Consider the following 144179-nt stretch of genomic DNA (forward strand, 5'->3'; position numbering starts at 1 on the left):
AAATGTGTAAAAACGTCATATAACCTCAAAAAATGTAGGAAAACGTTATTATCGTGTTAAATTGTGGTAAAACAATAAAAATGGTCTAAAACATCGTAAATCGTCGAAAAACACTGAAAAATATTGAAAAACCATGTAAAATGTGTAAAAACGTCATAAATCCTCAAAAATTGTAGGAAAAAGTTATTTTTGTGTTAAATTGTTGTGAAATAAAAAAAAATGGTTTAAAACATCGTAAATGGTCGAAAAACACTGAAAAATATTGAAAAACCATGCGAAATTTGTGAGAACGTCATAAAACCTTAAAAATTGTAGAAAATCGTTATTTTTGTGTAAAATTGTGTTTAAACATGAAAAATGTAGAAAAACCTAATTTTTGTGTAAAATTGAGGTAAAACCAAAAAAATGGTCTAAAACATCGTCAATCGTCGAAAAACACTGAAAAATATTAAAAAATCATGAAAATGTGTAAAAACGTCATTAAACCTCAAAAATTGTAGGAAAACGTAATTTTCGTGTTAAATTGTGGTAAAACAAGAAAAATGGTTTAAAACATCGTAAATCGTCGAAAAACACTGAAAATTTTTGAAAAACCATGCAAAATGTGTAAAAACGTGAAAAAACCTCAAAAATTGTAGGAAAACGTTATTTTTGTGTTAAATTGTAGTTAATCCAGAAAATTTGCTGAAAAACGTTTGTTTTGTGTAAAATTGTAGTAAAACCAGAAAAATTTCAGAAAAACCATATTTTTGTGTAAAAATATGGTAGAACAAGAAAAATGGTCTAAAAAATCGTTTATCGTCGATAAACAGTAGATTGAATGCTGTTGAAATGAGATCCCTGAGGCGTATGTGTGGTAAAACCATGTATGATCGTGTGAGGAATGTGGATATCCGCAAAGAGTGCAAGGCTGATGTAAGCGTAATGAGTAAGATCAAGAAAGGGACGCTTAGATGGTTTGGGCATGTAGAGCGAATGAGCGAAGAAAGGAGTGTAAGGAGAATATACGATGCAAATGTGAATGGTAGCAGAAGTCGGGGACGCCCGAGGAAGACATGGCACGACCAAGTGAATCAGATACTTGAGTCGGGCCATGTCAAGAGTCAGAACAATAGAAGAGTATGTATGAGACGATGTATGAATGTGAATGAGGCAAGGAGTGTGTGCCAAGACCGAGTTGTTTGGCGGTCCGTCCTCTCTGCCTACCCCTGCGGGGAAACGGCGTGATGGTTAGTTAGTTAGTTAGTTAACACTGAAAAATATTGAAATACTATGCAAAATGTGTAAAAACGTCATAAAACCGCAAAAATTTTAGAAAAACATTATTTTTGTGTAAAATTGTGCTAAAACATGAAAAAATGTAGAAAAACCTTATTTTTGTGTAAAATTGAGGTAAAACAAAAAAATGGTCTAAAACATCGTAAATCGTCGAAAAACACTGAAAAATATTGAAAAAACCATGCAAAATGTGTAAAAACGTCATATAACCTAAAAAAACTTAGGAAAACGTTATTTTCGTGTTAAATTGTGGTAAAATAAGAAAAATGGTCTAAAACATCGTAAATCGTCGAAAAACATTGAAAAATATTGAAAAACCCTGCAAAATGTGTAAAAACGTCATCAGACCTCAAAACTTGTAGGAAAAAAGTTACTATGTTTTCAATTGTGGTCAAAGAAGAAAAATGGTTTAAAACATCGTTAATCGTCGAAAAACACTGAAAAATATTAAATACCATGCAAAATGTGTAAAAACGTCATAAAACCTCAAAAATTGTAGAAAAACGTTTGTTTTGTGAAAAATTGTGGAAAAACCAGAAAAATTGCAGAAAAACCTAACTTTTGTGCAAAATTATGGGAGAACAATAAAAATGGTCTAAAACATCGTAAATCGTCGAAAAACACTGAAAAATATTGAAAAACCATGTTAAATGTGTAAAAACGTCATAAATCCTCAAAAATTGTAGGAAAAAGTTATTTTTGTGTTAAATTGTTGTGAAATAAAAAAAAAATGGTTTAAAACATCGTAAATGGTCGAAAAACACTGAAAAATATTGAAAAACCATGCGAAATTTGTGAAAACGTCATAAAACCTTAAAAATTGTAGAAAATCGTTATTTTTGTGTAAAATTGTGCTTAAACATGAAAAATGTAGAAAAACCTAATTTTTGTGTAAAATTGAGGTAAAACCAAAAAAATGGTCTAAAACATCGTCAATCGTCGAAAAACACTGAAAAATATTAAAAAATCATGAAAATGTGTAAAAACGTCATAAAACCTCAAAAATTGTAGGAAAACGTTATTTTCGTGTTAAATTGTGGTAAAACAAGAAAAATGGTTTAAAACATCGTAAATCGTCGAAAAACACTGAAAAATATTGAAAAACCATGCAAAATGTGTAAAAACGTGAAAAAACCTCAAAAATTGTAGGAAAACGTTATTTTTGTGTTAAATTGTGGTAAAACAAGAAAAATGGTTTAAAACATCGTAAATCGTCGAAAAACACTGAAAAATATTGAAAAACCATGCAAAATGTGTAAAAACGTGAAAAAACCTCAAAAATTGTAGGAAAACGTTATTTTTGTGTTAAATTGTGGTAAAACAATAAAAATGGTTTAAAACATCGTAAATCGTCGAAAAACACTGAAAAATATTGAAAACCCATGCAAAATGTGTAAAAACGTGATAAATCATCAAAAATTGTAGGAAAACGTGATTTTCGTGTTAAATTGTGGTAGATCCAAAAAAATTGCAGAAAAACGTTTGTTTTGTGTAAAATTGTAGTAAAACCAGAAAAATTGCAGAAAAACCTTATTTTTGTGTAAAATTATGGTAGAACAAGAAAAATGGTCTAAAACATCGTTTATCGTCGAAAAACACTGAAAAATATTGAAATACCATGCAAAATGTGTAAAAACGTCATAAAACCGCAAAAATTTTAGAAAAACATTATTTTCGTGTAAAAGTGTGCTAAAACATGAAAAAATGTAGAAAAACCTTATTTTGTGTAAAATTGAGGTAAAACAAAAAAATGGTCTAAAACATCGTAAATCGTCGAAAAACACTGAAAAATATTGAAAAACCATGCAAAATGTGTAAAAATGTCATAAAACCTCAAAAATTGTAGAAAAACGTTTGTTTTGTGAAAAATTGTGGAAAAACCAGAAAAATTGCAGAAAAACCTAAATTTGGTGCAAAATTATAGGAGAACAAGAAAAATGGTCTAAAACATCGTAAATCGTCGAAAAACACTGAAAAATATTGAAAAACCATGCAAAATTTGTGAAAACGTCATAAAACCTCAAAAATTGTAGAAAAACGTTATTTTTGTGTAAAATTGTGCTAAAACATGAAAAAATGTAGAAAAACCTTATTTTGTGTGAAATTGAGGTAAAACAAAAAAATGGTCTAAAACATCGTAAATCGTCGAAAAACACTGAAAAATATTGAAAAACCATGCAAAATGTGTAAAAATGTCATGAAACCTCAAAAATTGTAGAAAAACGTTTGTTTTGTGAAAAATTGTGGAAAAACCAGAAAAATTGCAGAAAAACCTAAATTTGGTGCTTATAGGAGAACAAGATAAATGGTCTAAAACATCGTAAATCGTCGAAAAACACTGAAAAAAATTGAAAAACCATGCAAAATGTGTAAAAACGTCATAAAACCTGAAAAATTGTAGAAAAACCTTATTTTTGTGTAAAATTTCGGTGAAACAAGAAAAATGGTCTAAAACATCGTAAATCTTCGAAAAACATTGAAAAATATTGAAAAACCCTGCAAAATGTGTAAAAACGTCATAAGACCTCAAAAATTGTAGGAAAAAGCAATTTTTGTGTTAAATTGTGGTCAAACAGGAAAAAAAGGTTTAAAACATCGTAAATCATCGCAAAACGCTGAAAAATATTAAAAAACCATGATAAATGTGTAAAAACCTCATAGAACCTCAAAAATTGTAGAAAAACGTAATTTTTGTGTAAATTTATGCTAAAACATGAAAAAATGTAGAAAAACCTTATTTTTGTGTAAAATTGAGGTAAAACCAAAAAAATGGTCTAAAACATCGTAAATCATCGAAAAACACTGAACAATATTAAAAAATCATGAAAATGTGTAAAAACGTCATAAAACCTCAAAAAATGTAGGAAAACGTTATTTTCGTGTTAAATTATGGTAGAACATGAAAAATTGTCTAGAACATCGTTATTCGTCGAAAAACACTGAAAAATATTGAAAAACCATGCAAAATGTGTAAAAACGTCATATAACCTCAAAAAATGTAGGAAAACGTTATTATCGTGTTAAATTGTGGTAAAACAAGAAAAATGGTCTAAAACGTCGTAAATCTTCGAAAAACATTGAAAAATATTGAAAAACCCTGCAAAATGTGTAAAAACGTCATAAGACCTCAAAAATTGTAGGAAAAAGCAATTTTTGTGTTAAATTGTAGTCAAACAGGAAAAATGGTTTAAAACATCGTAAATCATCGCAAAACGCTGAAAAATATTAAAAAACCATGATAAATGTGTAAAAACCTCATAGAACCTCAAAAATTGTAGAAAAACGTAATTTTTGTGTAAATTTATGCTAAAACATGAAAAAATGTAGAAAAACCTTATTTTTGTGTAAAATTGAGGTAAAACCAAAAAAATGGTCTAAAACATCGTAAATCATCGAAAAACACTGAACAATATTAAAAAATCATGAAAATGTGTAAAAACGTCATAAAACCTCAAAAAATGTAGGAAAACGTTATTTTCGTGTTAAATTATGGTAGAACATGAAAAATTGTCTAGAACATCGTTATTCGTCGAAAAACACTGAAAAATATTGAAAAACCATGCAAAATGTGTAAAAACGTCATATAACCTCAAAAAATGTAGGAAAACGTTATTATCGTGTTAAATTGTGGTAAAACAAGAAAAATGGTCTAAAACGTCGTAAATCTTCGAAAAACATTGAAAAATATTGAAAAACCCTGCAAAATGTGTAAAAACGTCATAAGACCTCAAAAATTGTAGGAAAAAGCAATTTTTGTGTTAAATTGTAGTCAAACAGGAAAAATGGTTTAAAACATCGTAAATCATCGCAAAACGCTGAAAAATATTAAAAAACCATGATAAATGTGTAAAAACCTCATAGAACCTCAAAAATTGTAGAAAAACGTAATTTTTGTGTAAATTTATGCTAAAACATGAAAAAATGTAGAAAAACCTTATTTTTGTGTAAAATTGAGGTAAAACCAAAAAAATGGTCTAAAACATCGTAAATCATCGAAAAACACTGAACAATATTAAAAAATCATGAAAATGTGTAAAAACGTCATAAAACCTCAAAAAATGTAGGAAAACGTTATTTTCGTGTTAAATTATGGTAGAACATGAAAAATTGTCTAGAACATCGTTATTCGTCGAAAAACACTGAAAAATATTGAAAAACCATGCAAAATGTGTAAAAACGTCATATAACCTCAAAAAATGTAGGAAAACGTTATTATCGTGTTAAATTGTGGTAAAACAAGAAAAATGGTCTAAAACGTCGTAAATCTTCGAAAAACATTGAAAAATATTGAAAAACCCTGCAAAATGTGTAAAAACGTCATAAGACCTCAAAAATTGTAGGAAAAAGCAATTTTTGTGTTAAATTGTAGTCAAACAGGAAAAATGGTTTAAAACATCGTAAATCATCGCAAAACGCTGAAAAATATTAAAAAACCATGATAAATGTGTAAAAACCTCATAGAACCTCAAAAATTGTAGAAAAACGTAATTTTTGTGTAAATTTATGCTAAAACATGAAAAAATGTAGAAAAACCTTATTTTTGTGTAAAATTGAGGTAAAACCAAAAAAATGGTCTAAAACATCGTAAATCATCGAAAAACACTGAACAATATTAAAAAATCATGAAAATGTGTAAAAACGTCATAAAACCTCAAAAAATGTAGGAAAACGTTATTTTCGTGTTAAATTATGGTAGAACATGAAAAATTGTCTAGAACATCGTTATTCGTCGAAAAACACTGAAAAATATTGAAAAACCATGCAAAATGTGTAAAAACGTCATATAACCTCAAAAAATGTAGGAAAACGTTATTATCGTGTTAAATTGTGGTAAAACAAGAAAAATGGTCTAAAACGTCGTAAATCTTCGAAAAACATTGAAAAATATTGAAAAACCCTGCAAAATGTGTAAAAACGTCATAAGACCTCAAAAATTGTAGGAAAAAGCAATTTTTGTGTTAAATTGTAGTCAAACAGGAAAAATGGTTTAAAACATCGTAAATCATCGCAAAACGCTGAAAAATATTAAAAAACCATGATAAATGTGTAAAAACCTCATAGAACCTCAAAAATTGTAGAAAAACGTAATTTTTGTGTAAATTTATGCTAAAACATGAAAAAATGTAGAAAAACCTTATTTTTGTGTAAAATTGAGGTAAAACCAAAAAAATGGTCTAAAACATCGTAAATCATCGAAAAACACTGAACAATATTAAAAAATCATGAAAATGTGTAAAAACGTCATAAAACCTCAAAAAATGTAGGAAAACGTTATTTTCGTGTTAAATTATGGTAGAACATGAAAAATTGTCTAGAACATCGTTATTCGTCGAAAAACACTGAAAAATATTGAAAAACCATGCAAAATGTGTAAAAACGTCATATAACCTCAAAAAATGTAGGAAAACGTTATTATCGTGTTAAATTGTGGTAAAACAAGAAAAATGGTCTAAAACGTCGTAAATCTTCGAAAAACATTGAAAAATATTGAAAAACCCTGCAAAATGTGTAAAAACGTCATAAGACCTCAAAAATTGTAGGAAAAAGCAATTTTTGTGTTAAATTGTAGTCAAACAGGAAAAATGGTTTAAAACATCGTAAATCATCGCAAAACGCTGAAAAATATTAAAAAACCATGATAAATGTGTAAAAACCTCATAGAACCTCAAAAATTGTAGAAAAACGTAATTTTTGTGTAAATTTATGCTAAAACATGAAAAAATGTAGAAAAACCTTATTTTTGTGTAAAATTGAGGTAAAACCAAAAAAATGGTCTAAAACATCGTAAATCATCGAAAAACACTGAACAATATTAAAAAATCATGAAAATGTGTAAAAACGTCATAAAACCTCAAAAAATGTAGGAAAACGTTATTTTCGTGTTAAATTATGGTAGAACATGAAAAATTGTCTAGAACATCGTTATTCGTCGAAAAACACTGAAAAATATTGAAAAACCATGCAAAATGTGTAAAAACGTCATATAACCTCAAAAAATGTAGGAAAACGTTATTATCGTGTTAAATTGTGGTAAAACAAGAAAAATGGTCTAAAACGTCGTAAATCTTCGAAAAACATTGAAAAATATTGAAAAACCCTGCAAAATGTGTAAAAACGTCATAAGACCTCAAAAATTGTAGGAAAAAGCAATTTTTGTGTTAAATTGTAGTCAAACAGGAAAAATGGTTTAAAACATCGTAAATCATCGCAAAACGCTGAAAAATATTAAAAAACCATGATAAATGTGTAAAAACCTCATAGAACCTCAAAAATTGTAGAAAAACGTTATTTTTGTGTAAATTTATGCTAAAACATGAAAAAATGTAGAAAAACCTTATTTTTGGGTAAAATTGAGGTAAAACCAAAAAAATGGTCTAAAACATCGTAAATCATCGAAAAACACTGAAAAATATTAAAAAATCATGAAAATGTGTAAAAACGTCATAAAACCTCAAAAAATGTAGGAAAACGTTATTATCGTGTTAAATTGTGGTAAAACAAGAAAAATGGTCTAAAACGTCGTAAATCTTCGAAAAACATTGAAAAATATTGAAAAACCCTGCAAAATGTGTAAAAACGTCATAAGACCTCAAAAATTGTAGGAAAAAGCAATTTTTGTGTTAAATTGTAGTCAAACAGGAAAAATGGTTTAAAACATCGTAAATCATCGCAAAACGCTGAAAAATATTAAAAAACCATGATAAATGTGTAAAAACCTCATAGAACCTCAAAAATTGTAGAAAAACGTAATTTTTGTGTAAATTTATGCTAAAACATGAAAAAATGTAGAAAAACCTTATTTTTGTGTAAAATTGAGGTAAAACCAAAAAAATGGTCTAAAACATCGTAAATCATCGAAAAACACTGAACAATATTAAAAAATCATGAAAATGTGTAAAAACGTCATAAAACCTCAAAAAATGTAGGAAAACGTTATTTTCGTGTTAAATTATGGTAGAACATGAAAAATTGTCTAGAACATCGTTATTCGTCGATAAACACTGAAAAATATTGAAAAACCATGCAAAATGTGTAAAAACGTCATATAACCTCAAAAAATGTAGGAAAACGTTATTATCGTGTTAAATTGTGGTAAAACAAGAAAAATGGTCTAAAACGTCGTAAATCTTCGAAAAACATTGAAAAATATTGAAAAACCCTGCAAAATGTGTAAAAACGTCATAAGACCTCAAAAATTGTAGGAAAAAGCAATTTTTGTGTTAAATTGTAGTCAAACAGGAAAAATGGTTTAAAACATCGTAAATCATCGCAAAACGCTGAAAAATATTAAAAAACCATGATAAATGTGTAAAAACCTCATAGAACCTCAAAAATTGTAGAAAAACGTTATTTTTGTGTAAATTTATGCTAAAACATGAAAAAATGTAGAAAAACCTTATTTTTGGGTAAAATTGAGGTAAAACCAAAAAAATGGTCTAAAACATCGTAAATCATCGAAAAACACTGAAAAATATTAAAAAATCATGAAAATGTGTAAAAACGTCATAAAACCTCAAAAAATGTAGGAAAACGTTATTATCGTGTTAAATTGTGGTAAAACAAGAAAAATGGTCTAAAACGTCGTAAATCTTCGAAAAACATTGAAAAATATTGAAAAACCCTGCAAAATGTGTAAAAACGTCATAAGACCTCAAAAATTGTAGGAAAAAGCAATTTTTGTGTTAAATTGTAGTCAAACAGGAAAAATGGTTTAAAACATCGTAAATCATCGCAAAACGCTGAAAAATATTAAAAAACCATGATAAATGTGTAAAAACCTCATAGAACCTCAAAAATTGTAGAAAAACGTAATTTTTGTGTAAATTTATGCTAAAACATGAAAAAATGTAGAAAAACCTTATTTTTGTGTAAAATTGAGGTAAAACCAAAAAAATGGTCTAAAACATCGTAAATCATCGAAAAACACTGAACAATATTAAAAAATCATGAAAATGTGTAAAAACGTCATAAAACCTCAAAAAATGTAGGAAAACGTTATTTTCGTGTTAAATTATGGTAGAACATGAAAAATTGTCTAGAACATCGTTATTCGTCGAAAAACACTGAAAAATATTGAAAAACCATGCAAAATGTGTAAAAACGTCATATAACCTCAAAAAATGTAGGAAAACGTTATTATCGTGTTAAATTGTGGTAAAACAAGAAAAATGGTCTAAAACGTCGTAAATCTTCGAAAAACATTGAAAAATATTGAAAAACCCTGCAAAATGTGTAAAAACGTCATAAGACCTCAAAAATTGTAGGAAAAAGCAATTTTTGTGTTAAATTGTAGTCGAACAGGAAAAATGGTTTAAAACATCGTAAATCATCGCAAAACGCTGAAAAATATTAAAAAACCATGATAAATGTGTAAAAACCTCATAGAACCTCAAAAATTGTAGAAAAACGTTATTTTTGTGTAAATTTATGCTAAAACATGAAAAAATGTAGAAAAACCTTATTTTTGGGTAAAATTGAGGTAAAACCAAAAAAATGGTCTAAAACATCGTAAATCATCGAAAAACACTGAAAAATATTAAAAAATCATGAAAATGTGTAAAAACGTCATAAAACCTCAAAAAATGTAGGAAAACGTTATTTTCGTGTTAAATTATGGTAGAACATGAAAAATTGTCTAGAACATCGTTATTCGTCGAAAAACACTGAAAAATATTGAAAAACCATGCAAAATGTGTAAAAACGTCATAAATCCTCAAAAATTGTAGGATAAAATTACTTTTGTGTTAAATCGTGGTGAAACAAGAAAAATGGTTTAAAACATCGTCAATCGTCTAAAAACACAAAAAAATATTGAAAAACCATGAAAAATTTGTGAAAACGTCATAAAACCTCAAAAATTTTAAAAAAAGTTATTTTTGTGTAAAATTGTGCTTAAACATGACAAAATTTAGAAAAACCTTATTTTTGTGTAAAATTGTGGTAAAACCAGAAAAATGGTCGAAAACATCAAAAATCGAAGAAAAACACTGAAAAATATTGAAAACCATGTAAAATGTGTAAGAACGTCATAAATCCTCAAAAATTGTAGGAAAAAGTTATTTTTGTGTTAAATTGGTGTGAAATAAAAAAAAATGGTATAAAACATCGTAAATGGTCGAAAAACACTGAAAAATATTGAAAAACCATGCAAAATTTGTGAAAACGTCATAAAACCTCAAAAATTGTAGAGAAACGTTTGTTTTGTGTAAAATTGTGGAAAAATCAGAAAAATTGCAGAAAAACCTTATTTTTGTGTAAAATTATAGTAGAATAAGAAAAATGGTCTAAAACATCGTAAATCGTCGATAAACACTGAAAAATATTGAAAAACCCTGCAAAATGTGTAAAAACGTCATAAAACCTCAAAAATTGTAGGTAAACGTGATTTTTGTGTTAAATTGTGGTAGATCCAAAAAAATTACAGAAATACGTTTGTTTTGTGTAAAATTGTGGAAAAACCAGAAAAATTGCACAAAAACCTTACTTTGTGTAAAATTATGGTAGAACAAGAAAAATGGTCTAAAACATCGTTAATCGTCGAAAAACACTGGAAAATATTGAAAAACCATGCAAAATGTGTAAAAACGTCATAAATCCTCAAAAATTGTAGGATAAAATTACTTTTGTGTTAAATCGTGGTGAAACAAGAAAAATGGTTTAAAACATCGTCAATCGTCGAAAAACACAAAAAAATATTGAAAAACCATGAAAAATTTGTGAAAACGTCATAAAACCTCAAAAATTTAAAAAAACGTTATTTTGGTGTAAAATTGTGCTTAAACATGAAAAGATTTAGAAAAACCTTATTTTTGTGTAAAATTGTGGTAAAACCAGAAAAATGGTCGAAAACATCAAAAATCGTCGAAAAACACTGAAAAATATTGAAAACCATGTAAAATGTGTAAGAACGTCATAAATCCTCAAAAATTGTAGGAAAAAGTTATTTCTGTGTTAAATTGTGGTCAAACAAGAATAATGGTTAAAAACATCTTAAATCGTCGAAAAACACTGAAAAATATTAAAAAAACCATGAAAAATGTGTAAAAACCTCATAAAACCTCAAAAATTGTAGAAAAACGTTTGTTTTGTGTTAAATTGTGGACAAACAAGAAAAATGGTTTGAAACATCGTAAATCGTCGAAAAACACTGAAAAATATTGAAAAACCATGCAAAACGTGAAAAAAAAATCAAAAATTGTAGGAAAACGTGATTTTCGTGTTAAATTGTGGTAGATCCAAAAAAATTGCAGAAAAACCTTATTTTTGTGTAAAATTATGGTAGAACAAGAAAAATGGTCTAAAACATCGTTTATCGTCGAAAAACACTGAAAAATATTGAAATACTATGCAAAATGTGTAAAAACGTCATAAAACCGCAAAAATTTTAGAAAAACATTATTTTTGTGTAAAATTGTGCTAAAACATGAAAAAATGTAGAAAAACCTTATTTTTGTGTAAAATTGAGGTAAAACAAAAAAATGGTCTAAAACATCGTAAATCGTCGAAAAACACTGAAAAATATTGAAAAAACCATGCAAAATGTGTAAAAACGTCATAAAACCTAAAAAAACTTAGGAAAACGTTATTTTCGTGTTAAATTGTGGTAAAACAAGAAAAATGGTCTAAAACATCGTAAATCGTCGAAAAACATTGAAAAATATTGAAAAACCCTGCAAAATGTGTAAAAACGTCATCAGACCTCAAAACTTGTAGGAAAAAAGTTACTATGTTTTCAATTGTGGTCAAACAAGAAAAATGGTTTAAAACATCGTAAATCGTCGAAAAACACTGAAAAATATTAAAAACCATGCAAAATGTGTAAAAACGTCATAAAACCTCAAAAATTGTAGAAAAACGTTTGTTTTGTGAAAAATTGTGGAAAAACCAGAAAAATTGCAGAAAAACCTTACTTTTGTGCAAAATTATGGGAGAACAATAAAAATGGTCTTAAACATCGTAAATCGTCGAAAAACACTGAAAAATATTGAAAAACCATGTAAAATGTGTAAAAACGTCATAAATCCTCAAAAATTGTAGGAAAAAGTTATTTTTGTGTTAAATTGTTGTGAAATAAAAAAAAATGGTTTAAAACATCGTAAATGGTCGAAAAACACTGAAAAATATTGAAAAACCATGCGAAATTTGTGAAAACTTCATAAAACCTTAAAAATTGTAGAAAATCGTTATTTTTGTGTAAAATTGTGCTTAAACATGAAAAATGTAGAAAAACCTAATTTTTGTGTAAAATTGAGGTAAAACCAAAAAAATGGTCTAAAACATCGTCAATCGTCGAAAAACACTGAAAAATATTAAAAAATCATGAAAATGTGTAAAAACGTCATAAAACCTCAAAAATTGTAGGAAAACGTTATTTTCGTGTTAAATTGTGGTAAAACAAGAAAAATGGTTTAAAACATCGTAAATCGTCGAAAAACACTGAAAAATATTGAAAAACCATGCAAAATGTGTAAAAACGTGAAAAAACCTCAAAAATTGTAGGAAAACGTTATTTTTGTGTAAATTGTAGTTAATCCAGAAAATTTGCAGAAAAACGTTTGTTTTGTGTAAAATTGTAGTAAAACCAGAAAAATTTCAGAAAAACCATATTTTTGTGTAAAAATGTGGAAAAACCAGAAAAATGGTCTAAAACATCGTAAATCGTTGATAAACACTGAAGAATATTGAAAAACCATACAAAATGTATAAAAACGTCATAAAACCTCAAAAATTGTAGAAAAACGTTATTCTTGTGTAAATTTGTGCTAAAACATGAAAAAATGTAGAAAAACCTTATTTTTGTGTAAAATTGAGGTAAAACTAAAAAATGGTCTAAAACATCGTTAATCGTCGAAAAACACTGAAAAATATTAAAAAATCATAAAAATGTGTAAAAACGTCATAAAACCTCAAAAATTGTAGAAAAACGTTTGTTTTGTGTAAAATTGTGGAAAAACCAGAAAAATTGCAGAAAAACCTTATTTTTGTGTAAAATTATGGTAGAACAAGAAAAATGGTCTAAAACATCGTGTATCGTCGAAAAACACTGAAAAATATTGAAAAACCTTGCAAAATGTGTAAAAACTTGATAAATCCTCAAAAATTGTAGGATAAAATTACTTTTGTGTTAAATCGTGGTGAAACAAGAAAAATGGTTTAAAACATCGTCAATCGTCGAAAAACACAAAAAAATATTGAAAAACCATGAAAAATTTGTGAAAACGTCATAAAACCTCAAAAATTTTAGAAAAACGTTATTTTTGTGTAAAATTGTGCTTAAACATGAAAAAATTTAGAAAAACCTTATTTTTGTGTAAAATTGTGGTAAAACCAGAAAAATGGTCGAAAACATCAAAAATCGTCGAAAAACACTGAAAAATATTGAAAACCATGTAAAATGTGTAAGAACGTCATAAATCCTCAAAAATTGTAGAAATACCTTATTTTTGTGTTTAATTTCGGTGAAACCAGAAAAATGGTCAAAAACATCGTCAATCGTCAAAAAACACTGAAAAATATTAAAAAACCATGCAAAATGTGTAAAAACGTCATATAACCTCAAAAAATGTAGGAAAACGTTATTATCGTGTTAAATTGTGGTAAAACAAGAAAAATGGTCTAAAACATCGTAAATCGTCGAAAAACATTGAAAAATATTGTAAAACCCTTCAAAATGTGTAAAAACGTCACAAGACCTCAAAAATTGTAGGAAAAAGCAATTTTTGTGTTAAATTGGAGTCAAACAGGAAAAATGGTTTAAAACATCGTAATTAATCTAAAAACGCTGAAAAATATTAAAAAACCATGATAAATGTGTAAAAACCTCATAGAACCTCAAAAATTGTAGAAAAACGTTATTTTTGTGTAAATTTATGCTAAAACATGAAAAAATGTAGAAAAACCTTATTTTTGTGTAAAATTGAGGTAAAACCAAAAAAATGGTCTAAAACATCGTAAATCGTCGAAAAACACTGAAAAATATTAAAAAATCATAAAAATGTGTAAAAACGTCATATAACCTCAAAAATTGTAGAAAAACGTTTGTTTTGTGTAAAATTGTGGAAAAACCAGAAAAATTGCAGAAAAACCTTATTTTTGTGTAAAATTATGGTAGAAAAAAAAAAATGGTCTTAAACATCGTGTATCGTCGAAAAACACTGAAAAATATTGAAAAACCATGCAAAATGTGTAAAAACGTCATAAATCCTCAAAAATTGTAGGATAAAATTACTTTTGTGTTAAATCGTGGTGAAACAAGAAAAATGGTTTAAAACATCGTCAATCGTCGAAAAACACAAAAAAATATTGAAAAACCATGAAAAATTTGTGAAAACGTCATAAAACCTCAAAAATTTTAGAAAAACGTGATTTTTGTGTAAAATTGTGCTTAAACATGAAAAAATTTAGAAAAACCTTATTTTTGTGTAAAATTGTGGTAAAACCAGAAAAATGGTCGAAAACATCAAAAATCGTCGAAAAACACTGAAAAATATTGAAAACCATGTAAAATGTGTAAGAACGTCATAAATCCTCAAAAATTGTAGGAAAAAGTTATTTTTGTGTTAAATTGTTGTGAAATAAAAAAAAATGGTTTAAAACATCGTAAATGGTCGAAAAACACTAAAAAATATTGAAAAACCATGCAAAATTTATGAAAACGTCATAAAACCTCAAAAATTGTAGAAAAACGTTTGTTTTGTGTAAAATTGTGGAAAAACCAGAAAAATTGCAGAAAAACCTTATTTTTGTGTAAAATTATGGTAGAACAAGAAAAATGGTCTAAAACATCGTTAATCGTCGAAAAACACTGAAAAATATTGAAAAACCCTTAAAAATGTGTAAAAACGTCATAAAACCTCAAAAATTGTTGAAAAACGAGATTTTTGTGTTAAATTGTGGTAGATCCAAAAAAATTGCAGAAAAACGTTTGTTTTGTGTAAAATTGTAGTAAAACCAGAAAAATTGCAGAAAAACCTTATTTTTGAGTAAAAATGTGGTAAAACCAGAAAAATGGTCTAAAACATCGTAAATTGTCGAAAAACACTGAGAAATATTGAAAAACCATGCAAAATGTGTAAAAACGTCATAAATCCTCAAAAATTGTTGGAAAAAGTTGATTTTGTGTTAAATTGTGGTCAAACAAGAAAAATAGTTAAAAACATCTTAAATCGTCGAAAAACACTGAAAAATATTAAAAAATCATGCAAAATGTGTTAAAACGTCATAAAACCTCAAAAATTGTAGAAAAACGTTTGTTTTGTGAAGGATTGTGGAAAAACCAGAAAAATTGCAGGAAAACCTAAATTTTGTGCAAAATTATGGGAGAACAAGAAAAATGGTCTAAAACATCGTAAATCATGCAAAATGTGTAAAAACGTCATAAATCCTCAAAAATTGTAGGAAAAAGTTATTGTTGTGTTAAATTGTTGTGAAATAAAAAAAAATGGTTTAAAACATCGTAAATGGTCGAAAAACACTGAAAAATATTGAAAAACCATGCAAAATTTTTGAAAACGTCATAAAACCTTAAAAATTGTAGAATTACGTTATTTTTGTGTAAAATTGTGGTAGAACAAGAGAAATGGTCTAAAACATCGTAAATCGTCGAAAAACACTGAAAAAGATTAAAAAATCATGAAAATGTGTAAAAACGTCATAAAACCTCAAAAATATTAAAAATTGCAGAAAAACCTAACTTTTGTGCAAAATTATGGGAAAACATCAAAAATGGTCTAAAACATCGTAAATCGTCGAAAAACACTGAAAAATATTGAAAAACCATGTAAAATGTGTAAAAACGTCATAAATCCTCAAAAATTAGTAAAAAAAGTTATTTTTGTGTTAAATTGTTGTGAAATAAAAAAAATGGTTAAAAACATCGTAAATGGTCGAAAAACACTGAAAAATATTGAAAAAACATGAAAAACTTGTGAAAACGACATAAAACCTTAAAAATTGTAGAAAATCGTTATTTTTGTGTAAAATTGTGCTTAAACATGAGAAATGTAGAAAAACCTAATTTTTGTGAAAAATTATGGTAGAACAAGAAAAATGGTCTAAAACATCGTTAATCGTCAAAAAACACTGAAAAATATTGAAAAACCATGCAAAATGTGTAAAAACGTCATAAATCCTCAAAAATTGTAGGATAAAATTACTTTTGTGTTAAATCGTGGTGAAACAAGAAAAATGGTTGAAAACGTCAATCGTCGAAAAACACAAAAAAATATTGAAAAACCATGAAAAATTTGTGAAAACGTCATAAAACCTCAAAAATTTTAGAAAAACGTTATTTTTGTGTAAAATTGTGCTTAAACATGAAAAAATTTAGAAAAATCTTATTTTTGTGTAAAATTTTGGTAAAACCAGAAAAATGGTCGAAAACATCAAAAATCGTCGAAAAACACTGAAAAATATTGAAAACCATGTAAAATTTGTAAAAACGTCATAAATCCTCAAAAATTGTAGAAAAACGTTTGTTTTGTGTAAAATTGTGGAAAAACCAGAAAAATTGAAGAAAAACCTTATTTTTGTGTAAAATTATGGTAGAACAAGAAAAATGGTCTAAAACATCGTTAATCGTCGAAAAACACTGAAAAATATTGAAAAACCCTGCAAAATGTGTAAAAACGTCATAAAACCTCAAAAATTGTAGGTAAACGTGATTTTTGTGTTAAATTGTGGTAGATCCAAAAACATTGCAGAAAAAAGTTTGTTTTGTGTAAAATTGTAGTAAAACCAGAAAAATTGCAGAAAAACCTTATTTTTGTGTAAAAATGTGGTAAAACCAGAAAAATGGTCTAAAACATCGTAAATCGTCGAAAAACACTGAAAAATATTGAAAAACCATGAAAAATGTGTAAAAACGTCATTAAACCTGAAAAATTGTAGAAAAACCTTATTTTTGTGTAAAATTTCGGTGAAACCAGAAAACTTGTCAAAAACATCGTCACTCGTCAAAAAACACTGAAAACTATTGAAAAACCATGCAAAATGTGTAAAAACGTCATATAACCTCAAAAAATGTAGGAAAACGTTATTATCGTGTTAAATTGTGGGAAAACAAGAAAAATGGTCTAAAACATCGTAAATCTTCGAAAAACATTGAAAAATATTGAAAAACCCTGCAAAATGTGTAAAAACGTCATAAGACCTCAAAAATTGTAGGAAAAAGCAATTTTTGTGTTAAATTGTGGTCAAACCGGAAAAAAAGGTTTAAAACATCGTAAATCATCGCAAAACGCTGAAAAATATTAAAAAACCATGATAAATGTGTAAAAACCTCATAGAACCTCAAAAATTGTAGAAAAACGTTATTTTTGTGTAAATTTATGCTTAAACATGAAAAAATGTAGAAAAACCTTATTTTTGTGTAAAATTGAGGTAAAACCAAAAAAATGGTCTAAAACATCGTAAATCATCGAAAAACACTGAAAAATATTAAAAAATCATGAAAATGTGTAAAAACGTCATAAAACCTCAAAAAATGTAGGAAAACGTTATTTTAGTGTTAAATTATGGTAGAACATGAAAAATTGTCTAGAACATCGTTATTCGTCGAAAAACACTGAAAAATATTGAAAAACCATGCAAAATGTGTAAAAACGTCATATAACCTCAAAAAATGTAGGAAAACGTTATTATCGTGTTAAATTGTGGTAAAACAAGAAAAATGGTCTAAAACATCGTATATCTTCGAAAAACATTGAAATATATTGAAAAACCCAGCAAAATGTGTAAAAACGTCATAAGACCTCAAAAATTGTAGGAAAAAGCAATTTTTGTGTTAAATTGTAGTCAAACAGGAAAAATGGTATAAAACATCGTAAATGGTCGAAAAACTCAAAAATTGTAGAGAAACGTTTGTTTTGTGTAAAATTGTGGAAAAATCAGAAAAATTGCAGAAAAACCTTATTTTTGTGTAAAATTATAGTAGAATAAGAAAAATGGTCTAAAACATCGTAAATCGTCGATAAACACTGAAAAATATTGAAAAACCCTGCAAAATGTGTAAAAACGTCATAAAACCTCAAAAATTGTAGGTAAACGTGATTTTTGTGTTAAATTGTGGTAGATCCAAAAAAATTGCAGAAATACGTTTGTTTTTTGTAAAATTGTGGAAAAACCAGAAAAATTGCAGAAAAACCTTATTTTTGTGTAAAATTATGGTAGAACAAGAAAAATGGTCTAAAACATCGTTAATCGTCGAAAAACACTGAAAAATATTAAAAAATCATGAAAATGTGTAAGAACGTCATAAATCCTCAAAAATTGTAGGAAAAAGTTATTTCTGTGTTAAATTGTGGTCAAACAAGAATAATGGTTAAAAACATCTTAAATCGTCGAAAAACACTGAAAAATATTAAAAAACCATGAAAAATGTGTAAAAACCTCATAAAAGCTCAAAAATTGTAGAAAAACGTTTGTTTTGTGTTAAATTCTGGACAAACAAGAAAAATGGTTTGAAACATCGTAAATCGTCGAAAAACACTGAAAAATATTGAAAAACCATGCAAAACGTGATAAAACATCAAAAATTGTAGGAAAACGTGATTTTCGTGTTAAATTGTGGTAGATCCAAAAAAATTGCAGAAAAACCTTATTTTTGTGTAAAATTATGGTAGAACAAGAAAAATGGTCTAAAACATCGTTTATCGTCGAAAAACACTGAAAAATATTGAAATACTATGCAAAATGTGTAAAAACGTCATAAAACCGCAAAAATTTTAGAAAAACATTATTTTTGTGTAAAATTGTGCTAAAACATGAAAAAATGTAGAAAAACCTTATTTTTGCGTAAAATTGAGGTAAAACAAAAAAATGGTCTAAAACATCGTAAATCGTCGAAAAACACTGAAAAATATTGAAAAAACCATGCAAAATGTGTAAAAACGTCATATAACCTAAAAAAACTTAGGAAAACGTTATTTTCGTGTTAAATTGTGGTAAAACAAGAAAAATGGTCTAAAACATCGTAAATCGTCGAAAAACATTGAAAAATATTGAAAAACCCTGCAAAATGTGTAAAAACGTCATCAGACCTCAAAACTTGTTGGAAAAAAGTGACTATGTTTTCAATTGTGGTCAAACAAGAAAAATGGTTTAAAACATCGTAAATCGTCGAAAAACACTGAAAAATATTAAAAACCATGCAAAATGTGTAAAAACGTCATAAAACCTCAAAAATTGTAGAAAAACGTTTGATTTGTGAAAAATTGTGGAAAAACCAGAAAAATTGCAGAAAAACCTAACTTTTGTGCAAAATTATGGGAGAACAATAAAAATGGTCTAAAACATCGTAAATCGTCGAAAAACACTGAAAAATATTGAAAAACCATGTAAAATGTGTAAAAACGTCATAAATCCTCAAAAATTGTAGGAAAAAGTTATTTTTGTGTTAAATTGTTGTGAAATAAAAAAAAATGGTTTAAAACATCGTAAATGGTCGAAAAACACTGAAAAATATTGAAAAACCATGCGAAATTTGTGAGAACGTCATAAAACCTTAAAAATTGTAGAAAATCGTTATTTTTGTGTAAAATTGTGTTTAAACATGAAAAATGTAGAAAAACCTAATTTTTGTGTAAAATTGAGGTAAAACCAAAAAAATGGTCTAAAACATCGTCAATCGTCGAAAAACACTGAAAAATATTAAAAAATCATGAAAATGTGTAAAAACGTCATTAAACCTCAAAAATTGTAGGAAAACGTAATTTTCGTGTTAAATTGTGGTAAAACAAGAAAAATGGTTTAAAACATCGTAAATCGTCGAAAAACACTGAAAAATTTTGAAAAACCATGCAAAATGTGTAAAAACGTGAAAAAACCTCAAAAATTGTAGGAAAACGTTATTTTTGTGTTAAATTGTAGTTAATCCAGAAAATTTGCTGAAAAACGTTTGTTTTGTGTAAAATTGTAGTAAAACCAGAAAAATTTCAGAAAAACCATATTTTTGTGTAAAAATATGGTAGAACAAGAAAAATGGTCTAAAAAATCGTTTATCGTCGATAAACAGTAGATTGAATGCTGTTGAAATGAGATCCCTGAGGCGTATGTGTGGTAAAACCATGTATGATCGTGTGAGGAATGTGGATATCCGCAAAGAGTGCAAGGCTGATGTAAGTGTAATGAGTAAGATCAAGAAAGGGACGCTTAGATGGTTTGGGCATGTAGAGCGAATGAGCGAAGAAAGGAGTGTAAGGAGAATATACGATGCAAATGTGAATGGTAGCAGAAGTCGGGGACGCCCGAGGAAGACATGGCACGACCAAGTGAATCAGATACTTGAGTCGGGCCATGTCAAGAGTCAGAACAATAGAAGAGTATGTATGAGACGATGTATGAATGTGAATGAGGCAAGGAGTGTGTGCCAAGACCGAGTTGTTTGGCGGTCCGTCCTCTCTGCCTACCCCTGCGGGGAAACGGCGTGATGGTTAGTTAGTTAGTTAGTTAACACTGAAAAATATTGAAATACTATGCAAAATGTGTAAAAACGTCATAAAACCGCAAAAATTTTAGAAAAACATTATTTTTGTGTAAAATTGTGCTAAAACATGAAAAAATGTAGAAAAACCTTATTTTTGTGTAAAATTGAGGTAAAACAAAAAAATGGTCTAAAACATCGTAAATCGTCGAAAAACACTGAAAAATATTGAAAAAACCATGCAAAATGTGTAAAAACGTCATATAACCTAAAAAAACTTAGGAAAACGTTATTTTCGTGTTAAATTGTGGTAAAATAAGAAAAATGGTCTAAAACATCGTAAATCGTCGAAAAACATTGAAAAATATTGAAAAACCCTGCAAAATGTGTAAAAACGTCATCAGACCTCAAAACTTGTAGGAAAAAAGTTACTATGTTTTCAATTGTGGTCAAAGAAGAAAAATGGTTTAAAACATCGTTAATCGTCGAAAAACACTGAAAAATATTAAATACCATGCAAAATGTGTAAAAACGTCATAAAACCTCAAAAATTGTAGAAAAACGTTTGTTTTGTGAAAAATTGTGGAAAAACCAGAAAAATTGCAGAAAAACCTAACTTTTGTGCAAAATTATGGGAGAACAATAAAAATGGTCTAAAACATCGTAAATCGTCGAAAAACACTGAAAAATATTGAAAAACCATGTTAAATGTGTAAAAACGTCATAAATCCTCAAAAATTGTAGGAAAAAGTTATTTTTGTGTTAAATTGTTGTGAAATAAAAAAAAATGGTTTAAAACATCGTAAATGGTCGAAAAACACTGAAAAATATTGAAAAACCATGCGAAATTTGTGAAAACGTCATAAAACCTTAAAAATTGTAGAAAATCGTTATTTTTGTGTAAAATTGTGCTTAAACATGAAAAATGTAGAAAAACCTAATTTTTGTGTAAAATTGAGGTAAAACCAAAAAAATGGTCTAAAACATCGTCAATCGTCGAAAAACACTGAAAAATATTAAAAAATCATGAAAATGTGTAAAAACGTCATAAAACCTCAAAAATTGTAGGAAAACGTTATTTTCGTGTTAAATTGTGGTAAAACAAGAAAAATGGTTTAAAACATCGTAAATCGTCGAAAAACACTGAAAAATAGTGAAAAACCATGCAAAATGTGTAAAAACGTGAAAAAACCTCAAAAATTGTAGGAAAACGTTATTTTTGTGTTAAATTGTGGTAAAACAAGAAAAATGGTTTAAAACATCGTAAATCGTCGAAAAACACTGAAAAATATTGAAAAACCATGCAAAATGTGTAAAAACGTGAAAAAACCTCAAAAATTGTAGGAAAACGTTATTTTTGTGTTAAATTGTGGTAAAACAAGAAAAATGGTTTAAAACATCGTAAATCGTCGAAAAACACTGAAAAATATTGAAAACCCATGCAAAATGTGTAAAAACGTGATAAATCATCAAAAATTGTAGGAAAACGTGATTTTCGTGTTAAATTGTGGTAGATCCAAAAAAATTGCAGAAAAACGTTTGTTTTGTGTAAAATTGTAGTAAAACCAGAAAAATTGCAGAAAAACCTTATTTTTGTGTAAAATTATGGTAGAACAAGAAAAATGGTCTAAAACATCGTTTATCGTCGAAAAACACTGAAAAATATTGAAATACCATGCAAAATGTGTAAAAACGTCATAAAACCGCAAAAATTTTAGAAAAACATTATTTTCGTGTAAAAGTGTGCTAAAACATGAAAAAATGTAGAAAAACCTTATTTTGTGTAAAATTGAGGTAAAACAAAAAAATGGTCTAAAACATCGTAAATCGTCGAAAAACACTGAAAAATATTGAAAAACCATGCAAAATGTGTAAAAATGTCATAAAACCTCAAAAATTGTAGAAAAACGTTTGTTTTGTGAAAAATTGTGGAAAAACCAGAAAAATTGCAGAAAAACCTAAATTTGGTGCAAAATTATAGGAGAACAAGAAAAATGGTCTAAAACATCGTAAATCGTCGAAAAACACTGAAAAATATTGAAAAACCATGCAAAATTTGTGAAAACGTCATAAAACCTCAAAAATTGTAGAAAAACGTTATTTTTGTGTAAAATTGTGCTAAAACATGAAAAAATGTAGAAAAACCTTATTTTGTGTGAAATTGAGGTAAAACAAAAAAATGGTCTAAAACATCGTAAATCGTCGAAAAACACTGAAAAATATTGAAAAACCATGCAAAATGTGTAAAAATGTCATGAAACCTCAAAAATTGTAGAAAAACGTTTGTTTTGTGAAAAATTGTGGAAAAACCAGAAAAATTGCAGAAAAACCTAAATTTGGTGCTTATAGGAGAACAAGATAAATGGTCTAAAACATCGTAAATCGTCGAAAAACACTGAAAAAAATTGAAAAACCATGCAAAATGTGTAAAAACGTCATAAAACCTGAAAAATTGTAGAAAAACCTTATTTTTGTGTAAAGTTTTGGTGAAACCAGAAAAATGGTCAAAAACATCGTCAATCGTCAAAAAACACTGAAAAATATTGAAAAACCATGCAAAATGTGTAAAAACGTCATATAACCTCAAAAAATGTAGGAAAACGTTATTTTCGTGTAAAATTGTGGTAAAACAAGAAAAATGGTCTAAAACATCGTAAATTGTCGAAAAACACTGAAAAATATTGAAAAACCATGCAAAATGTGTAAAAATATTTAGAATATTATATACATATTTTTAGAATTTTGTCTGGTGCAGTTTACACATGCTGGTACTGTTTTTTCTCTTCCCGGACATTTTGAAAGGATGTGATCGCCCATGCAGTGTGGGCAAATTGGAGTGCTGGTTCGGTGTAGGCATCTTTTAGCCGTATGCATGAACATACAGCAATGAAAACATTGAGTTAATGGATCGCAATCTTCAATTTTTACCCGTTGAAACTGTATATTTAGTTTACCGAGTGCAAGGAGACTTTTTCGCATTTTGCCACTGGTTTCCATGATGTAGCTAGTGAATTGGCGCTGCTTTTCGTTTATGTTTGTGTTTTTTATCTCCGTTATAAGTGTGATTTTGTTGTCTTCACTTTCCTTGTAAACATCTTCAATTCCTTCGTTCTGGGTAATTATTCCGCAAACTATTTCGTCTTCAGTAAGATTGGATTTTAATCCTTTTATTATTATTTTTGGTCTTTTCTTTTGAATATCATTTACCACCAAATCGGTATTCAGTTTTTTTTTTTTATTTCGGCGGTTAAGGTATTTTCATATTCCTTTTTTGGGCATGATATTATTATTTTTTCTTCTTTTGTTTTTCTCAAACCATTTATTCCTATCTTTATGTTACTTAAATTTATTTCTTTTTTATTATCTTTTCAATTTCTTCTGCTTTAGTATTATTTTTGGTCGACGAAATGATGATTGAGAATCTCTCTTCTTCTTGAGGAGTGACTTTGGTTGTTGATAATACCTGGGCATAGGATGGTGTTGTTGCGCTTTTCATTATTTTTTCAAAGTTTCCCACCAGTTGGTCGTTTTTTTCGATACGTTTGTCTTGTAGTTGAATTATTTGTTGTTGCATTTTTAATATTTTAGATTTCACTTCATTGTCAAGATCAATAATATTTTTTTCGATTTTTTTTTGGTTTTCGAGTCTTTAACGGTTTGTATTTTTTGAACTTCATTTTTTAGCGTACTCAACAACTCTTCTACCGTCATGAAAGTGTTACGTTGCGGTGTAACGAGAGCGCGAAGACAGTACCGTGGGACGGGCTGCCGTTACGAGCGTAAGATTATAACTAAATAAATAAATAATGATTTACGAATTGGGATATTTTTTTTTAAGAAATACAAACATTCCCGGGTTATGAACAACTTGAGAATATTTGAAAATCTATACTACCACCACAGAAACGGAAAATGTTGCTTGTGTTGTGATGGAGGACTTAGCCACCCGAGGAATCAAACACACTAAGCCTATGTGTGACTCAAACGCGATCTCAACTCAGTCACAGACCGGTCAAAAGAAAAATTTGTAAATTATTTCATACTTATCCGCTTACGTCGAAACCTCCCCCCCTTCTAATGAAATTGGTATCCAAGATAGTAATAACGCAAATTTTTATGCAAAATTCGTCAATTTTACGGAAAAAAACTACGCGAATTTTGCCATTTTCACGTAAATAACGCGAAATGCGCATTTTCCACGCGATATTCTGTTAGTTTAAGAAAGTAGGTATGTTCTAAATATTTATTGTGTATGGTTTTGACAAGCTTGAACAGCCATAAAATGGAAGGCAAGTGGTAGCGCGTGTCTATTGGTAACAGATCTCAGGGGCATTTCTCTCAGCTTTGGCCTTGAAACTCATTTGAAACCGCTACGCCCACCTCAAAATTCTTATAGAAAACGAATAATATGGTAAAAGCTCAGATCTCATTGGTTAGAGCAGAAGGATTGGTTTGATCTCTCGCTCTCTACCATAATGACTCGTGTAACAGAAAGAGATGACGGAATTTTGCCGTTTGACAGTTGTCAAATCATTCCAAAAAATGAGAGTGAAATATGATTTAAGATTTTCACGGCCAAAAGTATTTTTGTTATTTGTTTTTGGGGTGTTATGCCGTGTTGCGCTAACTCCTTCTTTAGCCAACGTTTCGGACAACATTGCAGTGTCCATCATCAGGGCAGATGTGTTCTTTGAGTAATTGACGGATACACCAGAGCTAAACGAAGAAAACCACTTTAAATAAAAAATGATACGTTAATGTTAGCTCATAGGGTTGGAGCTGGCAACACGGTATCACAACCTCATACATAAGCTCACATTTTAACACAACCTCAAAGAACACATTTGCCCTGATGATGGACACTGCAATGTTGTCCGAAACGTTGGCTAAAGAAGGAGTTAGCGCAACACGGCATAACACCTCAAAAACAAAAAAAACAAAAAATAGAGAGTGGTTTAAATATTGCGTGTTAAAGTTGTTCGTGATAAAAATACAATATAAGCCAGTACAGTGTTAGCGAGTTACAAACATAATATATTATATTCAACCTACCTACGTAAGTTCAAGTTTAAAGTGAATTGACAGTTTTTAGGTTATTACGTAACATACTTGGCATATGTCTTCCTCCACAACGCATAAATGTTATTTATTATATCAACCAACTTATTCATGTTATTGATTAGTGGTATCCTGTATTGTCTTATTGTTTTGGTGAAATTAAAGTTTTGAAACATATGTAACAATGAGTTCAAAATAGGCAGAAAAATGTCGGAGTTCATCGTCGTACTGTCGGACAATCATGTTTTGGAATTTTTCTTGTAATTTTGGGTTTCTTCTTCTCTGATTAACAAGTTTCATCTTAAGGAAATAAACTGTAAAAGTTCATTTTCTTAGTAAGATGAACCTTGCCCTCGGAAAACATGTCGACATTTTTCTGCTTCAAGGACATTTTTATTTTTATAATAGTTTTTTTGGGCTAGTGAACGAATAGAGTAGGCTGAGAGCAATTATGTTGTCTATGGTCGCATCTATTTTAAATGGCCTTGAGTTTCCTCTACCTTGTCTACTGCTCCGTACGGTACGTACTGCTTGTATATCTGTGGTTAAGTACTGTATAATTCCGTTACATACAAAAAGCCCGAAGATATCGATCTTGAGAGTGATATATTTATGGTGAATCTGCAAAAAGTGTGCTGAAATGAAAATGTACTATTTTGAGTTTGTATTGTTCTAAATCTATGATATGATGAGCTATGACTGTATTGAGTTATCATGTGTGGAATTATCCTGTGTTGAATAATTTTTTTCTGAAAATTCATATGATGAATTCTCATATTTTGAGTCAGCATGGAACCCTTTTTTTAGCTGATGACCTCGATTTAGAACTAAATATAGCTCTATAAGAGCTGAGTTGGCGACACTGATCTTGCCATTTCACAAACGGCTAGTGGTTTATTTATGGGTCCAAGGTTCTGAGAATATAATAATTATAACAATATGTACTTATACTTATGCATTTTAAAAACTATGGGCTAGGTCGTTAGGTATGCTGAGTGTTCTGAAGGGTCATAGTCATAATCTACCGTTCGATAAAAATAAACTCGGGCAGAAACTTAAAAACATTAAACTTTTAATGAAACCGACGTAGTTATTCAATATTATGGCAATACCAAAAAACAAAATAGGCGCCAAATAAAGTTAAATGTCAAACTCAGTCAAACACACCTGAAAACGGAGCTGACGGGTCGCATCTTTTTATTTTTTACTTAATTATATGATTTTTTCATAATTTTACGCTTTTAACATCAGTATTTTCGCCGATTGATTTCTATTTTTAAATTTGACCATGAAGTGTTCGATTCCTGAAATCGCCTGGCACAACAGGGACCCAGTACTTAGTGTTGATTTTCAGCCTTCACAAACCCAAAATGACTTTATCCGTTTGGCTACAGGGGGTTGCGATACCCATGTCGTGGTAAGTGGTCATATTTTACCTTTACTTGTTACTTATTGAAAAGGTTACACAATGTCCAATAAGCGACTACCATTTACTCAACCTGGTTGAGGTGCTTTCGCTACCAGAGGGTATTTGACATATTCAATATGGACTTTAATAAAGTAGGGTGTGCTCCTTATGCATTTGACTTTGGCTAAGGTTTGCGTATACCCTTAATCTATGTTAAAAACTTACTGTGAAGACGGTAACGTTGTAACCACGTAAACCTCATGAACATTTCCATACAAGTCTTTTGACCAATATAGTAATAACCGGCATTGTGTTTGTGTAGGGCTTGCGGAGTAAGTTCATTATTTTTTACGGATATTAAAGTTAATGTTTTTGATGTTGTTTGTATATAGATCTTTAGATTCTTAAATTTCCACAAAAACCATGAAAAAATGACTTAAATGGTAGTCTGATAGTATTGTTTATTTTCTTTTCCTTTTTTAGATATGGTACGTAAAGACTGACGAGTCTGGAAGTGTCTCCACAGAAGTAGCCGCCGACTTGGTCCACCATCAGAAGGCTGTGAACGTGGTGCGCTGGTCTCCAAGCGGTGAACTCCTCGCATCAGGAGATGATGAGTCTGCTATCATCATCTGGAAGCAGAAGACGGATGTGGACCCGCCGGCACTCTTCGAGGCTGACGATGAACAGGACCGGGAGACGTGGAACGTCTATAAGGTAATTGTTTGATAATATTCCTAACATTTGGGCGGTTGTCCAAATGATTTCTCGATTACTGTAAAAAAGTGTTCTTTTTAAATTCTCTTTTGCTTCTAGAATGGAGATAGTTTTGACTTGTTTTAAACAAATCAATTTGGAAGACATGTAGCATGCTAACACCGTACTATATACTAATCTAAAACTTTCAGGCAACTCTGACAAAGAAAGTCTGGGAGCTTAACTCTGATAATAATGAAATGGCATCTCACAGCATCTCCAAAGATGACAAAGGCCCTAAGGAAAGTAATTTTCATGACACGAGTCATAGAAACGAACCTCCTCATGTAACAAATTAATGTAAACTGTTTACAAATATTTGGCGTGTTTCCTCACTATAAAACGGTGCCGAACACTGGAAAGAATGGGACAGAAACCTGCGGGGCAGGGAGGGAATTTGTTAAGCCCATTCATCGCTGTACCCTTGCCAAGTGTTAATGCTAGTTAAAAAATTAAATAATTTTAACTTTCTAAAACTTGTTATGAAGTGCAACTTAGAAAATAAAAATAAATTTTTTATTTATATAATAGGTGGGAAGAAAAGTGATGCATGGTGGGATGATGAGATTGAAACCCTGGTCTCAGAGAAGAAGAAAGCATAGTTATGTCTGATTGCGGCTGGCAGTGCTTCCAGCGAAGAGAAGGATTGAGCGAAAGGAGTATATAAGGAATGTAAGAAAAAAGTAAGAGTTGGAGTGAAAGAACAAAAGAAACGCCTGGAAGAGGAAGAAGGAATGAAAATGACAAACCATTTCCAAGAAAACATTAAGCTGTTTTGGAAGGAAGTCAAAAGGTCCCGGTGTTGCCCAGAAAACGGAAGCATGAAAGTGATAAAATCGAAAGATGGAAAAATGTTGACGAATGAGGAAAAAATAAAAGAGAGATGGATGAATTATTTCGAGGAAGTCTTCGAAAGCGAAGTGAGTGACAGTGATTCCAGCGGCGAATCAGATATGAATGATGATGGAGTGAATGTTACCGAAATTAGCATGGATGAGATAGAAAGCTCGATTAAATGTATGAAGAATGGTAAGGCTGTCAGGTTTGACAATATTGCTGCTGAATATTTTAAAGGAGGTAGCCGTATAATTCTGACATGGTTGTGCAATCTTTTTAACCAATGTTTAAAGGAAGGTTACACGCCTTTAGATTGGAGAAGGGCAGTGATCATGCCATTATACAAAGGTAAAGGGTCACGTATGGAATGTGGGAATCATAGGGCTATTAGCCTGCTTAGTTCAGTTGGCAAGCTGTATGGTAGAATTTTGATTGAAAGAGTAAGGAAGGAAACAAAGGATAAAATATGGGATGTGCAAGGTGATTTTATGAGTGGAAGGGGGTGCATGGACCAGATCTTCTCATTGTGTATGCTCACTGAGAAGTTTCTGGCAAAAAACCAGAAACTTTTCTGTGCCTTTGTAGATCTACAAAAAGCATATGACCGAGTCGACAGGAAAAAGCTATGGGAGGTGTTGTTCAAGTATGGAGTGAATACGAATCTGACTCAGGCAATTGCGTCTCTGTATGAGGGAAGCGTTGCATGTGTTAGGGTAAACGGTGGTTTTACGGGGTGGTTTGATATCACAAAAGGTGTTAAACAAGGCTGCGTAATGTCACCGTGGTTATTCAATCTATACATCGATAATTGTATGCAAGAATTGAAAGAGGTGGGATTGGGCGCGAATTTGAATAATTTGAAAGTATGTTGCCTGTTGTATGCTGATAATGCGGTGCTGATTGCTAATAGTATAGATGATCTACAGTCTCTCGTGTCTAGGATGAACGAAGTATGCATGAAGAATGAGTTAATGATGAATTATGAATTTAAAGTAATGGTGTTTGAAAGAGAGAGTACGAAAACAGTGTGCAATATAATTGTGAATGAGGAATACTTGGAGCAGGTGGATGAGTTTGTGTATTTAGGAAGTATGTTTACGAGAGATGGGAAGGCTGACAGAGATATTGAAAGAATGGTAAATGCCGGTAATTCCGTTAATGGAGGACTGAACGCCGTTGGTGCTAACAAAAAATTGTCCAAAGAAGCAAAGTTAGCAGTCCACAACGGAGTGCTGGTACCTACCTTGATGTATGGAAGTGAGGCATGGAACTGGCAAAGAAAGGATGAAGGTAGATTAAATGCTGTTTGAAATGAGATCCCTGAGGCGTATGTGTGGTAAAACCATGTTTGATCGTGTGAGGAATGTGGAGATCTGCAAAGAGTGCAAGGCTGATGTAAGCGTAATAAGTAAGATTAAGAAAGGGACGCTTAGATGGTTTGGGCATATAGAGCGAATGAGCGAAGATAGGAGTGTAAGGAGGATATATGATGCAAATGTGAATGGTAGCAGAAGTCGGGGACACCCGAGGAAGACAAGGCACGATCAAGTGAATCAGATACTCAAGTCGGGCCATGTCAAGAGTCAGAATAATAGAAGAGTATGTATGAGACGATGTATGAATGTGAATGAGGCAAGAAGTGTGTGCCAAGACCTAGTTGTTTGGCGGTTCGTCCTCTCTGCCTACCCCTGTGGGGAAACGGCATGATGGTTAGTTAGTTATATTTTACTAGCCAGGCAATGTACACTAGATAATAAAAATTCATTTTAATTTAAATTTATTTTATTAATCTAATTATGACGAGACGCATCTTGCGGAATTAAAAGAAACAATAAAATTAACATGGTTTACTGACCCTTTGGAATGACTATGTTCTGTCTGACAAGCTGGTGACTGCGGTCGTGACCTCTAAAGTAAGCTTCTTCAAAACCGATTATCGCATAACATTGCCGTACAAAGGAGTCTACTTCAACAAAACGCATAAAAAACACAAACTATTTATTATAAAAAAACTACAATAAAAATACTTTCACATGAAAAGTAATGCCATCCCTAGTTTTTAACTTTCTTCATTATGGTTTTTACAATATTTCTCACTGCATTACATCGTTTAGATAACAATAGTAAAAAATTATCGAAAAAATTCAACATAAACTTTAAACTCGGTTTACCAATAGAAACTATAAATTACAACCACTTGATGAAAGAATTAAAATTATTAAAACTCGCAGATAGAAGACTCGTTTCCGACTTGACTTTTATTTTTAAAATTGTTAAACTTGAATCATCATTATAACCCGATAGTATAGACTTAAAGGAGAGCCCAAAATCAGTTTTAGAATTTTCCGCCCACCCACCCTCTCACCAGAGATTCTAGAAAACTGATCCCAAACGCAACCCTTGGAGGTAACCCCCCTAAGTAAAATTTATGTCAACTATGGGTAAAATGCAGTCAACTGTATGATTTATATTGATAATATAAAATAAATTTTACTTAATATAATTTTTATTTTAATCAACGTATTCCGACGTGACAGAAGTATCGAAGGTGTAACTATGGGTGGTGGTGTGCTCCTGGCTGTCAAAAAGGAACTCAATGCAATTTGTAATTACTCATGGTGTTCTACGGATGAGGACATATGAGTTACTCTTCGCATCCCATGTGCAACTGGATTCACTAACGTTCATCTCTGTTGTACCTACCTGTCAAAAAGTTTCAACTTCAATGCTCGAATCACCGCCTTCTCGAATGATCTAGGTATTAAGCTTTTGAATCAACCAGACGGCAAGTTTCTTATCATGGGAGACTTTAACCTACCCAATATTACCTGGACTCTTCCTGTGGGTGAGGTTAACCTGATTCCTAGCAACTACACTTCTACAATAAGCTCAACATTTATCGACAATATTAATTACTGTAACCTCCACCAATATAATGGTATTCAAAATACATTAGGAAGAATTCTTGATCTCGTTCTCTGTAATTTTTCGGTACGCGTAGCTCCCGCGAACGATCCGTTGGTTCCTGAGGATGCTCATCATAAATCCATCATTATCACTGCTGAGTTTGTTGAACCCCCAGTCATAAAGGAAAACTTAATTATACGGCCCTCATTCCACAAGGCTAATTATGATGACATAAGAGATAGCCTGGCACAAGAAGATTGGAACGCACTTAACCTTACCGATTCCGTCAATCCTGCAGTATCGCATTTTTACAATATTATTAATAATTTGATCGCTGATAAGGTTCCATTGAGGCGTACTGGTAAATATTCCTACCCCCCGTGGTATAGCTCATCATTAATAAAACTTATTCGTGAAAAGCAGAAATTTCACAGACTATATACAAGCTACAAGAACCCTTCCGATTACATTACTTTTTCAAGGCTACGCACCAGACAGAAAAAAATGGCAAAGAAGTGTCACGAAGACTTTATTGATAATGCTAAGAGAATATCGCCAAAGATCCCAAGGCATTCTGGTCATATGTTAAATCAAAAAAACTATCAGCATCTATTCCTAGCGTATTAAATCTTAAGGATGTAACAGCCGAGGGTGGACAGGCAGTCTGTGATTTATTTGCTGATTATTTTCATTCTGTCTACGAACCGGCTGACCCTCTGGCATTTCCTGCGATGACTCTGTAGTCAAGCAGGTTTGTGCGATAGGATCAGTTTTTATCGATGCTGACCTCGTGTCTAAATATTTAAAACGGCTCGATTCTAGCAAGGGAGCTGGGCCGAATGGTATCCCACCACTGTTCATTACCGAGTGCGCAAATCATTTGTCACTCCCGCTATCAATACTGTTTAATATATCGATCAAGACTGGTACATTTCCAGATATATGGAAAGGAGCCTACATAACACCAATTCATAAATCGGGAACTAAGTGTGAAGCAGATAATTATAGACCCATTTCCAAGCTTTGCATTTTTTCAAAGGTGTTCGAAAACATAGTCTATGACCTTTTTTTTTGTTGTTATTTTTGTTATTTGTCTTTGGGGTGTTATGCCGTGTTGCGCTAACTCCTTTAGCCAACGTTTCGGACAGCATTGCACCCCAAAAACAAATAACAAAAATACTTTTGGCCGTGAAAATCTTAAATCATAATAGTCTATGACCAGTTATTCCCTGTGGTAAAGAATTCGATCAACGAATTTCAGCATGGATTCTTTGCAGGTCGCTCTGTGCTACTAATCTTATAACTTTTACAAACTTCTTGTCTGCCTCCATGGATAAACGTGTGCAAGTTGATAAAATCTATACCGACTATAGCGAGGCTTTTGACAAGATCAACCACAACATTGCTAATCATGGTATTCATGGAGATCTCCTTCGTTGGTTATCCTCATACGTACCAAACAGGTCCCAGGCTGTGACAGTGGGTGGATTTTCCTCCGTCTCAGGGGTCCATTTTGGGTCCTTTGCTTTTCTCTATCTATATTAATGATATTACGACATGTTTTCACAATGCTCAAATTTTACTATTTGCTGACGATATGAAGATATACCTTCCTATAAGCTCCCCGGACTGTTCTGCGCGTTTACAAGCAGATCTTGATCGACTGACGGATTACTGTCTCAGAAATAAGCTTTTTGCCACACAATTGCAACAATAATCACAGCAGAGATGTGCTTTATTTCAAATAAATCCATTTCAAATGGAAATGCAAAATGCAAAATGGGTATTTTCCATTTTGCATTTTAAATGCTTTTCTCAATGCATTTTCCATTTTAAATGCTTTTTTGCAACATTCTTCCTACTATCTCCACTCAACTTTTTTTCATAAGCCCCAAATATCAGTCGGTCCTCAACCTCGCTATGAGAGATAATTTCCATTTGTCAAGTTGCTCCCTGGTAGGAGCCCTGGCAATTGAGTGATACCATTACAAAAAATACTTATTTTTATAAGCAATAATTATTAGCCTGAAACACTCATCCACATTGAAAAATCTCCTGATAATAGATACATGACGCCAACGGGACTTGAACCCGTGTCCTTTCGATTGCCGGTCGACAGCTCTGACCACCGAGCTATGGCGGCTTATCTCTTATCCGCGAAATAATTCAATATATACTAGTGTTTCATTCAACAATTACTGCTTATTACATTTTTTCACCTGAAAACAACCAACTTTATTTTATATAAGAAAGGCATTGTAAGTGCTAACTCTCTCACTAGATGGCGTCGAGACAAATTGTCTACATTTTTTGGTGAAGATACTTGAACTTGTCAAATATTAATTATTATTTTTTTGGTAAACTAATGTTTAAGACAAGATTTTTTATGCATAGCACAAAGGGTAACAATTATTTGTATAAGCAATAATTATTAGCCTGAAACACTCATCCACATTGAAAAATCTCCTGATAAAACGGGTTCACGGTAACACGGGTAACGGGTTAACGAGTAACACGGGTTCAAGTCCCGTTGGCGTCATGTATCTTTTATCAGGAGATTTTTCAATGTGGATGAGTGTTTCAGGCTAATAATTATTGCTTATAAAAATAATTGTTACCCTTTGTGCTATGCATAAAAAATCTTGTCTTAAACTAGTTTACCAAAAAAATAATAACAAAAATTACTGATTCAAATACTTAATATGGGGCCATGGCGCTGTAATATTAAATGTTAGATAGCAGTTTCTATGTTTTTACGTTGGCAATATTAGTCCCGCGCAAATTTTTTGTGGTTTCATAATCTGTAGTCGTGGTGTTTTAATTTTTTGACCTGAGAAACCATTTTGCATTTTCAATGCATTTTGAAAATAGGTATTTTGCATTTTGCATTTGAAATGCTTTTCTTAAACCCATTTTGCATTTTCAAATGGAAAAGTTTTGACCCATTTCCATTTTGCATTTCAAATGGTTTTGGGTACCCATTTTGCACATCTCTGAATCACAGTGACAACTGTTAGTGTTTACTTTGCTCTCGCAAAAAATCATAAAAAAGCTGAATAATTCGTGTGAAAGTTGTGTTTGTATGGATTATACAAGTGCCAGAGGTTTTTTCTTTTGATAAAACAGTGAAAAAAATATCTGTTTCACTCACAGACATAGGAATTAATAGACGAGAAGATAATGGCGAGGGGTATAATCAACTGTTGAAGAACGAAGGGAGTGAAGCTGACTGTGATTCGTCAAAAAATCAATCTGACAGTAAATAGGCATCTCGCATTATAATATCACCATTTACTTCTTAAAAGTAAAATCTGCTTTTGAATGAATAGACATTTTTACATGGGAGCGCAAATTACTCGCCACGTTATGAACAAATTTGCGAAGTCCAAATTCGGCAAAAAAATTCGGTTCTATTTTCAGAGTCGAATATTTCGTTTAAGTATTTAGTTAAGACACTTTTATAAATGTTCATAATTTACTTCCCAGCAACCAACTAGCTTTGTGTTTCGCGTCCGGACGTTTCTCGATGTGATAGTAACAACTGATTCATATTATACGATGTGAATATGCTTAAAATAAAGTAAAATAATGCTTATATATGGAATGTAATACGACAATTGGGTTTATTCTCTTTTTCACATCTATTTTTACAAGTTTTCATAGTACAAGTCAACATTTTGCCGTGTTATTTCGTAAAATGAACCGATGATGCCTCGACCATAGTTCGTACAAGAATGATGACGTCACGTTTTCAAATTTCACTTGAGGCCATACGCGAGCACAGCCGGCTCCAATGGAACCGGTATGGGGAGTGGGGATAATACGCTTTTAATCACTTAGGGCAGGTCTACTAATATTCATATATCTATGGTTTCACTGGATTTTAAACATTTTTAACGACATTTTGCAACTTAACCTAGGATTGTGTTCTTGTTGTGTTCTTTTAAATGTTCAACCCACCAGTGCAACCCTTGTCTGATGAGTGCAGCCATCGGCGGAAAAAACGAATCATGATGTCCTCATCACACAAAATAGCCTCGGAACTGAATTCTCCAGTGTCTGAAAACGAGGAATCTGACGGTGAATCTGATTATTCAGACGTATCTGAAAAGGAGACCCATAGTATCCCAGTGTCCTCAATGCAGATACTAAACGACAAACAAGCCAGTCTTAGAGCACTCTAAGATGTCCTTGCGGAAAAGCAGTCTAGAGTGTCAAAGGATCAACAGCTACGGATAAGCGGATACATATCTGAAGTTTTCTGATCAGTATCACAGCTGCTGTTAGAAAGAGAGGCTTTCGAAGCTGATCTGGCAACAGCCAATGCCAACTTAATGGTGGCAAGAGGAGAAAATACCGTTGAAAAAGCCGAAAACCAACATAGGCTCCAAAAAATCTTGCAGCTGGAGTCGGATCTGGGACCGGTGATGCGCAGAGTAGCTGATGCCACGGAGGCAAGCCTTTCATTTGCGGACATGGTCAAAAATGATCCTCAGAAGACGGCACCACCAATCAACCGCTCAGGACCTAAAGTTGGGACCCCCAAACCAGCTGTATGCATCTTTCCAAAGTTGGACTCTGTAAAAGACAGTGAAGGTACAAAGCAGCTTCTAAAGGACGTGTTGCGACCATCAAATCTTGGGATATGCGTTACGGGTATGAGGAATATCCGAAACAAAAGACATACTGCCACTAAAGAAGATCAAGAAAAAATTTTGGAAACCCCTTGCCTAACTAACTCGGACACTCTGAGCGCCAGATTACCTACAAAACGGCATCCACGAGTGATTTTTTTCAACGTTCCTCGTGATTTAACAAACGAGTGCTTCCTGAAAAGTGCCTTAGCAGGAGTACAGGACAAAGCAGACCTAGAGTCCACAATCAAAAATTGTAAGCTTAGTCACCTAGCTGGTGCTCGAACAGGAACAACTTGCCACAGAGTCTACGAGGTTCCTGCTCGCACACGACATGTGTTGGTGGAGCAAGGGAAGGTCCTTGTGGACTGGAATGTGTGCCGCGTCCGTGATTTTATTGGCCTTACAATATGCTCCAAGTGCCAATTAATCGGACATTCTTTCAAGTTTTGCAAGGACCAGCAAAGATGTGGACACTGTGCAGGCGAAGGTCACGCCAGGATAAACTGCCCAAAGGCTGCCGCCGAGCCAGTTTGTGCTACCTGTACCAGGTTTGGGAAGCCCGCAGCACATCCAACTGGAGACAAGGACTCATGCCCGGCCTACAAAGCTGCCCTTTCCAAGGACTTTGCCACTATTGATTATGGCCGATAATTATATTGAAGAAGATGACGAGGTAGAATTCGATAATACTAATGATTTCCAGGATTGGCTAAATGTTCATAGTAACTATAGTATGGAAAATATTAATATTGTTCAGTTGAATATTAGATCGATTTAAAAATACTGGAATACTCTGAATGTCTACTTAAATTCTTGTTGGAAACATATTCATGCGTTAATGCTATGTGAAACGGCTATAACATCAGAGCTAGTCTGTCTGTATAATATTCCTGGATTTAAATGTTACAATTATTGCCGAAGTAAAAAATCGGGTTGAGGTATATTGTTGTACGTTCGAGATCAACTCACATTTCAACAGAAGTCAATAGAAACAAATCATTTTGAATGTGTGCTTGGCTCTATGACACTTCCAAACAAGAATATTTTAAACATCATAGCAATATACCACCCCCCTAACTCCAACAAACTTCAATTTCTCAATGAAATATCTTCCATTATGTCTAATATAAGACCCAGAGAAAATATTGTACTTATAGGAGATGTTAACCTAGATCTATTAAATTATCAAAACCCACTTATTATGTCCTATGAAAATATAATGTCTGATAATTATTTAACCAAATGCATTTGTAACGTAACTAGGGAAGCGGTTCTAGCAGGAAAAGTTACTCGTTCCTGTTTAGACCACATATTTGTATGTTTTAATAGCGGATGTCAACAAAGCAATACTCTTTCTTCATGTGTATGTAATAATATCAACATAGCGGAGCAGTCAATATTAAATATATTGAAAGGAAATAAGTGGTAGAACACGGGGAAAAAATATCGATTTTATCCCAAAACAAAATTGACAAAAATATTTATAATTTTAAGTGGCATACCTTGCTTGAGGAACAAGATTTCAATATGTTATACACTAAAATTTAAAATAATTTCCAGGATTTGTATGAACAAAGTAAAATCGTTATGTATTATAAACCCAAAAAAAGACCCCTAGCAATAAAATCTTGGATAACTTCTGATATATTAGAAAACATTAAAAAAAAAGATTTGCTGTACAGAAGGTGGAAAAATACTCCTACCAATAAATTCTTTGAATTAGAATATAAAACTTACAGAAATAAGGTTACAAAAGAAATCATTAAATGTAAGTCTACCTTTTTTAACAATAAATTTAAAAATTATTTCGGAAATACAAAAAAAACTTGGGATGAAGTAAATAAAATATTAGGACGCAAGTCTAAAAGTAGTTGTGACGAAATAATCTCAAAATATATGTTAAACACGCATAATGAAGAAACCGTAGCAAATAATTTTGTTGAATATTTTACGAGCAGTGTTAGCTCTATGATACATAAATGTGATTATATAGCTTCGACCGTCAGACCGACAGAAGTTCAACATAGTATATACCTACCAAGAGCTACCAGTTAGCAAACTAAACAATTCAAAGTCACCAGGGATTGACAACATTCAAATGTTTGACATTAAGAAATATATTCATATTTTAGGGCCTGTTATAACTCATTTTATCAATATAATTTTAAAACAAGCAGTGATTCCAGATGAACTTAAAAGTAGTATCATTAGACCGATTTACAAAGGCGGCAAACATACAGATGTACAAAATTATAGGCCAATTAGCATTTTGCCAGCCCTAGAAAAAATACTTGAAAAATACATTTCTACAAAACTTAACAAATATTTAGAATCCTTCTCCTTGCTAGATCCCAACCAGTATGGTTTTCAAAAGAAAAAAAGTACGGAAATGTTGCTTCAGGAATTTTCAAATCACGTAAATCATGAATTAAATTTAAAAAAACATGTGTTGGTTTTATTCATAGATAACTCGAAGGCGTTTGATACCATTGATAAAAATAAACTTTTAGAAACAATGGATGCAATAGGAATACGAGGAAAGCTACTAGTTTTGTTAAAAAATTTATTATCGGATCGACAAATAACAGTAAAAATTCTAAAAAAATTTAGCAAAAGAAAATATATTTCAACAGGTGTTGCACAGGGGTCAATTTTAGGGCCAACCCTGTATATTATGTACGTCTCAATTATGAGTAAATTGTTTTATTTCGTTAAACATTTTGTGTACGCAGACGATACGGCACTCGTAATATCACACGAGGATTTGATTACTGCAATGAACCTTATGCAGCTTGATTTTATTGCTCTCCTAAAATGGTCTCATGACGCGGGTCTCATAATAAATGCCAAAAAACTAAAATTATCCACATAAAATCACCACACGCCAGATACAATTTAATCCCTTCGTTATATACACATACTTTTGACTGCTTACATAGAAATGTTGCACAGCCCTGTTCATGTGAAACCATTGATTTTGTCAAAAATTATGTATATTTGGGTGTTACTATTGACTGCCACATGAAATGGGATGTACACATTACTAATGTTTGTAAACGTCTACGGTCTATTGTGGGTAGAATTTATAAAATAAAATATTTTGTGCCTATAAGTACTTTAAAATTAATCTACCTATCTCTGGCTGAATCCACAATCCGTTATGGAATCACTTCTTGGGGACATTCTTGTAAAACTAATATAAGTTATATCCAAACAGTACAAAACTCCCTTACAAAATTGTTAATCTATAAATATACCAATGCACACAGAAGCGACACTAAATTAATATACAAGTCTCTGAATGTTTTACCTGTCAGAGGATTATTGTTTTATAATATTGTAAGTCAACATCTTATATTGTCTGATTCATTGTATAGGGAAAGAGTTTTCCATAAACATAATACAAAATTCACCCAAAATGAAGGATTGGTGGTCCCAAAATGTACCAATAAATACGGTGAAAGAACCCTAAACTTTATTGTACCCAGAATATTTAATAAACTACCAATGACAATTAAAAATATAAACGTTTTTACAGCCAAAGTCAAATATAATCTAAGGAAATGGCTATTAGATACTGAGGATCTACATATATTGATGCACTACTGAAGACCTTGTTTCCCTAATTGGAATTCACATTCTAGGGAAATGGAAAATCGTTATAAATTTGTATTACCTTATGTATATTAAAACCATAGAAGTACTTGTTGATTATATTCATTTGTTCATATTAAATTCATTTGTGCTTGTGTTGTTATATGAGGCTTATACTGCTTCTTACATATTTATATTTATACAATTCTGTAATTTAACCAACTTATCATTTATTGTTAATTTATCATCAACATTATACATACCTACATACTGTTTACCATTGTACCATGTTATTGCAAAAATGTTGTCATTATGTACCTGCTGACAAACTACATAAGTAGTTTAGCAGGTTTGAATGTTAATAAATTAAAAAAAAAAAATTATCAATATTTCTAAATATTGCAAAGTCACATTCACACGTAACCGTGTAAAAATACTGCATGATTACACCATTTCTGGATCGATTTTAACAAATAAAGACTATGTACGTGATCTCGGGGTTTTCTTGGACTCTAAACTTACCTTTGATAAACACGTTGATAACATTGTCACCAAAGCGCCCTTGAGGTGTTATTGCACAAAAACGGCGCTATACAAGTCATCCAAGTATTATTATTATTATTATTAAAGCATCAAAAAGTCTATGTTTTGTACTGAGAACATGAAAATTTTTCAAAAATACTAAGACATATCTGACGCTCTACAATTCACATGTTCGTCCTCACCTGGAGTACTGTTCACCGGTTTGGAACCCGCAGGTTAGAAAGAGTTCAGGAACGATTTCTCAAATTCCTCAATTTTAAATCATTTAACATATACAACTCTTACGACGAAATCTAGAAACATTTTCGAATCACGAAACTACTCAACAGGAGGATGTCGCTGATCAGATGCTCTTGTATAAAATTATTAACTCTAAAGTGACTGCCCGGAGTTGCTGAACAAAATAAATTTCCATGCGCCAATTCGGTACAGCAGACAAAATAACCTTTTCTACATTGATAGATGCAATACCAATTCCAATCAAAATGAATTTATGCAAAGGACATGTAACTACTATAATAATAAATTTGCAAATATAGACACTCATGCTGACATATTCACTGCTAGTTACTATCACTACAGAATTTCATTGTATCACATTCTAACTCATATTCACGACTGTTAAATTGATTGTACCTAATATTTTAATATTACTTGCGTGGGAACTTTTCCTTATCCCTCTCCTCCCCTTTCCCGTTCCAACCTAAGTATATTTAAGTATAGTTATAATCACTTTTATTTATTGCTGTTTATGGTAGGCATATTATAGATTTATCGTTTTTTGAATTTACATTCGTATTATTATTTTTCTTATTTGCTGCTTTATTCTGTTTTTTTCTTTCTATTTTTATTAAATATTCTAGTTTACAGGTTATTTTTATGTTTCTGAATATCTATCTGTGAACATTAATAATTGGTCTGTTTTTTTGTTATCCTCTTATGTATATTGTATTACTAAGACTGTTTATGTTCCTCAAATAAATAAATAAATAATTGCCTTTGTTTATAATTCAATACAAAAAAAATTATTAATGGAAAATACGCAAAATAACAAAAAAATTAATATTAAAAAAAAAATTTTAGAATGATGAAAACTAACCAAATCTAAGCAAATTATTCTCTAAGTGATACTGTTCGAAGCAGTCAAAATGAAGGGCGCAATTGCAGGCTCGGCACCGATAGACCGTTGGATTTTTTTTACACAGAGCACAACGAATACGAGATTCCCCACGATATGGAAAATTAAATTCTTGTATTCGAGGCACACTATTCCCATCTTATGCGTCATGGCCTCCCTTCACATGAGATTCTCCGAATTCGGCATTGACCTGATTTGGAAAAGATAATAAAAGAGCATGGGTAACCTCCACATGGAATGCCTTCTGGGAAGGTTTTCTCTGTTGCCTAGTCATCTGGTTTCCCATATCATGCTTGTACTTCCTCAAGAAGCATTGCAACTTCCATCAATTTATAAGAGCGCTGCTGAGGCAAGATACAAATAAAGGCCAGTACCACTTCTTTGACTGAACGTTGACCCGATAATTTTGTATACTATTATCATGGAGGTCTACTCCACCCATTCCCAAATTATAATTTCGTATTGGCGCCGGGCAATCGATTTTTTTTTTTGCATGCTTCCTCCAAAACTTTGCCTTTTTCGATTTCTGCCAACGCTGCACTTGACTTACTGGCTCCATTCGATCTTAGTTTGTGGTCATTGTTACTTCACATTGTCCTGCCAACGGCATACGAGGATTTGGTTTTCTACGTCTACCACCGCAACAAATTCACCTGTAATTATAAGAGCAGTGAGGTTACACTTTGGCTAGGTAAATGAACGCTATGCGCAAGAGAAATATAAAAGAAAATATTACCTTTTGGCAATTACATTCCTGTCTTCAACTTGCCTGAAGCTTCGAGGTTAGGAAAGCCAACTGGCTTATATGCGCCAGTAGCGCACATTTTCTTATCCTTCGGGATACACATCAAATGGTGAGATGTGAAGAAATTGTCCATAAATAGCTCAAGGCGTGTGGGGAACTCTATATATTCCATCATAGACAGTACGACGGATGATCCCTGACCTAATTCGGGGTCATATGTATCAGATGCTCCGGAATACAGCATTGCTTGGAACAGGCAGCCTTCGGAGGAAGCAAGGCACCAAATCTTGTAGCCAAATTTAATTGGCTTATTCTTAATGTACATCTTGCGAGAATGTCGACCGAAATATGTCACCATTTGCTCGTCAATGGAAAGTTTGTGTGCAAAAACACCAAATTGAAGATATTTCACGTTCAGCATGTTGAACAATGGACGAACCTACGAAGAAAGATGGAACGATTAACATTAGTCGAAGAATAATAAAAATAAAAAAGTCTATGTTATGGCTACTATACCTTAGCCATTCTGTCGGTTTTATCTAGATCTTTGTTATTGCAAAAAATGTATATAGCGCTTTATAAGCTCGAAACGTGGATGTTTGATTCCTTTTTTGATGATGCTTAAACCCAAGGTCCGGTCAGACGAATAATACTGTGGTAGATGGCAATGTATTGTAGCAGGTCAACAAAAGGGAAACCAAGAAAACGCTTCAATTCGTATATATCTAACTGGAATTCGGTATTGCTTTTAAATCGAGCGTATTTGATGGTACTCTCAAGAATAAACTGAAATACTTCTTCATCAAAGAATAATGAAAACAATTGGAAGCATTATAAGACTTCATCTTTTCGTACATATCTTATCACTAGATCGACATCTTTGGGCTTTTTGTATGATACAAATTGGCCCTAAAAAACCATAGATATGGCAATATATAGAAAATAAAATTCTCTTTCAGAGCTTACTTATTATACCATACACCAATGAAAAACTGTGAAACTTTATAACATAGACTTTGTCAAAAAATTACTTAATTATTATTACTAATAGTTTTTCATTGGTGGATATAGTTAGGTGTCACAATATTTCGGTTCCATTTTTCGATCGGAGTTATACCCCCCTGATATGAATGTACCTGCCAGACTAACTCGAAGCAAAGACACTTTAAAATGTTACAATAACCTCAATCCTAACTACTCTATTTATTCACTAATTCCAGAATTCATCACCTTGCAAACAAACACTGTGAACTTATTGATATGTTTGGTGTTAACAACTTTGTGAGTTTGAAAAGGCAATTAATTCCAGACCTTTTTGCTAGTTATATACTTTTATAATTTTTTGTCTTTTTTTAACCTTCATATGAGTACATCGAACACTCCTTTTTAGTTTTATTTTGTTAACACATATATTAATGACTGTATGCATGTACGAACATACTTGATTTATATATTGTTATTTTTTGTAGTTTTAAAAATAAAAACCTTCTGTTGGCACTGTATTATGCAGTAAATCATGTGAAATATGTATCATGTACAAGTCCATCAGGGCGTTTAAATGAATAAATAGCACTTTATTGCTTATGAATTAACAGTCTTGCTGAAGCTAAGCGGTGAAATCATGGTCTAGTAAGCCACGCCCAATTGCCCTAGTGCCATCTCCCCTCCCTTCTTTCCTCATCTTCCTTTGAACTACCTGTAGAACATTCCCACCTGACGCCTGTGCTCAGATTATAACCTGTTTGTTAAGAAAGGGGAATTTATCAAATAGACTGTTCGTTTCTGCACGGAGTTAAGGTTTTTTTTCTCAAATATTTCAAACGAGAGCTGGCTGCCAAATTTAACAGTGGGGTACTTGCGATTTGTACAGGGTCAGCAGTTGTGTACTATCAAAGTAGAATTTATGATATTCTACTAATAATTGTGCTAATAAACTAATCAGATTTTCTGTTAAATAATAATATAAAAAATATTATTCCGGATAATTTATAACAGGGCGCCACTGCCGGAATAATATTCTTTGTTTTACTGTACCTGCATAATTTTATTGTTATTCTGTCGGTCATTGATCTTTGCCGCAATTTCCTTATTCATAATTTTTATTTGACAATCTCTAACACATGTTTGTATTGCAGATGCTTCGTGGCCACGTGGAAGACATCTACGACCTGAGCTGGTGTCCGCAGGGCAAGTTCCTGGTGAGCGGCTCTGTGGACAACACAGCCATTGTGTGGGATGTCCACAAGGGCAGCCGCACGGGCATGCTCCACCACAAGGGCTTCGTGCAGGGGGTGGCCTGGGACCCCAACAACCAGTATGCTGCCACCATGAGCAGCGACAGGTCAGTAAGCGTGTCGAAGCAGCCTGAGCAAATACGTGATGACAGATTTGATTTAAGATTTTCGTACCTACCTTGCGTGCAGTTAAATAGATCTGCCACATCTGCGTATCTATTACTAACTTCATGCAACCTAGGTACAAGCGAGTGTTTGGAATACTCAGTCCTGATATTGTTGCATTTAAACAAAATTTTAGAACGAGTAGCTCTCGTGGGTATATGAAATTCAATGAGGTTAATTAAATCAGGACTGTCTATACTACCATTTACAATTTTGAACATAAATATTAAGTCGGATATAATTCTTCGATCTGAGAGTTGTAATAAATTTAGATTTTTCATCAAGTAATTATAGTTTATATTTTCAATGGGAATACCGAGTTTAAAATTAATGTGTCTTAGGAATTTATGTTGAATTTTTTCGATTGAATCTGAATGTAATTTGTAGTGGGGGGACCAGATCGAGGAGTTATATTCGACTTGACTACGAACCAGGGATGTATACAAAATTTTTAATGTTGAAATATTCATGTTGTGGATTCCACTTAACCTACCCCGTGTTCACTTCATTATATTAAATTGAGCTGCGCCAGAATTGAACTTGCAACCTTCTGGCAAATGTTGAATTTGTAAACTGCAAGGGATTTAATTTTTCATAGAATGACAACAACTTTATTTTATTCAGATTTTTTGAATTTAATCGCTTTTAATGATTTTTTACTTAATTATAATTAAGATCATTTGGGATTTGTTCTGTTACATTCTAAGATTAAAGTTAGTTAACTAACTAACAACTATTTTTAATAAAGGGTGTTCCGAGTGTTTGACGTTAACTCCAAGAAGGTGGTATCACGCAGCTCGAAGACTGTACTGCCTCTCCCAGTTCTGCACCCCCACCGCGGCCAGCTGGTGCGCCTATTCCACGATGACACGCTGCAGTCCTTCTTCCGCCGACTGGACTTCAGCCCCGACGGGGAACTGATCGCTGTGCCCACGGGTCTCATCGAGGGTGACCAGAACCGGGGGCTGAAGAATATGAATGCCACTTATATTTATTCACGGTACTCCATGCAAGTGTAAGTATTATGTATTTACACTTAATACTTAAGTTGATATGTGCATATTTTAAATCCTTAATTATCCAAACATATTCGTAAACATACTTTACTTAGGGCGAGTTGTTTCGGAAAAAATCACGTGTGAGAAAGTCATCACAACGTCAATCGACTCAATTTTCCATAATTGAGTTGTTTCATCGTCCGTCAAGAGAAAATTCAACGAAATATTCATGAAAATGTGATCACCCGAAATCGGCCGGTTAACGCGATCCGCCATTTTGTTAAAGAATGACGCATGCGCAAACGTCACAATTGCGATCTGACAGATTGTATGCACTACAATGTACCGATTAATGGTGATAACGACCCGACTATTTTTATTTATTTATTTATTTTGTAAGAAACAAACAGCTTTTATATAATATGCAGTGATAGATATAAATATACAAGTTAATTGAAGTCAAGCCACAGAAGTTTCTTATGTTAAAGTGCATTAGAAATGAAGTTTTAGTTTCTTAAAATTAATTTGGTGTTAAAGGAAGGGGAGAGGAAGAGGAAAATAGGAAGAGGATAGGAGATGCTGCCGATACATTCCATACTCTCATATTAATGATCGATCGTACGCATTACTTCATATCGATATTTTTTTAGGTTATTACCAAAAATGTCAATGCTGTAAAATTTTTTACTATAATGTGCACATATACGAGGAATTGGGGAATTTTTTCGAATGTTTGTTCTACACAAGGGTAGATAAAATAAATCAGATTGTCGGGTTGATCTAGACGGAATATGAAAATTTATTAAATTGGTAAGTTCTGGTGAGTCCAGACCATTATTTAGGATTTTAAATAATAGGATTTGATCAAAAATTAGACGTCGTGTTTGGAGGGAGTTAAAATTATGAAATTTTATTGATTCGGTATAATTTGAGAAGTGTAAGTTTAGTTTATAATTTATGTGTTTAAAAAATTTTTTTTGAATTCTTTCTTTTGAAATTTGGCAAATAACGCAAATAAAACCTAACGATTAAAATTTATGAGGTTAACGGTTTTATGGGAAGAAGTTTAGTTACCTTTTCTGCACATAATATTGTCGAAATTCGTTTTTATATCGTTGGTTTCAGTGATTGAAAATGACGAAAAAACTGGTAAAAATATTGAAAAACTACAAGTTTGTTTCTCTTGTCGACCAATATATCACAAATTATGACCAACATAGTAGCCAGGTGGCCTGGAGGTACCAATAGTAGCAGCATCAAAGGAAGGTTGGAATGGGGTGAGTTTGGAGATAAAGTGAGTGTGGGAGATGGTGGTTATGCAATAAAGCCATATTTACCAACACCCTTAAGGAATTCCGTTTCTCGAGAACAAAATTTATATAAAGAAAGTCAGATCAGGACCAGAAATGTTGTTGAAAGAACTTTTGGAGTTGTTAAAATACGGCTTCCATAAATTAAAATGCAGGTAGGTAAGGTACAAGGGATCATTGTAACAAGATCAACCACCTGTCTTCATAGACCCCTTGGAGGAGGTTAACGCTGAACTGGTGCAAGAACCAATCTTATCAGGGGAGATGACCACGTTCGTCAAACCCTCATTAACTCATATTTTGCCAGATTGATGGACTAATAGATAGTAAAATACTACCCAGCACAAAAAGCCCTATCTTACCTCTTTCTGTACCATTAAGCCTGTCGTCCCATGGGTCGGTAAGGAATCCACATAAGCCGAGTGCTGTAAAACCCTGCATTGCAAGAGAGGTTCCACAGTAGACCGCCTTATAAACTGTTTTCTTACTTTACTTCTCTGTGCAGACTCGGTTTATATTGATTCTTTACCAACCCATGGGGCAACACTTTCTGTAACATCTTCCGCCTGGAGACTCCAACACATGTGTACAATCTACCTCTTGGTACATGAGCGAAGATAATAAAAGTCTTTTGAATTTCAAAATAATAATGACTTTATTCAAAAATAGCTGTACCCCGCCACGTGTTGCTGTGACTCAGTCTGTTTTACCTGTAACAGGTGTCATCTAAATAATGTAGGTATATAAAAACACACGCATATTTGAATGCAACATTGTGTCTAAATTTCAAAGCAATCAATGAAGAACTTTCAGAGATTTTCAACAAACGACCATTTACATTTATATATATATAGAGATGGATAGTTAACATATACAAAATAATTAATGTAACAATAAATCTTCTATTTATTTTATACTTTAATGTTTATAAACATAATAAATTACTTTTTTTATAATAATAGAGAATACATACTATTAGAAATGTTTTGGACAACTATCTCACATATACATATATGTAATATGCAGTGTATCTCTTTAGCCCTATAATTGGCTAAATCAACAAGAACATTTTCACTATCAACAGTGTCCATATGACTTGCTACTTGGTCAATGAATTCAAGTTTTTTTTATTGAATAAATAGTTAATATGTACATATCAACAAACAAGTCCTGCTAAGCCAATTGAATTGGCTTGTCAACAGGTGCTTAAAGTTTAGTTTCATATTAGGCCAGTGCAATTAGCGATTCGCGATCGAAGTAATTCCGGTAGTCCTATTTTTTTTATATGTTATATAAACTGATCTCCTGATGTAAAATCTGAGTTTCCGACCTTGGCGCACCTGTGCTCGCGCCGCCATTTTGAAAAAACTGGCCGAAATCGGGTCAAAATCTAGTTTTTCCCAAATATCTCATTTTCAATGCAAATTTTGGCTAAAGTATTTTAACAAGTATAATAGAACATAAAATAACCTACAAATTTTGTAAAAACAAATTTCTTCTATCTCTAATAGGTACCGAGGTAGAAAGTCGTAAAGGTGCGTATATTTTTGAAAAAACAAGTTTTTTGCGCGACTAGGTTTGGTTTTTTATAAATACCTCGTTTCCAGTACAATTTTGTGAAAAATTTATTGATAATAATTTTGTAGAAAATAAAATTTCGTTAAAGAAATAGGTATATAATTTATATTTTTTATCTCTATTACGTATCCAAACTCTAATCCACCAAAACCAGGCCAAAAATTGAAACAGAGGTTAAGTGTTTTAAACTTGGCATTCCTTGATTTTATTTTTCTTTAACAATTATTGTTCTAAGAACATATACGTTGACAACAATCGTCATGCCTGTGTCAGACCTAGCTATAAATATAGTAGGTAGACTATTTCAGCATATCGGTCGCCATACATTCCCAATGGGAAGATTACTAAAATTGGCCAAGCCACTACATTTGTACTCGCAGCTTGGTATGACATGCCTATCAACGTAATCACAACATACATTTAAGATTATTAATACAATTAAGATGATAAGGTACCTACATAAAAAAGATAAAAAAATGGTATTTTCGTAAAATTAACATTTATTGACATTCTTTTCTTTATTAGTTAAGTTGTCAGCATAACAAAAAATAAAATTAATGGTAGATCAGTTTAGACAGAAGTACGAGCCCTTGACTATAGTTTCTTACTTCTGGCCCTGAATAGCTTCTTCATTTGTCTCATCAACCAAATTTGTGGCGACTGGGTCATCATATTTCTCGTCATCGTCATCAACGAAGGCTTCTACAGCATTCTTGCAGGAGTTGCCATTGCAATGAATGCAGAGTAGGGAACATTTCAAACCCGACTTTCTGCAGGTGCACTTTCCAGCGCAACCTTTTTTGCATTGACATGATATGAAGTTCAGCAAGGCCTGAGGTGCAGCTTCCTTCAACATTGTTACTGGAGTAAGTAATCCAACAGCATCCCTTTTCCACCCCCATTCAGTCGGATCTTTATCGTGACCAAGCCAAGTCTGCACTTGCAAGTATGTTCTTGAAGCGTGTTGCTGGACTGCATCTTTGGTGGGTGGTAGCCTGGATAAATTGAATTCGTTCTTTTTTACTCCTTTGACAAAAATTATGTACCTTAAATTTTCCAAATTTTATTTCTCGTTGCCGCCATACAATAGTGCAAATAGTTGTTCGGCAGCTAAAGTGATTGTTTCTGTCTTTGCTTTTGGGTCTTGAAATACACGAACAAGTTCATTCACTGAGTGGTTCTTGAGAAGAATATTACAAAATTTGTGTTTGCCTTGACCGAACGGAGCTCCAGTTGTATCGCAACCACTTATGGCATGAAGGAATAAAATGTTTTCAACTATTTCAATGTGTTTAAAACATTTGCTCGAGTACAACGCGTTAGGTGATTTACCTTTTCCAACTTTTTGTTAATATACGTTGGGAGGTGAAAGAGCTGTGAGGAGTACCAGCAGATCAATATGCTGACCAACGATTATGACTACATCATGTTGAGATGACAACGAATTTGCTGTGTTCACTATGAGAACGTCAGCATCCTCTTCAGCTTGTACTGTCGTTATGTGGGATCGTGCAAATGAGGTTCTGAGTAGGGATCTCATTTCCCAGAAACTTTTCCTGTGGCACTTGTGGGTGCATGCTTTCAAAAAACAAAATTTCAGCAGAAGTTGTAACTCTGGCACGCCGTGCTCTTTCCACCCCTTTAGTGCTTTTCTTTTCCATAGAATCTGGGTATCCATCGAATACCACTACTGCATTGGATCCATAATGATTTTGTACATACCTGACATATTGCTGGAAAATTACTGAAAAAGGTTGAGCACGACTCCATACAACTTTGTGCAGTAAATATCCTCCATAAATTACGTGTATTTTACTGCTTCCCAGTTCTGTATTATTTGATAGAGGGTTGAATGATGGATAAAATATAGACTTCGTTCCTTTGCGCATGCCTTCCTCTGAGAAAAGAGACAATGGTACAGGAGAGAGTTCATATTGAATAGCATTAATGGATCTATTGCCATAGTCACACCCTGATTTTTGACACTGCTGGTCACCGCCGCAAGAGAAACTATCGCATCATTACGTTTTAAGTTTAGGTTTCCAAAGTTCTGGTTGATAACTTTAGACATAGCTAATTTCCCCATCTTTTCAGCCATGTGACAAGTGACTTTGCTATCCCCGATTGTGCCACTGCTAATAGACATAATCACGTTTGTTTTAGGAAATGGTTCATGGCAAGCAAATCAATCAATGAGAGTTTGGAACGTCGCGATCATCCCTCTTAATTCTTGTAGGCCTTATCTCTACATGTTGCTCTGACGTTCCTGATTCAATCCCACAGAATGACTCGATACCCTCACAAATGTTATGCAGATAAACGATTCGAGCAGTCCAACGAAGGATGGAACAGTCTGTGATGGGAACCGGAGGGGAGGAGTAGAAGGGTGGGGGGGGTAGCCCCCCCATACCGAAGTGCCCTCTAGTAAATTTATAGATGTATGTATTTAAAAATGCAAACAAAAATCTAATAACGTGATAATAAACCGTGATAGATTTTCTGTGCGTACCTACCTAGGTTTGTTTATTCTTTATATCGGTAAAAAAAAACTATACAAACATAAAAACTGCACATCTTTTTTGAAATTTTATGTTCTACATAATTGGTAACAATAAAATTTTCATGAAATTCCACTGGAAACGAGGAATTTATAAAAAACCAAACCTAGTCGCGCAAAAAACTTGTTTTTTCAAAAATATACGCACCTTTAAGACTTTCTACCTCGGTACCTATTAGAGATAGAAGAAATTTGTTTTCACAAAAGTTGTAGGTTATTTTATGTTCTATTGTACTTGTTAAGTTACTTTAGCCGAAATTTGCATTGGAAATGAGATATTTGGGAAAAACTAGATTTTTGCCCAATTTTGGTCAGTTTTTTCAAAATGGCGGCGCGAGCACAGGTGTGCCAAGGTCGGAAATTCAGATTTTACACCAGGGGATCAGTTTATATAACATATAAAAAAATTGGGACTACCGGAATTACTTCGATCGCGACCCCCTTTTTGGCGCTAATTGCACTGGCCTATATACATTTTTATAAGTTATAATTTACAAATTATCGAAGGAAGCAGACACTTTGTGGCTTGACATTATTACACAAATGAAAGAATATCTTTGTTTTAAACCACTTTATTACATTTATATACGTCGACTGGTAATTTTGCAGTTATATTATGCTCTGGGCATAATTATTACAGTATTGCCTTTATCTGCCCTTGTTATCACTAGGTTATCATTCTTTAACTTATTTCGAACAGCTCTTGCGTGAAGGGTTTCCGAATTAAAAGAAGGGAGATTTGTGGATATCAATTCCTTTAGCCTTTCTGCACTTTTGTATAGGAATGTACTTGGAGCCTTGTGTAGCGCGGTTTCGACATCTACTGCAACATTTTCAATGCCGTCATTATAGTCACGTTTGGTATAGTGAAGGTTGTATTTCAATCCCTTTGCCAAGAGATACATCTGTGGGTGAAACTGTGTGGACGAAAGATTTTTTACGCAGTCGTAAATTTTTTTTAATTTACATCTTATATCTACAGAATCAACAATTTTTTTCATACAATTTTTCATACATATTAAAGTAAATATTTTTTTCCGATAGCTAATTTTTCACCATATATTTAACCTTATTCATAGATTTACATTGCTTTATAGTGTCAGGTAATAAATTAAATATCTTCGGTATGTTGTATGCAAATGTTCTCTGTCCGTATTTATTATTAAATTTCGGAACTATTAACCCGTCATTGCGCGTGAATCTAGTACTGTATTTATGTTCTAATTTTTCTTTATGCTGCGGGGTAAATATTTACTGAATTATGATTTTTTGCCATAGAATAGCCTTAACAGGTAAAATTTTGGCACTCTGAAACAGCAACGGTGTATTATAGTGCTTCAAGTTGCTGTGCGTGGCTTAGCAGATGTCCTTGGGAACCTGGATCTAGTAGGGCAGCAGCCAGGTGTATTGCAGCAATAGCAAATTCTTTGCGCTGCACCGCCTTTTCCAGTATTTGCTTCTCTTCGGCATGTGACAGTAGAGACGCTGGAAGAGTTTTACTTAGACTGCTCTCAATATCCTCAAAAGCATACAATGCTTTGTGTGTTAGTGGATCGTCTCCCTCTAGCTGTGTAATCCAGGAAACAATCGGTCGCAGAACATCTTCTAATGATGTCACTCTTGTCCAGTAAACATCATCGTCCAACAGGCTGTTCTTCATATCACGAGGTAAAGATGAGGCAGCTTCGTTTATTGCAAATGTTTGCAGGCTTACTTTACATGCTAACACTCAATAAAGCATCCAAGAGAAGTGTAGAAACATTTTATTAAAAATAAAATAAATTCCCCGTTTTCGGGAATAAGGAAGTTGAGTCCATTTTTTTTATTTTTTTTTATCAATGTTCGCATTCAAACTTAAATACTGGTATTTTTTTTTTTTTTTTAAAGTTTGTTTTCATAATTAAATTAATTCTCAAAGTTTAAATTTTATTAAGCCCGCCAAAACGAGCGGAATCCGAGCGGTAAGAGGCGGGGTGTGGTGTGACGTCATTAGAACTGTGAAAACCACGTCGCATAAGCATTTTGTATCGAAAAATTTGTAATTCTTCAACAAGGAATTCCAGTAATTTTTTTACCAATGTTAACCGTCTATTAGAATTGATGTTATTAAAAAAAAAAGAAAATTGATTAAGATTTCATAGTTAAATTAATATTTTAAGTTAGAATATTTGCTTTTCTCGCCCAGTACGGTACTTGTACGGTATTGCCGTCGCAACTTGTTGACGTTCCCCGCGCGAATTCAGGACCACCGCGCAGAAAAGTAAAGACCAATAGTAAAATAACGGTTTACAGCCCAGTTCACTGTTTGACTTTTCTGGGCGGCCGGCGGCCTGAAGTGTATCACATGCTATGTGACATGTATAATAATAAAAACTTCTAAGTTATGCAATAAACAACATATTATTATAAAGCACTCTACGAATATGTATCTTTAGAAATCCATTTCATATAATAATAACAACAAATACGTACATATATTTGACAAACCCAAATAAATCTTTGGCCTATACACCTCTCTCATCTAAACCGACCATCTCTCATGTAATAGAAAGAGATGCACCATAGGTGATCTGTTGTACGTACAATCACGACACATGTGACGTCAGAATTCTTTCGACCAATCGTGGAGCGTATATAGTCAATTGCTATTCAATGCTTTTTCAAGAACGTTTAACTAATTGTAAGAATAATAATATAGAAATATATTTATATATTTAGAATCGATATTTTTTGATCTACATGAACATATTTTTTATAAGTCTAAATATTTTTTACTCAACTTCCTTATTTATTTCAGGTCGGGGAATATTCCCGGGTCTACATCACTATTCTCGGTCCAAGATTAGAACAACCCGTGGACGCGCATGTCTCCGCCCCTTCTCCCCACTCCTAAAAGGACGAGCGTTAACACATTCAGACCCACTATTTTAATAAATTAATTATTTAATTTATTTTCCTACCGATAAATAAAATTAAAAATTAAAACATTTTAATACATTCAAATAATGATGATGATAGTATTACAATACATATTGTACTTTATTAGGCATCAGATTTATCAAATCGGCTAAGAAATCAATCCAAAGTTGAAAATATCATCATCATCATATATTAAAAAAAAAAATAATTTTCCTCAGATGATTCATTTGAAATTTCAAAAGCTAACGAATTATCATTATTGTCCTCGAGTTCATCAACAATGTGATCGATTTTCCAAAATTTTTTTTCGATACCAACAATATGTCTATACTCCGTCCAACTTAAGAACGACCTGTTGGAGTACCAAATTAGGTTCGTTCTGCGCATACCACCCCCCCGCTCCTTTCCTTCGCCATGGCTCGGCTTACTCCGGCAATCTTCGCTGACAATTCAGTATGCCCTTGGCTTTCGTCGTTGTGCCTGCGCTTAGAGAAATTAACCCATTCAGACCCTGCTATAAAATGGATGTTCAGCCGATATGTCCGAATTCATTATCACCAATTACGAAAAACAAAAAAGGACAGGTAAACATTATTTATGTGTTATTTGTATGACTATTCGATTTACAACAATGCATTTTTATAATTCAAGGATATAGATAGGTAATATATGTATAAAATTTGTGAATGTTGGTGTTGATCGGTTTTTTTTTATGTTTATAGGTGGTGCACAAACCTCAACGAACAATGATAATAAATATGTTTAAAAATATTTTATCTGGAGACCCTGATATCTCACAAACATGTGCCATTCACTTAATTTCTGAGCAAACGGGTATTGGGCTACACACCATCAAATATACGTTATTGCGGTATACAAGAACCGGTGAAGTCAAATCGCCAAATAAAAAGAGAGAGCGACTGAACTTTTTTGATAAAATCGATGATTTCGATAAAAATGCCATAAGATCAAAGATTCACACTTTTTACTTGGAAAAGCAATATCCCACAATAAATAAAGTTTTGCAGAATGTCAATAACGATGATTCCTTGCCAAATTTTAAGCGCAGCACTTTCCACAAGGTAATCAAAGAATTGGGTTTTCAATATTGTAATTGAAAACGTGACAGTTTGTTGACGGAGCGTGAAGACTTAATTCTTTGGCGTAGAGATTACTTAAGAGCAATCGAGAGACACCGTAGGGAAGGTCGTACGATATACTACCTCGATGAAACCTGGATTAATGCAGGTGATGTATCAAAAAAAATTTGGGTTGATAAAACTGTTAAATCGAGACGAGATGCTTTCGCACGCGGCCTTTCCGTAGGACCCCCTAATCCAACCGGTAAGGGAAAACGGTTAATAGTTTTACACATTGGAAGTGCTGCAGGTTTTGTTCCGAATGGTCTTTTAATTTTTGAATCAAAAAAAAATTCGGCGGATTATCACGACGAAATGAATGGGGAAACATTTTTTGAGTGGTTTAAAAACATTTTGCCATCACTGGATGAAAACTGCTGCATAGTTATGGATAATGCCCCATATCATTCTGTCAAATTGGACAAGCTTCCAACGAGACAGTGGAAAAAAGGTGACATCATTCAATGGCTTGAAGAAAAGGGAGAACTAAATATCGATACAAGTATGATTAAAGCGGAGTTGTTGCGGGTTGTCAGTTCATACAGGGGATTATATGATAAGTATGTGGTAGATGTTACTGCAAGCGAAGTCAACAAAACTGTGCTCCGATTACCTCCTTATCATTGTGAGTTAAACCCGATCGAATTGGTGTGGTCAATGGTTAAACAGCATGTCAAAGTTAACAATACCTCCTTCAAAATAAGTGACGTAAGACGACTCATGCAAGAAGGTATCGAAAAAGTTACACCAGAACATTGGAGTAACTTTGTTCGACATATTGTTGGTATCGAAAAAAAAATTTGGAATATCGATCACATTGTTGATGAACTCGAGGACAATAATGATAATTCGTTAGCTTTTGAAATTTCAAATGAATCATCTGAGGAAAATTAATTTTTTTTTAATGGCAATGATGATATTTTCAACTTTGGATTGATTTTATAAATTTTATAATTTATAATTTTATAATTTCCGATTTGATAAATCTGATGCCTAATAAAGTACAATATGTATTGTAATACTATCATCATCATTATTTGAATATATTAAAATGTTTTAATTTTTAATTTTATTTCTTCTTCTTCTTTATGTGCCGTATCAGGTCCCCCCGACGTTGGCGATCACTCTTGAAAATGTCTCTTTGTCTTGCGCTGCCCGGAATAGCTCCTCCACACTTCTAATGCCGGTCCACTCTCGTATGTTTCGCAGCCAAGACATTTGTCTCCTACCAGGCCCTCTGCGACCCTCTATCTTGCCTTTCAAAATTAACTGGAGCAAGTGATACTTCTCCCCTCGAAGTACATGACCCAGATATGAAATTTTCCTGATTTTTATTAATCTAAGCAGTTCTCTCTCTGCTCTAGCCCGCCTGAGAATTTCTGTGTTGGTGATCATGTCGGTCCATGGTACTTTGAGTATTCTCCGGTGAAGCCACATTTCAAAAGCCTCTAACCTGTTCATGGTATTTACTTTCAAGGTCCATGTTTCACATCCATACAACAAGACCGACCACACATAACATTTTAGCATTCTCTGCCTTAGTTTTAAGCTGATATTATCATTGCAGAAGAGGGATTTCATTTTAATGAACGCAGTTCTTGCTGCTTCAATTCTGCACCTAACCTCTACATCTGGGTCAAGAGTCTCCGTGAGAATACTGCCGAGGTATCTAAATCTTTCGACCTTTTCGACATTGCAACCATTTAACTGTATCACTGATTCAGAGTGATCTAGTCGTCCAAAAGTCATCCATTTTGTTTTATTGACGTTGATTGTTAGGCCCAGTTGCTCACCAGCATTATTAACAAGATTTAATAGGTCTTGGAGGTCGATACAGTCAGCTAGTAATACAGTATCATCTGCGTATCTTATGTTATTAATGACAACTCCGTTGATCTTAAGACCCTTCTCAGTATTACTTAGGGCTCTTTTAAAGACATAGTTGGAATAGAGATTAAACAATAGTGGCGACAGGATACAGCCTTGTCGTACTCCACGCTGAATGGCAATTGCATTAGATCTCTCATTCCCATGTCTTATTTCTGCTGTTTGGAACCAATACAGGTTTTTTATGAAATTCTGGTCTTTGGTGTCAACGTTACAATCCGCAAGCATTTTCATTAGGTCAGGATGTTTTACCCTGTCAAATGCCTTTTCGTAGTCAATAAAACAGGCAAAAACTTCCTTTCTTTGGTCACGACACTTTTGCAATAGTACATCGATAGACAATAATGCCTCACGCGTCCCAAACGCATTTCTGAAGCCAAACTGGGTGTCATCCAAGTCCTGCTCGCACTTATTGCGTATCCTGGCATGTATTATTTTGAGGAATAATTTAAGGACATGACTCATCAGGCTTATTAATCGATAGTCACTGCACTTCTTAGGGTATTGTTTTTTAGGCAATGTCACGAAGGTGGATTTTAGCCAATCTTGGGGTATATTCCCTGTGTCGTATATAGAATTAAATAACCTCAACAGGTAGTCAACATTTTCATCATTAAAGAGCTTCAACACCTCAACTGGAATATCGTCTGGTCCGCACGCTTTTCTATTGTCTGAAGTCTTTATCGCATGAAGAATTTCTGATTTTAAAATCGATGGTCCATGCAATTGATCATTGGGAATATTAATGTCAGGTCTAATATCTTTGAATGTATCATGAATATACTTTTCCCATGTTTGTAAAATATCTTTTTCATCCAATATTAATTTATTGGAATCGTCAACTAAACATGATGGAGTAATTCTTCTAGAAGTGCCTGTAATTTCCTTTAATTTTTTGTGAAGTTTGAATGCATTGTGACTACGACTGTACGATTCTAGTTCTTCACACTGTGACTTCATCCATTCTTCTTTGGCTTTTTTAATTTCACGTCTAATCGTTCTTTGTAAGTTTTTATATTGTGTCTCATTATGTTTGTGTTTACGTCTCTCATCCATTAAGTTCAAAATGTGGTCAGTCATCCAATTCTTTTTTCTAATTTGCTTATCAACTTTCAAATTTGCATCACAGGTTTCACGTATAACTGACTTAAGGTTATCCCATTGTGTTTGTATTTCTATCGATGGATCACAAGGGAGTAGCCTAATATTATCGTTCAAAGTCTGAGATACCCTATTTCTGACCACTTCTTCATGGAGTTTCGAGATTTCCATTTTAATTTTGGTTTTGGGCTTTTTTATTTGTTTTAAGCGTAAAACAATATCGGCAGTTAACAAAACATGGTCAGAACCAATGTCCGCACCAGGGTACGTGGTGACTCTCTTTACGGAGTTCCTGAATCTATGGTCTACTAACACATAGTCAATTTGGTTCCTGACAATATCATAGATTGTTCCATCCTGGGGTGATCTCCACGTATAAAGCCTTCTTTTCGGGAGTTTAAACCAGGTATTTAATACAACCATATTTTTATCCTGGCAGAATTCATATAGTCTATCACCTCTTTGATTGCTTATGCCTAAGCCATATTCACCAACTATATGAGAGCGGCGACCTTCACCAATTTTGGCATTTAAGTCTCCAATGACAAAATTGACTTCTCCTCCTTTCAAACTTTGCAATGTACTGGCTAGTGAGTCATAAAAAGATTCCACATCACCATCATATCTCACTTCCGCTGTTGGTGCATACACTTGAATAATATTCATGTTGATGGGTTGACAGTGTAATTGTAATAATATTATTCTGTCCGAGATGGGTACAAAATTCTTAACAAATTTTACATACTTCTCCATGACAAATACAGCAACTCCGTTTCGACGGTTTCTGTCCTGTGGGTCACTTCCTGAGTAGTATAGATTTCCCTTCTCATGTTGGTGTATGCCGCTGCCAGTCCATCTCAGTTCACTAATTCCAAGAATATCTACTTGTAATCTTTCCATTTCCTGTATTGCATTATCCAATTTACCGCTGTATAAACTTCTTACATTCCATGTTCCTAGTCTTATTTTTGAATTCACTATTTTGAGCCGGGAGATTCTTCGCACCCCTGGCCCATTTAAGGGCCGCCCGGGACTCGGGGCCATTGGTTGGTTTCTCTCCATAGTGATATGCTGGGAAAAGATACTGGAGTGGTTTCCCATTGCCTTCTCCAGGGATTTTTCTGTAGGGGTTGCCTTCCCTTAGCTGAGCTGATCCGGTTTTATGGCGCCGGAAACTCGCCATTCGCCCTCTCCTTATCAGCTACGACCATGATGTTAGGGTCAGTGGTCATATTGCCCGGGACTCGCGGGATCATAAAGACCACTCTAGGACGCTAAGGAGTAGGACTTACTGGAAATGTTGCTGATGTTATTGCAAGATGGCGTATCACGGTATTTTATAGGCCCACATCCCCCAGCAGGAAAATGTTCCACCGTGGCCTTTCCAGTCATTGAGCCCTCTCTCTGAAAATGCTCAAATCAAAAAACTTTATGTTTTTTTGGGTTCCCCATGTGGTGTAGATTCTCCAGTTTCCCGCTTGTACTACGAGTTTCCGGACACCGTGTATAGTAAATCACATCAAGGTCGCTGTAGCAATTGTGATTATTTATTTTTTATTAATGCCCTGAAAAAAGTAAAATTATACCAGAATACTCTCTCGGAAGAAAGAATAATTTACAGCAAAAATACATACTTATACAATGGGAAAGAAACATTTAAGAACATAATATAATGGACTAGTTAATAGGGAAATCTCGTGCATTTTGTAAATAATTTATTTCAATAAAGATAATTATTTTATTATGTGCCTCTTTTTTTTCTTTTTTTTTAAATGCATTTTCAATTTTTTGTAGTTGTTTTAAAAATTGCGTGCTATTTCGGCTCTGAAAACGGTCATGCGCCATTTTGACCGCTACGTCACAAGTGCTACGTCACACCTTTGTCGCCGCCGACGCCATCGGTAGGCAGGATCTACTCGGGCCGGTCAACAGTGACGTCATCGTTCGCCCTTGAACGCTTGATCACTCACCGGGCGTTTTTAACTGCATTGAAATATTTCATTCGCGCCTGTTTTTAAAGCCATTATAACTTTAATAAATGATTTTTGAAAATTATAAAAACTATGTATTCTTGTGTCTGAAGTGTTTCTACATGTGAATAATTAATAATAAGTGATTTTTTGGTGTGAAGAGAATTCCCTATTGTGTGCGAATGCATTCATTCATCTTGTTCTAACGATAATTGACAAACATTAGAAAGACCTCAAAAGATTATACAGCCCATAAAGTAAAGGTTACACAGCATTAAATATGCATAATATAAAAACCTGGACACCTCAGTTTAGTTTTAGCATGACTCCGATATTACTCGTTCTTGTCTCAATAATCCAATTTTTTTTTAAATCCGGTAATCGGTATGTAAAATAGGGGGCGCTCCTGTCAAAAGGGTTGGATTTGGATGCTTCAACAACATGAGAATACATTAACTAATCATATTATTATCTTAAATAAAGCAACGATAGTGAAATACAAATATTTTGTACTAAAATCTACTAATAGTTTGTTTGAAAACTTGTATTAAGTCAGTCAACAAATTCGTTTACATTTAAAGGAGATGAAATCGCTTTTAGGATTGAGGTTTCTGGGGCGCTGCTGTCATAGGGGTAGGAGTTGGAAGATAAAAAAAATGTGAAAATGCATTAAAGTTCTTACATGTAGCTAGTAAACTGCAGTCAACACCATAATAAACCTCAGCTGTGGCGCTATCCAAACTCCCACCTTCTTCCACCACCAGCTCCTGCAGCACCAAAGTGCTGATGTCATCGTCAAACACGCTGGGGAGTCTGTCAATCGAAGTAGCCACTATGCTCTTTGTGTCCTGCTTTATCGGTGCTGCAAGAGGTCCACCGCCAGTCCTCTCCTGAATTTCTCTGCTACCGTCCTTGAAGCATTATTAAAAGTCAATTAATAAACATATATACCTGCATGAATTAAACAAAGCATCAGGGCAACCAATTACTAAATATAACAGTTCATTTAACAGCATTATGGCGTTAAGATTAATACCAATTAAGAAATATATTCCAACCTGCCTTGCCCGACGCTTCATATTTTCAAACCGAGCTCGGAGCTGTTTGACAGAATCCATCGCCATTGAAATCGGATGCAAGAGTAAGCCATGTCGCCTCTCGTTGTTTGAAGACGACTGCGTTGGTCTTTTTGTTGGTGAGAACATGGCTATACTTCCTCACCAACATTGCATCGTTTCCTGAAAACACATTTCATATTTATAAGTAACAAGATCGTACAAGGAATCGCTGATATAAAATTAAATATGCACGTCAAATATAATATTTATTAGGTTCAAAATATATATAGATATTTTATTGCACATGAAAGCACTATAATATTCCTCGGTAAAGCATTATTAAAGTGTGTCAGAATGCAAAATAATATATTATAGTATTCCTCGGTAAAGCATTATTAAAGTGTGGGAGAGTGAAAAATAATATATAAAAATAAACAAAAAGATTTGCCACCATGGCATATGGCCATGGCAAAACATTCTAGAAGGAATATAGCTTTTAGAAAGTTCATTCTCACAAAGTTCAAGTAATTTTACTAACGATAAGTATATACACGTATCGCAAATGTTTTCATAATGATGGTTTATCTTGTTTAGAAGACGAAATTCCACAAAATATTATCAAGCTTTACATTTATACGAAAATAAAATGCTTACTTACGTGCTTATACGGTTACAAACGTGTATTATTTATTAATAAGGATCATATTTATTATGGCAATAAGGTATAATTTACAATACTTACAATAAGTTGGGATCCATTATAAGTTGTCAACAATTGAGAAGCCTAAATGAACAATAAACAATTACAAAAAACAAGCAAAGCAACGACGCCATGCGATGGCGCCAAAAAGTTTGTTTTGACAGACTTATAAAAATACGAGGTGTTGCCAGCGTAAAAATAATTCCTGTCTCGCAAAAAAATTATTCTCTGCAATAATTGCCCGATTCGGCGGGGAACACTGGAACGGATTATTCAAATATAACGGAAGCTTTTTCGGAGTTGACACAACCCATTTGTATTTGAATAAAATCGACGTGAAGATTTTCTTACATTCGAATAGAACTCGGGAATCTGAATAATTGTTCAGTTTTTCCGAAACAACTCGCCCTTAGGTTGGGATGTTCCAAACTCCATCACATTTGATGACAAATCGTAAATCAGCACCATTTTGAATATTTAACAGCTATTTCTCTGTCCCATTTTAGCTTTCTATCAAATTGTGATCAGCTAACAAGCATAACAACACTACCGTATAATATTAGCTAAACTATGTTTGTCCCACAGTCCGATATGCATCCTGCCATGCGGTGAGTCTCCTGCGCTAGCCGTGCGTTGGAGCCCCGTGCGCTACGCCCAGCGGGCCAACGGCCCCGCCACTCTGATCAACCTGCCCAACCCCGCGCGCATGATCCTGGCCGTGGGCACCAACGACTCCATCTCCATATACGACACCCAGCAGAGTACACCCCTGGCCATTGTGCTGAACCCACAGTATGCAAGGTACAAATGCATTGATTGTCTTTATGTCCGGTAACTGAATAATATATGACACCCAGCAGAGTACACCCCTGACCATTGTGCTGAACCCGCAGTATGCAAGGTACAAATGCATTGATTGTCTTTATGTCCGGTAACTGAATAATATATGACACCCAGCAGAGTACACCCCTGACCATTGTGCTGAACCCGCAGTATGCAAGGTACAAATGCATTGATTGTCTTTATGTCCGGTAACTGAATAATATATGACACCCAGCAGAGTACACCCCTGGCCATTGTGCTGAACCCGCAATATGCAAGCTACAAATGCATTGATTGTCTTTATGTCCGGTAACTGAATAATATATGACACCCAGCAGAGTACACCCCTGGCCATTGTGCTGAACCCGCAGTATGCAAGGTACAAATGCATTGATTGTCTTTATGTCCGGTAACTGAATAATATATGACACCCAGCAGAGTACACCCCTGACCATTGTGCTGAACCCGCAGTATGCAAGCTACAAATGCATTGATTGTCTTTATGTCCGGTAACTGAATAATATATGACACCCAGCAGAGTACACCCCTGGCCATTGTGCTGAACCCGCAGTATGCAAGCTACAAATGCATTGATTGTCTTTATGTCCGGTAACTGAATAATATATGACACCCAGCAGAGTACACCCCTGGCCATTGTGCTGAACCCGCAGTATGCAAGGTACAAATGCATTGATTGTCTTTATGTCCGGTAACTGAATAATATATGACACCCAGCAGAGTACACCCCTGGCCATTGTGCTGAACCCGCAGTATGCAAGCTACAAATGCATTGATTGTCTTTATGTCCGGTAACTGAATAATATATGACACCCAGCAGAGTACACCCCTGGCCATTGTGCTGAACCCGCAGTATGCAAGGTACAAATGCATTGATTGTCTTTATGTCCGGTAACTGAATAATATATGACACCCAGCAGAGTACACCCCTGGCCATTGTGCTGAACCCGCAGTATGCAAGCTACAAATGCATTGATTGTCTTTATGTCCGGTAACTGAATAATATATGACACCCAGCAGAGTACACCCCTGACCATTGTGCTGAACCCGCAGTATGCAAGGTACAAATGCATTGATTGTCTTTATGTCCGGTAACTGAATAATATATGACACCCAGCAGAGTACACCCCTGGCCATTGTGCTGAACCCGCAGTATGCAAGCTACAAATGCATTGATTGTCTTTATGTCCGGTAACTGAATAATATATGACACCCAGCAGAGTACACCCCTGGCCATTGTGCTGAACCCGCAGTATGCAAGGTACAAATGCATTGATTGTCTTTATGTCCGGTAACTGAATAATATATGACACCCAGCAGAGTACACCCCTGGCCATTGTGCTGAACCCGCAGTATGCAAGCTACAAATGCATTGATTGTCTTTATGTCCGGTAACTGAATAATATATGACACCCAGCAGAGTACACCCCTGGCCATTGTGCTGAACCCGCAGTATGCAAGGTACAAATGCATTGATTGTCTTTATGTCCGGTAACTGAATAATATATGACACCCAGCAGAGTACACCCCTGGCCATTGTGCTGAACCCGCAGTATGCAAGCTACAAATGCATTGATTGTCTTTATGTCCGGTAACTGAATAATATATGACACCCAGCAGAGTACACCCCTGGCCATTGTGCTGAACCCGCAGTATGCAAGGTACAAATGCATTGATTGACTTTATGTCCGGTAACAGAATAATATATGACACCCAGCAGAGTACACCCCTGGCCATTGTGCTGAACCCGCAGTATGCAAGCTACAAATGCATTGATTGTCTTTATGTCCGGTAACTGAATAATATATTTGAATAATTTTTGTTGTTCTTTGACAAATGAAATTGAATATTATTGCATTATTTTACAAAACAGTGTCGAAAATATTGAAAACATTCTGAATTTAGCAAAAGAATAATGAATTATTGTCATGAGCATCAAAAACTACAATACCCGTAAAACAAAAGTGCGATGATCTTTCCTAAAGGGAAGGCTTTTTTGTGAAGGAAGGCACTATATAAAATTGTTATGATGATTTGTAGGTTTTAATGGAAAATAAATATCGAAAATAGTTTAGATATCTGAAAAATCTCTAAGATTCTGTTCATATTGGGAGTCGAAAAATCAATCTTGTCACATCAATCAACCAGATTTCTTTTTGGCAAAATTAAATCCCATTACTGTTTAATCATTGTCTCAAAATGTATTTATTTTCTGCAGATTAACGGATCTGACATGGTCTAGCGATGGAAATATTCTTATAGTGTCGAGTTCTGACGGTTATTGCTCCATCATCACCTTCACTGCCGACGAGCTGGGAGAGGTGCTGTGTGACAAGGAATCAAAGGAAGAAGAAAAGTCGATAAAAAGTGACGAGAGTGTTGCCATGGATGTCGACACACCAGAAAAATTAGACACCAAAAAAAATGAGACAGATAAGACAAAAGAATCTCAAAGTTCTCCAGGTAAAGTTGAAGAAAAGGCTATTAGAACCCCAAAACATAAAAGCTCCAAAATCAAACAAGTTTCAGCGAAGAAGAAGGAAGCAAATGAACTTAGAGCGGAATGGGAAACTATTGACATAGAAAAACAAGACATAACAGAAAAGCTTAAAGAAACGGAAACACCTAAAGAAACTTTTACCACTCCTGGTAAAAACAAAGACACCACTATGAAAACACCTAAACTGAAAAGTCCCAAAATTAAATCATCTTCAGCAAAGAAAAAAGGAAAGAATGAATCGACAGAGACTAAACCAGACAGCATGATAGCCATGGATGAAGCGGCTATGGAAGCTTGGTCACAGGACGGCTTCATGTCGAAGGTCAAAAGTCCTCCAGTTATCAAACCCCAGAGTCAAATGGTCATCGATGACCCCACACAAGATATGAACCTGGTTTACGATGAAACGGAAGATACTGATAAAGGCAGTAGAAATAATTCTGTTGCATCCGAAAAGGAGATCCCGGAAATAGTGATAAGTGAGGAAGACACTATGCCCCTAGAACCAAGACGATCCCCTAGGAAGAGTTCTGTGCTGTCTCCCAAGCCGCAGCCCAAAACACCAAGACGGGTAAATTTCATCACACTCTCCAGTCCCAAAAGTAAAAAGAAGCTGCTGTGATCAAATTGTTACATTTTAAATATGTATAATTCTTATAATAATCCAGCCACTGTAACTTCTCTGTAACACATGTCATTTATAACAGCCCTTTTAGGGGTTGTCAACTCCAAAGGGTTATTTATAGCCCTTTCATCTTTTTCATAAACAATGCATGTATAAAGAAAGAGAGTTTAAACAATGGATCTATCGTGGAGTTGCAAAACCCACTCTGGTATTTTTCACAAATCTGAAGATGATAATGAAAAACTGTTTGGAACACCTTGAATATACCTTTTGTGCTAATTATCAAAATAATTATACATTCTTTTTTTGATATTTAATATTACTTTTCAATTTGTTATGTACTTTTTTGTGAATGTATGAAAACCAGCAGAAATTTCCAAAGCAGGTTTTGCATCTCCACAACTCATATCGTACATTTATATTATAAATATATTTTTCATGAAATTAAATCCTTGTTAGTAATCTTTGTTGTAATTGAACAAGAAGTTTTATTACTTTTCTACTAAAATTTATTGTAATTTATAAACAAAAATTATTTACTTCAGTTTTTGTATAATAATGCAGGTGCATTTAATAAAAAAACAGTTAAATGTTTCGTTTTATAACTGCTCGGAGCCTGTGACTATGGCATCCATGGCATATGGAATGTTCGGGGAATGAGGCTTTAGGAAGGGGGAAGGGAAGAGAAATATCACTAAATAGCTGAACTCATTTCAAGCAACTTATCAACTCCGAATAGTGGAGTCTTACCAGTACAATGGGAGTATCTTCCATATACAATATTTATGCCTATTATTTATTTGAATTATGGACGACACTTAATTTCAGAAAAAAACCAAAAATAAATTCTCTCAGGACCTAAGTCATCTTTGGGGATGCTGTGTTACGGTTTTTTTTAAAGTGAAACTTCTTTACGCGCGTTATGCATTTTCGAGGACCGGAGTAAAACCGACTCATGACCGTCACGAAAAACCGTGATCATTTCACTATAGGAGCCTAGCTAATATTATATACCTAGTTTAGGTCACTCTCCAAACTCAGCTTCGCGGTCTAGAGGCAGAGCGCCCGACTCTCGTCATGAAGAACCGAGGTTCGATCCCCTCTTTAACTAATTTTTTTTTTCTTTTTGTGATTTTTTTAATACGAGGAAAAGTGATAAAATGCTCTCGTGCTGCGACTTTTAGATATTTTGGTCGAAATATAGCTTACAAATCGAGCCGGTAGAGTCGCTCGGTATTTTGATTAATATTTTTATTTTGAATCATTAAAATTACTAATCAAGGCCGATAACGCAACTAATTACCCTCGCAGACGTGCGTGACAAGTTTTTTTAGTAAGTGAGTTTTTCAAAATTTAGAAATGTTTTTCAAATTCAGACTCCATACAGGTATGAGACTGTTAAAACACGATAGATCTTTTCCAAAACGGACAAATATACGGAAATATTTTGAAAAACGACAGATATGACTTCACACTGCCGATATATCTTCGATTCGACCCTATATAAAGCGTTAACGAGACGTTATGTGATAGGAGTACACGTTGTATACGCGGTTCTCGTCGCGCGAGATACCTCTCCTCGCGGTCTAGAGGCAGAGCGTTCGACACTCGTTATGCAGGACCCGGGTTCGAATCCCATATTTTTATAACTTTTAATTTATTTTTTTTATCACATGCTACTTATAAATATGTCAATATTAGGAATCTAGTTAAACGTTCATTTGTTAACAACACGCCTATAAATAAATTTATGCTTTTTAAAACTATAATGTACAGCATTCTGAATAATAATAATATGAAATGAAAAGGGAGAGAGAAGAATACTAAAAGTTTCACTTCCGTTGTGCGTAGGCTTGCCACACACTGTATTTTTTTTTAAAAGAAAGTAAGTTCTGTGAAGGAAAAAGGGTATGATAAATGGGTAGGAATCGGGGGGTCAGTGTGTTAAGGAGTGACAGACTTATGAATCCATCCCTCGCACTGTGGTGCAAGTCGATGTCTTGAGAGTCCAGTAGGAGAGGTCAAAGGGTTTCCCTGAAGGGTAAACGTAACATACGTTACAATCTACGCGTTCATAGATGGCGTTAATTTAATTATAGTCCACTTTTTGCAAGTTATGCTTTAAAATATTAAGACAAATTCGACTGCTCCAAGTAAGACTGCAGTAACTCACTTTTTGTCATTTTGCAGGAGAGCGATTTTAAAGTTAAAAAAATTCTGCTTAATCTTAGATGAGGTTTTTGAATTTTATTTAAATTAAATAAGTTTCGCTTGTTAATACTCTTTCTAACTACTTAATATTTTCTTAGTATTTCCCTCGAATTCACACTAATTTGAAGGGTTTTGGGACTTACTACTCTTTTCCTCGGAGTTTTTTGTAATATCAATAGGTAGTATGTTGAGCTACTTCTTTGTTACAGGGAAAAATTAAACAAATTATAGAAGTAGCAACGAGCTACTTTATTTTCACAGTAAAAAAACATCATTATTTATAGACATTAACCGGTCAGCAACGTAAGCAGATATACACGATAAAATAACGATAGCAGTCAAGTACAATAAGCGTGTTTACACGTCAACGCGTGTCTCTCCATAGAAATCGTTCTTACTCCGTTATTATTTTAGTTACATCCCTCAAACAAAAACTAAAAGGTCGATTATAGATCAAGCTACACATCACTACCAAGTTGTCTATGGAAATACAAAACAGGAATCTGCTGACAGTCGCATAATTGACACAACATTTTTACCCGCGCAAAATGTCTGCCGGTAGCGCCGCGCGCTTCACATATTAAATTTTTATAAAATATTTTTATATGAAATGATAAAAAAATGAGGTGATAAAAGTGTTTATTACACATATATACAATAGAATAAATATTTTTGTTTACATAATCTGTGATTTTAGTACCATTTTCACCTAAAAACATGACGTGAGTCATTTTTAACCTATTTTTAATGTTTGCGTTCTAAATTTTAATATTTAAAAATGCTAATATTTATTTGTAATATAATAATTTGAAAGCTTATTTTGTAACTTTTCTAAAACAGTTTTTACTATTCGGCTACGTTCAGAAATGTTTCATTTATAGAGCTTTAATTGTGAAGCGGTAATAACAAAAAGTTTTCGTAAAATGTCATTTCGTTAAAGACAGTTAAAGTGCTTACATGGCGATTTTCGGAGGGGTTAAGAATACACAGTTGCGAGTTTTTTAATAGTTATAGTTTCTCAGTGTTACAAATAACAACACAAAAAAACATTTTTAATTCGATCAGCTGAAAATATTAAAATTAGTTACTTGCATAAAATAGAAGAAATTATTTTTTTTAAAAAAGAGAGACAAACATTCCCGGGTTATGAATAACCCAACAATGTTTGGAAAGCTCCTACTACCACTATAGAAAGCCGAAATGTTGATCGTGTTGTGATGGAGGACTTAGCCAACCGAGGAATCGAACACGGGACGCCCAGGTGGGACCCAAGCGCTATGCCCACTTAACCACTGACCGGTCTTAAGCTATTACATAAAATTAAAGAAGAAAATTAACATTAGAATTATAATTAGTTAGTTGCATAAAAAAGAAGAGATTCTGAAGTAATTAGGTACATAAAATTAAAGAAGAAAAATAAGATTATAAAGTTTCATTCACTTTCTGAATCATCAGACTCCCCATCTCTGGGATTAGACTGTCCAATGGCGATTTCTTCGGTGGAAGAATTTAGTGAAAGATAAAAGTAATGGTAAGCCTTCGGAATCAGTACGCTGCTGCATAATGCTAGCAGATGTTTAAGTTTATCTATTGTTTGTTTTGTTATTATACGCAGCAACAGGTTCAACTAATCTGTCCAGTTGCCTACCGTTTTTCTAAAATGGGTTCTTCCATGTAACCATATCTTATAGACACTTCCAGTGGATTATTGTGCGTCGCAGATACCAAGCGTACTTTGTTCCATTTCACAACTGTGTTATCATTAGCTTTTTTACAATTTCTTTGCGAAACGAGCGACTTGAAATCCAAAAAGTCTTCATGGCTCATTTCATTAATTTCATATGGCAAACCTTTCACTTTCGCACATCGAATAAGCATGACCCATTGTTCAGGCACGTAAATAGTTTTCCCTTTCCTTGCATTTTCTATTGTGGCATGCATAGAATCACCCTCATTTTGTGTGTGTCCTCTCTCCATAAAACGATGCGTTACGTCAATTTTCAGGGTTCGTGCGGCATATTCCAACATGGAAAACACATATCGGTTTCGGTTCTGTCCACCGCAATTATCCGAATAGAATATAACTTTACGTATATTTTTTTGTTGCATTAAAGTTAAAAATTTTAGCAAACATGTAGCAATTTCATTGGCACCTCTTTTGGCTTCTGATTCATGCCAAATATAGCAGTGACCCTGTTTCTTTCCAATATCATAAATGGTGAAATTGTATGTTGCGTACTTTCTTTTGTAGTAAAAACTACTCACATCTGACTGAGGTGTCTGTAAAACCTTTTGTAAGTCAAATACTGCTACGCATAGCTGCGAATCATTTTCAGCGTTCTCTTTATCCGAGTCTTTCAAGGCTCTGGCCTGAACTTTATTTTTCTGATGCGCTTCGTAAGCATCTTTATTTGTTCTTCTTCTGTGGCTATTACAAATTTCTCATACAAATTGTCTCAGTGTAGCAGATGTTTCAATGTTTCTCTCTTTCAGCCAATCTAGATACAGCCTGTACATTTTGGAAATGTTCAGATCACTTTCTAGGTATAGCTTCGTCGATGATTTTCTGGTATAGTGTGACTAGGGAGAATTTTATTAGATCTTGTGAGATGTTTTCCACGCTGATCAGGCATTACTGCACCTGTTTCGTCAATTTTTCCGCATGCAGTAGTTATCATTCTATCAGAGATCCCCAATGTTTGCAAAAACATTGTTTGGCAAACACGTTGTTTATTACTCTGATTTATTATATTTAAATAATATTCTCGCAAAATTCCACGCCTGGAGTTATTAGGGTTTGCAGCCGTAATTTGTTTTTTCGGCACTAATTTCACGTGCTGACAAATAAAATTCCACTGCAAGACATGACTTCCTAATTTCCAAAATGCTGCGAATATTTTTTTTCGTGATTCTTCGTCCAAAGTATTCTTGCATTTAAAGCGGCAGTTTGATTTGCAACCTGGTCCCATTTTCTTGGCTAATTTTAATTGACCCTTTCTGGTCAATTAAAGATGTAACTAAATTATATTAAATATTAACGTTCAAGGCCCAAAGAGTGCAATTTTTTTGCTTTATTTACGACCCAGTCCTCAGGGTTTCTTGTGCGTTTACGCACCTTCTTCTCTTTCGGTGTGAACATTCTTTTCTGAACTGAAAGTGGTTGTATTGAATCCGTAACATCACTTAAATTTGCTGCGATCTAAAAAAAAAATAAGTTGACTAAAATACATATATTTTTTTAAAGCATTTTAAATCGTATTTTTTTGCCGTAGATATAGAGTGCTTGTAAGTGGAGTATCCACTTTACTAACATAAGATGATTAATGAAATAAATTAAATTTAAATGTCAGATAATTCTCCGCACTCTAAAAAATACATCTCGATTAAAACATTTCTATTAATTTTAAGCATTTGAAAACGTAATCATTTTTGTGAAATACATACAGTGTTCGAAATATCCATATTATCAGTTGTTTGAGTAGCACGATAGAACAATCCTGTTTCCTCATTAAGAAGCAACATGCAATCAGGAGAGGTTGGTCTGCAAACACTCAATTCTATAGGTCTTGAATTACTACATTCATCAGGCGTCCAACCGTCATCAGAATTCACTCCACTAAATTCTTGGTGATCTCCATTGGGACCCAATAAGTCATCAGAAGTAGACTCTGTAATAATATATTATAATATGAATAAACAATATATAAAAAAAGAAGAATTCACAAACCAATTTTCGAGGTATTAGAATTTTGAATTAAATAAATTTTAGGTTATGTGTGAGATATGTTTAGACTTACCAGACTGCGTTGTAGACAATAATGCTCTGCCATTAGCTATTATTTTAGCTGTCCTACTGGATATACTCATGTTTAACTCTTTCACGGTACAATTCTCTTTTTTATCACTACAATAAGCAACCCGCAATGACTATAACACCAACTGTCAAACGCAATTCAAATGATAATATCGATATTTCTCCATGGAATAACGAAGAAAGTCAGACTTACGACCATAGACAAAAAAAAAATCCGATTAAAAGGGCAGTAACTCAACTTACTTCTTTAGTACATGGAAAAATAATGACTTCGTGACTTACAACTATTTTGAAATGGCTTTTTCTCACGCTGTATAACTGTTAGAGTTATAAATGTCTTCTTGAAAGGTAGATAATTATTTATGAAACCCGAAAATGTAACTAACTCAAAAACACCAAATTTTGAGTTACTGCAGTCTTCCTTGGAGCAGTCGAATTATTTGTTTGCGCCCATACATATGCCAGTATAAAAATTCTTTCAAGAAAGGCATATAAATACAAAATCGTATTTATATGCGTTTCTTGAAAGAATTGAGTTTGTACACGGAGTTGTAACCTAAGACCATGTTGACGGAATGTTAGATGACAAAAGCATGGACCAGGTGCTACCCCAGTGGTAACATTCTAGAGGAAGTAGACTGGAGCAGGGTGGGAAGGATCAAGAACTATAGAGGAATGCCCGTTGACAGGAGCAGGTAGAGTACTTGAGGAAACGACTTAATCCCACCCAGGGATGAAGCAACGTGGTGAAGTATGGAATGGTGTTTTGAAAATAAAACTGCAATTTATTGAAAATATTAAAGTATTGTAATTTGTATAATGTTAAGAAGAAAAAAATTGGTACAATATTGGAATAATTTTGGTTTTGACATGTGTCGTCTACCTAAATGGAATGTGATGGCTTTTGTGTGTTTTAATTTAATAATATATTGTCAAGTTTGTCTGGCATTTATCAATTTCCAGGAGAGAAAAAATTTGCAGTTTTACACAATTGCAGTGTGTTTGTGTTGGAGGTTTGTGATGACGGGATAAACATAAATATGTATTGCCACTTGCTTAGCTTAGCTTCACACTTGCAATGTTAAATCAACAATAATCATTCAAAATGAATACATTATTATTTCATAATAATTAGTGTAATATATAATTCAATTCCTTTGTTAAAAACGTTGACTAAGGACGGGTTGTTTCGGAGAATTTGAACAATTCATTAAATTTCAACGTTCATTTTCGGGATCTGTGAAAGACTTATTCAAGTTCTGTTATTATATAATTGTAGGCTAGTTGCTTGACAAAACTGATATAACAACAGAACTTGAAAAAATCTTTCGCAGAACTTGAAAATGAACGTTGAAATTTGATGAATTGTTCAAATTCTCAGAAACAACCCGTCCTAAGTTGTGTTTAAATAAGCTCACATCAAAGTTAAAAATAATCTTATCAATTTTAACTCCTATTGCTTAAAATACCTAATATTATATATTGTGTTTTACGCCTGTGAGTTGTTTTGATCTTATTGTGGTGCAATTTCATACAAAAACTCTTCATAGTATGTGGTTTCTTTGTTAGCAAAATTGGGATGCTCTTGTTGACATTACAAATTGACAGTAATTTAGGAATCATGGAAAGTATCACATGTTGTTCTGCACCTTCTCAAAGTACTTTTTTTTGTCCAATGGGTTTGGAATGATCTGAAAGAGAAACAAGATTAATGTAGTAACATGATGACTCTGAGATGAGTGAATCTTCAGCAATATCAAGACCCGCTCATAAGCGCCAAGGGAAGGCGAGAGTTTCATTGCGTGATTTCAGTAGCAACTGTACTAGTACTGCCTGTGCACATCAGTATAGGATACTTCCTGTGGAAGAAGGGCCTAATGGTTCGCATAAACTGGGACACTAGACGCAAACAGCATTACTAATATACAATTTCTATTTCGAATTGTTACTAATAAAAAATATCTCGCTACATTGCATTTTCCCAGCAATATGAGTATTGTGAAAGTTTTGATTTCCGGTTTGAGATGTGTGATTCAGAGCATTTTGTGATGTGTGATTCAATCCACATTATGCAAGTGCATTATATAAGCAAAATAAATACAAGAACAACACGTCAACTCACCAGAGATCAAATAGGAAAATAATTCACCGACTCCAGATATTTTCATATCAAAGGGTTCGGCTCGGTAGAACTCCTAACAGGGCCTATAAATCCTACTGATCCCTCAACATAAATATAAAAAATCTTTTGTAATCCTACATATATTTAAAATGACTGATTTTTGCATTTTTATATATAAATTTTTTGATAGATCTAATACGCCTAAATTTTTAATGAGAGAGCTAGGTATAATGCCAGTAGCCGAAATAACAAATAGTAATATTTTTATAGTCTGAGAAAGCAAAATTCTTTTTATCTCATTTCCTAAATCTGTGTTTTTTCTTATCTAGATTTTTTAATATTACAGGAATTTGGAATAGCGACAATATACACGGTGTCCGGAAACTCGTAGTACAAGCGGGAAACTGGAGAATCTACACCACATGGGGAACCCAAAAAAACATAAAGTTTTTTGATTTGAGCATTTTGAAAAAAAAAAAAAAAAAAACTAAAAAAAAATATTTTTCGGCTATTTTAGGGTTAAAGTTTTTTCTGGTGTTTAGGGTTGAATAACAGATGTTTTAACCCTGCAGAGCAAAAATATTTTATGATTACACCGGGTTAAATGAAGGGTGATTTCAAAATAATGCTTCAAATCCGAGTTTCTTCATTTGTTTTACTTTCAAATAGTTTTAATTAGTTGGGTACTTTGATCTTCAGTAATAATTTATAAGAATTTGATTAAAAAAAAAAAAAAAAAAAAAAAAATCAACTTCAAACTCGATTTACTCGATAACGAAAGCTCAAATAAAAAAAAAGTATACTACAAAATCGACTCCAAATGTGATGTAGATTCACCGGTTTCCCGCTTGTACTACGAGTTTCCGGACACCCTGTATATATTAATATTATTTGTGTCATTTTTTGTCAGTTTTAATTATTAATACTGTCATTGTGTGAATTTTGTTCATGTTATCAGAAAAAGCTAGGTTATCTCAGACATATTATTTTTAATTCACGTTACCGCGTGAATTTTATAAGAATTTCGTGAAAGTGATGTTTTTTAATAACATAAATACCTTATGCATGTGTAGGTAAGAATAATTCCAAGAAATCAACATTTATATTGTGCAAAAATGAATCTAAAATGTCCGATTTTTTTGTTATACAATTATTAATTGTATGAACGAGATAAAAAGTGAAATGACAATTTCCTTAGAAATCCAAATAAAAGGACTGTGTATTTAAAATTTTGTGAAACTTTTTTCGTTATTGAAATTAAAATATTGCAAATATTTAAACATTAAAGTATATTTTAAGTATAAAAATTTAAAAGGTAATTTTATCAAAATGGTGTGTGGTTCTACGACATCTTTAAAATGAAGAAATATAAAAACATTTAAAATACCTTAGAAAATTCAATGAGAAATTATTATTACTTCCATGTTTATACAACAGATAAACAAACCTCTTTGACTGGATACGGCATGTATATATCTTTGATATCGTTCCGTGAATTACTACACAGTCGTTTATCAATTGAATAAAATTTACATGTTTTTAAATATATAATTATTTTTTGTAATATTATGTTGGTTTTATATATTTAAAATATATATAATGTAAAGTGATATTAAAAACAAAGTTACTTTATTTTAATTATAATGTGTATCCACAAAATGTTGGCATGTACGTAATACATGTGAAAATTTATTACTTATGTACATGAAACTCTGAGATTTACCCAATATCGGAGACGGGTTGCTTTGAAAAGGCAAAAGTAAAAAGAATTGAGCACTCACCGTATCTTGTCCTGGTTTCCATCCAGCTGGACAAACTTCTCCGTGATTATCCGTGTACTGGAAAGCCTGGACCAACCTCAAGGTCTCATCAACGGATCTTCCCACCGGCAGGTCGTTCATGGTGATCTGTCTCAACACTCCCTTATCATCGATTATGAACAGTCCCCTCAGGGTATGACCCAGATCCTCCAGGTATACTCCGTAGTCCTTGGAGATCTCATGCGTGATATCGCTGAGGATGGGGATGTTGATCTTGCCCAGGCCGCCTTCCTTACGAGGAGTGTTAATCCACGCCAGGTGTGTGAAGTGAGAGTCGATGGAGCAGGCTACTACTTCGGTGTTCAGCTTGCGGAACTCTTCAACTCGGTCGGAGAATGCCAGTATTTCTGTTGGGCACACAAATGTGCTGGGAAAAAATGTTATTGAATTGTAAATTTAGTCAAATTAAGGTTAATAATGATTGTATTATTTGTATAGCGCCGTTTTTGTGAGAAAATCACCTCAAGGGGCGCAAGGGCTTCAAAGATGTACAATTACAACACACAGATACATAAATAAGTGTCACTGATAAAATACCAATTGGATGGAGCATGAGGCCCAATACCCTACCAGTGTGTTCCACTCCAAACGCGTGAACAGTGAGCTCGGGTAGTTTTAGTTTGCTAGCTCATTTCCATCGTGCTGGTTAGTAAAATAATACCAACTAACTAACCATCACAAGAAGGGATAGGCAGAGAGGACGGACCACCAAACAACTCGGCCTTGGCATACTCTTCTATTATTCTGACTCTTGACGGCCTGACTCAAGTACCTTTTCACTTGATTGCGCCACATCTTCCTCGACTTCTGCTACCATTCACATTTGCGTCATCTATTCTCCTTACTCATTACGCTTACATCAGCCTTGCATTCTCCACATTTCTCACACGATCATACACGGTTTTACCACACATACCACACATTCTACAACATTCAGTCTACTTTCATCCTTCCTCTTCCAGTTCCATGCCTCACTGCCAAAGTAAATACTAATTTTAAATAAATTGAGGACTACACCTAAATGTCATGCACCATTCATCAGACGGTCAATTAAAAATGTCCCTTTATAATAATACACACAAGTGCGCACATAACATAAGGGCGCTACCTAATAGTTATTTTATCTGTGGTAATTGCCCTATTTTTGAGACTAACTAAGTAATTTGGGTAATATAGAAAAGTCCAAAAATATGTGATATTTGGAGTAAGAAATAATATTCTAATAATAAAAAATAGTAATATACAGGGCGATAATAAGTAAGTACCTACAATGAAATACATTTCATAAAACATAATATGAAACACAGTCTTGGTACATAGTTCATAAACCATCAATCAATAAGAGATATAATCTTTAGCCAGCATTAAATACTTATCCACGCAGATAAAAATTCGTAACAGTAGTCAAGATAAGATAAATGTTACTCTTGATTAAATGATTTTACAAAATACATTAATTATATTTAATATGTCAATTGGATATGTTGTTTTAAATCAAGTTGTTCAAATATTTGACATTGATTTAAGAATGTTTACTTAGTAGGTACCTATAATGAAGTGCGCCCATATTTAAATGGGCTAAAAATGTTATTCCAGTAATGTCATAAGTATTATAATCATTTATGAATGAGAATCATATGAAATATAATTGCTTATTCGACCTTTCCTTATCACAGATGCAAATAAGTAGGCCAGCCAATTATCAACCAGCCGTTCATTTTAATATAAACATAAACATGCTTATTAGACATCAAAATACATGGTATGGGAAGAAAGATTGTTATTCTTCGCTGGACTGCGGTTTATACCTTAATGTCTATTTTAAATTTAGGATAAAAAGTTACTTACAAATCTAATGGATAGAAGAAGAACACGAGATATTTCCCTTTGAAGCTGGATAGAGATAACTGGGTGAATTCACCATTGACAACAGCTTTCGCCTCCCATTCCGGAGCAGCTTTAGAAACTGCAAAAAAACAATAACAACAAAGTTAGAGGTTTAATTATTAATTATAAAATCATACAACAGTAGTTCTACTTACTGACAGCCTTCGTAAACTGCAATTTGTGATCTATTTTCTTATTTCCTTCGGGAAAAACATTTCCACCGGCATACGAGTGACACGTTCCATCATCGTTGAAAAATGAATTGAACGCTTCTGCTGAACCAAGCAAATATCCTAAATAGCAAAGGTACACAAATCTAAACCACATTTTGCTGCGGTTGACAAAAAAATGCTAGCGTAAATAAAATTTAAACAGCCAACGAAAATGTAAATAAAAAGTTGACAGAAGACATAAAAAATTGTGCCACCTGTCAATAATTTCAAGTTCGGAATTCTTCATTCCTCTGTTCTTCTTGTGACTATATTCGTGTCATATCTTTTTTCTTCGCTATGCCATCTGACGGAATGAAGTCGTACTATAAAAATGTATTTATTTTTTTTCATTTTCATGACGTTAATACTTTTTACCCACGCCGATAGAGTTACTCCTATTACCTTTTTGTTAGTGTTGAGATGGTGCCATAAATATACCACTCTCGATGGTGCTAAGCATAAATCAACTATGTGCCAAGTGATGCTGAGCTTCACCAGCTTGAATTAGGTCTATTTTCATGATCATTACTTATTACTTATTAATTACTTGCCGAGCATAGAATACTTTAAAGCAATTTTTAAATACTGTTATCAACAGACCGAACAATTTTTTTTTTAAATCTGACAGAACGTAACTATCTCTGACCTCTAAAACGTCAATAAAAGGTATCCATTGTTTTGTAAATATGGTAAGTAATTTAGATAACCACTCTGGAAATAAGTGTAAAATTTCTTCTTACTGGAATATAAAAAAAAACATTGCTCATCGCATTTTAAATTAAAAATCCATCGCGATTAAAAAGCACCGTAGGTACGTATTGCATTGTATAATAATATTATTCTGCGAGAACATCGATAGATGGCTCTACACTTCGTATTAAACTTCGTATTTTGACACCTGAACATTGGTGAAACTAATTTAAAATGTAAAGTTAGTCACACACAAAATATTGAAGATCTTAAATTAAATATAGAAACAAAACGTAAGCAGAAATAACAAGGAATGATAAACGGAACGAAGAAACAAAAAAAAGAAACATGAACCAGTCGTTTTTATTAAGCCAAAAGATAAGGAACAAAAAAAATACTGTTAGAACGGACGAAATAAAAAATAATATAGATCCTGTTAATTCTGGTGTCATCGGCATTAGAAACTTTAAACAAGGGGCAGAAATAGTAGATTGTAAGAATATAGTTGCAACAAAAAGATGGAAGAACAAGTAATTTCTAAAATGGGAGAAAAAAATTATGTGAATACCTACACCAAAACCTAAGAATCCCAAACATAAAATTATTGGTTTACCGGATAAATATACGCCGGAAGAAATTGTATCAAAAATTAAAATGCAAAACGATCATCTAGAAAAAATTGAGCCAAAAATTGAAATAAAATAATTTATAAAATAAGTCAAAACCAAGCGAGGTGACATTAACTACACAATTTTCATAGAAGTTGACGGAAAAACGTACAACAGAATGTTACAAGAAGGTGAAGTAAACATTGGATGGGATAGATTGATGTAGAGCAGTGCTCCGCAACCGGTGTGCCGTGGCACACTGGTGTGCCGTGAGCCGATCACAGGTGTGCCGCGGTCAAATTCAATGTATTTGACATTTTACAATATTTCATTATGTATTTAATACACAATGACAAAATATTTTTCATAATATTGTCTATTTTTCATTGTATGCAGATACTGTTAAAAGACGTATTCACAATAATATTAGAAACACTGATTAGAAAACTGCTATTGGCTGAAAAATTTGCGCTTCAGATCAACGAAACAACCGATATTAAAAATAAGCACAGTTGATAGCTATTGTACTTTTCGTTGACGAGGACTTAAGGAACATTATTTATTTTGTAAGGAGGTTCCAGAGCGAACTACCGGTGAAGAATTTTTTCAAGTAACCGATGATTTCTTCAAAATATATAATATTAAATGGAGCAATTGCATTGCTGTTTGCACGGATGGCGCTGCGGCAATGACGGGTAGTAAAAAGGGTTTTGTCTTTTATGTAAAACAAAAAAATCCAACGTTACAATTTACACACTGCTGTATACATCGAGAAGCATTGATGGTCAAAAATTTACCGGAGGAACTTTTGAACACGATGAATGAATGCATTAAAATCGTAAACATAATTAAATCAAGAGCCCCAAACTCGTGAATCTTTAGAATACTCTGTGCAGAAATGGGAGCCGAATATGAATTTTTATTGTTTTATAATGAAATTCGTTGGCTATTCCGAGGCAATGTTTTGGATAGATTGTTTGAGCTTCGTTACGAGGTGTGTGAGTTTCGATTAAATCAAAATATGCCCAAACTATATCAGTACCTCGATGATAATTACTGGATAGCCAAACTTGCATACATGGCTGATATATTCGAGCATTTTAATAAACTTAATAACGAACTTCGGCAGAAAGTGTTGCAAAAAGGATGTTTGGAAATGTACCAAAGGATCAACCATCGTACAATTAAAAACAAACAATTAACTGTGGATCTGGCCCAACAACATTTAAGTATGCTTCAGCAGAAATTTGGTCGATATTTTTATTCCATTAATACGGAACAATACGATTTGATTCGAAATCCTTTTGCAACCAATGCAATAAATTCTACGGAAGCAATGCTTCTGCAAATTCGAGTAGAATTTACCGATTTAAATAATGACATGACATTAAAACTTCACTTCTCCGAAGATCAATTAGATGTTTTCCGGATTTACGTTAAAAAGGAATATCTTCACATTTCCATCAAAGCATTCTTAACACTACTTCCATTTTCAACGACATATTTATGTGAGCAAAGTTTTTCAACGCTAATTAATTAAAAATGATAAGCGGTCATGCTTAAAAGGTCTTGACCAAGAATTTCGGGTTGCGCTGTCAAAAATCGAGCCGAATATAAACTTTTGTATTCATTGAAACAAGCGCAGGTGAATAAACAATCGCAGGTTAATTTAACAATTAATCGCTCATTAATTTATTATTATTTTATAATAATTATTAAGATTGCGTAAAAATAAATATGTTATAGTTATATGTATGTAATTTGCTAGTTGAAAACTTTTATAGTTATATGTATGTATGTATAGTTTTCAAATAAAAAAAGAAATTATTGTAAAATTTGTGTATCAATTTTATATGTATATATTTTAGCTTTTGGTGTGCCGCGGAATTCTAGGAAGAAATTTGGTGTGTCGTAGGTGAGAAAAGGTTGCGGAGCACTGATGTAGAGTGTTCAACAACATTTCACTGCTAACATGTTAAAAGTGTAATGGCTACATGCACAAGGCACAAGACTGTAGAAATGAAAAAGCGTACAGAGCACACGACAATGAAAACTGTCATAACGAAATCCAATGCATCAACTGCAAAAAATTAATGATCGACTAAAATTACAATAGCCAACTGACTATTATGCTTGGAGTGGTGAATGTTCAGTGCACACGAGAAAAATTGAAGCAGAAAAAAAGAAAATTGATTTTTTATGTCACGAAAGACGTGCTCAAAGGTTAACAATAACAAATTATTTTCTGAAAGAAAATTAGATATAAAAATATTAGATAAATTAGAAGTGATTTTATACCGTAGTACCTATATAATGTTTGCCTGCACACCATGAAGAATTACAAATTTTACTCGAAGAACGAAACCCTCAAATTGTCATGCTCAGTGAAACTCATGTCACAGCAGAAATAGAAGAAGTGGAAATAAAATTTACGAACTATAAGGTTATAATATGTAACTCGAATAGACGACATACAGGCGGAGTGATAATATTACTGACAGATAATATCAATTTTGAAACAATTTCCAACGAAAATCACAAAAACTATACGTGGATCTTAGCAATAAAAATTAAGAAAGGATATAGACAGGAGTATACTGCGTAATTTATCACTCCCCAAATGTCAGTAAAAGTGACTTTCTGAATTAGTTCGAGAATTGCCATTCAAATTACTTAAACGAAACTGATCTCAATGTAATTTTTGGAGACTAAGTATAAACATGAAATGTGAAACAGATTTTTATGCAAAAAATGATAAAAAAATATTTATTAAAATTAGGAATGAAACAATTAGCCCAAGAATACACTAGGAAAACTATATAACTATAAAACCCATATATAAATACTGTTTACCCATATATAGGTATATATATCGGCAAGTACATATAATATATATTTTTTTACTATTTATTATTGAATTTTTTTTATACATACGTGGATAGTAACATAAAATATTGAAAACAGTTTAAAAATATTGTAATAAATGTACGTAATTAAAAAAATAAACTAATACTAGCAGTTAAAAACCCGCTCCGCGGGTTTTTTTCTGCTAGGCCCTGCGGGCGGCACTTCGTTAGGCTTCGCCCATTTTAAGTGATATTAACAACAGTTACATTTAATAGATAGATATTAGGACATTCACATAGAGAGGGTGAGTATATATATTGTTAAAACACGGAACAGGAAGGAGTTAATTAATAATAACATGCTAAATTTACGCATAATAAGAATGACAGTTGTTTGAATAAATGAAATTTTACGTATTTGTGATGGGTTATTTCAAATGAAACACTATTATTGACTACATGTCTACAACTGATATTAACTGTTATCTTAGGTACCTAATATAATTAGCTCATAGGAGACTTGCAGTGCTTAAATATGTGTTACAACCGTCAATGTCTATAAGTTGAATCAATATCGTTTAGTTTGTCACCATTAAAGATAGTTATAAAAAAGTTGACTTAAATAATAGATTATTACATATTTATTAATTGTACCAGTGTTTATGAATAAAAGGAGGGGAATTGTGCGATGAGATTAGCAGTCGGTTTAATTAAAAGGTGGCCAAGATCACTCTTAATGGGTGAAAGCCAAAATAAAGAATATAAAAAAAAAAAGAAAAATTAAAAGGTGTTAATTTTACTCCAACTGGTGGTAATTCTTTACCTACAACTTTTACTGTATCTAATAAAGTTTAAAGTTAGATTATATATACAACATCATCAGGAGAGTAAAAATTTATATATAAAGGTAGATTATTACAATATAGCGCCCCTGAGGTGATATCTCACAAAAGCGGCGCTATGCAAATTGTCCAATAAATGAAAAAATATAATGTTTACATTTTATTGTGTATACACCGAAGTCAAAAATTAAATATAGATTGCAATTGGGAAAGAAGAAGTGGAAGAAGGGGGAGGGGTAACAGTAGGCTGGGTTTATAATAATTAGGAATTACAATATCGTTAGACGGGAAAGACCAGTTGAGTGGGAAAATATTTAAAAGAGAGTTTATAAAAAAATTCTTGTTAATTATATCTGCTTTTATATTAACATGTTTCCTCATTTCTAAAATTTCAAAATTATTTATAGTGAAGTATTTTAAGACCTGAAAAAAACAAATAGCATATAACCATAAAACAATATATTCATAAGACAAATAGCATTTAATAACGGTTATTCTAATAAATTGATAGTTGAAATACTAAATAAAAAAATTAAACATATTCTCTTCAAACGGTCTTTGAAATAGTGAATCTGAGTTTGCAAATCATCTTTTGAATAATGATCACACTTTCGATAAAAAAAATCAGGTCTTAAAATACTTCACTCAGGATATAAGCACCGCAAATAAATAATTTTGAAATTTTAGAAATTAGAAAACATGTCAATATAAAATCAGTTATAATTAATAAACAAAAAAAATATAAATAATAATGAAAAATGCCATTACAAAGTGATAAGCTTCCAGAAGAAATCTTCTTAGTAAACGCTTGTTAATCGTAAGTAGTCAAATATTGTGAGCTGCATATTTAAATATTCGCGCCATTCATTTGGTTCGTTTTTAAACCGCCAGAGGTGCGCTCTCTGTCGGCCATCTATAGCCGTGCGTATCGGCCATTGAAGGGACGCGTGATTTTTTTTATAAACGTCAAGCATAATCACGTAACTGTGGATAATTTTCATTGTAATGTAATTAATCCAATGGATTATGAACTTTCTAAAACATATTTTCTTCGATATTATCCAAAAATTATATGAGCAGAAACGTTGCTTTTGAAGAAATCTCGTATTATTATGAGGCGATCCTATTTTAGTATGAAATCGTGTCTTAACTTTCAAGTTAGCGGAATTTAACCGAAACAGACAATTTAAATTTGACCAATCAGAGGGCCTACACCGTCCAGACGCTGGAGTAATAATATTATCAGATTAATCTATGTTACCTAATTTGTACACAATACTACCGCCGTGAATGGAACCACCCGGAAAACAAATGAGTATTGCTAATTTATTAAGAATCTCTTCAAATTATTCGTAATCCCGTTAAAAATTTGCAACGAGCTGTTTACTGCCGGCACTCAATCAGTTGAACCAGACGCATCTCTCATGATAACAATAGTAGGGCGTCTCCGTGTGCCAGCCCTTATGATCAAATGACCATGCCGCCGCCAATTCCTGCTGCTGGCCACCGCTGTTGATTACCTAAAGGCTGGCCAGTTTCCGCAACTGCCGATTGCTGGTCACTGATGCTGACAACCTAGAGGCTGGCCAATTCCTCCTGGCTACCGACTGAACTAGCCACTGATGCTGACAACCTAGAAGCTGTCCAATTCCTGTTGCTAGCCACCGCTGTTGATTACCTAAAGGCTGGCCAGTTTCCGCAACTGCCGATTGCTGGTCACTGATGCTGACAACCTAGAGGCTGGTCAATTCTTCCTGGCTACCGACTGAACTAGCCACTGATGCTGACAACCTAGAAGCTGTCCAATTCCTGTTGCTAGCCACCGCTGTTGATTACCTAAAGGCTGGCCAGTTTCCGCAACTGCCGATTGCTGGTCACTGGTGCTGACAACCTAGAGGCTGGCCAATTCCTCCTGGCTACCGACTGAACTAGCCACTGATGCTGACAACCTAGAAGCTGTCCAATTCCTGTTGCTAGCCACCGCTGTTGATCACCTAAAGGCTGGCCAATTCTTGCTGCTGCCGATTGCTGGTGACCGATGTTGACAACCTAAAGGCTGGCCAATTCCTGCTGGCTACTGATTGAACTGGCCACTGATGCTGACAACCTAGAAGCTGTCCAATTCCTGTTGCTAGCCACCGCTGTTGATTACCTAAAGGCTGGCCAGTTTCCGCAACTGCCGATTGCTGGTCACTGGTGCTGACAACCTAGAGGCTGGCCAATTCCTCCTGGCTACCGACTGAACTAGCCACTGATGCTGACAACCTAGAAGCTGTCCAATTCCTGTTGCTAGCCACCGCTGTTGATCACCTAAAGGCTGGCCAATTCTTGCTGCTGCCGATTGCTGGTGACCGATGTTGACAACCCGGCCCAGTTGGCTGCCATAAACGCTCAGGTCAGAATGACTGATTATGGCCGTTAACCCTCTCTTTACCATAGGTCAGATCAACCTCCAGAGATCTCGGGCAGCTACGCTCGAGGCGCTGAAGGTCATGTCCGACCTGAAAATCGACCTTATGCTCATCCAGGAGCAATACACCTGGCAAGGGAGAACACCAGTAAGTCATCCAGGGGCGGTGCTTGAAGTAGGCAGATCACCCGGGGCGGGTGTCCTGGTCAATACCACATTGATCAGCCCCCTCCTCCTGGTTGGCCTGTCGAACGAATACCAAACCTGTGTATCTATTAATTTTGGCCAGATAGAGATTATTTTAATCTCAGTCTACTTTAAATATAGCAACCCTGTCGGACCACACATTCTGAGCTTGACGCGCGCCCTTAACGCGCTTAAAGGCCGTAACATAGTTATTGGAGGTGACTTTAATGCTCGCTCCCCAATGTGGTTTGACGATAATAATCATAGAACGGAACGATCAGACGCCGTTGAGGATCTAATTGCTGCGCAAGGTCTATTACTATTAAATGAAAACTGTCACTTAACCACATTCGCAAACATACATGGGGAGAGCAACATAGATCTAACTCTTTGCTCTGGATCAGTTGCGACCAGGATGTCAAACTGGAAGGTCCATGATAGCGCAATTGTCTCCGATCATAGATTAATTACTTTTGCTGTGGGGGTCCAGAAGACCCATGCTCCGAAAACCTCCTGGAACTTCAAAACCACAGGGGCGAATTGGGATAACTTTGGGGAGGCTCTACGTGACACTCTAAGGGGATTTCACAACGTAGCAGCAAACGATCCGGATAATTTGGGGAATTACTTTAACGCAGCCGTTGTGTCAGCTGCTGAACGGTCTTTGGGAAGATCAAACCCAAAAACCGCTATTAGAACGCCGTGGTGGTCGAGTGAGTTGACTTTGCTGAAGGGGGACTATAAGAGGGCTTTTAGGGCACTTGGATCCCTAAAGAGGACTGGTGGCACGCAAGAGATGCTCACATCTCTTAAGACTCGTGTCAGTAGGGCCAGGAAAGCTTTCAAATTATCTATCCTCTCGGCAAAACGAACTGCATGGCACAATTGGGTAAAACAAGTGGGTAACGCCAACCCGTGGGAAATCCACAGCGCAATCGAAAAAACGGGAAAAGGTTCTGACCGGTATTTGACTAGCGTCATATCGGATAATCCCTCTGGGAACTCTGAGAGTACCGATGTGACCAGCACACTAAACACCTTGTTGGATAAATTAGTTCCATTAGACTCAGTAATCGGGGAAAACGACCACCACAAACAGATAAGAGCTCTGTCACGGCTTCAACCTAGGATCCTCGCCAGTGAGGACAGAACGCTAAAAGTAACTAAGGCTGAAATTGATGTTATAATTAAGGGTTTGGGTCCGAAGAAGGCACCAGGGCACGATCGTCTTAATGGTATAATAGCGAAGAACGTCTGGATCCATGCCAAGGAAGAGTTGTTCCAGGTTATGGAAACATGTCTGCGTAGAGGAGTTTTCCCTACGGAATGGAAGAGAGGTGTGCTCAAGATTATCCCAAAGGGAAACGACAAACTCAGGACGGACGTGAAGGCCTACCGTCCAATCACCCTTTTGCCTGTTTTCAGCAAAATTTTGGAAACACTAATAAATAACAGGTTGCAGCAATATCTTTCACCAGCATGTGAGCGACAATTTGGCTTCGTCCCTGGGAAATCTACCGAGCACGCCATTATGTATGCGCTTGAATGGGTGAAGGTCTGTCCAAAGAAGTATGTCATTGGAATCTTCTTAGATATAACTGGTGCCTTCGATCACGCGTGGTGGCCGATGTTGATCACCAAAATTAAAAATAGAGGCTGCCCACCAGACCTTTTTAAAATCAACTGCGATTACTTAAATGATCGCACAATAGAGATCGTTTATGGTGATCAGAAAATAGTGCGTAAGGTTGATAAGGGATGCCCACAAGGCTCCATATTGGCACCTAAATATTGGAATATAAATTTTGATGACTCCTCCAGGTTACCCTTTCCTGAAGGATGCACATCGGTCGACTACGCTGATGATAAGTTGTATCTGGTCTCGGGGGACAGCAGAAGGGAAGTGGAAAGAAAGGCTGAAGAAGGTTTGCGAGCAATCCTCAGTTGGGGTGAGAGGAACAAGTTGAACTTTGCCCCCCAAAAGACCGTGGGACTCTTGATGAAAGGCACCCTCAGTAGAGGAAGAAATCCTTTCATCAGAATGGGAGCCTCCACTATTCAATTTGCAGACTCTGTCAAATATCTTGGTGTAACACTAGATCGATCGTCTTCCTTTCTAACTCATGTTAAAGAGGTCTCCAGCAAGGCCCAGGCCCTCTTCTTGAAACTGAGAAGAATCTCTACAGCTGAGTGGGGGTTGCGATCCCCAGCGCTGCGACTACTTTATAGGGGTACATACGTGGCGCAAGTCTCGTATGCTGCCTCTGTGTGGGAGCACCGTTTGGGGAATTCGCTTATACTCTCGGCTCTCAAGAGGGGTCAGCGAACCCCCTTGCTGGCGCTCTCCGGTGCTTATAGAACCGTTGCTTCAGACGCTTTGCCCGTGTTGGCCGGTATTTTGCCAATCGATCTAGAAATTAGGGAGGTTTTAACGAAGAAAAAGTTGACCAGGGGACTCTCCGCTACCCATCTCGGCGTAACTCTTACGCCAGGCGGTGTCGGGACTCTTCCTGGACTGCTTAGACAAATGAGTGATTTGTCACTCAACGAGTGGCAATCTCGCTGGGATAGGTCGAATATGGGAAGATGGACTTTCTCCTTCTTCCCATCAGTTAAAATCAGAATGGAAGGAGCCCACATTAAATTGGATCATCACATGACCCAAATCTTGTCAGGACATGGTGAGTTCAGGGGGAGACTACATAGACTCTCCCTGTCCCCACATCCAAACTGCGCGTGTGGTAGTTCTGATCAAACCGCTGAGCACATTTTGTGGCACTGTGAGATTATGATGGATGCAAGAGATGAATTATTGGCCGGTTTGGAAGTAACAACGAGACCGGTTTGGAACTCCGATCTCGTCTCGAACAAAGTGAATTTCGAGTGTCTGAGGAAGTATACAAAGATCTGGGTTGAGAGATGGTCTGATCTTAGAGTCGAGTACTAGACTAAAATCGATAGCTTTAACGCCAGGTGTTGCTCCTGGACACAATGGACTACGAGACAATTGTTTTCATGTACATATTTATAACTGTTTTTTTTTTCTTTTTCTTTCTGTTTATTTACTGTATTAATTAGCATTCTACAAATTTTCTGTTCCTGATTATACTAATGTTTATTATTTGCATCTAATGTTTACTTTCTATCTCTTATTGCAGGTTGTTTTGGATATTTTGTAACAGACTGATTCTGCTTATAATTTTTTAAAGATTTTCTTTTATTTTTATACACTGCTTTGTATCTTGTTCTTTCTTTTTTACTATAGAGTGACCTGCTTGCTGGTAGTAGCACTGAACTTATATTTTTCTTGTGTCAGTCCGGCGTACCCCAACTCTGGGGTGACAGAAGACCTCGTCCGTGCATATCAAACTTCAAGATCAAATCACGATGAGGGATCTGTGTCATCGTCTGCTCGCAGCGCCTCCCCTGAGGTCAGGAACTGGACTGAGGATGGGCCGAACGTGGATCGGCAACCTTCCGCCCTGCCTCCAGGTATTCCGACGCTTTCTCCTCATGGTCTTCGGGATATTCCCAACCCCAACTCACACTTCTCGTCGAGGCACAACCGGTTTCCTGGCTTAGGGGCGCGGAACCTGATTCTCGTGAAGCCAATCCAACGCCCAGCTTTCTCTCCCTAGGTCTGCCTGTTAGTGGGTATCGACACCCCCTTCACCACAGAAAGAGGCGCATACTTTACCATTTTTCTTTTTTGTTCTCTTTGTAGGTGGCTGTGTATTATTTTAATTCTTCTCTACCTATTGTTGACATTTTGTAAATGTGTTTTTATTATATTAACCAAGTAGAATAGAACTTACTAAAATTATTAAAACACAGCACTTGCATACTGCGAATAACATCGTATGCATGGACATTTTGGAGGTCTTGTTTTGAAATTTTAAATGTAGATTCGTTTTTTAAAAAATTAGCGTCCTTGCGAGAGCTCTGAAGGGGTACCATCAGTACCTAAAACAGGGCGGGGAAGTGGTGGGCCTCCTCCAAAATGGCCACTGTTGCAGCAGTCGCTTGCGCCATCTGCTGTATCGTATGGCGCGCTGAAAGCATTCCGATTGTCTAAGTCTGTCTGTGTAATAAAACCCAGTTGTATTGAAATACTTATACCTATTTCTTGTGAATTGGGTTGACTATAAGAAATAGGAAGTACCTATAAGCTATACCCCTTTGTATGTTCTGTATTGATACAATACATGTAATTTTTATTTTTTTTTATAATTTTTTTTATTAGGTAATTTCAAGTTATGATGAAGTACAAATATAACATTAAATTTACAATTACATGTTATTACATTACATTGAGTTTGTTTTCTTTTTAGTACATCTTGATACACCTTTTTTTAGAGCAAATGCTCGTGTTGAAAAGGCGGAGAAAAAATGCGTGTAAATAATAATTTAACATATATATAACATAATTATATCAAATAGAAAAGAGAAAAGGATGTAAAAGAAGGAAAGAGATAAGAATAAAAAATAAGAATAAGAAATAAGAAAATAAGAATAAGAAATAAGAGAATTAATTGTGAATTTTTATTTGAATCGTCTTTCTTTTATGATGGTTTGGATAGAATACTTCACGGTGTTTTACTTAAATCATCATCCAGGTTGAGGGTTGATGTGAGCCGGTGCTTATTATTTACTGTCTTTTCTTGTACAGGCAAACACGTACCGTACACTATTAACCCAAGCAGATACTGATATTAACATTTTTGTAAAACTGTATATAAGAGAATAGAAGTGAATAAATAAATTTCCCGACCAGCGACCAAGTTGCTGGTTCACTAATTGAATGAGTAATTGTCACATAAACAAGTTACGTGATTAGAAGCACGTCAAAGGAACTGGGCGTTACTTTAGATAAACTTTGGATCAGAAAGCACTTAAGTAGGTACATTTTTCAATAAAAACTGGAAGTTATTAAATATTATGTACTCTGACCGTGTTTACACAACACACTTGGCCTTTAAAATAAGAAGATAATTACTCTCATCTTATTTGGAAAAATCCTACGTTGTTACGTTGTTGTTACACAAATCTAAGCAAGCTTTCAATTTAATAAATATCCATTTCGGAGTCTACATTACTTTTCCGCCTTTCGGATTATTTATCGATTGAGACGGTAATCTTTTTTCGTTTTCTCTATGGTATTTTCGAATTTGAATCACCCCGTAGTCAGCAGACAGGAACAAAAGCAAAAAAAAACAACATACAATGATGACCGGATATTGACAACCATTGTGGAAAAAAACCGCCGTAAGCTCTTTCTACGTGGACCTATAAACAATAGAAAGAAAATGGAAGTTTCTTTTAAGTCAATCGTAGAACGGATATAAACCTCAGCGAGCTTTCCCTCGTAAAAAAGCTCATGTATTCCAGGCCTGTCATCAAATATGTTGATAAGAATTTTAAGGAGGTATTAAAAAAATCATTCTTTTTGCGCGAGGTCTTAAAATGATGAACATAAAATGTAAAATGAGAATTTACACACGTTCAAGACATGTACGCAAATTTATAGCAGATTCTGGGGATATACGGGCTAGATCATATTCATTTTTAAGCATCATAGGTAATATACTTACTCGGATATTTACGCCTACACCGCGCGTGTAAAGTGCGCGCTTCAAACACCGAAGCAGATTCTAAAAGGAATATTTTCACATCACGCCTTCTAGGAATACCTGAGACGTGATAAATTATTGCTTCGTAAATAACGCGTGATATGTTATATTATTGAGAATTATTTACATTCGATCGGTATTTTTTTGTGAAATATTGAATAACCATTCACAATGGGAATTAGAAAACGTAGGTTATCATAATAATATTAAATATCTTTTATTATCGGTGCAAAATTTCAAAAGCTAAAGCAAACTATTTCTGATAAATCGACAAGACCGGGAGATTTTTTAAGGGTTTTTTTTAAACCAACGCCAAAAGTGGTCTAGAACAATTGAGGCCCCTAGAAACAAAGACGGAAGTGTCCACTTTGTTAAATTGTTGGCAATCTAAAAAAAACGTTTAATCAGTCCGTTATTCATCAATATGCAAGGAAATTTTAATAATATGATAGTAAACTGATTTAAGAATACTATTTTAAATCATCTATGTATGGTATCTAAATGCCCCAGTTTCTTTAAAAAATGAATTTTTTTGATGGACACTTCCGTTTTTGTTTCAATCATTTTGACCATCTTGGACACTTGCTGTTTTGTTTCACAAACAGTTGGAAACTGCCGGTTTTGATGTAAATGACAATTTCAAAGATGTTGCAGTCAATGTAAGAAAACAATATTTTTAGGAAGATTTTTTTTATTGAAAAAGTTGCAGTTGAGTTCCTCTTGAAGATATTATTGAAAGTTGATAGGTCACTTCTATCTTAGAAATTTTCATAAATTCTGGATAACAGAAAATAGATTTAAAAAAAGGTAAAATAGATTTAATAAAAGGTAAAAATAGATTTAAAGAAAAGTTAACTAAATTATAAAATAATACAAAAATTAACTTAATCATTAATAAGTCTGACACGATTTCTGCCGATTCCTCATTACATTCTATGTGAACAAAATTATCTTCTTCTTCTTGAGGTACAAGCGAAGTAGTTGGACATAATTTCGAGTAGAAATTCAATTCGGGAATATTTCTCCAGTCACCGCCAAAGTGGATATTTAGTAGTTTTGCAACATCTCGTAATATTAAATGATTAACCAAAATTTGATTAGCCTCTTTGTTTCTCCTTTTAAAAGAATAGTAGTTTTATTCTTGTTTCTTTTCAAAATGAACCTTTTCGTCTCCGAAAATCGAGATGCCCATGATGATGTAGGCTTCAGAATAAGTTGCGAACAAATTGTGAACAAATTCAGATAAATCTAAAAATGTCATATTTTGACAATTGCCTACAACATGATGGCAGTTTACCTTTTTTTCTTGGCGATGTTTGCCTTCCATTTATGCGTTTGTTTGACACGTTTTCTCACTGATTCCGGTGGCAATATATCGGGGAAAGTTTCCATTCTTAGAATATTTGACGTCCACTAACAATAAATGGTTATTTCCACAAAAAATAACAACTTTTCACTACACGATTCACTGACGCTTCCGCACGAGTTTGTATGAATTCAAGTACGGCCGCCATTATGAATAAAGGATCCTGATTGGCTATTTGAAAAACTGCCGCTTTTGTTTCGGAAGGAGGTGGACACTGCCGTATTTGTTACAACAACAAAACTTTAAAGCCAAAATACTATGGTTTAATGACAATTATATTAAAAACAGATATATTCTCGAGATAGAATGAACCTTTCTCTATAAAACTGCATATTCAACTCATTTTTGACGTTTGGTGGACACTTCCGTCTTTGTTTCTAGGGGCCTCAATTACAGCTCATAATCGTAATATTTATAACCATTGAAATGTGAATTCCGCACATGAGTCCTAACTACCTGAGGCTAGTGGAACTAGGACATCATCAGTATAGCCGTATGCTGTGGGGCAAGGGGGATTGGGTAGGCGAATTAAATGGGGAAGATGGACGCTGGATAGTGCATGGTTAATCAAATCTGGTCACTAAATACTGAAACGTTAAAAAATTATGCAAATTTAAATTTACAAAGTAGTGCCCGATTATTGTTTTGTTGAAAGTTTTTCGGGTGGCTGCCCTGTGATCGGTTGTACAGAGCGGGCGAGGTAACGCGGGAAGAAAGGACCGGTGACAATACGTGCGGTTTTTTTTGGAGGACGATTCCGTGGCGCTGAGATTTTATTTTATTTTTATTTTTATTTGTATTTATTTATTTATTCAAAAAACAGTTTTTACATAAAAAACATACTCTGCACATCTCACTAGGGCATTCCTATATCAAGATGTGCAGCTTTACAATAATATCATTTAAAAAAATACATATATGTAAACTTAAAATAATAACAACATTAAATTTAAACCAAAAAAAGTAAAGTTTATGACACGGTCGTTTCGAGACCGGTAGACAAAAATAAACAAAATTTTAGTAACAAATGTATGAAAAAATAAAAACAAAAATGTCAACAAAAGAAGCATTAGTAAGTAAGTTGGCAACAATAATATTCTTCTGTTAACTAAAGTACAAAGTACCTGTGCTGGTTTATCAGACACAAGCATAGGGTAACCATACTAACAATTACAACATGGATAGTATGAATAATAAATTATAAGAAAAAATAAAATAACTAAATAAAAATAGGAAAATAATAACCGATAGGTAAGTTAATAATATTATAATAAAAAGTAAGTAAGTAAATAAATTAGCTAGACAATAATTAAAGTAAATAATAATACGACAATTAAGTAGATAATAATAATAATAAGTAACATAATAATAAATAACCAAAAGTTATTTTAGAAGTAAATAAGTACATGCGCAGTAAGTAAATAAGGATTGTATCGAAACTGAGCTTCCACAAGGAATTATGATATAAGCGACAACATGGGTGATCCAAAACCATCACTCTCAGCTAGTACTGAGATTTTGACCATTTTCTTGAATGAATTTAACGTACCTATAGTTTTTATATTTTCTCCAAGCATATTATATAGCAACGGAGCTTTATATGAAAAACACCTTTGTCCGAAGGATGTTCTGGTATATACCGGCTGATACATTAAAGAAGAACCAATTCTAGTGCTGCGCACTTGTTGAGATCTTTTTGCAGTAATAGTGTTGTTGAAAAATTTACAGAGAGCCTGTATTATGTACAACTGCCTTATTGTCATAATTTTGCTTTCACTGTATAATAACTTTGATGGATACATAAAATTTCTCTAATATACATTATTTTTAAAATTAATTTTTGCGCAACATTCAAAGGCTCTAAGGTAGTCTTGTTACAAGAACCCCTACAGACAACATTATATGAAAGCATTGATTGAACAAGAGCATAATATACAGTTTTTAATGTAACTTTGTCCAATATGTTTCTTAGATTTTTGAAAATGTAGGCTAGCCTTCTTATTTTGTTTCTTAATATAGTAATTTATTTATTTATTTATTTATTTATTTATTTATTTATTTGTTTATTTATTTATTTACGGACAAATAGTCCATTAACAACATATTAATTACACGAATAAGTTTTATAAACAGAGATGACAGTGAAAGGAGAGCATATATAAATGAGGAGCGAAGACAATAATAATGACAATAATAATATAAAAGTAAGAATGGGAGATAATAATAAGTCAAAGCATGAAGATGGTTCAAAGGGCATTAGAAATTAGACATTGCGTATTGACTGTCGAAAGTCATTTAGGCATATACCACAAAATTCAATGCTTTGACTTGACAGTGAGTTGACAAGTCTCTAAATTCAGGACAAAGGAGAATGGTATCCATAATTGGTAGAATGTTGATTGACGAACAGCAATTCATTATTTCGGAGTCTACGGGAAGGGATGTTGAATTGGATAAGTTGCAACAAAGCAGGTGAGTCTGTAATACCATTGATAATCTTAAATATGCAAATCAGATCAGTGTCCCTTCTACGTTTCTCCAAAGAAGAAATGTTTAAAGTTTGTTCAACTTCATCATATGAGTACTCTCCTCTTACAAACCCAACCTCCAAGCGATTCCTCGTAGGAAGCGATGTTGAACGGATTCTATGTGACAAATGTGGACAGCATAGAAAGGAGACCAAATAACACTAGCGTATTCAAGGTGAGGGCGAACTAACGAGCAGTAAAGAGTTTTAAGGGTACTTATATGTTTAAAGTCAGAGGTTATTCTATGAACGAAGCCGAGTAGTTTAAGTGATTTGTTAACAATGTTGTTAATGTGCTCACGGAAAGAAAGTTTGCAGTCTAGGGTGACCCCAAGATCCTTGATAGATGTTAAAGTAGATAAACAAACATTGTTTAATTTATAATCAAACTGAATAGGTTTTTTGGTTCTATAAAAGGACAAAATTTTACATTTATCAACATTAAGTTCCATGCAGTTTATTTTGCACCAATTATTAAACGAGTCAATATCACGTTGAAAATGTAAGCAGTCAAGGTAGGATTTAATTATCTGAAGAATTTTATTATCATCCGCAAAAAGCCAGAAGCGTGTATGAGAAAAAACTTTGGTGATATCGTTAATAAAAAGGTTGAAGAGAAGCGGGGCCAAATGAGCTCCTTGGGGAACGCCGGACGTTACGTCAATGTTAAAGGATTCAAAGTTGTTTATTTTAACCCTTTGTTTTCTATCGCTCAAGTAAGAGCGAAAGAATGATAACAACGGGTTTCTAATGCCTATAGCATAAAGTAATGTGATTGTTCCATTTTAAATTTTTATCAATAATTAAACCCAGGTATTTGATGTTGTCTACTCTTTCCAAAGATTGACAGTTACACTCCTGCACACAACAATGTATTTTTAATGAACGTTCCAAAGATGGTTGATTTACAAGAGGAAATGCTAAAAGTAATATATTTAGTTTTGTTCATGTTTAAGGTTAACAAGTTTTGATCAAGCCAATTTTTGACTGCCCTTAATCCTGCCTCGCACTTAGCATACGTTTCATTCCATGTGTCAGCAGCAAACACCAAGACAGTGTCATCTGGAAATACAATTGAAGATCCAGAAAATTTCAGTTTACAGAGGTCGTTAATATATAACAAAAATAGAATTGGACCCAGAACACTACCTTGAGGAACACCAGTTACAATTAATTTATTTGAGCTAATGTGATCATTAATTATTACTCTCTGTGTTCTATTTTCAAGATATGTTCTGAACCAATCTAAAGATTTATTAACAATACCCATTGAACTGACTTTTTTTTAAAGAGTAAACCGTGGGATACGGTATCAAATGCCTTAGACAAGTCTAAAAAGACGGCCATTGCTTTATTGCCAGTATCAAGAGCTTCTACGACTGTGGTGATCATTTTTAATGCAGCATCACTTGTTCCCATGTTCTCTCGGAAGCCAAATTGATTATCTGAGAGAATTTCATATCTTTTTACATAAGACATCAACCTAATTTTAGCTAATTTCTCTATTATTTTTGATAACGTATTTAGCAAGGAGATAGGTCGATAGTTATTTACATCTTTGTTATCTCCTACTTTAAATAAAGGAATAACTTTGGCATTTTTGCAATGATTAGGGAACAAGCCATTCTCAAAACTAACATTTACAATGTGTGTAATAGGTATAACTAGTTCAGAAGCATTTTGTTTGTAGACCATTGCACTTATACTGTCATTTCCACTCGAAAAACCTGATTTTAGTTCATTAATCACATTTAAAACTTCATTACAATTTGTTGGTTTGAATTCAAAGCAGGCATTTTGCATAGATTTTTTTTTTTTTTTTTTTATATTTACTCCACACAGGAGGCCCTGAAGAAAATAATTTCCCTCAGGGCCTATGTCATCTTTGGGGATGCTGTGTGGAGGGTCTTTTTGTGGAGAGGAAGGAGTGAACATGGGTCTTGAAGAGTCCCATGTTGTAGGAGGGAGGAAACACAGAGGCCGGCAGTTCGTTCCACAGCCGAGCTGTTGAACTTAAGAACGAATCGTAGAAGCGACCCGTTCTCATGTGACAAGTGTCAACTGTGTACAAATGTTGGGCGCGCGTTTGGCGTGTATCCCGACTACGCACCGGTGCCGAAGGGATCAATGACGCTAGTTCTTCAGAGCATCTTCCATTGTAATACCGATAGAACAAGGACAGCATACCTACCTGACGCCTGTGCTCTAAAGATTGCAGTCCGTTTGTTAAGATTGGGGAATCTATCAAACGGACCGCCCGTTTCTGCACAGAGTCAAGGGTTTTTTTCAGGTATTTTGGGGCTCCAGACCAGAGATGGCTGCCAAATTCGACAGTAGGGCGCACTTGCGATTTGTACAGGGTGAGCAGTTGTGTACTATTAAAGTATCTGCGGGCCCTGTACAGTACGCCCAGCTTCTGAGAGGCCAACTTTACTCTAGCTTCGATGGAGCCCCCGTACCTGAGCTGGTCACTTATAGTTACACCAAGCATATCAATGGAAGGCCTGTTCGGAAGATTTGTTTCCGTTGAAGGAGACTAGATTATCATTTGGATCCCTTTTAGACGTAATCAGACAGGATTGGGTCTTTGAAACATTAAATTCGACGAGATTATTTTTACCCCAGGAGGAAATACTCTCGAGATAACCGTCCATTCTCTGCTTCAAAGCCCTCCGAGCCGTTGGAGTTTGTGTGCCCTTTGGGGGCTTGTCAAACAAAAAGCTATCATGAACTGTACTGTCATCCGCGTAACAATGAATCGGTGCACATGTCAAAAGGTCATTGATGTGCAACAAAAACAAAGTTGGAGACAGAACCGATCCCTGTGGGACGCCAGCATTTATGGAGTGCGAGGAAGAGGTGAAACCGTCAGCAACCGCCTGAATCGACCTATCCCTTAAAAAGTCAGCAATTCACGTACACAGGGATGCGGGAAGTCCGTAAGAATGCAATTTGTTGACAAGTCCTCGGTGCCAGACCCGGTCAAAGGCCTTGGATATGTCTAGTGCGACCGTTTGGGTCTCACCGTGACGTTCCAGGCACCGCCCCCAAACATGCGTCACATACGCGAGAAGATCACCGCACGAGCGGTTCCGCCGGAATCCGTATTGACGGTCGTTGATAATTTTGTTCTTCTCGAGGTATGTGAGCAGTTTGTCGTTGATCACACGTTCCATCACTTTGGACAGAACTGATGTGATCGCTATGGGGCGGTAGTTGGCCGGGTTGGAGCGGTCACCTTTCTTGGGAATAGGGTGAATTACCGCTTTTTTCCAACCAGAGGGCACAGTGCCACACTTCAGGGACATTTTGAAGAGCTTTGTCAAAACTGGAACTATTTCCGCAGCACACCTCTGCAATACCAGGGCAGGTATTCCATCAGGTCCACTAGCTTTGTTAACATCGAGCCCCCGTATGACGTGGAGTACATCCCGATGCCGGATCCTCAGCTTTTTCATATAGAAGCCGCAGTGAGGAACCGACGGCGGAACAGCACCCCCGTCGTCGAGGGTCGAGTTTTCCGCAAACATTTTCCCTAAAAGGTTTGCCTTTTCGGTGGCGGTGTTTGCTAGTGAGCCGTCAGGTCTGGTAAGAGGTGGCAAACTGGGTTTGCAAAAATTTCGACCTATTGAGCCCGCAAGCGACCAGAATGCTCTGCTGCCATGCGGGCAGGCAGCCAGCTTTTTGCTGATCTGCAGGTCGTGTTCGAATTTTGACCTATTGATGATTCTCTTGCATTCCTTTGCCGATTTGTTGTATGCTGATCTGCTTTCGGGCGTTCGAGATGTGTTGTAGGCTCGGTAAGCCGCGTTTTTTCGTCGAACTGCTTCGGAGCATTGTCGACTGAACCACGGCTTTGAGCCCACACCAGTTTCTTTAGTAGTCGATTGTATGAAGCCATCCATCGCCGATTTGATGACTTCACCAATCTCCTGGGCACATCTTGAAGGGTCCGAAGTCCGAAAACAAACAGCTGACCACGGAAAAGCATTGAAATGGGCCCGCATACCGAACCAATCTGCTGACCTATAGTGCCACACTTTTCTCCTCAGCCTCTCATTGGTTGGTCTGAGGCTAACGGGGATTGATGTCGTCACTAGGCAGTGGTCAGATGATCCCAGAGGCGCTGTGACGTCAATCTTATAACCGTGTGGCACAGTAGTTAAGAATAGGTCTAACAGATTGGAACGGTGAGTCTGGACATCAGGAACCCTTGTAGGCTCCTGAACCAATTGCTCTAATCCGTAGCAAATGGCAAAGGATTCCGCCTGTCGGCCAGCCGAGTCCGTTGGGCCTGAGAACTTCAACCATGGTTCGTTATGAACGTTGAAGTCCCCCAGAACAACAAACTCGGCCGAAGGGTAGCGGGGCAAGAGATCATCAATAGTATCGCTCAAATGTTTGAAGAGCTCGGTAGTGTCTGATTCGCTATGGTTCGGTGAGCGGTATAGACATGCGTAGAATCTTGCCGTACTGGCAAGATTGACGCGCACCCACATTACGTCGAATCTGGAGTTTTCCAGACTCAATAGTCGCACACAGTTGACGTCAGCTCGACTATAGAGGCAGACTCCTCCTTTCAGTCGGAATTTGCTTGCGAGGGTAAAGCCCGGGCAGTCCAGATAAGAGGAGTCTGGCGGCTCGGCTATCTGAGTTTCGGATAGGAAAAGAAGGTTGGGACGTTGGGACAAAAGATGGTGATGGACGGAATTTAAATTTGTGTGCAGGCCGCGAATGTTGGCAAAATTTACCAACAGTTTTGGCCCGCACCGGGGACGCCTGCTACTCGCCGCTGTAAAGATGTTAAGTTTGTTTTTATGTATATTCATGATTTTAATTTTTTTTTTTTTTTTTTTTTTTTTTTTTTTTTTTTTTTTTTTTTTTTTTTTTTTTTTTTTTAAGGGTATGAAGTGAAAGGAAGGTCTGGAATGGAAAGGTATGAGGGGTGGGTAGGAATATGGGGTTCAGGCTGTCCAGGAGTGATGAGCGTTTGGTTCCAGCCCACTCACTGCGGTGCTAGGCGATAGGCTGGGAGAGTCCGGCTGGAGAGGGCATCCAATGCGCCCCAAACGCTGCTGCTGGGTCCCCTCCGGTCACGAACCGGCACAACAGCAGTGGCGGGGTTTTTTCACTCGCTGATGGGGCAGCCCACCCTTAGTCGTGAGCCTGAGGGTCGGGCCCCTGTACTATCGAGCGGCCCGGACAGCGGTAACCGGTTGTAAAGGGTCTCCCTCAACCAGCATCTCCCAACCGGCCCGCCACGCAGAAGGTGGGCCGACGCACCCGCCACCAAGACCTGGGCAAACCTTAACCCATGAACCCGGGCACCCCTGCTAAGTCACCAAACGTAGCGAACCACTTGGGGTGACCTGTGGCAGAGGTGTTGGTCATCCAATAAATGGTTCCCAGGGCGGCGGTACCCATTCCCGCCTACCAATTTGTGTTGTGTTGGATTATAATTTTTTACTAAACATTCTTCACTTGTGTTATTTGCACTACACAAAAGATTAGCAAAATTTTGACCTATATCACTAAAAAAATTATTCACATGGTTAGTAATGACTGTTGGATTATCATTTATGGATACAATGTTATTATTTACTTTCAGTTCATTTATGGGCACTGATTCCTTTTGCAAATCCAATGCTTGTTTTATTATTTTCCATTCTTGCTTTGTGTTTCCTTTTACCTCGTGAAGCTTCCCTTTATAATATGTCTGTTTGGTCGTTTTTATAATTTTAGAACACCAATTTCTGTATCTTTTATAATGTGCAAACAATTCGATATTATTTGGTTCTTTACGACAACTCTTGTGTAATTTGTCACGTTTAATGAGGCAAAAGGATACAGACTTTCCGTGTAAAATAACCAAATATAAAACAAACGTTTTGCAGTGTTCCGGTTACGATGCTTTTTGTATTGGCGAGACGTTCTAGATGAATTTCGTAGCATCGCTACACGAGCATTTGATATTACAAACAGGGGTCGGTGACGCGGTCCTAAAGCTTCTTATAAATACGCCGCAAAAACCGGTCCCTGGCCGCACATTCCTGTTTCAATAGTGTAACAGTCCATAACTTCCTGCGCCTGCCGTAGTGAAATCGCCAATTATTGTGTTTTAATACAATCAACTATTATAAGTGTAAAGACAGTTCTTCCGTGTTTCTTACTCCTTAGAGATTTTAGCCTCAAGTGCTACCCCTTCGCAAGTGAACACGTATTTTCTGTGTCGTACATAAAAAGAAAATATATATGTATATCTCAGTGATTAAAAACTCATAGACTCAAGTGTAAGTGCTTTGAGCTTTTGTGGTAATATTCTCCACGTTTTTAGAACGAATCTGAAAGACGAGTAAGACCTTATTCCTATCTGGAACTACCAACAAAATCAGCGCGGTACATTCAACAGCATCTCCGCAGTCATCCACGCAATATCCGGTGAGCGTATTTGACCTACATTGTACTTGTCATATTGTTTATTTTGCAAGAGTTCACCAAAAATATTCACATCTAACCTACGTCTTACTTAAAAAAAATAAAAATTATATTTTAGTCAATTCTGCCGCGTTTTTTCCCAGGTACTAATCACCCAAAAATCCACCTGCGCACTATCACTTTTCGCATAGTAATAGCCTTTGATAATCTAAAAGCACTTAATTTTTGGTAAAAACCCACATTAGCGATATAAATAAACTATTTTCAAAAAAGGGTTTTTCCAACGACTTAACATCGTTTCCTGCCGGTTGCCACCCAACTCAACTAATTACGTCTCATAAAACTTTCGAAGCATGAACGCATACAAAAACAACCTTGCCGCTTTCATGTATGCACGTAGTAATAAAGATTTTTTCTGCCGAAGAAAAAATTCATCTTAATAAATTGACACACTACGAGATGGCTTCGATATCTCATAGAGTATCACCAAGCCAGCCGCTACTTTCTCCACGCCGTCTCCCTTCTCCAAGGCGGTTCCCCTCTCCCTGTTATCAATTCGCCGATTCCGACATGGAAGAATCTTATTCTTCATCTGAAGATGTAGTCTAGTCTCCGGGCGTAAAAGAACACGCACTAGTTCTAGGGGATCATAAAAATTAAATTCGAAGCGCGTCCACCATCCTCAGAATTCTCTCAAGCCATTTTTTTTTTAATTTGTATAAAAATTACATACAATTTTATTTATACCCGCTAAGCTACTGCAAGTAGCTTGTCAGCAGGAGATTAGTTGCACACTATAAATTATTTTAAATATTTTTATTTTTTTATAAAATACAGTACCTATAATTATTTAAATTTACATAGTAAGAACATATTTCAATAAAAATTAACATGTTTACCTTTACAATAGTCTAAAACTCATTTGTAAAGGGAAAAAAAACTTAACATACATTAAAAAAATCATAAAAACATATAAAGTGAAGAGATTTTAGTTTTTTTATAAAACAATTTATAAAATAATATAGTGAGATAGCATCGTCATTCTAATTCGTTAAATTATTTAAGGTAGTGAAGTTTATTTTATTTTTAAATTTATTATAGTCCGGTTCTAATCTCATCTCTGTCGTTAGTTGATTAAACCACACCACTCCAGTGTACGTGTAATAGTGTTGTGCAAAACTGGTGTGCATTAATGGAGTGCATAAGCGACCCATTGTATTTTGCCTTTTGCTCTCAACACGAACCATGGCATGGTGTGACTTCATATAATAATACATATAAATACATATAATAATGACACATATAATAATAGTGCAATACATAAATGAAATAATCATCAACGCTTTAGTGTAGTAATACATACATATCTACAAAAACCAAAAAAAAATGTGTTATACTTTAAAGTTGAAAATACAGAAACAATGTTATGGGGAAAAACAGTGTATCACAGTCTTAATACATGAGGTTACTCCTTAGTAGCCATGATTTTAATATTAAAGAGAATTTAATAATCTAGCAATTTTCTTTTAATTCGAATGGCAATTTGCTAAAAATTAAAGGTATTATGTATTCAAGAGTTCTTTGACCATATTTGTTTTGGAACACAGGTACTTTCATTCCTTTATTTTGTATGAAACGTGTATTGTGTACATGATCCACCATTGTTTTATATGGACTTTCAGATATTATTTTCATACTTTTAACCTTACTTACTATTTACTGATTATACCATTATACTTACATTTATATTGTTGCATTCCTTATGTTGCTGTACTATTCTCTGTAAATCAGTATGTGAATGGCACATGTTGTGCCCTATATGTGAAATAAATAAAATAAATAAATATGCTGTAATACAATTTTTTGCCACATACGGGCACAAATCGGTAATACATTTATTGATTTATACATGATACTAATATCTCGCCTCTGGTTAAAAACGGCTTTACTAACAACTTTAACATGGCGTTTTGAATCATTTGTACATGTTTTATGTTGGTTTTGCACGATTGACCCCATGAAGTTATCCCATATCTTACGGTAGATTCTGCAAGAGACAAATAAATCAATTTCATAGTTTTTAAAGGCACATAATATTTTATTTTATACAGTCTACCTACAATAGACCGAAGGCGCTTACACAGTTTTGAAATGTGTACATCCCACTTCATGTTACAATCTACTGTAACTCCTATATACACATAGTGGTTAATCAGTTCGATATTTGTACACGCACAGGGCTGTGTGATATTGTTGTGAATGCAGTCAAAAGAGTGAGATATGATTAGAGGTGCCTCGCTATACTTGGTATGTGGTGATCTTATGTGCATCAGTTTTGTTTTTTTAGAATTAATTTTAAACCATAATCATGTGACCATATTAATAAAGAAATAAAGTCTTGCTGCAACGATTTCATTGCAATAGATACATTTTCATGGGATATGACAAGTGCAGTATCATCAGCGTATACTTAATATTTAACAAGCGAAAAAAAATTTGTCATTAGAGATACAAAGATAATATAATATGTTGGTCCCAAAATCGAAAAACTCCAGTTTTGACATTTTTTATTTCACTAAATTTATCTGATATTTTTATCTTGATTTGGCGGTTGGTTAAAAAGTTTTTGAATAGTTGAGTAGTATGAGTGTATTTCCTATTACCCCTATTGCCTCCAAAATATTTAACAATTTCGTCGTATCTATAGTATCAAATGCCTTAGAATTGTCTATGAACAGTACAAAAACATGTCTTTTGTTATTCAATTAATTATTTATATAGTTTGAAAAATCCTGTAGTAACATTTCAGTACTTTTTTTTGGAAACCATATTGATTGGGATCTATTATAGAAAAGCAGTCTAAGTATATAGTTAGTTTTAAAGATAAGTATTTCTCGAGAATCTTTTCTATAGTTGGTAGTATACTAATCGGTCTATAGTTTCCTATATCGGTATCTTTTCCACTTTTGTAAATAGGTCTGACAATACTACACTTCAGTTCATCCGGTATTACAGCCTGAGTTAAAATTGTGTTAATCAGATGTGTTAAGATAGGGCCTAGGATATCTATCTGTCTTTTTATGTCAAATATTCGTATGTTGTCTATGCCAGGAGACTTTGAATATTTGAGGAGCTTCACTATGCTCACTATCTCTGCGAGGACGCTCGTGGTATATATAAGCTATGTTGCACTTCTAGCGGGACGATATTTGACGCTCTAAAATCATATTTATGTACCATTGGAGAAATGCTGTCTGAAAAATAGTTTACAAATTGGTTTGTCACAATTTCCACGGATTGATCTTTTAGCATATATCTAGATATTACATCATCACAGTTACTTTTTTTTAAACTTTATTTATTTTTTTTATATTGTTTTTCATAAATTGTATTTGTTGGTGAATTTTTCCATCGTTTGTCATCAAATATATATTTTTTAATATGTAATAAAATATCTTCGGTCATCCATTATTTTACTATCCAAAGTCGAGCTTTAGGTTTGACATCTATGATTAATCTACTTTTTTCATATAATTCGTTAAATTTGGATTTTATTTGATTATAAAAATTAGTGCAATCGTTTGTCTATAGTAAAGCACTCCAGTTATAATTTCTAATAGAGCAATCTATACGTTTTTGGGATAAAATTGAGACCTTCCGTACTTCATTTACAATACGTTTATTCATTTTATAATATGGAATGCTCACACCTGTTAGTTGCGCGTGAGGTTTAAAATTGAATAGCCTTAAAATGTGTACCCTTCACCCCCCCTTTTGCTCCTTGTCCCCTTTCCTTGATCCGGGCCAAAGACAAGGAGCAGTGTTATCGTTGCATTCCCCGCGAACATTCGTGTCATATTGAAACCCGCATATGTTGAACTCGGCTGTGATTATTTTGGAGCACAATCGTCCAGTGAAACGTTTTTACCCGCCGCAGTGAATTTCACTGTGTTTTTGTTTGTGTTAAGTGAGCGAATGTTAATTGTATGCAAACTGATAAGAGAACAGAACCAGCGGCTTAAGGAGAACGAGACCAGGGTAAGTCTTTGGCCTTTCCTACTCATTTTCCTCTTGCAAACACTAAGGCAATTCAATTCGTTTTTGTTTGGCTTAGTCTATATCGCATCCGCAATACCGCAACCCCCCGCACAATTGCGTACGAAAGAGTTGCGCACAACCACCTGTTGTAAAGTGATCAGCAATGATAAAGTCACATACACAAGCACGTAGCATGTCCGTGTCTTTGTACTTATTATTATACCTAACAAATATATGATCCAGGCACGTACGTGTCACTTTACCTTTAGCTTTGGCTACCCTCGTAACGTCACTGATACATTTTGTAAAATAATTATTTGAAAGAGTGTTTTCATAGTTGATCGTTATGGCGTCAATATAATTTAGCAAATCAATATTTATATTACCAAATATTAACATATTTTCATTAAGGTTCAAATGTTTGGTAAGTAATGAAAAAAGCTCATTTATAAAAGATTGTTTACTAAGATTTGGTGGTCTATAATAGCAAGAACATTAAGTGTTGTATTATTAGGTAATGTTATTAGGCATGGAATATTTTCGAAAAACATTAATATATCTATATTTTTCCTACAATTTTGGAGTTTAGCATGTAAAACATCCCAATATTTAGAGATTGACTGTATATTAACTTGCACACATATAAAACTTCCCACTTCACTGTTTTTTTCTACCATTTATTCCGTCCATTGGTCTAACCTATTAGTTCTCTTAAAGTCATCATCATTGTTTTCATCTATGTAGTTAGACGCTATATCTTATCGTGGAGAAATCCCTCGAAAGCGCAGCTAGGTATGCTGAGCAGTTCTCCCTGTCTTCGGTAGGATGAGTGGCGGGCTTTTCAAATCTGATCTTTACAGAACTTGAAAGAGTGTCCGATCGTTTGGCACTTGGAACATACTGTGAGGCCAATAAAATCACGTACGCGGCACACTGTCCACTCCACAAAGACCTTTCCCTGTCCCACTAGGATGTGTCGCAGGTTAGCAGGCACCTCGTAGACCCGGTGGCAAGTTGATCCTGTGCAAGCACCAGCTAGGTGACTGAGCCTACAGCTCACTATGGTGCTCCCAACATCAGTTATCCCAGAGATGCCGGTAAAAGCGCTCTGCAGGAAATCACCAACAGTCAGTTCACGGGGAACATTAAAAAAATATGACTCTCGGTAGTCTTTTGGTCGGCAGTCGGGCACTCAGGGTTGAAGAATTGACAAGAGCTGGGGCATTTAAAATTTTTTTACAGTCTTCTTTTGTCACCGTCTGGAGTAACACACCATTATTTTTTATTTGTAAATATGAATATCTTTAACTATTATTTCTTTTTACATAATATTTACCCTCGCAACACGATCACTTATAAAATCAATATTCCTCCAATGACTACCTCTTTGGAGCGTAATTCTCTTAATTTAATTTTTCACATTTTTGGCAAGCTTATGGATGTATGTCTCTCATACATTACGCTAAATATTATAAAATATATATTAAATATATATTCATTATACTTGAAAATTTCTCGTAGATTGTCACGAGGTGGAGAGCGGTTTTGGGAGGAATGCCTCTTAGGTGCTCTGGTGTCCTGGGGTTCTTGGAGATTAGCTTGCTTAAAACAAGTAGTTTGAGAATGACCGGTTTTCTTGCAGAATGAGCAGATTTTTATTTCGTTATATTCCGGTTTGATGCCAGAGGATCTGGTTGGTTTGATGATTTCGTTCGCATCGTTAGTGTCTTTTCTTCTGTTTTGGTATATTTACAATAAGAGGCATACGTCATTAAGTTGAAGTAATAATCATGTATTGTTTAATAGTGCTTTCACACAAACGAAGTATTTCTATGCTGAGGATTTTTTGTTGGTTTATGCTGAGGATTTTTTGTTTCATATTTTTGGAGGAGACCATCAATTATGACTGGCAAAAGTTCGTCATCCGAAACAGGTGAAGAGAGCCTGGCGTTTGTGAATTCAGCTCTTTGTATATAGTTGGCAACTGATTCGTTCGAAAGTTGCTTGATTGCAAACAGCGATAGTATTTTTTTATGCTGTGCTTCCTTTTTTCCAAAACTGCTGATGAGAGTCGATCTTAGTTTGAGCCATGAATCTGCCCTTTTTCTGTAATTTATGCCACGAGAGGAATTCGGGTGTAATGAGATCGATAAAGTTGCAATGTAGTATCTCCATGGGGATTCCTCTGATTTGGGCAGTTTCTTCTATTCTGTCAATGAAGTTTTCCACATCGGTGCGACCGTCGAATTTAATTTTCCAGGATTTTAGGTCGTAACTTTTATTTTGTCGAATTACCGGTGCCGGTATGTTTTTTGACTCAGGTGGTACTGGTGCAATTATTTTTGCTTCGGGGCAATTGAAACGTAAATTCCTGATGTATTTTTTATTGAAGTACAAGGCGTAATTTATTAGCGACTTCCTTGATTTGTCAGTTGGAGACAGGTTTCCAGGACAGGAGACTTCCCCACCTTCCTCTTCCCCATCTCCCTCCCCTCCCCAATACCCTCAGCCTCACAACATACCCCAATTGGGGATGCCATAGTCTCACTGGCTCTAGACGGGAGCAGTTGGGACTCTTGTGCGGTAATACTGTAAAAAAAAAAAAAAAGGTCCCTTTTACGAAGAGCTTGGAGTAATATTTCTCTTTTTGATTGGAAAATGTTGGTAATTACGCCAAATGTAATTCCTGTAAGTACAGTGGGTGAGTCCATTTTGAAGGTTTGCTTGTTGTTTTAAAAGAAAGAAGACGATTGTGGTACGGAATTTTTTGAAAATTTGGCAAGGACTTTGCTTTGTAAAACTGTGTTTTTTAGTTTCACTAGTCACTTTCCACTTGTTTGAAAAAGAATTGGCCACAGATTTACTGATTTGAAATTGAGAATTTTGAAGAAAAATAATGAGTTTAATTACACTTTTTCACTTCACTTGTTGTAAGGTTAACACTTGTTGTAAGGTTAACACTTGTTGTAAGGTTAACACTTGGATTTGCACACTAGAGGAAAAAACAGTTGTACCTATAATTTATTAGGAATAAATGTATAATTAGTGTTGAATAAACCAGCGTTCTATTTAAATTTGTTGAAGAAAGGTGATTTGTTTGTTGGTAATGTTCACTATACGAGAAGAGACATTACGATTTTGAAATGAGATTTGGAGAAAAAAAAAACAAACGAGAATTCGTGATGTTTATTGTTTGTTGAGAAACAAAAACAACTCTGTTGTGTTCGTTTGCGGGTGTCGTGTCTATTCACGCGACGCGGCAAAATATGAACACGCGGGGCCACCATTTTGTGAAGCGAGTTTTTACGTGCGCGCCAAAAAAAAACGGTTTGTTGAACAGTTCGCAGAACTGTTTGCGAACATTTTGTGGACATTTACTGAGATGATTCACATGTTGTTATATGGATAATGTACATGAATAGAATTTCATTCGACAAACATAAGATAGTCTATTGTTGGCTTATGAAAGAACATCGAGAAAAAAAAATATTTTAGCCCTCACGTTGCGCGACAGTGTTGTGGATCGTATCCAGCGTAGGGCGCCAGTGTTGTGAGTCGGGCCCAGCGTAGGGCTCCAGTGTTGTGTGTCGTCTGGTTCTAAGAATTGTGCCCTGCGTAGATTTCGGCGATAGCTCAGATGTAGAGGATAGAGAGTCCAAATCCTTCAGGTTTGGGTCAGCCAACAGGCTTTTACACGGGGAACAATGCCAAGTAGACCACTCTATATTCGTCGAAATGAAACGCAAATGGGAGTATGAAAGTATATATAAGTTCTTTAATCAACGTATGATCAACGTGAACGGTCGCGCGCAGCGAAGTAAAGTATTGTCGCAAAAATTGCTAGCGCTTGCGAGCGCCGAGCGACTTGCGCAGCAAGCGCAGCGAGTTAACACATTATGGACACGGCCATTGATAATATAAAAACTGAAATACAAAAAATTACAACAGTGAAAGATTCGAAAGCAAAAACGAACCTAGAACAAAATGTTTATATATTAGAAGAGCTTTGGAAAACTGAAAAAATTAAACACCAAAAAGAAATAATCAAACTACAAAAAAAAATTATCGAAAATTGCGAAGAACTTACGAAGAAAATAGAAAAAGTCGTGGAAAAAAACAATAAAAACCATCTTACGCGCAAGTTCTAGCAGCAAATAAAAAAGAAATTTCAAAAGAAGAGAGGTTCTCTATAATAATATCATCAACTAAAAAAACAACAAAAGCTGCAGAAATATGTGATAAGATACAGAAAGTCATCAAACTAGACCAACTTAAAATTAGAATAAATGGATTAAGAAAAACAAATAAAGAGCAAGTAATCATATCCTGCCCAAAAAAAGAATATACCAACACTCTTACGGAGGAAATTAGAAAACTCAATTATAACCTGGAAATAAATGAAATAAAAAAGAAAAAACCCAAATTAATTTTGAAAGGACTCAAATCGAACTTGACGGAAGAGGAAATAGTAAATGGGATACTCACACAAAACGAAGGAATTCAAGACATTGTAACGAAAAACGAAGAAAATAAAATAAATTTGATTACTGAAATAAAATACAAACATTCTAAGAAATACCAACGTGGTACTCGGGATCAAGAAGATGAAGAACAAAACAAATTCTCGAACTATATCGTGGAAACCAGCGGTACAACACGAAAAAATTTGCTATCATTAGAAAAGATAAATATCCAGTACCAAAGGGTTAACATAGTGGATTGTGATCCTTTAACTCAGTGCTACCACTGCTGCAAATTCATGCACACAGCCTCCAGATGCCTAAATCGAACGAATCCATCGGTGTGCCCGCATTGCACGGGTGACCATACTTTTGCTAAATGCCCTAAAAGAGAAAAAAACACCGGTTTGTGCAAATTGCACATCGCAAAATAAGAAATATGGTGAGAAAAATAAAACAGACCACGCAGCTTTCAGCAACTTATGTCCCTACAAAAATAAAATGCTCAAAGTAGCAAGAGACAGAATAGATTTCGAAGAAAAATGACAGATTTTTTATATAACGCACTAGATGAAAAAAATAATATTGACGAAAAAACATATGACAGCTATCAAGAATACCGTACCCACCAAAACGACCTCTATCGCAGCCCTTTAAGCCCTTTCTACACATGAACATAAGAAGTTTAGAACGAAACATGGATGAATTTTTGACAACAGTAAATAATGATCTCAGGAAGCCCGCTTGCATTGTGTTAACGGAAACACATTCAAGTGGCGAAGTGGCGTACTATATACCGGGATATACCTATGTATCTACTACAAACCGAATTAACAAAAACAGTGGAATCGTTATGTTCGTACAAAATAATTGTGACATATTGTGCGAGGAAGAAATTAATGTGAATGGAACAAACTGCCTACATGTACAAATGAAGTGTTATAAAAAAAAATTGATGTTATCTCTCTATACAGAACGCACTCGTCTACTGTCTGTTTGTTTATAGAAGAATTAAGACATGTGTTATTAAACTACAGAAACGCGAATACAATAGTTTTAGGTGACATTAATTTAAATATATCGCACGATTATACATCGAACGATAAAGATAATTACTTAAATATGATTGCGGAATTGAATTATGTGTCGTGTATAAATTCTTACACCAGAAACGTCAATGAGCAACGTCCATCATGTATTGATCACATTTTCACAAATATCAAGGATATAAATAAATTAAACTCGGGAATTATAAAAACCTCAATTACCGACCATTACATGACTTTGCTACATTACAATTCAATAATACCTCAGGCGATAAATCAACATTGCGGACAAACTGCTAATAATAAGAAAGAAATATCTGTTGTTAATATCGAATCTTTGAAAAATAAATTGTCATCTGAATTATGGTTAGATATTCTCCGAAGTGATAACGTCAACGAGTGCTGTAAAATATTTGAAAATAGATTAACGAACATTATAAATGATTCAAAAAAAATTATTCCAAAAGGAAATTCAGCAAAATTTTGTAAAATCAAACCGTGGATAACAGAGGGGCTTGTTGTGTCCATAAGACACAAAGAATGGCTTTATAAAGAAACAAAAAAAAACCACTAGACATTAAATTAAATGCCCATGTTAGAGAATACAAAAATAAATTAACCACGCTCATAAAAAACACGAAAGAAAATTATTAGTATAAAAATAAACTTGATGATTCTGAAAATGACAGTAAGAAAGTTTGGAATATAATCAATGAAATCATGGAAAATAAACAAAAACCAAAAGTAATACTATTAAGAGTGTAATACAAAACAATAACATAATTAACTGTATTGAAGAACCTAAAAAAGGAGCAAACGCTTTTATCGATTTCTTTGCAAATATCGGAAAGAGTCTAGCAGAAAAAATTACCGTGAAAAAAAAAAATAAGATGTATATTGAAAATATTCCTAATATAGAAACTAAACTTGAACTCTTCGAACCAACCAATCCGTCTGAAATTGTACAAATTATGTCAAAAATGCGAGGTGGTTCTGCTCCGGGATTTGACGGTCTCGCTGTAAAAACACTAAAAATCATTAAAAATTATGTTTCTACACCAATCTCTCATATTATAAACAATAGCTTTAAGACAGGAATTTTCTCGAGCACGTATAAGAAAACCATAATCTCTCCAATATTTAAGTCCGGTAGCCCGGAGGACATTTCTAATTATAGACCCATTTCACTCTTATCTAATACATCGAAAATTTTTGAAAAAATTGCTAAAAAAAGACTAACTGCATTCTTAAAAAAAAACTCGATTTTAAATGAAAATCAATTCGGTTTCACAGAGGGAAAAAGTACCCAAGATGCCATTGCAAAAATTTCATCTAGTATTCGGAGTGCCCTAGACAAATCAAATAAATGTATAGGAATTTTTATTGACTTAAAGAAAGCATTTGACAGCATTTCTCATGAAAGACTTTTATTAAAATTAAAAGAAAATTGCATTGACCACTTAGCTCTTAAATGGATAGAAAGCCACTTAACAGAGAGACCTCAAATTGTAAAATTAAACCAAACCTTTAGTACACCACTAACAAGTAAATTTGGCATTCCTCAAGGCACGGTTCTCGGACCATTACTATTTCTAATGTATGTACGACGGCCGGCATAGTCCAGTGGTAACGCATTGGACTGCCATTCCGAAGGTCGCGGGTTCGAACCCGGCGTGCGCAAATAAATTTTATTTGATTAATTTGTGTTATTTCACAATTAATTAATTAAAATAATATATAGTATATTTGCGGCACGTTCCAGAGTGGAAGATACTACCAGTATCGCCCTGGTGTAAGAACACCATTCAGAATTGAAACGTTGCTCCAAATGGCTTTAGCCGTGTTTAGTGACTAGATCTGAATAGCCAGGTACTTCCCCACCTTCCTCTTTCCCTTCCCCACTTACCTTCAGCCTCACAACATCCCCCAATTGGGGATGCCATATTCTCACTGGCTCCAGACGGGAGCAGTTGGGACTCTTGTGAGGTATTCACTATAAAAATGTAAATGACATTTTCCAACAGAAAATCAAAGGTGAATTAATCTCTTATGCTGATGATACTGTTTTATTAATAAAAGGTCAAACATGGGAACTAGTTAACAAACTTGCAAATGAATGTATTAATATCTTAAAATCATGGTTTAATAATAACCTACTCACACTGAATGCCAAAAAAACAACATATGTATTATTTTCACTACAAAAAATACCTAAACACAAAGTAAATATCATTACGAGGCATTACGGATACAACTTGAATGAACAATTTACCTATGTACCTATGTACCTATATATTTAATATTTACCTTTTATTAAATTTTGTATCATAATTATTAATTCGTTCAAATTAGGTGGGCGGAAATGTTGGCACCTAGCATCGTGCTACCTACCTTTATATTAATTTGATTGTCTTTAAAAAAAACTACTTTTCTAAATTTTTCTTGATATATTGTACCCTTAATTTCCTCACGCTTACTTAATCTGTAAAAAGATGAATTATTTTAATTATCTTTAAAAAAACAATTTTCTAATTTGTGTACCTATGTTAATATTATGTTTGTATTTATTTCAAAAGTTTTTGATTATTGTTTAAAAAATCATTAGAACTAAATGTAAAGACTCCTCCCATAAACACGAGCTCCTGGAGCTCAACTTATGGAGAAATAGAATAATAATGAACAAATTATTTATAAGTCTGCATATTGTTATCATTTATAATGTTAAATAATAAATAAATAAAAAAAAATAATAAAAAAAAATAAAAATAAATATCTTTTGTAAAATTATTCTGGCCTATCTACCCAACTCCCCTCTCCTCTCCTCTCCTATGCCGACTTAGTTGAGTTAAAATATTCGTCCTGTCAACATCGTTTGATTACGGAGCCCCCTTTATCGACCGTGTCGAAAATCAAAGCCATCGTGAGCTCGCGCATGGTGAAATTTGTGATTTGTTGTGAACCAGCGCAAAGAAGGATTTGAAAACCGTGGAAGAATAGAAAAGGGTAAGTCGGCATTCCGAACCTTTCCAATTCTTATTATTCCGCGTTGCGACGGTGCTATATCCGTCCCCAACATTGGTCATTCGAGCCTGATAATTTATATTAATTGAAAAAATTGTGGTTAATTTAATTATTTCAAGGTTAAATTGTTCATAAAAGTTGATCTATGTGTAAAATTCGCGTCAGCCGTGCTGTTCGCGAAAATTGCCTGTAGGTAGTAAAAAATACTTAACTGGTGACAAATTTGTTAATATTTAAAATAAATTGTTGTATTCACTCGGCATTTTTGTGCAGATTAATTTCTCAATACAATGGCTGAGAAAAAAGTACTTTTGTTGCAATCCCGACGTGAGCGAATAGTATCTCGTATTCGTATTACGCAAGAGCTCATAGCGAGCACTTATGATGATAGTAAGAAAAAAGATACGTTTCTTGCTAGATGTGAAAAGTTAAAAGATTGGTTACAAGAATTTGAATCAGTTCAAAACGAGATTGAGGAACAATTACTGTCATTAGACAAGATTACAGAAATGTCAGAACTAGGAAACATTGCGAATAATGTTGATTCAATGTATTTCGAGATCATGCAAATGAAAAGCGTTATCACTAGTAATAATCAAAATTCAATTCCTAAAACGGCAAGTAATTCGGTGATTCGTGCACCAGTGATAAAGCTGCCCACTTTTGATAGTAGCATTAAAAGTTGGTGCTCATTTCATTCATTATTTAAAAGTCTTATACATGACAGCAATGCATATACTAATGTAGAAAAATACCATTATCTTTTATCGGTAATTACAGGGCCGGCACTGGCACTTATACAATCATTGCCTCTTATCGAAGAGAATTATGACATTGCCTGGAATATTCTGGTAAATCAATACCAAAATTCTAGAATTCTTTTCACGCATTATGTTGATGAAATTCTTAATTTCAAAATATTACAAAACGAGTCTGCGTCAGGTATAGCGCGGTTACTCAGTACGTTTCAATAGAATTGCGCCGCTATAAAGGCGATGACGATAGAAAATATCTTTGATAAATTTGTTGGTCATATTATGATACGATCGATGGATCTGACAACTAAACGTCAATTTGAATCCAAATTGCCCGGTGAAAAGATTCCAGAATTGGATTCAATTTTCGAGTTTCTGAGAAATCAAACGCGAATTTTAGAAATGTTATCTCCACATACTACAAAAGAGAAAAAAGGTTAGTTTAAAACGTTGTTATCTGCCAATAAGAATGATAATAACCTTCATTGTCCATTATGTAAAGGTGCACATTTTCTTTACAAATGTGCATCTTTTACATCTTTAAGTCCCCATCAAAGGAGGGACAAAATTAAAACTTTGAACCGTTGTTTCAATTGTTTGAAACAATACCATGTAAAAGATTGTGTATCAAAATTCACATGCCAGGTTTGTAATAAAAAACACCATTCAATGTTGCACATTGCCGCCGAGCCATCGGGCGAAAATGAATTTAATAATTCAAGTGCAACCCTGGCCGCAACAACGATTCCGAGCGTTTCTACCGTTTTGTTAGGAACTGTACAACTTGAGGTCCGAAATCAATATAATGATTATATACCTATCCGCGCCGTCGTAGATTGTGGGAGTCAAGTCTCTCTGATTACGGAAAGATGTGCTCAGCTTTTGGGTTTGTCAATTAAAAAACATCGTATTTCACTGAACGGTTTAGGAAATTCTAGTATAAATTCTTGTCATGGAAAAACAAAATGTTTTATAAAACCTCGAAATAAAAAAGGGCCTATTCTTCAATGTCAAACTGTCGTGATTACAGAAATCACTTCTAATCATCCGTCATATGATTAACCATCGAGTGGAACGTCACAATTTAAAAATTTAAAATTAGCTGATGAATCATATTACAAGTCGGGCAAAATAGACCTTTTGTTAGGAGCTGACGTATACTTGGATATATTTAATAGTGGCCATGAAATAATTCACGGCTCTCCATGTGCTGTAAACAGTGTATTTGGTTACATTATAATGGGGAAGATGGAAAATTCGTCATTTCAAACGCCTTCGTCTTTATTTGTTGAAATAAATTCGTTAAGCAATACTCTTAGAAAATTTTGGGAAATTGAAGAAACACCTTCAATTGTGACGAGTAATCCGGACGACGAATTAGCCGAAACAATGTACGCTTCGAATCACTATCGAGAATGTGATGGTAGATATGTTGTACCATTATTAACAAAATCTGAAATTATGCCTTCTCAAAATTCCTTAAAACTTGCGGAATCGCGATTGAACAAACTAGAAATTCGTTTTAAAAGGGATCCCATGTTAACAATTAATTATGGAAATTTTATACAAGAATATGAGGGTCTGGGACACATGACAAGGGTACCTCGGAATTAAGATGCATTCTATTTACCTCATCATTGTGTTTTGAATCCTGACAGTAAAACTACAAAACTACGTGTGGTTTTTGATGGGTCGGCAAAAACCCAACCAAATAACTTATCTCTAAATGACTTATTATTGAATGGTCCAAAATTGCAAACTGAAATTCCACGTATGATTTTAAATTTTCGTTTTCATAAGTATGTATTTACAGCTGATATTTGTAAGATGTATAGGCAAATATTAATTATTCCATCTCAGCGTAAATTCCAAAATATTTTGTGGAGAGAATCTCAGAATGAACCGGTTATTGATTTCGAGTTACAAACTGTAACGTACGGGTTGTCTAGTTCACCATTCTTGGCCATTCGTACCCTTCGCCAGCTAGCACAAGATGAAGGATCAAAGTATCCTGACGCTGCCAAGGTTCTATGCGATGATTTTTATGAAGATGATTTGGTAACAGGGACAGAAACGATTAGCACAGCCCTCAGACTAAAACAAGATATCATTGGATTGTTAAATCTTGGGAAATTAGAACTTAGTAAATGGCAATCTAATACACCGTCACTTTTGGATCACGTTTCGCAAAAGCACCAGCAAGATGGTCATTCTTTTGATAACACCGGAACTGATCAAATTGTTAAAATATTAGGCATTCAGTGGAGTCCAACGACTGATAATTTTACCTACAAGGTCGATCTACCTTCAAATAAGATATGCACAAAAAGAACAATTTTATCAACGGTAGCTCGTTTATTCGACCCACTTGGGATCATCACCCCAGTGACATTTTTCGCAAAATGTCTATTACAGGAACTATGGAAGTTAGGTGTGGATTGGGACGATCGTGATGTTCCACCACATATTCATAATACGTGGAGTAAATTTGTAAGTCAACTTTCATTACTTCGAACATTGAATATTCCTAGATATTACAACACAGTGATGACAAGTCGTCTTTTCCTCGTAGGGTTCTGTGACGCTTCACAATTGGGTTATTCTGCAGTGGTATATTTATTATAGCGTAATAGCAATACCACTCACATCTTAATGGGAAAATCGAAGGTCGCTCCTTTGAAAACCCTGTCAATTCCACGACTAGAATTATGTGGGGCCGTTCTTCTCACGAAACTTGTAAAGTATATTATGTCATCTGTAAAGTTTGCTGAACAAATAGAAAACGTTTTTCTATTTACAGATTCGACTATTGTACTAGCGTGGCTAAAAACGCCGCCATATTTATTGAAAACATTTGTCGCTAATAGGGTTGTACAAATACTGGAAAATACACCAAATGCTGTTTGGAAGCATGTTGTGTCGGAGGAAAATTGTGCCGATTCTGGTTCAAGAGGGCTTTTCCCAGCAGACATTATATCACACCCTTTGTGGTTTACGGGACCAAAATGGCTTCACCAACCAATAGCACTCTGGCCTTGTTCAGCTGTGTACAATCAATCTGACGGAGAAATACCAGAACTCAAAACATGCAACCTTAAAACGTTTGTATCATCTCAAATAGTACCTAATTCGATTATTAGTAAATATTCTTCATTTTATAAATTGCAACGCGTCGTCGCTCGGATAATGCGTTTCGTAAATAATTGTCAGAAACGTCCTGGTAGTGGAAATTCAAACTCGACTTATCTAAGTTCTCGCGAATTAAATGATTCGCTTATGAAAATCGTACGCATTGAACAGAAAACGTATTTTTTCTGTTGATATACGTAATATGCGAAATGGCAGTCCATGTTCAACGCAAATTCAAAACTTGAAACCGTTTCTTGATAGCCACGGTATTATCAGGGTGGGCGGTCGACTCAAGTATTCAAATTTGTCATATGAAAGTAAATTTCCGATCTTACTTCCGAAAATCTGTCATTTAGCTTATTTAATTATAGATTATTATCATAAACTATATCTTCATGTTGGGCCACGAAGCCTTCAATTCACTATTCAGCGTAAATTTTGGATAGTGGCTGCACGGAATAAAATTCGCTCACAACTGTCGAAATGCATTGTCTGCTATAAAATGAAATCTTCGGTGCTACCTCCCCTAATGGGTGATTTACCTCCCTCTCGAGTGCAACAAAGCCGTGCTTTTTCTCGAGTTGGTGTAGATTTCGGAGGACCTTTCACCTTGAAAGATCACAAACGTAGGGGAGCAAAAACGTCAAAGGGTTATTTATGTCTATTTGTATGTATGGCGACGAAAGCAGTTCATTTAGAGATCGTGTCTGATTTATCTTCTGAAGCATTTATTGCAGCCCTTAGCCAGTTTACAGATCGTCGAGGGTTATGTTCTGAAATCATAAGCGATAACGGAACCAATTTCATCGGTGCAAATCGGTACCTATTCGGTATAAATAAATTCTTGGCATCACAGCGTGATGTTATATCTAATCATCTAATTCAGAGCGGCATTATTTGGTCTTTTAACCCTCCAGCAAGTCCTCATTTCGGAGGTTTATTTGAGGCAGGGATAAAATCTGTAAAATACCATTTAAAACGGGTGATAGGTGATACCGTTCTAACTTATGAAGAATTTGCGACAGTTCTCACTAGAATTGAGGCCATCCTCAACTCCCGCCCCTTGTGTTCAATGAGCTCAGACCCCGAGGATGTGAATGGACTCACCCCGGGCCACTTTTTAATCGGTGGATTCCTACTAGGTTTGCCTGAATATGACTTTCTTGACACCACGTCTAATCGTTTAAGTAGGTGGCAACATCTCCAAAAGATGTCGCAACATTTCTGGAAACGTTGGCATTTAGAATATTTAAATACGCTTCAACAACGATCAAAGTGGTGCAAAATTAATCCAAACATTAAATTAGGTCAATTAGTGTTAATAAAGGACGATCGTCTTCCACCGATGAAGTGGGTATTAGGAAGAATTATCCACGTTCATCCCGGTAAGGATGGAATAGTTAGGGTAGCTACTGTTAAAACTCAATCTGGTTCGTTGGTTCGACCAGTGATAAAGCTTTGCCCGTTACCGGAAGAATAAAATTATTATTAGTGATAAATCTTAAGATATACATCTAAAATAAAAATACGTTTTCATTTTCCATATTTTTTTTGTGTTTTATTTTTATTTTATTTACCATTGGGATCTATATATATTTTTTTTGTTGTTGTTTAGATGTCTATACTCTAATTCTCGTTTTGTTTCTTACTTAGATTCTAGACCAAAGGAATATTACCAATTTTAAATATTTTTCAAAACCAAAATTTTTGTTATGGTCCAGGAACCATTCTTTGAAAAGTTATACTTAATTTAGTAAAAAGTTATTTTTTTTTATTGTTTTCTGCGAGGCATTACGGATACAACTTGAATGAACAATTTACCTATGTATATATTTAAATTTACCTTTTATTAAATTTTGTGTCATAATTATTATTATTATTAATTCGTTCAAATTAGGTGGGCGGAAATGTTGGCACCTAGCATCGTGCTACCTACCTTTATATCTTTTGTAAAATTATTGTGGCCTATCTACCCAACTCCCCTCTCCTCTCCTCTCCTATGCTGACTTAGTTGAGTTAAAATATTCGTCCTGTCAACATCGTTTGATTACGGAGCCCCCTTTATCGACCGTGTCGAAAATCAAAGCCATCGTAAGCTCGCGCATGGTGAAATTTGTGATTTGTTGTGAACCAGCGCAAAGAAGGATTTGAAAACCGTGGAAGAATAGAAAAGGGTAAGTCGGCATTCCGAACCTTTCCAATTCTTATTATTCCGCGTTGCGACGGTGCTATATCCGTCCCCAACATAATCCATGATGAAAATTGAGACAATGTCAACTGTTATCTACTTAATCCTATTTGTACTGTAATCAACTCTTCTTCTGAAATTAAATATCTTGGTGTGATCATCGATGAAAATTTGAAATGGAAAAGCCATATTACGGAGTTAGTAAAGAGAATAAGGAATTGTTTATATATATTTGTTAGGTTAAGAAATATTTTAAATGTGAAAATACTAAAAAATGTATATTATGCTCTTGTCCACTCCCTGCTTATTTACGGAATCATAGGTTGGGGAGGATCTTATAAAAACAACCTAAACTCAGTAAAAGTTTCGCAAAAAAATATTATAAAGGTAATACCTTAAAAAAAATCTACTTTCCCAACAAAATTGCTTTTTAAATTATTTCCAGTACCAAATATTGATGATATATTTAAGCAAACTTCAACTATAAAAATGTGTAAAGAAAAAAATAACACAGAATATCAAGAATTTTACAAACTGATGAGAAATGGAAATCAATTTATTACGCCAATCTTTAAAACAAATCAAATGCAAAACCATTATATTTACCAAGCCATAAAAAACTACAATAATCTCCCTTCCAAATTGCGCTGTATTACGAACCAACAAGAACAAATAAATAAAATCAAACTTTTTTTTCAAAAAAACTTATATTAACCGAACGTTGTGTTGTTTTTATTTGTTTACGGTATAGAAACCTAGTTATCTATGTATGTGTGGTATCCCTCGGTTCTTTTGAGATAGAGTGAGTTGAATCTATTACCGCTGTGTTTTAAAGCTATTTCATAAACCTTATCTTCTAAGTCGCCTGCTCCCCAACTAGCTACGCGATTCTATCTATCGTAGGGTAATGTGAATATAATAAAGTGTTAGATTTTATATATGTGATATACATACGATAAATTTATGGTGTTAGTTGTCGGCGCCATCCATGTATATATTTTGGGAGGGGAAGGAGAGGAAAGGAAATGATTTTTTTTCAAACTAAGATTGGCTCCTCCTCTTTACCAAACAAAACCGATGGATGATAATTTGAACAAGGCGATCGATATCTGCGTGTCTGGATATCACAACCGGCCGGGTCTCCCCTTGTTCCAAATCGGCAACCGTCACGCCAGAATAAAGAAAACCAGGTCTCATCACCAATTTCAAAATTGCCCCAACCTCATGCACCTCCAGGAAAATCTACTTTACTGAGTGTAGAAGGGGAAAACCATGACATCCCTTGTCACGAATCTAGTCGCGAAAATGTGACACGCAAGGTCCTAAGTTACGCGCCACCTCCAGAAAACGTTGTAACTTCCTCGTCGTCTGGAATTTACATCCCTTTCTAGGTCGATAACATAGATAACACACGACGATCTTGTCGACATTTAGCCTGCTTTTATCGATAGGTTGTGTGCCTACCCATTCAGCCAATTATCATGTGAGATATATGTAAGGTTTACTCGAAATGCCAAATTTAGGATGAGGACTGTCTGTATTTTAATATTCGGTTCCAGTAATTATTTTATGAGGTTACTAGCATCCTCGTGTATTAGGTATGGGTAACTTCTACTGAATACCTATCCTCTCAGGTAGGTATAAACGGATAATTGGTTTGATTTTTGCATTTAATTTAAAGAGGTTGCCTACCTCTCGAAAGGTACCTGTTGAGAAAAGTTGTTCGGTTGGTAGTTTTATTTCGGAGATTACCATATCCATCTTTTGACTCTAGATTTGTCTTTGTGCATCCCAATTTGTAAATTAGAAAGTCAAACAATAGATGAAAAGTATTAAATTTTGTTCTGTCTGGTTGCATCCGATCGCTTTCTTTTCGGGCGGTCATACGCTAGCAAAACTTCTCCTTCGACTGACTGTATACTGCCGTAGCCTAAACGCCTCTATTCCTCATAGTGTTCGCTGTTTCAATTGTACGCCAGTGTTGTGGTAGGTACCCTGTATATAGGTATTTTTATACTGCGAATTTATATTGTTTGGCCTAATTTGTAATAGGTATTTAATGTTTCGTCGGCGATTCAATACCTACCGCAGGGACAACGTCATGATTTGATTTGTAATGTTTTAAAAGAATAACAGATCGGCAAGTAGGTAAATTCTCGATATGACCCTCGGTCCAAGGCGTTCCCCTAAAACAAAAGTTATCGGCCTACATATGAAAAGGTCGTTGGCTCGTCTCTCGCTCACAGCTGATTGACAGTTCGCCTTGCACATTCCTTTTAATGATAACATTATTTGGGCGGCAGGTGTCGTAAGCTTAGTTCCCGTACCTCGGTTGTATCCGTCTTTTAAAAGGGTCCTCTGGAATTTAATAAATAATATAAAAAAACTCACCCAGTTAGTCATCTCTCATTCTCAGCGTGAAGCTTACCTGGTTACACTATATAGCTAAATCAGTTTAATTTTCGATCTCCTCCCTATCGGCTTCTTTCCTCATTTTAGCAAAATCCTTGCAATCTGTTCAATTTTGGTCCCCTCCCTAAACCCATAAAAGGGTAATTAAATAATTCTGTAAATACAATTTTTATCTCCCTAATCTCTGTCAGGATTCGAACCCGAGTTTTATGATTTGTTTGATCCTCTGGTTTACGGTCTCCGTGGGTAGAACACCATCTTGCCAATTACTAACCCCCCCCTAATCCGATCACACTTCCTGCCTTTAAATACGTTCACTCTGTTTTAAACGCAATCATTATCATTATTATTTCCATGTTTTTAAGACAAGCAATCTAGTTCGAACTGTATACGAAATCACGCTTAAATCAACACAACTTTATAACACAATCGCAATTGCACAACACCTTGCGCCCCTGAGGTGATTTTTCACAAAATGGCGCTCTACAAATCATCCAATTATTTTTTAAAATTCCGATTTAGTTGTCCGGGTTAAATCTTCCCCAAAGGAAAAACTTAACCCTTCCACTCACTTTTCCACAAATGATCATCTAGTCAATCAACATTATGTAAGTGCATTATATAAGCAAAATAAATACAAAACAATACAAGAACAACACGTCAACTCACCACAGATCAAATGGGAAAATAATTCACCGACTCCAGATATTTTCATATCAGAGGGTTCGGCTCGGTAGAACTTCTAACAGGGCCTATAAATCCTACTGATCCCTCAACATAAATATTTAAAAAATCTTTTGTTATCCTAAATGTATTCAAATTGACCGACTTTTGCATCTTTATATATAATTTTGTTGATAGATCTAATACGCCTAAATTTTTAATTAGAGAGCTAGGTATAATGCCAGTAGCCGAAATAACGAATGGTAATATTTTTATAGTCTGAGAATGCCAAATTCTTTTTATTTCATTTCCTAAATCTGTGTATTTTCTTATTTTTTCACTAAAAGATTTTTGAATATTACAGGAATTTGGAATAGCGACATCAATGATATAAGTTATTTTTTTTATTTTGTCATGTAAAACTATATCGGGTCTATTATGACTAATCGCTCGGTCTGTTAGTATAGTTTTATCATAATATATTTTATAAAATTCGTTTTCTAAAAATAAAATATTATTGTCATTATTATTAATTGTATTCTCACACCAGTGAGTCCAATCACTTTTTCACTTCACCGGTTCAACAATATTTCACTTTAATTAGTATTTCACAATTTCTTAATACCATCTGAATTCACTGACCGAACGTAATTTCACACATTATTTTAAATCACCAATCATTCTAATTCATTTCTCGGAGCTCTCTCCATCTCCAAATTCAAAATCCAACTGCCTGTATTTCTTTCTTCCGTCCCGTGGGAACGTGTTTACGGCCTGCCTGTCAATAAATCTTCTCATATTCTAAACAAAATTTTTTTTGGAGTACGTTTGTCTCGTTTATTTTATGTGAGTATTCAATTCATCACAATGCTTAATTCACATTCTGAATGTTTTTATTATTATTTATAACGAATACTTTTTTTGCGTTATAAATATTAAGTAGGTTGAAGTAACGATTTTTTTTTAAATATATATATTTTTTAATTAAAAGTTTTTACATTTCGCGTTTAGTAATAATTATTTAATTTGGGGAGGCGGGCATGATTACCGTCGTTCGGGAGCCATTCAAACATAGTATTATCCACAGAAATAAGAATATATAGACTAGAAATTAAAGGTGAGGGGTAAAATCAACTGTTGAAGAACGAAGGGGGTAAAGCTGACTGTGATTCGTCAATAAATCAATCTGACAGTATAAAGGCATCTCGTATTTTAATATCACCATTTAGTTCTTAAAAGTAAAATCTGCTTTTGAATGAATAGACATTTTTACATGGGAGCGCAAATTACTCGCCACGTTATGAACAAATTGCGAAGTCCAAATTCGGCAAAAAAAATTTCTTCTATTTTCAGAGTCGAATATTTTGTTTACGTATTTAGTTAAAACACTTTTATAAGTGTTCATAATTTACTTCCCAGTAACAACGATGCGCACACTTGAGAATCGCTACATTCGACCGCTACATCCGCTGATGTATCTCGATGTAATAGTATATGTTTCTACAACTGATACATATGCTTACATATGGAATGTAATACGAAAATTGCCACTATTTTGGCGTGTTATTTCATAAAATGCCTCGACCATAGCTCGACGCTAGTTCGAACAAGAATGATGACGTCACATTCTCAAGATTCACGGGAAGCCACACGCGAGCCCAGCCGGCTCCAATGGAACCGGTATGGGGAGTGGGGAATAATACGCTTTTAATCACTTAGGGCAGGTCTACTAATATTCATATGTCTATGCTATCTGATAGTATTAATACTCCAGCGTCTGGACGGTGTAGGCCCTCTGATTGGTCAAATTTAAATTGTCTGTTTCGGTTAAATTCCGCTCACTTGAAAATTAACACGATTTGAAAATTAAGACACGATTTGAAAATTAAGACACGATGCTCATATAATTTTTGGATAATATCGAAGAAAATATGTTTTAGAAAGTTCACAATCCATTGGATTAATTACATTACAGTAAAAATTATCCACAATTACGTATTAAAATTTGACGTTTATCATTATTCACGCGAAAGACACATTGTTCAGTGCTGCCAGCGTATATCGATTTCCAATCAATGCAAAAAGCCTTTATAGCCATTTAGTGTCAAGCAATGTACAATGTCAGTGTAATTTTTTAAAGTTATATATATATATATATATACAAATATACAATTATAAATATAATATATTATAATAAATCCACCATTAAAAAGCCGGCTGCTAAAATAACCAGTTCCACTCGATACTTAAATACGTAATTAATTATTTTTTGATATTACAACACCGACCCCATGCGCCACCATGCGCTGTCAATGTTTGATATGTGTCATATGTGATAATTATAGAATTATTGACGTGATAACCAAGAAATTTGTTTACAAACTACCTGTGAATCGCTAAAAAGAAATATTTTGTTTTCAGATTATTATTTCAATTTAATTACTATGGCTAAAAGGAATGTGGACAATATTTTACCAGAATTGGTCGAATTTCGGAATGTTCGAATGAGAGGGAAATTTACCAAGCGAAGCGATAGTAGTGTATTCTTGAAGTGTGCTCAATAATTCTAATAATCCCGAAATAATTCTGCTTCTAGAAGAGAATTATTTCGGCGTCATATCAAAAGAGTGTCATATTAAAAGGTAAACTGTTACATTTTTGCTGTCATACTGGAAAAATAATACCACAAATTTTAGCTTATTATCCAGCACCGAATTATTGACCGGAGATTGTAGTCAATCTAAAAACTTTAGGAATTTTATTTGTCAATACAAGAGTGCTAATAGATTTGCCTCATTTGGAGCGCAAATAGCTAATATCCCAGGTAATGGTCCATATTGTTTAAAAATTTCTGGTTAGGTTTATCATCTCACTTCCAGAAGTATACAAGTTGCAGGTGAAATACCTTCCTATGCTCAGCTTCATCTATACGATCCTGATGAGGCTGTTAGAGTGCGTATGAGTCATCCATCTAATGCCGATTGCTATAAAAATATAATGCAAATAATTGATAGTGAAATACGCCAAATAAGCCCTCATCAGTATAAGAAACTAAAATAATCTGTTGAGGAAGAAGAAATACGCATTGCGGCTGAGGGTGGGCAGGTGAGAGATATACGTCTATTATTTACACGTTCATCAGAGGTAAAATTCTCCAACCAGTTCTCACGATATCGCCATGGTATACGTAGAAGACATACGGAAATTTGCCATCGGGTATAGATATCGCTGTTTAACCTAAAAATGTTAAGGACTTCAAAGGATGGCAACTTTATCAAAGCATTTAGATCCTATGGTTTTCCCACTACTATTTCCATCAGGTGAATGTGGTTGGACCCCCGGCTTTAAGCATCATGCTGATTTCTGTACTGCTCAATAATACAATACTACAATACAATACTCAATACTGTAACTGCTATGTAGTTTTATGCAAGTAAATTAGCAGTGCGAAGAAACATATTTAATCCAATCCATTATGCGGGTAAACTTTTTCAACAGTATTTAATTCATGCTTACATTATTTATCTATTATCATTATTTATGAATCTGGTCGCCTAGATTACATTAGGAAAAACCAACAACACCTCAGAGTGGAATGCTATCAAGGTTTGCAAAACCATGTAAGAAATTTAGCCACTGATAGAGGAGTATGTGCAGGTAATACAGTCATTCTTCCATCTTCATTTAATGGTGGACCACGCCATATGAATAAACTTTATCAAGTTTCAATGGCTATGGTACGTAAATTTGGTCGTCCTGTCGTCGTCATAACTTTTACATGCAATCCCAAATGGCCAGAAATACCAACCGAATTGGAACATTATCAATCGGCCGCGGACAGGCCTGATATAGTAGCCAAGGTTTTCCATCTTAAAGTCAAGGAATTTATTCATGATATGACTGAGAAACATGTTTTTGGAAAGGTAATTTGTTGGGTGTATACAATTATTCAGCAAAAAAGAGGACTACCTCATCTACATGGTGTGTTTACACTTTGCAGCGAAGATAAGTTGTATACAGCTTCTGATATTGATAATGCCGTATCTGCAAAACTACCCCATCAGAAGAATTCGGCTTTGTACCGTATTATTTAAAAAAAATAACATTCATGGACCATGTGGCATACTTAATCCAAGGTCAGTCTGCATGGTAAACGGTAAGTGCTCTAAAAAATTCCCCAAATCATTTAAAGACGCTACTGATAATAATTCCGCAGGCTACCCAGATTATAGGAGACGTGATAATTTTTCTGAAAATCACGTTATTCGGGATATACGTATCGACAATCGATTTGTTGTTCCATATAATGCATTCCTTAGCAAAAAATATGATGCTCATATTAATGTTAAAATTTGTTCCTCTTTGGATAGTATTTATTTATCTATACATGATCAATCTCACTCAATTTTACTTCTGGCTTTACATTTACCCGACAGCCAATCTGTTTATTTTGTCTCTACAAAATAAACCTGTTCCTCCCTCCCCTCTGGGCGGGAGGAACAGGCTCTCAGGGAAGCATCTACAAGGAACACCTCTTTAACAGCGTGGTTCCAATTGAATCTTCAAGATATTGAGGGACGCTCTATTCTCTATCAAGATGTACCAAATAACTATGTCTTTACAGCTGGTAAAAAGTGGACGAGGCGACTGCGGGGAGGCGGAAACATCATTGGATGAATACCTTCAATTTCTCCTAGAAATATAGAACTGTATCATTTACGGCTGATTCTTATAAAGGTGGCTGGAGCTACATCCTTTGAATCTTTGCGAACTGTTGATGGCAATTTACTATGTAGCTACTTTTCATGATGCGGCGCGTGAACTGAAGCTCATTGATGACATACGAGAATGGTCGCAGTATGACGGAGGCTTCATTGTATTTGACGCCTAAAATTCTTAGACATATATTTGTTTTAATTTTAATACAATGTATCCCTTCGATCTTCGGCTGAAGATTTTTTTCATCATGGTGTTGCTGAAGAAACAGCTATTAATCTTTGTCTTTTAAACATACAGGATATTCTCATGAAGGAGAATTCATCTTGCAGAATGCAGGGCTTACCTGAACCTGATGAAAGTTGCAGTTTTGGACAAGTATCTGATTTAATGTAATTTCTGAAAACACTTTAGGTGAATTGATGCCTGCCAAACTCAATGATGTACAACTTCAAGCATATAATTCTATTTTGAATAAGTTTTTTTCACATGAAAATGATGACAGTAAATTTTTCTTCATTGATGGCCCAGGCGAAACAGGGAAAACATACCTTTACTAAACTTTAATTCACACTCTAAGACGAAAAGGTAAAAGAGTTTTATCAGTCGCTTGGACAGGCATTGCAGCACTCTTGCTTCCAGGTGGGGTAACGTGTCATACTGCTTTTAATTTACCCCTCAATTTACAGGACAATACAACATGTAAGGTCACATCAAAGAATCGGAAAATTATAACGGAAGCAGATATTATAATATGGGATGAAGCACCGATGGCAGGTGTAGCTTTAGAAGTAATTGAGCGTACTATACGTGATATCATGGGAAGTGATTCTGTCTTTGGTAACAAAGTTATTGTTTTGGACGGAGACTTTCGTCAGATCCTTCCAGTGTGTCGACGTGCTTCACGAGGACAATTAATTGCCTCTTGCATAAAAGCAGCACACTTTGGTACCATTTCAAAACTTTTCAATTAAAAACAAATGTCAGAGCTTTAGAAAGTGAAAATATATTTTCTAAATGGCTTTTGGACTTGGAAGATGGCAAACTTCCTTTTGTAGAAGGAACATTAGAGTCATCTGTGCTTATTCCCAATGTAAATATTTGTCAAGATTCACTATATATACGGTGAGACACATACAACTGCTGATGCCTTAGGGTTGAGTCAACGTACCATATTGTGCCCTAAAAATAGTCATGTTTATGAGTACATGTGAAGTACATCCTCAATCAATGAGGATGTACTTCAACGGAAAGCGCCCCTGAGGTGATATCTCACAAAAGCGGTGCTTTAAAAATTTCAGCTGTAACTTAATTCAAGCCAAAATCATTACAGGGAACAGAAAAGGTACAGTACATTTCATTCCTAGAATTTAAAACACTTTTTCGGATGTTACAATATAATTCAATATGTGCAGAAAACAGTTTCCAGTCAAATTAAATTAAATAAATCTCAAGGACAAACTTTTGAACGGGGTGGACTGTTACTTCCTGAACCAGTATTTTCTTATGGACAGTTTGAGCGCAGTCATCGTTATTTATACAAATTCTGACTGATTGGTATACGGATAATATTGTTTATAAAGAGATTTTTTCCTAATGAAAGTGTATAATATTATGTTGTAGATTGTAAATAATAAAAGTATAATAAATTGTACTTGCTTAAAAAGTTTTGTTTTTTGTGTCCCTTGAAATGAAAATGACTCAATTTATCCCACCTGTAAGGTTTTCGCGAATTAAGAGAGTTTTGGTGTATTTACTTTGACAATCGTTAGGTAAGAGCGTAATATTATTTCACCCAAATATGTAGATTTTTAGGACTTATCCCAATGAAATAATTCTTAATAATTATATTTAAAAAAAATGTAATTATTTTGACAGTCTTTTGGTAAGAGTATATTATTTTACCAAAGTTATATGTAATATTGTAATATGTTGAAATTTTTTTATTTTCGAATTACATACAAATATTTTGCAATTTAATTTCGATTTAAAAATTAAATCATTTCGGTGGTATGGAAGAGGAAACATTTTTCTCATTGACGAGATTTATGTTGGGGTGAGGGGTGTTTAGTGGTGCAGAATGTCTTTCTATTATATATCTACCCAATGATCTAATATCTACCTATTAAATGTAACTGTTAGTATCACATAAACTGGGCGAAGCCCAACCAAGTGCCGCCCGCAGGGCCTAGCAGCAAAAACCCGCGGAGCGGGTTTTTAACTGCTAGTTATCCCTTAATTTTTTAACGAGTAGGTACAATATTTCGTTTTGCATATATTTTTTAGCCAATTTTTTTAAAAAATTAAATTAAGTTTGAAATGACAACTTTTTCCCTTTATAATGATAATTCTTATAAAGCCATTTCTGCGAAAAATTAGCTCGAGGACGCTGTAATCTACCAGGAGCACAGAAGTTTGGGAATGTAATTTACTATTAAAAACGGTTTATTTAAGTGTTTTTTTTTTATTATAATTTTTTCAATTAAATGTTTTTACATATGGGTACCGTCGCCCCGTAGTAAAAAACTACGTCAGACAAATTTATAAATTATACCCGGAGTGCAGAAGTAAGTCGGTTGAAGCGTCTATTTTTTTTTTGTTAAATATACATTTTTTGATTAAAAGTTTTTGCTTTTCGCGTGTTTATAATAATATTAAATTTGGTAGGCGGGTATGGGTACCGCCGCTCTGGGAGCAATTCATATATAAATTGTGATCCCTTTATTTTTTAACGAGTAGGTACCTTATTGCGTTATGTATACATTTTTCAGATATTTTTTTATGAAATTTAATTAAGATTGAAATGGAGACTTTTTTTCTCCATAATGATAATTCATATAAAGCCATTCCTGCGAAAAATTACCTCGAAGACGCTGTAATCTACCAGGAGCACAAAAGTTCGGGAAAGTTATTTAATATTAAAAACGGATTATTTAATTGTTTCTTTATTTAATTAATTTTTTCAATAAAAGTTTTTACATTTTGAGCGTTTATAGAGCAATGTTTTTTTTTCCAATATAAAACTCGCTGGGACTTTTGAAGAATGTCGGTGAAAAAAACCGTACATACGATATGGGTATCAAATTACGCGTTTCGACCTACACAACCCTAACGGCTCGGTAAAAAAATGATCGGTAAGCTTCTTGGCACTCTTTTTTTCTCAAAATATCCAGTTATTTCTAAACAAAAATATATTTTAATACATTTGTGGTCACACACTCATTGTTTCATTCATATGCAAACATACATATTACATTTATAAACATTTTTTTATTTAAAAGTTTTTAAATTTTGCGTGTTAATTGAGCAATGCTTTTTCCAAAATAAAACTACTTGAGACTTTTAAATAGTGTCGGTGACAAAAACCGTACATACGATATGGGTATCAAATTACGCGTCTGAACCTACACAACCCGAACGGCTCGGTGAAAAAATGATCAGTAAGCTCCTTGGGACTTTTTTCTCTCTAAATATACATTTTTTTAAAAATTTTGTAGACCCACACTCCTTGCTTCATTTTTACCCATTAGTTGCCTGCAACGGGCAAAAAGCTAATTTTAGGCACATACATTCAAACATTCATATATTTGAATAAATATGTGGGCACAAACTCATTGCTTCATGCACATGCAAACATACACATGTTATATATACAATTTTTTTTATTTAAAAGTTTTTACAATTTGCGTGAACATAAAACGGAAAGCTTTGGAATAACAGAAAGTGTACTGAATAAATTGGTAAACTCCCTGGGACTTTTCAAGAGTGTCGGTGACAAAAACCGTACATACGATATGGGTATCAAATTACGCGTCTCGACCTACACAACCCGAACGGCTCGGTTAAAAAATGATCAGTAAGCTCTTTGGCACATTTTTTTCTCAAAATATCAATTTTTTCTTTAATTTTGCTTTCCCACACTCCTGGCTTCATTCACATTCAAACACTACACCACGCACCACATTTTTACCCATTAGTTGCCTGCAACGGGAAAAAAGCTAGTTTTACTTAATTCTTATCAGCTGATTATGCTAAGGATAGTCCGGCCGTTTTATCTGTGTTTTTACTTTATTTTTTGATATCTAAGACCGGAATCACACAAACCTAATGTAAACATTTCAATACGTAGTGAAATTAGTAAATTACGACAGACAGCGCCGCTTTGGGGCGCGCTAATTGGTCATGGGCGAGCGAGACCCGGTATCGCAAGCCTACGTAAAAACAACTTTGTATGGGACGTGTTTGCTTGTACAAGAAAATACTGTAAATAATAGGCACTGGCATACATCAGCTCTTAACCTGGGTAATGAATTAAGTAAAACACCGTGAGGTATTCTATCCAAACCATCATAAAACAAAGACAATTTAAATCAAAATTCACATTTTAATTACATGTATTGTAATGGTATACAGAGCGTACAAAGGGGTGTAGCTTATAGCTACTTCCTATTTATTATAGCCAACCCAATTCACAAGAAATAATTTAATGTATTTCTAAACAACTGGGTTTTAATACAGAGATAGACTAAGACAATCGGAATGCTTTCAGCGATTGTTTCAGATTTGAGCACATTGTGCATCAGCACGCCAGTGGCCAGTTCAGTCGGTAGCCAGCAGAAATTGGCCAGCTTTTAGGTTATCAACATCAGTCACCAGCCATCGGTAGCAGCAGGAATTGGCCAGCCTGTATGTGATCAACAGCGGTGGCCAGTTCAGTCGTTAGCCAGCAGAAAGGCCAGCCTTTAGATTGTCAGAATCAGTGGCTAGTTCAGTCGGTAGCCAGCAGGAATTTGCCAGCCTTAGGTTGTCAACATCAGTAGCCAGCTCAGTTGGTAGCCAGTTCAGTAGGTAGCCAGCAGGAGTTGGACAATCTTAGGTTGTCAACGTCAGTAGCCAGTTCAGTCGGTAGCCAGCAGGAATTGGACAGCCTTTAAGTTGTCAGCATCGGTGACCAGCAGTCGGCAGCCTGCTGGAATTGGCCAGCCTTTAGGTTGTCAGCATCAGTGACTAGCAGTTGGCAGCAGCAGGAATTGGACAGACAAAAAATTAAATGGAGGTACTGAAGCGAATACCGCTTTCAGTTGAGACTCAGGAATCGTTTCAATTCGTTAATTTCAAGTTATAGAAAAGATCACCTTGTCACCGGCAATGTTGTTTCCACTAGTATTAAATCTTGAATGAATAAATCTTTTTGTGAGGTATTTATAATATCTTCTACAGGTGTTCTTGTGCAGTCAGCATTAGCTTGCAAAAACATGTTTACAGTTTTAAATGCAGGTGTTCAAATGGCCCGAATAATAATTCACCTATTAACAGCCTTTCGCCTTTGTCAATATTACATATTATATTATATCTATATCTTAATCTATATCTGCTATCGATTCATTAGAAATCGCACATAAAACGATCTTAAATTTAATACTATAAAAACAGAGACAAAGTGGTACATACCGAATATTCAACAGTTATGCGTTAAAAATGCGTTAAAACACCACTAAACTACAGTTATGACCAAAAAAACAAGATTCAACATACACAAAATATCACTACAGACTACTACGTACGACTTTTCTTCGTACGCTAGACAAGCGTACGAAGAAAACATAAAAAACTCCGACGGTAAATACAAGCTTTGGACAAAAACACTATCAATACCATGCTATAAAAGCTTTCAATAGTCTAACACTTGATAATAAAATTGAGGAAAACAAAAATAAATTCAGACACAAAATTACAAAATGGATTAAAGAACAAAAAAGACAATACTCCCAAAATTTCATAGCATAAAATAATAAAACCTACACGTAACACACAAAACTAATATAAAACACACATCACTCACAAACACACAATATATAATATAAATATACCGATTTTTTAATTTATTTCATTTTAATTCTTTTTTTTCAAATATTATTTTATTAAAAATTTATGTAATTTAAATTTTAAATCTAAATTTTTAGTTTAAATTTACCTTAATCTTATGTTTTTTTTTCTTCATCAACATTATAAATGTATTATGAATATTTTTGTGCTATAAAATGCAGGCCTCTGGACGGATAAGCCACCCGGTTGGGCCAAAATTACTAAGAAATAAATAAATGAGAAATGTAAAATATTGAATAAAAATAAAATTTAAAAAATATATGTACTTGTATTCACCATATTATTTAATTAATTATTCAAAGCCAAATTAGTTGAGCACGTTTTAGTTAATTTAAATAACGAGTTATCATAATTTATGCATATTATTCGTATTCGCGATATATTTATTTTTTTATTATTTATTTTTTATCCCAATTTTGCACATTTCGACAAGCGATTTTTCAAAACGTTTTTGTAAACATGCCAAAATTCGCTCTAATGGATGTTTTTCCATTGTAATTTTTCAATTAGATGTAGTGTATTATATGTAAAAGTCTTTTGGGCGTTTAAAATAAAAGAAGTAAATAACATGTGTTATTTACTTCATAAATGTATCAGTTTCGGAAATATGGGGAATATTTGAGAGTGATTTCTTTAAAAATGTCTTGGCATATTCTGAACAATAATTTAAAGCTTTATCGTGATAAAATCCCGTTGTAAGTTAATTTTCAAGTTCTGTGAAAGATTTTTGAAAGAAGTTCAGTTACTATTTCAGTTCTGTCAAGTAACTAGCCTATAATGATATAATAACAAAACTTGAATAGGACTATCACAGAACGTGAAAATTAACGTTGAAATTTGATGAATTGTTCAAATTCTACGAAACAACCCATCCTTAGCATTCTGGAAGATATTGAAAGGGACGAGATGTAGTTAAATAGGCGAATCAATAATACAATTAATAGTTTTGAAGAAACAAATAATATAATTTTTTCCGACGGTATTCTAAAGGAGAAAGGTTTAGGGTTAGTTTAACGGACGTTATTAGCCACATTTTTTAATTTTTTTGAATAATATGTTTTCATTTATAAAATGTGCCAATTCCACGCCACTGGCAAATTCCTCACTACCCACCACTGCTCATTTGTATCCCGTTTCGGCCGAAATTGCCCGTAAACTCTGATCCCGAAAAGCATCGATACCGTATCGCGCACGTACCCCGGCCGAGCGGTGCGATGTTCAGATTTTTTATATACAAATTTTACTAACAAATTATAATTATTTAAAAAATGTTACTAATACTTGTTTTAACTTGTACATCTCCTCAGCGGTAGTCAAATAAAAACTATTTGCGATATGCTACCACTGAGGAGATATTTAAAATGCCGTTTTTTAACGCTTTAATATAACCATTTTTTTTAATAATTATTTTACATATTTGTCTCTACAAAAATCCAGGAACTTCGTAGCATAGTGAATTTTTCTTCTTTCGGAGCGCTATGTTACGGGAGACCTGCGAAAAATACTGCCCTAAAACCATTTTACAAATTTGATTGCTTCAAGATCATTTTATCAATTTTATTTTACTAACAGTTCTTATTTTTTGTCGTACCTTGACAAACTAAAAATCTAGTTGCCAAGATACACATTGTTATAGCTACTATGTAATAAAACTATGTAATTGTAATACAGGCGAGCTTGCAAAATCTTTGCAAAGTGTCAAATTTAAGCGTCTGCCTTCAGCTAATCCACCGGCAAAATGAATATGCAACATTTTACGGTTGCTTGTGAACGCGTATGTGGCACGGGTAAAATCCCCACCCTTTTTTGGTCGACCGCCAATGTCGTCGGCGAGTCAACCTTATAGAATATAAGCAGCGATAAAAAAATAATTAAATCAGTTCAACTTTACCATCAAAAACAAGTGTTTTTATTTCTGCCAAGTGACTCCTGCCTCCAACTTCCTCACTTCTCCTAGTCTTCTGCTCCAAATCTTCTGGTGTTACCTCTTCAAGACCAGCCGGCCCTGCCTAGGAAAACCGCCAACGCCAGAAGCGAGCAGAGACGACAGCACACCCAGTGCCCAACATTCACCGAGTACCGGGTGCGGGAGGCAGATTGCAATAATTCTTAGAACTATCATCATCATCGGCCGTAAAGGAGCATTCCCATCGGTTAAGATACGGTTTGGACCCAGCGCCCAAATCTACAGTCTTATGCGGACTCCTGTCCAGTACAGTTAGTTCAATTTATCCATATGAATAATTTCCTCTTTCTAATCCAAGCCTCCTAGTAATGTCCCTTCAACCGATGTTGAACGGATTCTACTTGACAGCAAAAAAGGAGACCAAACAACACAGGCATATTCAATATGGGGACGGACCAAGAAAAAGTATGGAGTTTTTAGAGTATTTATGTTTTTAAAGTAATTCTATTGATAAAACCAAGTAGTTTCTAAGATTTATCAACAATTATATTCATATATTCCAGAAAAGAAAGTTTGTTATCCATAGAGACACCAAGGTCTTTAATAGATGTGACAGTTGTTAATCTATAATTAATATGCTTGCATTCGAAAACAATGGGCTATTTTGTTCTGTAGAAGGACATCATTTTAAATTTATCAATATTTAGTTTTAGGATATTAATTTTACACCATTCATTGTAAAAGTTAATATCTGATTGGAAAAGAAGACAATCATCATCAGAGAAAACGTACACCTTAATTTTATGTTTTATTCTTATCAGGGAATCGTAATAATTAGTACTATAAAACTTACGCACAAGCTTTGTCTTTGTGGGATTTTTCGAAACACAGTACATTATAACTCTATTTCTATAACTGTCTATTATGTATAAAAACTTTCAATTAAAAAAAAATCTCTTTCTTGCCGGGACAATGCTTTTGAACTATTGAGACCTGTAAATTTTTCATATTTTTTGTCGATCTCAAATCTTAGTTTGATTTACCAGATATGGACAAAATATCGGAAAATAATCAAAAGCTTGGTGGTTAAAAGTGTTGTCCGGTAAGGCAGAGATCTTGATTTCTTGAACTTTTTTGAACATTTATTTTTTTGTGTTTCCTCTGTTTCAAACTTCACTTAAATTTATCTGTATTATTCCTTTCTTCAATGATTAAATAATACATTGCTGGGTGCAACTTTCAAAAGGTTTCCGAGAAATTGAACAGTTATTTAAGGTCATATTTGTCACTCGCCTTCGTAATCTTTTCCGGTACTCACGAATTGTTCAGCAACTTTATGGATTGGAAGGAAACAATTATTGAACCGAAGCGGGTTTCTCGGTTCACGTATAAATGCACATTAACGTGGCGAGTGTACCGGTGGGAGGCATTGCACCCCTTCTCCAACTCACCTTCCCCACCCTTAAGCCCTTAGTGGGTCTTTAAAAAGATTCCGCAACAGAAGGTTTCGAGGAGATTCCACCCTCGTTTTGTCCGCTTTACTGAAATCCGGGCGGAACATTGCAACTGCAGTTCTACCGGAACACTTTTCTAACTTCGATCTTCAACGAAGCATTAAAAAACAACTTGTAAATGTATTTTTAGAGCACGGTTTTATTTTATGTTTTTAAGCAACTTTTGTTTTCCTTTTTCACATGCCGACAAGGTTTTTTTTACTGAGGAAACAAAATTTCATGTGTTAGAGATTAATCAATACAAAGGTGATGAGTGTATATATCAGTTGTGTTAAATTTTTCTCTTGATTTTTTTAAATGTCTTAAAAATGTAAGTATTCTCCGTTTTGATTGATAAAAGCGGTCTTTACACTATGACAAACAATAAATCTCACTGTGATTGTTTTATCCACAATATTTATTTGTGGCCTCTTTGGGCGTAAAAATGGTGACCGGATAAATCATCACAATGAAAATTCATCACATCTTTAAAAAGTTATATAAAGTTATGGAAAGTGATGAAACAAAAACTTTATTAACTGGGTTAAGTAGTTTAGGTTAGGTTTAATTTTTTTTTCGTCGTTTCTAATGAATTTATATCACTTTTTCAAAGTGTTTTGAATTGTCACGGTGTTGAGTTATCATGGAACCCGTAAAAATATATCGGACGACCAAAATAAGTTTATTGAATGAAGACTTTCTCTATTTTAAATCTCTTTTGGAATGGAAGAAATGCAGCGCGATATAAAGCGATAAACCCGACTGCCGCTGTTAGTTCTAGCTGCTGCTGGTTTCTGCTAGAGGGTTGGATCACGTTACTATACGGGATGCAGGCAAAAAGTGTAAATATTTATAATGAAATCCTTCCTCAACCTAAAACTTGTTAAAAATATACATAAAATTATGTGCAATCCCCCCATGTAATATGCTTATGTATGGAGTCCATATATTTCGAAGGATATAAATCTAATAAAGACGGTTCACGAAAATTCCAAAAGCTTAGACTCAATGAACTCAGATTACCAATGTTAAAAAAAAGAAGAAAAAGGGGTGACTTGATTGAGACCTTCAAAATTTTATCTGGACCCTGGCATTCAAGAAATGTTCACCATCAACTTATTACTTATTATTTCATGTATAACTACCACAACACGGGCATTAGCCTAGTATGGTAGTTAAAAAATGTCTAAAAATGTAACATGTAAACATTTATTAAATAAAATAAAAATAAAAATAAACAAATATATTAATGAAATAAAAACAATATTTTTTGTTTAAAACCACGAATTTTTATTAATTTTAAGACCGACCGGTTTCGCTTCACTCGAGCATCGTCAGGGTACAAAATTAAACTAATGTGCGAAACCGGTCGGTCTTAAAATTAATAAAAATTCGTGGTTTTAAACAAAAAATATTGTTTTTATTTCAATAAAATGTTAAACCACAAAGTGATTGCTTTCTACGAAAATATATTAATCCCTAGGAAACACTCCCTTTCAAATAGAGTAGTGAAAGCACAATATAAAACATTTAATCTTACAAAATGCAAAAAACACATAATGCACTGGCTAAAATCCTTTTAATCTTTAATTTTGTTATATTTCGCATTTGTAAAAATCGATATTATAGTTTAATTTTTATTGTTCCTCTGAGTAACTAATCTCCACTGTATTGTTTACTATTATATAACTTGAAAAAAGTCCTCCACAACACAGGTGAACTCCTAGCGCGTAGGACAATATACTATACTTTTGTAATACTAATTTAGTTAAGAATAAATAAAATAAAAAAAAGCTTAGAACAAACGTCCACAAATTGCCATCGACGATACTTATATTAGCCAATTTATAAAAAACGAATGCTGTCTGCTTATTTTTGAACCCCGCCCGCGAGCTCATTCAGTTACATCAGGTAAAAATATGTGGACTAAAAATTTCAAAAAAATCAAGTTGGTGGGCTTGTGAACATATATTATGATTTTTATTCAGCTTCCTGCTTACAAGCAAACGGCGCAACAGGTTGGGAAGTTGGTGGTATTTATTCACATAAATAATAAGTCTTAGTAAAAAAATTATCTGATACATACTTTTATACATAGCAAGAAATATTACATTGATAAGGTAGGCATCGTGTGCATGATTATATACAAATATATATATGGGTATGTACTTTTATACAATCAGTCACTAATAATATATATTTTTAATTTTAGTTAAGAACAATTCTTTTAAAGAAAGACTTAGGTATATGTTCCGAAGTTAAAAATAATCTACACATTTTAGAAATCCTCCTACTTGCATAATATGATCGAAAAACGTTGCTTGCGCAAATGATGAATGACTTAGCTAGGAGAAGATTCAACCCGCGCTACGTTGCCTAGTAGGGATAACCCTTCTCATTTAGTAGCTCGGCCACTAACCGGTAAATCAATCACATTGATGATTTCTGTTGTAGTTTTAGCGAATTACTTTTCTAAATTTGAATGGAACAAAACCTCTAGAATTTGTAGATCATCGACAGTGAAGTCCTGGTATTGGATAGGTGTTTCAATAAACCGGGATTTAGTGCCACCATTAAATACGTCCTGGGCTCGTAGTTAATACTACAACAGACACCGTGGTCCCGTCCCGGTCCCGGACTTGCCCGGGGATTAAATTTCCCATCCCCACCTCCTCCACACGCACTTCAAATAAAACGGACCATAAAGACTTTCAATTTATTTTTTTAATAATTAACGCCCTTTTTAGAGCCTTTTACATATGAACAGTAAAAATTATACAGTATTCATTATACATCAATAAACTGTCTCTGTAATAATCGTTTGTATTTGTCAAGTGATGAATTGTCCACTGACTCGGTATAAATACATATATGATACTTAGAGAATTTATGCATTGAAATAAATCCCGACTTCTAGTATTAGGTAGTGGAATCTGAATACTTCTAGTATTAGATAGTGGAATCTGAAGACTTCTAGTATTAGGTAGTGGAATCTGAAGACTTCTAGTATTAGGTAGTGGAATCTGAAGAATTCTAGTATTAGGTAGTGGAATCTGAAGACTTCTAGTATTAGGTAGTGGAATCTGAAGACTTATCAATGTAAGCAATTCTGGACTATCAAATGCATAATTTAGAATTTGATATAGAAACAAGTGGGACTGGGCAGATGTTGTTTTGTCACAGATTGCCTTCTAGGTATACTGCATTTTATATAGACCTCGTTTTATGTAGACCGCATTTTATACAGACCTCGTTTTATGTAGACCGCATTTTATCTAGTGGCACTGTCACCGGATATTTTATGCATTTGATATACATATAATATATGCGCACTAGATATTTTTTTGACCTTTAATTTGATATCTTTTTTTAGGAGATTGTGATTATAGTTCAGTACAATAGAAAATGAATAAAAATGCGACCGGCACCGTTCCATAATCTCAAAACTGCCTTGAAGTATATGTCTTTGATAGTGTGACAGATTTCCGTACGAATACAATCCATAAAAAAACACTTTTGACGTACATTTTTTTATTATATTTTTCTTTCCTCTATTCAAATGCAATAAATAAAATCTTAATTGATAATGGGTAGGTACAACTTAATTATCTTAATGAGGTAAATGCAAGTTGATTCTTAAACTGTATATATTTTTTTGTATGAGGTAATTCACTCTAAAAAGAGTGCATTATGCCGTTACAGTTAAGGCGAAATAAGACGTGAACATAATATCAGTTATGGGCGTTTCTAGTGGGCGCGGCTATAGTCAAAAACATTTCGTTTACGCCCCGCGTCGGTCAAAATGTCGCACAGTGTGACATGGTTTGATTTCACACGGACAACTTTTATAAATTTAAAATGATAATAATAATTTTCATTATTGTTGGCATCAGTTAATGAATTGCTTAATTTGCATGGTGTTTTGAAAATCGTGGTATCTACGTACAGTATATAATCATCTGCAGTATGTAAGGCATCCCAAATGATCATAAATCACAAATTCTTTTTTGGTTATTATTTATTTTTTTTCTTGATAAAACAATCCCGATGAATTAAAAAAACTCATTGTAGGACGGAAGGAACTTACAATACATAGGTCGGAATTAATAGTTACAAAAATAAACAGGTACAAAAAGAAACATTACAAAAATAAAAAATATATAATATTTTTACTAATAAAACTTTTACATAGAAAATAGTTTGTACATTACAGTTTTTTTACATTTCAGATTTTAGATTTAATTATTTTGTATTTCTTACTAGAGCAATCCCGATGAGTTACATAACTCATTGTAGGACGAGAATCCTTATGAGTTACATAACTTATTGTAGGACGAGAGGAATTTACAATACATAGGTGGGATTTAATGGGTAAAATTTTTTATAAGTATTTTGATATCAAAAAACCTTTACCGTCCAATGCTTTGTTTTTCTTTTGAAGTGGAAAAAAGATGTCATCGGAAACCAAAATGAATGTACTTCTTATACTCCAAATTGGATAAGCTCAGGAATCGCTGGAAATTTATCAAGTGCGTATACTTTTCTAAATAACAAATGTAGATCCTAGGAAATAAATTCTACAGCTCCCTTGAGGTGATTTTTCACAAAAACGGCGCTCTACAAATTATCCAATTATTATTATTATTATTACATGTATATACCTACATATTTATAGACATATAAAATTAATTAAGCTGACATTTTACAATTATTTTCTGTAGAAAATTTTGCCCAAACATTTACTTTTAAGTGTTTATTTATGTAGTACCGTCTCAATTCCGTTAAACATTTTCCTTGGTGCCGTCATTTTGTTCGGAATAAAACTCATCTTGTCTTCTGTTTTCCCATATTTAACTGAAACTAGCAAACAGATTTATTATAAATTGGTCAAATTTTCCCTTAATTTTGAATATCATTTTAACGAAAGTAAATGCAGTAACTTGGGGAGATAATTCTACAATTCTATCTACAATAAATAATTTAACAATCAACACGATTGTACAATTTAAAAGATGAATAACCCTTTTTAATATTCGAATGACTTTAGGTACTTTATTAAAAACTTTATTGTAAATTTTATACCAGCTACTTTTTGTAATGTCTTATACTAGGGCAGACCCTGAGAATTCTTGAAAAATCTGTTTGCAATTTAAACTAAAGCAATTTTATGTTAAAATCTTATATAAGGTATAGAAAGGTATTTATGGCATGTCTGAATTATTCACATTCATTTCCAATTTTTTTGTGCCCAAAAATTGGCGTGACTGAAAGCCAAATAAATATAATTTATATGTAAAAAGAAAAAAATGCACATTATTTATAATCATTATATTTGAAATACTTTTTACATGAAAAAAATTTCTACTATATAATCATTTTTAGGCGCCCCAATTACAAATAACAATCACACATAACAGCGGAATTTTTAATTGAAAATAATATTTAACGTAATATTTAATTATTAAAATAAAGAAACTTAAGAATTTAAACAAAATCTACAAAATAAACTGTTTTCATATTTTTTTTGAAACGTAACCACCGTGCACTCAAATCACTTCAAATTATGTCTAAAATATAATGTTTTCTTTTTTATTGGTGAAACATACAAAAAACCTTTACTCACTTGTAGAAGAGGTCATATTATAAAAAACAGAAAATTTCACTAATAATTTTAAAAGTAATCGTTTGATTAAATACAAAAATACGTAATAGAAATTACTGGACATACCGTCCGGGAGTCAGACGACCTTTCCGGCTTAAGCTGTGGCCGTTACTAAATAATAACGCTGTAAGTGCTTGGGGACCTGCACAGTAGTGCACACGAATACATTTACGTGCGCCTCAGAGTGTTGGAGTAACGTACGGCAAGTTAGAGATTCCTCGGGAAGTAACTAATTCATCGTGTACAAAAATAAAATCTGGTGCTTCCCGCTCATCTCATAGTTGAAAAACGTTTTATAAAATTGGCAAACCGTTTTACATAAGATATTTAATGGTAAGGTCCTATTTTTATTAATCTTATATATATAAATAACTTGCATCCCTGGGAATCCCTCTAAAAACATTTAAGATTTTAGTAATACGTACATCACAAATAATTAAAATGTGAGCATTGGGGAAAATCCCCGTTATCAGGGTATTGTGTCGCCTTAAGATATATGGTTAAACTTTTGTGGATTATCTATGAAGGGACAGGACATATCATACATTAAAGTAATTCAAGTCTATGAACTTCTATAGAATTGAATAAACGCGAGAGTTGTTGAGGGACAGCAAATACGAAATACTAAGGGGAGACTGATGGGTAATTTTAATAAGCAAACGATGCATGCCTTTGAAAGAAAAATGTTTTTTTTTACAATTGTAGAAGACATGGTCAAGAGTCTCATCCTCCACACCTAGGGTTGCCAGATGTCCAGTTTTGGACCGGACAGTACGGTTTTTTGAACGGTTGTCCGGTCTAGTAAATTTTGGAAAACCCTACAATAGAATGTCCGGCTTTTTTTTAAATACTCGATATATACATACCTCACTCACGGGAAAACGCTCTTAAAGTTTACCAAAGAGCACTGGCCTATATTGAAAAGTTGTACCCTTTTGAATATATAATAATATACATACAAAACATTAAGTTGCTTGGATATTTAACGCAGAAGATTACCTACGCTAGATGAACCCATTCAAATATGGGCACTGTCCCTATCGAAGCAGCAAACTCCTCCTGAAAATCTTTACGAGGAACTGGTTGCACATCAAAATATTTTTCTTTCACTTGAAGGAAAATCCATTAATATGTGGTGTAGGTTTTTCAACGATGAATCAGCACCAAATCCGTTGAACATGGTACAGTATGTGTGCAGTGTTATCTACTCCAATGCATTCGTAGAAAGAGTTTTTAGTGTTTTGGGAATTGGTAGTGAGACAATGCAAGATAAAGATGTTGTAGGTCACTGTGTTT

The 144179-nt window shown here is 34.3% G+C and overlaps 4 protein-coding genes and 1 non-coding gene across 5 annotated transcripts; 1 reads left to right on the forward strand and 4 right to left on the reverse strand.

The window, feature by feature from the left end:
* The first annotated feature begins 26908 nt into the window (after positions 1-26908).
* Positions 26909-66344, forward strand: Caf1-105 (chromatin assembly factor 1, p105 subunit). Its single transcript, XM_089632296.1, has 6 exons — positions 26909-27173; positions 27648-27881; positions 44457-44662; positions 45469-45735; positions 62523-62738; positions 64996-66344. Exons 1-6 carry the CDS (start codon positions 27045-27047, stop codon positions 65897-65899), a joined length of 1956 nt encoding a protein of 651 aa, XP_089488422.1. The 5' UTR covers positions 26909-27044; the 3' UTR covers positions 65900-66344.
* TRNAA-GGC (transfer RNA alanine (anticodon GGC)) lies at positions 33735-33807 on the reverse strand. The gene has a single exon. It is a non-coding gene; the product is annotated as a tRNA-Ala (tRNA).
* Positions 48639-51030, reverse strand: LOC149422815 (uncharacterized). The gene is made up of 2 exons (XM_089632298.1): positions 50329-51030; positions 48639-49601 (listed from the first exon to the last, which is right to left on the reverse strand). Exons 1-2 carry the CDS (start codon positions 50493-50495, stop codon positions 49211-49213), a joined length of 558 nt encoding a protein of 185 aa, XP_089488424.1. The 5' UTR covers positions 50496-51030; the 3' UTR covers positions 48639-49210.
* LOC149422816 (uncharacterized) lies at positions 54403-61555 on the reverse strand. The gene is made up of 3 exons (XM_089632299.1): positions 61238-61555; positions 60862-61090; positions 54403-59774 (listed from the first exon to the last, which is right to left on the reverse strand). The coding sequence occupies exons 1-3, from the start codon at positions 61382-61384 to the stop codon at positions 59767-59769; spliced, it is 384 nt and encodes a 127-aa protein (XP_089488425.1). The 5' UTR covers positions 61385-61555; the 3' UTR covers positions 54403-59766.
* Positions 66345-72713: 6369 nt separating the features above from the next.
* Positions 72714-78223, reverse strand: Prx4 (Peroxiredoxin 4). The gene is made up of 4 exons (XM_089632300.1): positions 77912-78223; positions 77718-77835; positions 75831-76236; positions 72714-73618 (listed from the first exon to the last, which is right to left on the reverse strand). The coding sequence occupies exons 1-4, from the start codon at positions 78081-78083 to the stop codon at positions 73559-73561; spliced, it is 756 nt and encodes a 251-aa protein (XP_089488426.1). The 5' UTR covers positions 78084-78223; the 3' UTR covers positions 72714-73558.
* Between the last annotated feature and the right edge of the window lie 65956 nt (positions 78224-144179).

The sequence above is a fragment of the Hesperophylax consimilis genome, chromosome 6 (genome assembly GCF_061612785.1).
Source record: "Hesperophylax consimilis isolate HC1 chromosome 6, BYU_Hcon_1.0, whole genome shotgun sequence".
NCBI lineage: Eukaryota > Metazoa > Arthropoda > Insecta > Trichoptera > Limnephilidae > Hesperophylax > Hesperophylax consimilis.

What these genes read in the sequence shown, in the direction of transcription:
- Prx4 (XM_089632300.1), bottom strand. Translation starts at nt 78,083, where the DNA reads ATGTGGTTTAGATTTGTGTACCTTTGCTATTTAGGATATTTGCTTGGT. An exon ending in GCAGTTTACGAAGGCTGTCA is followed by an intron (nt 77,836 to 77,911) that starts GTAAGTAGAACT and finishes GTTTTTTTGCAG; the next exon opens with TTTCTAAAGCTGCTCCGGAA. An exon ending in TTCTTCTATCCATTAGATTT is followed by an intron (nt 76,237 to 77,717) that starts GTAAGTAACTTT and finishes ATTTTTTCCCAG; the next exon opens with CACATTTGTGTGCCCAACAG.
- Caf1-105 (XM_089632296.1), top strand. Translation starts at nt 27,045, where the DNA reads ATGAAGTGTTCGATTCCTGAAATCGCCTGGCACAACAGGGACCCAGTA. An exon ending in AGACGTGGAACGTCTATAAG is followed by an intron (nt 27,882 to 44,456) that starts GTAATTGTTTGA and finishes TTTGTATTGCAG; the next exon opens with ATGCTTCGTGGCCACGTGGA. An exon ending in GCCACCATGAGCAGCGACAG is followed by an intron (nt 44,663 to 45,468) that starts GTCAGTAAGCGT and finishes TTTTTAATAAAG; the next exon opens with GGTGTTCCGAGTGTTTGACG.
- LOC149422815 (XM_089632298.1), bottom strand. Translation starts at nt 50,495, where the DNA reads ATGCGCAAAGGAACGAAGTCTATATTTTATCCATCATTCAACCCTCTA. An exon ending in ATTTTCCAGCAATATGTCAG is followed by an intron (nt 49,602 to 50,328) that starts GTATGTACAAAA and finishes CAATTTATCCAG; the next exon opens with GCTACCACCCACCAAAGATG.
- LOC149422816 (XM_089632299.1), bottom strand. Translation starts at nt 61,384, where the DNA reads ATGTTCTCACCAACAAAAAGACCAACGCAGTCGTCTTCAAACAACGAG. An exon ending in TGAAGCGTCGGGCAAGGCAG is followed by an intron (nt 61,091 to 61,237) that starts GTTGGAATATAT and finishes TAATGCTTCAAG; the next exon opens with GACGGTAGCAGAGAAATTCA.